General features: G+C 48.5%; 1 protein-coding gene across 2 annotated transcripts; it reads left to right on the forward strand.

Annotated features, from left to right (window-relative positions):
• The first annotated feature begins 24,245 nt into the window (after positions 1-24,245).
• Positions 24,246-105,660, forward strand: B4GALNT4 (beta-1,4-N-acetyl-galactosaminyltransferase 4). 2 transcript variants are annotated; one of them, XM_038764335.1, is made up of 20 exons: positions 24,246-24,467; positions 71,106-71,221; positions 73,082-73,168; positions 73,461-73,556; positions 74,518-74,608; positions 75,070-75,170; positions 75,602-75,669; positions 75,988-76,066; positions 76,226-76,292; positions 79,529-79,672; positions 80,842-80,951; positions 83,921-84,021; positions 85,389-85,489; positions 85,585-86,662; positions 92,039-92,331; positions 97,618-97,771; positions 102,083-102,155; positions 102,250-102,403; positions 103,530-103,656; positions 104,949-105,660. In XM_038764335.1, the coding sequence occupies exons 1-20, from the start codon at positions 24,317-24,319 to the stop codon at positions 105,061-105,063; spliced, it is 3,306 nt and encodes a 1,101-aa protein (XP_038620263.1). In that variant the 5' UTR covers positions 24,246-24,316; the 3' UTR covers positions 105,064-105,660. The 2 variants fall into 2 exon arrangements, with proteins under 2 accessions (XP_038620263.1, XP_038620264.1); XM_038764336.1 differs by having other exon boundaries at positions 71,106-71,218.
• The last annotated feature ends 24,333 nt before the right edge of the window (positions 105,661-129,993 follow it).

Below are 129,993 nucleotides of genomic sequence, written 5' to 3' on the forward strand. Positions count from 1 at the left end.
AGCGCTCAATAAATATGATTGATTGATTGATTGATTTTGGGCTTCAGTTCCCTCATCTATAAAACAAGGATTAAGACAGGGAGCCCATGGGTCCAATCTCTATATGTCTACATGTTTTGTTTTGTTGTCCATCTCCCCACCTTCTAGACTGTGAGCCCACTGTTGGTTAGGGACCGTCTCTATATGTTGCCGACTTGTACTTCCCAAGCGTTTAGTACAGTGCTCTGCACACAGTAAGCGCTCAATAAATGTGATTGATTGATTGATTGATTCTGGGCTTCAGTTCCCTCATCTATAAAACAAGGATTAAGACCGGGAGCCCGTGGGTCCAATCTCTACATGTCTACATGTTTTGTTTTGTTGTCCATCTCCCCACCTTCTAGACTGTGAGCCCACTGTTGGTTAGGGACCGTCTCTATATGTTGCCGACTTGTACTTCCCAAGCGTTTAGTACAGTGCTCTGCACACAGTAAGCGCTCAATAAATGTGATTGATTGATTGATTGATTCTGGGCTTCAGTTCCCTCATCTATAAAACAAGGATTAAGACAGGGAGCCCATGGGTCCAATCTCTACATGTCTACATGTTTTGTTTTGTTGTCCATCTCCCCCACTTCTAGACTGTGAGCCCACTGTTGGGTAGGGACCGTCTCTATATGTTGCCGACTTGTACTTCCCAAGCGCTTAGTACAGTGCTCTGCACACAGTAAGCGCTCAATAAATATGATTGATTGATTGATTGATTCTGGGCTTCAGTTCCCTCATCTATAAAACAAGGATTAAGACCGGGAGCCCGTGGGTCCAATCTCTACATGTCTACATGTTTTGTTTTGTTGTCCATCTCCCCACCTTCTAGACTGTGAGCCCACTGTTGGTTAGGGACCGTCTCTATATGTTGCCGACTTGTACTTCCCAAGCGTTTAGTACAGTGCTCTGCACACAGTAAGCGCTCAATAAATATGATTGATTGATTGATTGATTCTGGGCTTCAGTTCCCTCATCTATAAAACAAGGATTAAGACAGGGAGCCCATGGGTCCAATATCTACATGTCTACATGTTTTGTTTTGTTGTCCATCTCCCCACCTTCTAGACTGCGAGCCCACTGTTGGTTAGGGACCGTCTCTGTATGTTGCCGACTTGTACTTCCCAAGCGTTTAGTACAGTGCTCTGCACACAGTAAGCGCTCAATAAATATGATTGATTGATTGATTGATTCTGGGCTTCAGTTCCCTCATCTATAAAACAAGGATTAAGACAGGGAGCCCATGGGTCCAATCTCTACATGTCTACATGTTTTGTTTTGTTGTCCATCTCCCCCACTTCTAGACTGTGAGCCCACTGTTGGGTAGGGACCGTCTCTATATGTTGCCAACTTGTACTTCCCAAGCGCTTAGTCCAGTGCTCTGCACACAGTAAGCGCTCAATAAATATGATTGATTGATTGATTGATTCTGGGCTTCAGTTCCCTCATCTATAAAACAAGGATTAAGACAGGGAGCCCATGGGTCCAATCTCTATATGTCTACATGTTTTGTTTTGTTGTCCATCTCCCCCCCTTCTAGACTGTGAGCCCACTGTTGGGTAGGGACCGTCTCTACATGTTGCCAACTTGTACTTCCCAAGCGCTTAGTCCAGTGCTCTGCACACAGTAAGCGCTCAATAAATACTATTGATTGATTGACTGTGAGCCCATTGTTGGGTAGGGACCGACTCTAGATGTTGCCGACTTGGACTTCCCAAGCGCTTAGTCCAGTGCTCTGCACACAGTAAGCGCTCAATAAATACGATTGATTGATTGACTGTGAGCCCATTGTTGGGTAGGGACCGACTCTAGATGTTGCGGACTTGGACTTCCCAAGCGCTTAGTCCAGTGCTCTGCACACAGTAAGCGCTCAATAAATACGACTGAATGAATGAATGATTAGCTCGTGTCTATCTCTGCATAGAGTTCAATGCCAGGCACCGAGTAAGCGCTGTTGTCTGCCAGCGGACTTAGCATGACTGACTCCATTTTGCGCGGGCCGAGATCAACTCTTTTTTTTGTATTTTCTGCAAGGCTCAGCAACAGGATGTCTTCAAGGCCAGTAAAAGTAACACCTATCTATGCAAGGTCATAGGGCAGACAGTGAGAACAGAGACTAATGAGAATTTATAACATCCTGTCGGTCCTAATTGGATTCCTGAAATTCCCATTCCTCGCCCCCACTTTGCTGTAACTCAAAAAAAGACACAGTGGGAATGCGATCGGGACTGCTTGTCAGCTGTGTGACTTTGGGCAAGTCACTTAACTTCTCTGGGCCTCAGTTCCCTCATCTGTAAAATGGGGATGAAGACTGTGAGCCCCCGTGGGACAACCTGATCACCTTGTAACCTCCCCAGCGCTTAGAACAGTGCTCTGCACATAGTAAGTGCTTAATAAATGCCACCATTATTATTATTATTATTACAAGGGGGAGACAGACAACAAAACCCTTTTGGAGAAGACAGTGAGAACAGAGACTAAGGAGAATTTATAACATCCTGTCGGTCCTAATTGGATTCCTGAAATTCCCATTCCTCGCCCCCACTTTGCTGTAACTCAAAAAAAGACACAGTGGGAATGCGATCGGGGCTGCTTGTCAGCTGTGTGACTTTGGGCAAGTCACTTAACTTCTCTGGGCCTCAGTTCCCTCATCTGTAAAATGGGGAGTAAGATTGTGAGCCCCCCGTGGGACAAACTGATCACCTTGTAACCTCCCCAGCGCTTAGAACAGTGCTCTGCACATAGTAAGTGCTTAATAAATGCCACCATTATTATTATTATTATTACAAGGGGGAGACAGACAACAAAACCCTTTAGCACAAGACAGTGAGAACAGAGACTAAGGAGAATTTATAACATCCTGTCGGTCCTAATTGGATTCCTGAAATTCCCATTCCTCGCCCCCACTTTGCTGTAACTCAAAAAAAGACACAGTGGGAATGCGATCGGGGCTGCTTGTCAGCTGTGTGACTTTGGGCAAGTCACTTAACTTCTCTGGGCCTCAGTTCCCTCATCTGTAAAATGGGGAGTAAGATTGTGAGCCCCCCGTGGGACAAACTGATCACCTTGTAACCTCCCCAGCGCTTAGAACAGTGCTCTGCACATAGTAAGTGCTTAATAAATGCCACCATTATTATTATTATTATTACAACGGGGAGACAGACAACAAAACCCTTTAGCACAAGACAGTGAGAACAGAGACTAAGGAGAATTTATAACATCCTGTCGGTCCTAATTGGATTCCTGAAATTCCCATTCCTCGCCCCCACTTTGCTGTAACTCAAAAAAAGACACAGTGGGAATGCGATCGGGGCTGCTTGTCCAGCTGTGTGACTTTGGGCAAGTCACTTAACTTCTCTGGGCCTCAGTTCCCTCATCTGTAAAATGGGGAGTAAGATTGTGAGCCCCCCGTGGGACAAACTGATCACCTTGTAACCTCCCCAGCGCTTAGAACAGTGCTCTGCACATAGTAAGTGCTTAATAAATGCCACCATTATTATTATTATTATTACAAGGGGGAGACAGACAACAAAACCCTTTAGCACAAGACAGTGAGAACAGAGACTAAGGAGAATTTATAACATCCTGTCGGTCCTAATTGGATTCCTGAAATTCCCATTCCTCGCCCCCACTTTGCTGTAACTCAAAAAAAGACACAGTGGGAATGCGATCGGGGCTGCTTGTCCAGCTGTGTGACTTTGGGCAAGTCACTTAACTTCTCTGGGCCTCAGTTCCCTCATCTGTAAAATGGGGAGTCAGATTGTGAGCCCCCCGTGGGACAACCTGATCACCTTGTAACCTCCCCAGCGCTTAGAACAGTGCTCTGCACATAGTAAGTGCTTAATAAATGCCACCATTATTATTATTATTACAAGGGGGAGACAGACAACAAAACCCTTTAGCACAAGACAGTGAGAACAGAGACTAAGGAGAATTTATAACATCCTGTCGGTCCTAATTGGATTCCTGAAATTCCCATTCCTCGCCCCCACTTTGCTGTAACTCAAAAAAAGACACAGTGGGAATGCGATCGGGGCTGCTTGTCAGCTGTGTGACTTTGGGCAAGTCACTTAACTTCTCTGGGCCTCAGTTCCCTCATCTGTAAAATGGGGAGTAAGATTGTGAGCCCCCCGTGGGACAAACTGATCACCTTGTAACCTCCCCAGCGCTTAGAACAGTGCTCTGCACATAGTAAGTGCTTAATAAATGCCACCATTATTATTATTATTACAAGGGGGAGACAACAAAACCCTTTTGCACAAGACAGTGGCAACAGAGACTAATGAGAATTTATAACATCCTGTCGGTCCTAATTGGATTCCTGAAATTCCCATTGCTCACCCCCACTTTGCTGTAACTCAATAAAAGACACAGTGGGAATGTGACCGGGGCTGCTTGTCACTCGTACCTCTCTCGGGAGGTAAACGGGCAGGTAGCCCATTGGAGTCAGAGGTCATGGGTTCGAATCCCGGCTCCGCCACATGTCTGCTGTGTGACCTTGGGAAAGTCACTTCACTTCTCTGAGCCTCAGTTCCCTCATCTGTAAAATGGGGATTAAGACTGTGAACCCCCCGTGGGACAACCTGATCACTTTGTATCCCCCCCCAGAGCTTAGAACAGTGCTTTGCACATAGTAAGCGCTTAACAAATGCCAACATTATTATTATTGTTATTATTAGGCACTTTTTTACCCTTCCCGCTCTGTCTAAACTCATGTTTCTGAGTCATTTTTCCTATCTGCGTCACCACCTTGGGTTCTCGAGCCCTGCGGCTGATGTACACCGGTTAACCTAGTCTGCACCCTACTTGTCGATAACAGCGCTTAACAAATACTATTAAAAAATAATCTCCCATTCTCATGCAGTGGAAGAGGAAGTTGTGGGAATACAGGATGGGCGGCTGCCTTCCCCAGGGCTCTGACCTGTGACGGCTAAGCCACAGGTTGCTGTGAGCCCACTGTTGGGTAGGGACTCCCTCTATATGTCGCCAATTTGTACTTCCCAAGCGCTTAGTACAGTGCTCTGCACACAGTAAGCGCTCAATAAATACGATTGATGATGATGTTCCCGGCAGAGCCCTTGCTGGACTCCCCCAGGGCCGGGCCCACCGTCGGCAGGCTGGTCCCGCGGAATGGACCAGAGGGAGCAGAGCATGAGAAGCAGCGACAGCATTCATTCATTCAATCGTATTTATTAGGCGCTTACTATGTGCAGAGCACTGTAATAATCAATCAATCAATCAATCGTATTTATTGAGCGCTTACTTTGTGCAGAGCACTGGACTAAGTGCTTGGGAAGTACAAGTCGGCAACCCATAGAGACAGTCCCTACCCAACAGCGGGCTGGCAGTCTAGAAGGGGGAGACAGAGAACAAAACCAAACATACTAACAAAATAAAATAAATAGAATAGATATGTACAAGTAAGATAAATAAATAAATAATAATAATGTTGGTATTTGTTAAGCGCTTACTATGCGCAAAGCACTGTCCTAAGCACTGGGGGAAATACAGGGTGATCAGGTTGTCCCACGTGGTGCTCACAGTCTTAATCCCCATTTTACAGATGAGGTAACTGAGGCACAGAGAAGTTAAGTGACTGGTCCAAGGTCACCCAGCTGACAAGTGGCAGAGCTGGGATTCGAACCCATGACCTCTGGCTCCCAAGCCCATGCTCTTTCCACTGAGCCATGTTGCTTCTCTAAGCACTTGGGAAAGTACACTACTGTAAGTGCTTAATAAATGCAATTGAGTGACTGACTGAACAATAATAATAATAATATTTAAGCGCTTAATATGTGCCAAGCACCGTTCTAAGCACTGCGGTAAACACAAGGTAATCAGGTTGTCCCACGTGGGGCTCACCATCTTAATCCCCATTTTCCAGATGAGGGAACTGAGGCACGGAGAACTGAAATGACTTGTCCAAGGTCACACAGCAGACAAGCGGCGGAGGCAGGATTAGAACCCATGACCTCTGACTCCCAAGCCAATTAACTTGTATTTACCCCAGTGCTTAGAATAGTGCTTGGGACATAGTAAGAGTTTAACAAATACCATATTTTTTTAACACTACTATAAGCGCTCAATAAATAGGGTGGACTGACTGCCTGAACAATAATCAATGACATTCCCTGCCCTCAGGAGCAGGAGCAGGAGCAGGAGGAAGAACAGGAGCAGAAGCAAGAGCATTCATTCAATCGTGTTTATTAAACACTATGTGAAGAGCACTGTACTAAGCGCTAGGGAAAGTACAAAGCGCTTGAGAAGCAGCGTGGTTTAGTGACAAGAGCCCGGGCTTGGGAGTCGAAGGTCATGGGTTCTAATCCCAGCTCTGCCACCTGTCTGCTGTGTGATCCTGGGCGAGCCACTTCACTTCACTGGGCCTCAGTTACCTCATCTGGAAAATGGGGATAAGGACGGACAACCCGATTACCTTGTATTTACCCCAGTGCTTAGAACAGGGCTTGGCACATAGTAAGCGCTTAACAAATACCATATTTTTTTTACCAACTATAAGCGCTCAATAAATACAGTGGACTGACTGCCTGAACAATAATCAGTGACATTCCCTGCCCTCTGGAGCAGGAGCAGGAGGAAGAACAGGAACAGAAGCAAAAGCATTCATTCAATCATGTTTATTTAGCACTTACTATGTGAAGAACACTGTACTAAGCGCTAGGGAAAGTACAAAGCGCTTGAGAAGCAGCGTGGTTTAGTGACAAGAGCCCGGGCTTGGGAGTCGGAGGTCATGGGTTCTAATCCCGGCTCTGCCACCTGTCTGCTGTGTGATCTTGGGCGAGCCACTTCACTTCACTGGGCCTCAGTTACCTCATCTGGAAAATGGGGATAAGGGCGGCCAACCCGATTACCTTGTATTTACCCCAGTGCTTAGAACAGTCCTTGGGACATAGTAAGCGCTTAACAAATACCATATTTTTTAACACTACTATAAGCTCTCAATAAATACGGTGGACTGACTGCCTGAACAATAATCAGTGACATTCCCTGCCCTCAGGAGCAGAAGCAAGAGTATTCATTCAGTCATGTTTATTAAGCACTTACTATGTGAAGAGCACTGTACTAAGCGCTTGAGAAGCAGCGTGGTTTAGTGACAAGAGCCCGGGCTTGGGAGTCGGAGGTCATGGGTTCTAATCCCGGCTCTGCCACCTGTCTGCTGTGTGATCTTGGGCGAGCCACTTCACTTCACTGGGCCTCAGTTACCTCATCTGGAAAATGGGGATAAGGACGGACAACCCGATTACCTTGTATTTACCCTAGTGCTTGGGACATAGTAAGCGCTTAACAAATACCATATTTTTTAACACTACTATAAGCGCTCAATAAATACGGTGGACTGACTGCCTGAACAATAATCAGTGACATTCCCTGCCCTCTGGAGCAGGAACAGGAGGAAGAACAGGAGCAGAAGCAAGAGCATTCATTCAATCGTGTTTATTAAGCACTTACTATGTGAAGAACACTGTACTAAGCGCTTGGGAAATACAAAGAGCTTGAGAAGCAGCGTGGCTTAGTGACAAGAGCACATCCAGCTCTGCCACCTGTCTGCTGTGTGATCTTGGGCGAGCCACTTCACTTCTCTGGGCCTCAGTTACCTCACCTGGAAAATCAGGATAAAATAATAATAATGATGATGGTAGTTGTTAAGTGCTTACTATGTTCCAAGCACTGTTCTAAGCACTGGGGTAGATACAGGGGAATCAGGTTGTCCCAGGTGGGGCTCACAGTCTTCACCCCCCTTTTCCAGATGAGGGAACTGAGGCACAGAGGAGTTAAGTGACTTGCCCAAAGTCACATAGAAGATAAGTGGCAGAGGTAGGATTAGAACCCATGACCTCTGATTCCCAAGCCCAGGCTTTTTCCACTAAGGCATGCTGTTTCTCCAAAGACTGTGAGCCCCATGGGACAACCTGATTAGCTTGTATTTACCTCAGTGCTTAGAACAGTGCTTGGCACATAGTAAGCACTTAGCAAATCAATCAATCAATCAATCAATCAATCGTATTTATTGAGCACTTACTATGTGCAGAGCACTGTACTAAGCGCTTGGGAAGTACAAATTGGCATCACATATATATGGCAAATACCATATATATGTGTGGTTTAGTGGAAAGATCCCGGGCTTGGGAGTCGGAGGTCGTGGGTTCTAATCCCAGCTCCATCACTTATCAGCTGTGTGACTTTGGGCAAGTCACTTAACTTCTCTGTGCCTCAGTTACCTCATCTGTAAAATGGGGATAATAATAATAAAATAAATAATGATGGCATTTATTAAGTGCTTACTATGTGCACAGCACTGTTCTAAGCGCTGAGATGAATGGATAAAGACTGTGAGCCCCCCCGGGGACAACCTGATCACCTGGTATCTCCCCCAACGCTTAGAACAGTGCCTGGCACATAGTAAGCGCTTAACAAATACCATTATTATTTTTAGTCTCTGTGCTTGTTACCTCATCTGTAAAATGGGGATTGAGACTGTGAGCCCCGCATGGGACAACCTGATTACCTTGTATCAACCCCAGCGCTTATGTTTGGCACATAGTAAGCGCTTAACAAATACCATTATTATTATTATTCTCTGTGCTTGTTACCTCATCTGTAAAATGGGGATTGAGACTATGAGCCCCACATGGGACAACCTGATTACCCTGTATCTACCCCAGCGCTTATGTTTGGCACATAGTAAGCGCTTAACAAATACTATTATCATTATTATTATTATTATTATTATTATTATTATTATTATTATTATTATTATTATTATTCTCTGTGCTTGTTACCTCATCTGTAAAATGGGGATTGAGACTATGAACCCCACATGGGACAACCTGATTACCTTGTAACTACCCCAACGCTTATGTTTGGCACATAGTAAGCGCTTAACAAATACCATTATTATTATTATTCTCTGGGTTTGTTCCCTCATCTGTAAAATGGGGATTGAGACTACGAGCCCCACATGGGACAACCTGATTACCCTGTATCTACCCCAGCGCTTATGTTTGGCACATAGTAAGCGCTTAACAAATACTATTATCATTATTATTATTATTATTATTATTCTCTGTGCTTGTTACCTCATCTGTAAAATGGGGATTGAGACTATGAGCCCCACATGGGACAACCTGATTACCTTGTAACTACCCCAACGCTTATGTTTGGCACATAGTAAGCGCTTAACAAATACCATTATTATTATTATTCTCTGGGTTTGTTCCCTCATCTGTAAAATGGGGATTGAGACTATGAGCCCCACATGGGACAACCTGATTACCTTGTATCAACCCCAGCGCTTATGTTTGGCACATAGTAAGCACTTAACAAATACTATTATCATTATTATTATTATTATTATTATTCTCTGTGCTTGTTACCTCATCTGTAAAATGGGGATTGAGACTATGAGCCCCACATGGGACAACCTGATTACCTTGTATCAACCCCAGCGCTTATGTTTGGCACATAGTAAGCACTTAACAAATACTATTATTATTATTATTATTCTCTGTGTTTGTTACCTCATCTGTATAATGGGGATTGAGACTATGAGCCCCACATGGGACAGCCTGATTACCTTGTATCAACCCCAGCGCTTATGTTTGGCACATAGTAAGCGCTTAACAAATACTATTATTATTAATATTATTCTCTGTGTTTGTTACCTCATCTGTATAATGGGGATTGAGACTATGAGCCCCACATGGGACAACCTGATTACCTGATTACATTTATTAGTGTTGTTATTATTATTATAAAATGGCATTGGTTAATTGATTGGATCCTGGGTGGGATCCGGGTGACTTGCTTTTTTTCTGTCAACTGGCTATTCATCAACCAAGTAGGGGAGAAGCAGTGTGGCTCAGTGGAAAGAGCCCGGGCTGGGGAATCAGAGGTCATGGGTTCCGATCCCGGCTCTGCCACGTCTGCTGTGTGTCCTTGGGCAAGTCACTTCACTTCTCTTAGCCTCAGTGACCTCATCTGGAAATTGGGGATGAAGACTGTGTGCCCCAAGTGGGACAATCTGATCACCTTTCTGATGTCCCATCCTCCTGTCTCTCCCTGCTTCAATCCATACTTCATGCAGCTGCCCGGATCGTCTTTGTGCAGAAACGCTCCGGGAATGTTACTCCCCTCCTCAAAAACCTCCAATGGCTACCAATCAACCTACACATCAGGCAAAAACTCCTCACCCTGGGCTTCAAGGCTGTCGATCCCCTCGCCCCCTCCTACCTCACCTCCCTTCTCTCCTTCTCCAGCCCAGCCCGCACCCTCCGCTCCTCTGCCGCTAATAATAATAATGATGATGGCACTTGTTAAGCGCTTACTATGTGCAAAGCACTGTTCTAAGCCCTGAGGGGGATACAAGGTGATCAGGTTGTCCCACGTGAGGCTCACAGTTGTAATCCCCATTTTACAGATGAGAGGGTCAGAGAAGTTAAGTGACTTGCCCAAGGTCACACAACAGACATGTGGCAGAGGTGGGATTCAAACCCACAACTTCTGACTCCAAAGCCCGGGCTCTTTCCACTGAGCCACACTGCTTCTAATCTCCTCACTGGGCCTCGCTCTCACCTGTCCCACCGTCGACCCCCGGCCCAAGTCCTCCCCCTGGCCTGGAATGGCCTCCCTCCGCCCATCCTCCAAGCTAGCTCTCTTCCTCCCTTCAAAGCCCTACTGAGAGCTCACCTCCTCCAGGAGGCCTTCCCACACTGAGCCGCTTCCTTCCTCTCCCCCTCGTCCCCCTCTCCATCCCCCCATCTTACCCTCTTCCCTTCCCCACAGCACCTGTATAGATGCATATATGTTTGTACGGATTTATTACTCTATTCATTTATTATTTGTCCATATTTATTCTATTTATTTTATTTGGTTAATATGTCTTGCTTTGTTGTCTGTCTCCCCCTTCTAGACTGTGAGCCCGCCGTTGGGTAGGGACCGTCTCCAGATGTTGCCAACTTGGACTTCCCAAGCGCTTAGTCCAGTGCTCTGCACACAGTAAGCGCTCAATAAATGCGATTGAATGAATGAATGAATGAACTTTGTATCTCCCCCAGTGCTTAGAACAGTATGAATGAATGAACCTTGCATCTCCCCCAGTGCTTAGAGCAGTGCTTGGCACCTAGTAAGCGCTTTACAAATACCATCATTATTATATATGTATATATATATTATATATATATATACATATATATTTTTTACACTACTGTAAGCGTTCAATAAATACAATGGACTGACTGACTGAACAGTGAAGAGTGACTAACATTCCCTGGCCACAGGAGCAAGCGCAGGGTCGGAGCGCGGGAGAGCAAAACTGAGCCTCTGCCGCCCCCTCGTGGCCACCCTGGGCATGGCGCCGAGCGAGGTGAGGGAGCCTCTCCGCGGGTGCATTCATCCATCCATCCATTCATTCATTCATTCATCATCATCATCATCATCATCATCATCAATCGTATTTATTGAGCGCTTACTGTGTGCAGAGCACTGTACTAAGCGCTTGGGAAGTACAAGTTGGCAACATAACATTCATTCATTCATCCATCCATCCATAATAATAATAATGATGGTATTTGTTAAGTGCTTACTATGTGCAAAGCACTGTTCTAAGTGCTGGGGGGATTCAAGGTGATCAGGCTGTTCCACGAGGGGCTCACAATCTTAATCCCCATTTTACAGAAGAGGTAACTGAGGCACAGAGAAGTGAAGTGACTTGCCCAAAGTCACACAGCATCCATCCAACCATCCATCCATCCATCCATCCATCCATCCATTCATTCATCCATCCATTCGTATTTACTGAGCGCTTACTGTGTGCAGAGCACTGGACTAAGCGCTTGGAAAGTCCAATTCAGCCATAGAGACCACCCCTGCCCACACCGCTCTTACAGTCTGGAGAATAATAATAATAATAATAATGGCATTTATCAGCCATAGAGACCACCCCTGCCCACATCGCTCTTACAGTCTGGAGAATAATAATGATAATAATAATAGTAATAATAATAATAATAATAATAATAGCATTTACTAAGCGCTTACTATGTGCAAAGCACTGTTCTAAGCGCTGAAGCAGCCCGGCCTGGTGGCAAGAACCCGGGCTAGGGAGCCAGAGGATGTGGGTTCTAATCCTGACTCTCAGTCACAGAGACCACCCCTGCCCACACCGTTCTTACAGTCTGGAGAATAATAATAATAATAATAATGGCATTTATTAAGTGCTATGTGCAAAGCACTGTTCTAAGCGCTGAAGCAGCTCGGCCTAGTGGCAAGAACCCGGGCTTGGGAGCCAGAGGATGTGGGTTCTAATCCTGACTCCGCCACTTGTCTGCTGTGTGACCTGGGGCAAGTCACTTCACTTCTCTGGGACCCAGTTTCCTCATCTGTAAAATGGGGACAAATAATAATAATGATGGTATTTGTTAAGCACTTACTATGTGCCCAACACTGTTCTAAGCACTGGGGTAGATACAAGGGAATCAGGTTGTCCCTCATGGGACTCAGAGTCTTCATCCTCCTTTTACAGATGAGGTCACTAAGGCCCAGAGAAGTTTAGTGATTTATCCAAGGTCAAACAGCAGACAAGTGGGGGAGGTAGGATTACAGAAGCAGCATGGCTCAGTGGAAAGAGCCCGGGCTTTGGAGTCAGAGGTCATGGGTTCAAATTCCGCCTAAAACGGTATTTGTTAAGCGCTTACTATGTGCCAGGCACTATTCTAGACTGTGAGCCCTTCTAGACTGTGAGCCCACTGTTGGGTAGGGACCGTCTCTAGATGTTGCCAACTTGTACTTCCCAAGCGCTTAGTACAGTGCTCTGCACACAGTAAGCGCTCAATAAATACGATTGAATGAATGAATTGTCAGCTGCGTGAGTTTGGGCAAGTCACTCAACTTCTCTGTGCCTCAGTTACCTCATCTGTAAAATGGGGATTAAGACTGTGAGCCCCCCGTGGGACAACCTGATCACCTTGTAACCTCTCCAGCGTTTAGAACAGTGCTTTGCACATAGTAAGCGCTTAATAAATGCCATTATAATAATAATAATTATTATTATTATAACCCATGACCTCTGATTTCCAAGCCCTGGCTCTTGCCACTAACATGTTCCCTGCCCACAGGAGCAAGAACAAGAGCATTCATTCAATCATATTTATTAAGCACTTACTATGTGAAGAGCACTGTACTAAGCGCTTGGGAAAGTACAAAGTGCTTGAGAAGTAGCGCGGCTCAGTGGAAAGAGCCTGGGCTTGGGAGCCAGAGGACGTGGGTTCTAATCCCTGTGTCTGCTGTGTGACCTGGGGTATGTCGCTTCACTTCTCTGGGCCTCAGTGACCTCATCTGTAAAAATGGGGATGAAGACTGGGAGCCCCAGGTGGGACAACCTGATTGCTTTGTATCTACCCCAGTGCTTAGAACAGTGCTTAGCACATAGTAAGCGCTTAACAGGTACCATTATAATAATAATAATAATGTTGGTATTTGTTAAGCGCTTACTATGTGCCAAGCACTGTTCTAAGCGCTGGGGTAGATACAAGGTAATCAAATTGTCCCACATGGGGCTTACAGTCTTCACCCCCATTTTACAGATGAGGGAACTGAGGTCCAGAGAAGTGAAGTGACTTGCCCAAGGTCACACAGCAGACAAGTGGCAGAGTTGGAATTAGAACCCATGACCTTCTTACTCCCAGACCCATGCTCTTGACACTATGCTATGCTGCTTCTCAGGTAGGGACCGTCTCTATATGTTGCCGACTGGTACAGTGCTCTACACACAGTAAGCGCTCAATAAATACACTTGAATGAAGGAATTCAGTGGAAAGAGCCCGGGCTTGGGAGTCAGAGGTCATGGGTTCTAATTCCGGCTCCACCACTTGATGATGATGAAGATGATGGCATTTGTTAAGCGCTTACTATGTGCAAAGTACTGTTCTAAGCGCTGAGGGGGATACAAGGTGATCAGGTTGTCCCACATGGGGCTCACAGTCATCACCCCATTTTACAGATGAGGTAACTGAGGCTCCGAGAAGTTAAGTGACTTGCCCGAGGTCACACAGCAGACATGTGGCGGAGTCAGGATTCGAACCCACGGCCTCTGATTCCAAAGCCCGGGCTCTTTCCACTGAGCCACGCTGCTTCTCTAGTCTGCTGGGTGACTTTGGGTTCAATAAATACGATTGATTGATTGATTGATCATCAGGGCAGGAAACGCCGAGCGGCTCCAGAAGGACTCGGGCCGGGAAGCGGAGTCCGGCCCGGCAACCGGGACTCTATGTGTTGCCAACTTGTACTTCCCAAGCGCTTAGTCCAGTGCTCTGCACACAGTAAGCGCTCAATACATACGATTGAATGAATGAATGAATGAGCCTCTGGCCTGGCCGGCCAGGCCTGGCGGGGAGGAGGACAGAGAGCAGGAGGGAAGGGACAGTGAGGTCTAGGGGGCCGAGGGGGCCAGGGGCATAAGGACCGTATTTGTCGAGCACTTACTGTGTGCAGAGCACTGTACTAAGCGCTTGGGAAGTACAAGTCGGCAACATATAGAGATGGTCCCTACCCAACAGTCCGTTGCAAGGGGCAGTCATGAAGGAGGAGGCTGGTGGGCCTAGCAGGGCTGCCAGGGACAGGGGAAGAGGACACATGGTTGGCCAATCAATCAATCAATCAATCAATCATATTTATTGAGCGCTTACTGTATGCAGAGCACTGTACTAAGCGCTTGGGAAGTACAAGTTGGCAACATATAGAGACGGTCCCTACCCAACAGTGGGCTCACAGTCTAGAAGACTAAATCCCTGCTCGCCCTCCCCATTTCTCTCTCCATCCTTTCTTCTTCTCCCCGAGATGTCACCAGGATCAAGTGATCCTAGAGAGGCAGCGTGACTCAGTGGAAAGAGCCCGGGCTTTGGAGTCAGAGGTCATGGGTTCAAATCCCGGCTCCGCCACTTGTCAGCTGCATGACTTTGGGCAAGTCGCTTCACTTCTCTGGGCCTCAGTTACCGCATCTGTAAAATGGGGATTAAGACTGTGAGCCCCACATGGGACAACCTGATCACTTTGTAGCCTCCCCAGCACTTAGAACAGTGCTTTGCACATAGTAGGTGCTTAACAAATACCAAAATTACTTAACTTCTTTGTGCCTCAGTTCCCTCATCTGGAAAATGGGGATTAGGACTGTGAGCCCCCCGTGGGACAACCTGATCAGGTTGTAACCTCCCCAGCGCTTAGAACAGTGCTTTGCACGTAGTAAGCACTTAATAAATAACATCATTATTATTACTCTGAGACAGGTGGAGTGTATCCAGAGTCCAGAGGTCATTCCGGAGGGGATGGGGTGATAGATAGTGGTGGAGAGGATGAGGTCTTGCAGGTGTCCACGTCGATGTAATAACAACAGCAATAATAATGATAATAATGGCATTTGATAAGCACGTACTATGTGCCAAGCACTGTTCTAAGCACTGGGATAGATAAAAGGTAAGTAGGTTGTCCCATGTGGAGTTCACAGTCTTAATCCCATTTTACAGATATGATAAACAAGGGATAAAAATTGGCTCCTGAATCAATTGTCTTCTTAATTTTGGGTGTTTTTTTTGTTTATTTATTTGTTTTGTTTTTTGGGGGGCGGCGAGGGATGTGGGCCTAGTCTGGGCCCCGGCTTCGACGTTTTGGGCAATCCAATACGCACTTCCCCAAATTCATTCATTCATTCAGTCAATCGTATTTATTGAGCGCTTACTGTGTGCAGAGCACTGGACTAAGCGCTTGGGAAGTACAAGTTGGCAACACATAGAGATGGTCCCTGCCCAACAGTGGGCTCAATGTCTAGAAGGGGGAGACAGAAAACAAAACAAAACATATTAACAAAATAAAATAAATAGAATAAATATATACAAATAAAATAAATAAATAAATAGAGTAATAAATATGTACAAATATATATATATATACAGCTGCTGTGGGGAGGGGAAGGAACCACTAGAGGATGGCGCCAGAACTCAACATCGGAAAAAACACCGATTTGAACCTGCACCCCTTGAATAATAATAATAATAATAATAAAACAGCATTTATTAAGCGCTTACTATGTGCAAAGCACTATTCTAAGCGCTAGGGAGATTACAAGGTGATCAGGTTGTCCCACGGGCAGCTCACAGTCTTCATCCCCATTTTACAGATGAGGGAGCCGAGGCCAGAGAAGTGAAGTGACTTGCTCAAAGTCACACAGCTGACAAGCGGCGGAGCCAGGATTTGAACCCATGACCTCTGACTCCAGAGCCCGGGCTCTTTTCCACTGAGTCACGCTGCTTCTCTAATTACTCTTTACTAATTTCTTTATTACTCTTAATAATAGTGCTAATAATCAATCAATCAATCAATCGTATTTACTGAGCGCTTACTGTGTGCAGAGCACTGGACTAAGCGCTTGGGAAGTATAAGTTGGCAACATATAGAGACGGTCCCTACCCAGCAGTGGGCTCACAGTCTAGAAGGGGGAGACAGAGAACAAAACCAAACATATTAACAAAATAAAATAAGCAGAATAAATATGTACAAATAAAATAAATAAATAGAGTAATAAATCCATACAAACATATATACATATATACAGGTGCTGTGGGGAGGGGAAGGAACCACCAGAAGATGGCGCCAGAACTCAACGTCGGAAAAAACACCGATTTGAACCTGCACCCCTTGAATGATAATAATAATAATAATAATAATAATAACAGCATTTATTAAGCGCTTACTATGTGCAAACCACTATTCTAAGCGCTAGGGAGGTTACAAGGTGATCAGGTTGTCCCACGGGGGGCTCACAGTCTTCATCCCCATTTTACAGATGAGGTAGCTGAGGCCCAGAGAAGTGAAGTGACTTGCCCAAAGTCACACAGCTGACAAGCGGCGGAGCCGGGATTTGAACCCATGACCTCTGACTCCAGAGCCCGGGCTCTTTTCCACTGAGTCACGCCGCTTCTCTAATTACTCTTTACTAATTACTCTATTACTCTTAATAATAGTGATAATAATAGTGGACTTTGTTAATAACTATTAATAATTATCATCATCAATCGTATTTATTGAGCGCTTACTATGTGCAGAGCACTGTAGCACTAAGCGCTATTAATAATTTATGATATTTGATAAATGCTTTCTACGTGCCAGGCACTGTACTAAACGCTGGGGTAGGTAGAATATATGGAGGCAGCGTGGCTCAGTGGAAAGAGCCTGGGATTGGGGAGCCCACAGCTTACAGTCTAGAGGCAAAGACAGACCTTAATGGGAATAAATAAATTACAGATAATAATAATGGCATTTATTAAGCACTTACTTTGTGCAAGGCACTGTTCTAAGCGCTGGTGTAGATAGAATAAATGGAGGCAGCGTGGCTCAGTGGAAAGAGCCTGGGACTGGGAAGCCCACGGCTTACAGTCTAGAGGCAAAGACAGACCTTAATAGGAATAAATAAATTACAGATAATAATAATAATAATGGCATTTATTAAGCACTTACTTTGTGCAAGGCACTGTTCTAGGCGCTGGGGAGGTTACAAGGTGATCAGGTTGTCCCACGGGGGACTCACGGTCTTCATCCCCATTTTACAGATGAGGTAACTGAGGCACATAGTAAGAGCATAGTCAGGCCTTCCCAGACTGAGCCCCTTCCTTCCTCTCCCCCTCGTCCCCCTCTCCATCCCCCCCATCTTACCTCCTTCCCTTCCCTACAGCACCTGTATATATGTATATATGTTTGTACAGATTTATTACTCTTAATTTATTTATTTTACTTGTACATATCTATTCTATTTATTTTATTTTGTTAGTATGTTTGGTTTTGTTCTCTGTCTCCCCCTTCTAGACCGTGAGCCCACTGTTGGGTAGGGACTGTCTCTAGATGTTGCCAATTTGTACTTCCCAAGCGCTTAGTCCAGTGCTCTGCACATAGTAAGCGCTCAATAAATACGATTGATTGATTAACAAATATTATTATTATTAATCAGGGAAGGCTTCCTGGACGGTGTGAGATCGGAATGATTGAGGGATGGAGGGAACATTGAAAGTGTAGAACCAAAGGAACTAGAGAAGTGGGGGGCAAGGTCTGGGTTCCACCCTAACTAGACGAAGCCCCCCTTTTCCTCATCTCCCGCTCCCTTCCGTGTTCCCGCCTCACTCCCTTTTCTCTTCCCCCTCCTCCCCACTCCACACCACTCAAGTCCACATCCATCATTTCATTTATTCATATTGATGCCTGTTTATCTGTCACAGGTTCTAATCCTGGCTTCTCCACTTGCCAGCTGTGTGACTTTGGGCAAGTCACTTCACTTCTCTGGGCCTCAGTGACCTCATTTGGAAAATGGGGATGAAGACTGGGAGTCCCCAGTGGGACAACCTGATCACCTTGTTACCTCCCCAGCGCTTAGAACAATGCTTTGAACATAGTAAGTGCTTAAGAAATGCCATTGTTATTATTATTATTATTATTAATTCCCATTTTACAGATGAGGGAACTGAGGCCTGTGGGACAACGTGATAATAATAATAATAATGGCATTTATTATGCGCTTACTATGTGCAAAGCACTGTTCTAAGCGCTGAGGAGATTACAAAGAGATCAGGTTGTCCCACGGGGGGCTCACAGTCTTAATCCCCATTTTACAGATGAGGGAACTGAGGCACAGAGAAGTGAAGTGACTTGCCCAAAGTCACACAGCTAATTGGCAGAGTCAGGATTCGAACCCCTGACCCCTGACTCCAAAGCCCGGGCTCTTTCCACTGAGCCACAATGCTTCTCTAATCACCTTCTATCCCCGCCCCCTTAGAATAGTGCTTCGCACATAGTAAGCGCTTAAGAAATACCATTATTATAATTATTATTACCCTAGCACTTAAAATGGTGCTTGGCACATAGTAAGTGCTTAACAAATACCATCATTATTATTAATCAATCAATCAATCGTATTGATTGATATAATTGATATGATATATATGATATGATATAATGGTATTTGATATAATATAATATGATTGATATTATATATTATATTATATAATATGATTGATATAATAATTATTATATCCTCTGCTCCACCTCCCCTCCCCATAGCCCCAACTCCTTCCCCTGCTCTACTTCCCTCCCTGCCCCACAACACCTGTGTATATATGTACATATTTATTATTCTATTCATTTTATTAATGATGTATATATATATCTAATTATATTTATTTACACTGATGCCATTGACGCCTGTCTACTTATTTTATTTTGCTATCTGTCTCCCCCTTCTAGACTGTGAGCCCATTGTTGTGTAGCAACCATCTCTATCTATTGCCGAATTGTACTTTCCAAGCGCTTAGTCCAGTGCTCTGCACACCGTAAGCGCTCAGTAAGTGTGATTGAATGAATAAATGAATTATTATAGATGTCTGTCTCCCCCAAGACTGCAGGGATTGTCTCTCTTTGTTAATAATGATGGTATTTGTTAAGCGCTTACTATGTGCCAAGCACTGTTCTACGCGCTGATTGTACTGTACTTTCCCAAGCGCTTAGTGCAGTGCCTGCACGCAGTGTGAGAAGCAACGTGGCTCAGTGGAAAGAGCCCGGGCTTGGGAGTCAGAGATCATGGGTTCTAATCCTGACTCCGCCACATAATAATAATAATAATAATAATAATAATAATAATAATAATAATAATAATAATAATAATAATGTTGGTATTTGTTAAGTGCTGTTCTAAGCGCTGGGGGGAATACAAGGAGATGAGGTTGTCCCATGTAGGGTTCACAGTCTTAATCCCCATTTTACAGATGAGGGAACTGAGGCACAGAGAAGTGAAGCGACTTGCCCAAGGTCACCCAGCAGACATGTGGGGGAGGCGGAATTCGAACCCATGACCTCTGACTCCCAAGCCTGCGCTCTTTCCACTGAGCCACGCTGCTTCAGCTGTGTGACCTTGGGCAAGTCACTTCACTTCTCTGGGCCTCAGTCACCTCATCTGTAAATTGGGGATGGAGAGGTGAGCCCCACGTGGGACAACCTGATGACCTTGTATCCCCCCAGCGCTTACAACAGTGCTTGGCACATAGCTCTTAACAAATACTATTATTATTATTATTATTATTTTAATTATTATTAATCAGGGATGGCTTCCTGATTAATAATAATAAGGGAAGGTTTCCTGGACGATGCGAGACCTGAATGATTCAGTGATGGAGGGAACATTGGAAGTGGATAACCAAAGGAACTAGAGAAGTGGGGGGCAAGGTCCGGGTTCCACCCTAACTGGATTAAACTCCCCTTTTCCTCATCTTCCCCCACTTCCACATCCCCCTGACTTTCTCCCTTTGCTCTTCCCCCCTCTCCCTGCTCCACACCCCTCATGTCCACATCATCATCATCATCATCAATCGTATTTATTGAGCGCTTCCTGTGTGCAGAGCACTGTACTAAGCGCTTGGGAAGTGCAAGTTGGCAACATAGAGAGACAGTCCCTACCCAGCAGTGGGCTCACAGTCTAAAAGGGGGAGACAGAGAACAAAACCAAACATACTAACAAAATAAAATAAATAGAATAGATATGTCGATCATTATATTTATTTATATTGATGCCTGTTTATTTGCCATAGGTTCTAATCCCGGCTCCTCCACTTGTCAGCTGTGTGACATTGGGCAAGTCACTTAACTTCTCTGGGCCTCAGTTCCCTCATCTGTAAAATGGGGATTATTAATAATAATAATAATGATGGTGGCATTTATTAAGCACTTACTATGTTCAAAGCACTGTTCTAAGCGCTGGGGAAGTAACAAGGTGATCAGGTTGTCCCATGGGGGACTCACAGTCTTCATCCCCATTTTACAGATGAGGTAACTGAGGCCCAGAGAAGTGAAGTGACTTGCCCAAAGTCACACAGCTGACAATTGGAGGAGGCGGAATTTGAACCCATGACCTCTGATTCCAAAGCCCTGGCTAGACTGTGAGCCCCACGGGGGACAACCTTGTATCCCCCACAGCGCTTAGAATAGTGCTTGACATATAGTAAGCGCTTAACAAATGCCATTATTACTATTAGTAGTAGTAAGCACTCAGTAAATATGATTGAATTGTTTTGTTGTCTGTCTCTCCCTTCTAGACTGTGAGCCCGTTGTTGGGTAGGGGCCGTCTCTATATGTTGCCGATTTGTACTTCCCAAGCGCTCAGTACAGTGCTCTGCACACAGTAAGCACTCAATAAATACGATGGAATGAATGAATGAATGAACAAATATCATCATTATTATTAGTAAGCGCTCAATAAATACGATTGATGATGATGATGATGATTATTAGTTAAGCCCTCAATAAATACGATTGAATGAATGAACCCTCTCCTTGTTCATTGTTGGGTAGGGACCGTCCCTATCTGTTGCCGATTTGTGCTCTCCCAAGCGCTTAGTCATTCATTCATTCATTCAATCGTATTTATTGAGCGCTTACTGTGTGCAGAGCACTGTACTAAGCGCTTGGGAAGTACAAGTCGGCAACACATAGAGACGGTCCCTACCCAACAGCGGGCTCACGGTCTAGAAGGGGGAGACAGACCACAAAACATAGCGTATTGACAAAAAAAATAAATAGAATAAATATGTACAAATAAAATGAATAGAGTAACAAATGCTTACAAACATATATATATATATATATATATATATATATATATATATATATATATATATATATATATATATACATATATATACAGGTCCTGTGGGTAGGCCTTCCCAGACTGAGCCCTCTCCTTCCTCTCCCCCTCCTCCCCCTCTCCATCCCCCCTGCCTCACCTCCTTCCCTTCCCCACAGCACCTGTATATATGTATATATGTTTGTACGGATTTATTACTCTATTTATTTATTTATTTTACTTGTACATATTCTATTTATTGTATTTTGCTAATATGTTTTGTTCTCTGACTCCCCCTTCTAGACTGTGAGCCCACTGTTGGGTAGGGACTGTCGCTATATGTTGCCAATTTGTACTTCCCAAGCGCTTAGTACAGTGCTCTGCACATAGTAAGCGCTCAATAAATACGATTGATGATGCTGTTGGGTAGGGACCGTCTCTATATGTTGGCAACTTGGACTTCCCAAGCGCTCAGTCCAGTGCTCTGCCCACAGTAAGCGCTCAATAAATACGATTGAATGAATGAATGAAGGGGAAGGAGGTAAGGCGGGGGGGATGGGGAGGGGGAGGAGAGGGAGAGGAAGGAGGGGGCTCAGTCTGGGAAGGCCTGCTGGAGGAGGCGAGCTCTCAGTAGGGCTTTGAAGGGGGGAAGTCCAGTGCTCTGCACACAGTAGGCGCTCAATAAATACGATGGAATGAATGGATGGATGAAGGAATGGATGGATGGATGGATGGATGGATGAATGAATGAATGAATGAATCTTGGACCATCGCGCCACCTCTGCCCGGCTCCTCGAAGCTGCTTCTGGCATCGGCTTCGGACCGCACCATCTCCCCTCAGGGGGGGTCCCCTCACCCAGAGACCCCCGCCCCACGTCATTCCTCCCACCCAAACCGAATAAAATCCCTCCCTCTCTCTTTTTTCACTCTTTAATCCCTTATCACCTGAACCCTGGCTCTTGAGGAGGGGGCATCCCCTTAAAGAACCCGCTCTCCCTGGTCCCTCCCCCCCCCCCCCGCATGATGGTCCCCAGATGGTCCCTCCCGCCAGGTGGATGTTTGCGCGTTGGCGTGGAGATGAGCGCCAGGTGCACCCTAACCTGTTGGGTCCCCCTCCCCTCCGCCCGTCCCGGCGGGCGATTGGGCGGCCGGGGGCAGGCCGGGCGCTGATTGGCTGGATTCCGGGAGGCCGGCTAGCGGTCCCGTTTTCAGGCTGGGTAGGCCGGCGGCGGGGATGCTGCGCCCGGACCGGCGGCGGACAAAGGAGCGCGGGTCCCTCCGGCCCCCGGCCCTCCTCCCTCCTCCTCCTCCTCCTTCCTCCTCCTCCTCCTCCTCCTCCCCCCTCCGCCCTCCTCCCGGAGATGAAGGGCGGGGTGGGCGGGGGTCGGAGCCGCAGGCCGCAGCCCCCCCGCCCCCGCCGGCGGGGCCAACCGGGGCCGCAGGGGCCCTGAGTCGCCCCCTCCATCTTCCCTGAGTCGCCCCCTCCCCATCCCCCCTAAGGGTCCCCTCCCCATCCTCCCCGAGCTCCCCCTCCCATCCCTGATCGCCCCCTCCCCATTCCCCAGGGTCCCCTTCCCCCCCCGAGGGTCCTCTCCCCCCCATCCCCCTGTGGATCTCCTTCCCCATCCAACCCTGAGCGCCCCCTCCCCCTGAGGGTCCCCTCTCTCACTCCTTTCTCCCCCTCCCCCCTGAGGGTCCCCTCTCCCCATCCCCCTGGGCGCCCCCTCCCCATTCCCCAAGGGTCCTCTTCCCCCCGAGGGTCCCCTCTCCCCATCCCCCTGAGCTCCCCCTCCCCATCCCCCAAGGGTCCCCTCCCCTATCCCCCCTGAGGGTCCCCTTCCCATCCCCCCTGAGCGCTCCCTCCCATCCCTGAGCGCCCCCTCCCCATTCCCCAAGGGTCCCCTTCCCCCCTCGGGTCCCCTCCCTCCTCCCCCTGAGGGTCCCCTCTCTCACTCCTCCCTCCCCATCCCCCCTGAGCTCCCCCTCCCCATCCCCAAGGGTCCCTCATCCCTCCTGAGGGTCCCCTCTCTCACTCCCCCTGAGGGTCCCCTCCCCCCCCCACCATTCCCCAAGGGTCTCCTCCCCCCCGAGGGTCCCCTCCCTCATCCCCCTCCCCCCATCTGAGTGTCCCCTCCCCTATCCCCCCTGAGGGTCCCTTCCCCCATCCATCCCCCCAGAGGGTCTCCTCCCCCAACCCCCCTGAGGGTCCCCTCTCTCATCCCCCCTGAGGGTCCCCTATCCATCCATCCATCCCCCCTGAGGGTCCCCTCCCCATCCATCCCCCCCGAAGGTCCCCTCCCCATCCATCCATCCATCCATCCATCCATCCATCCCCCCTGAGGGTCCCCTCCCCATCCATCCATCCATCCATCCATCCCCCCTGAGGGTCCCTTCCCCATCCATCCATCCATCCATCCATCCATCCATCCATCCATCCCCCCTGACTCCATCCATCCATCCATCCATCCATCCATCCATCCCCCCTGACTCCATCCATCCATCCATCCATCCATCCATCCATCCATCCATCCATCGTTGGGTGGGCCCCGTCCCCCGTCCCGTCCCTCCCCGCCGTGGGTGGCCGGGCCCCGGGTCCGGCCGGCGATGCCCGCTGAGGAGGAGGAGGAGGAGGATGCTGCGGTTCCCGGTGAAGAAGGTGCGGAAACAGCTGAAGCTGCTGCTGCTCGTGGCGCTGGTCACCTGCGCCGCCTGGCTCACCTACCTCCACATCGGACTCGGGCGACAGGGACGGGCCCTGCCACGGCGCCTCGGATACGCCACAGGTACCCAGCCACCATCCACCATCCATCATCCAGCAGCAGCAGCATCCTGGCATTTCTTACGCGCTCACTCTGGGCCAAGCTCTGTGCTAAGCGCTGGGGAGGATGGATACAAGGTCATCAGGTGGGCCCACGTGGGGCTCCCAGCAGTGAGCCCACTGTTGGGTAGGGACCGTCTCCATATGTTGCCAACTTGTACTTCCCAAGTGCTTAGTCCAGTGCTCTGCACACAGGAAGCGCTCAATAAATACGATTGATTGATTGATCCCCATTTGACGGATGAGGGAACTGAGGCCCACAGAAGAATAATAATAATGGGGTTTGTTAAGCGCTTACTATGTGCCAAGCACTGTTCTAAGCTCTGGGATAGATACAAGGTTATCAGGTGGGCCCACGTGGGGCTCCCAGTCTTCATCCCCATTTGACGGATGAGGGAACTGAGGCCCAGAGAAGAAGAATAATAATGGGATTTGTTAAGCGCTTACTATGTGCCAAGCACTGTTCTAAGCGCTGGGATAGGTACAAGGTCATCAGGTGGGCCCACGTGGGGCTCACAATCTTCATCCCCATTGACAGATAAGGGAACTAAGGCCCAAAGAATAAGAATAATAATAATGGGATTTGTTAAGCGCTTACTATGTGCCAAGCACTGTTCTAAGCGATGGGATAGATACAAGGTGATCAGGTTGTCCCACGTGGGGCTCCCAGTCTTCATCCCTTCCCCACAGCACCTGTATATATGTATATATGTTTGTACATATTTATTACTCTTTTTATTTATTTATTTTACTTGTACATATCTATTCTATTTATTTTATTTTGTTAGTATGTTTGGTTTTGTTCTCTGTCTCCCCCTTTTTAGACTGTGTGCCCACTGTTGGGCAGGGACTGTCTCTATATGTTGCCAATTTGTACTTCCCAAGCTCTGCTCTGCACACAGTAAGCGCTCAATAAATATGATTGATGATGATGATGTTGATCCCCATTTGACGGATGAGAGAACTGAGGCTCAGAGAAGTGAAGGGACTTGCCCACAGTCACCCAGCTGACAAGCGGTGGAGCCGGGATTTGAACCCATGACTTCTGACTCCCAAGCCCGGGCCCTTTCCACTGAGCCACGCTGTTTCTGTACCTGGGGAGGGGGGCCCTGACCCTGAGGGGGAGGTGGGGACCCCTCCCCACTCCGCCCCCAACCCGAAAACAGACCCTCAGATCCCCCTTCTCAACCCGGTGCCTCAGTTTACCCCCCTGGGGCAGCAGGGGGTGGGGCTGGGAGCTGGAGGAGGGGCACCCTCCCCAGGGACAGGGTGGTCCCTGAATTTTGGCGTGGACTTCTAAGGTTTTCTTTGTCGGTACTTCGGGGCAGGGGATGAAGAGGGGGATCTGAAGAGAAGCGGCGTGGCTCAGTGGAAAGAGCCCGGGCTTGGGAGCCAGAGGTCATGGGTTCTAATCCCGGCTTCGCCACATGTCTGCTGTGTGACGTTGGGCAAGTCACTTCACTTCTCTGAGCCTCAGTTCCCTCATCTGTAAAATGGGGGTGAAGACTGTGAGCCCCATGTGGGACAACCTGACCATCTTGTATCCCCCAAGTGCTTAGAACAGTGCTTTGCACACAGTAAGCGCTTAACAAATGCCATCATCATCATTATTATTATTATTATTATTATTATTATTATTATTATTATTATTATCTGTCTTTCCAGTTAGGCCGTGACTGGGGTCTGAGCCATATCCGCTCCTCCCTGCTGGTGGGACTTGAACCCAGAGTCAAACCACAAGCTTCCTGTCCCCCGGCTCCCCCAGGGATTCCATGGGATGTAGACGGTGGGAATGGCAGGGAAAGGGAGGGATGCAGCTGTGGGAACTCCTGAGGGGAACTTACCAGGGCTTCCATCAATCAATCGGTGGTATTTAATGAGCGCTGTACAGTGTACTGTGCAGTTGGGAGGGTGATAATAATTGCAGTATTTAAGTGCTCACTATATGTCGGACACCGTTCGAAACACTGGAGTGGTACAAGCAAATCTGGTTGGACACAGTCCCCGTCCCACGCGGCTTAGTGGTAAGAGCCCGGGCTTGGGAGTCAGAGGTCATGGGTTCTAATCCCGGCTCCCTCACATGTCAGCTGTGTGACTTTGGGCAAGTCACTTAACTTCTCTGTGCCTCAGTTCCCTCATCTGTAAAATGGGGATGAAGACTGTGAGCCCCACAAGGGACAACGTGATTACCTTGTATCTACCCCAGTGCTTAGAACAGCTCTCGGCACATTGCACTTAACAAACGCCAACATTATTATTATTATTATTATTAATAAGCAGCGTGGCTCACTGGAAAGAGCCCGGGCTTGGACTTTGTAGTCAGAAGGCATGGGTTCAAATGCCGGCTCCGCCAATTGTCAGCTGTGTGACTTTGGGCAAGTCACTTCACTTCTCTGGGCCTCAGTTCCCTCATCTGTAAAATGGGGATTAAGATTGTGAGCCCCACGTGAGACAACCTGATCACCTTGTAACCTCCCCAGCGCTTAGAACAGTGCTTTGCACATAGTAAGCGCTTAATAAATGCTATCATTAATTAATGGGACATCCTGATCACCTTGTAACATCCCCAGTGCTTAGAACGGTGCTTTGCACATAGTAAGCGCTTAATAAATGCCATCATTATTATTATTATTATTAAAGCCCATTTGACAGATGAAGGAACTGAAGCCCCGAGAAGTGAAATGACTTGCCCGAGATCCCACAGCTGGGAGCTGGGATTGGAACCCAGATCCTTCTGACTTCTAGTGCTAGGCCGTATCCCCTGGTTCACGCCGCTTCGCTAATACAGCATCATCATCATCATCATCAATCGTATTTATTGAGCGCTTACTGTGTGCAGAGCACTGTACTAAGCGCTTGGGAAGTACAAGTTGGCAGAGGGGGGAGGCAAAAATCTCTGCCTCTGAGGAGTTTACGGTTTAGAGGACCCGTTGCCATTTCCACCCTCACAGTCTCACAATCTTAATCCCCATTTTACAGATGAGGGAACTGAGGCCCGGAGAAGTTAAGGTTTGGAGGAGCGGGCTGGCGGGGGGAACCAGATGAGGGGGACGCCAGAGCTGTTGTGCCCATCCTCAAGGGTGTCCTTTGCCAGCTTGAACCCCACATCTTCCTTGCCCCCAAATTCCAGGGGCTTGGAGTTCAGGACGGCTTGGCCCCTGGGTGGGAAAGGCCTCTGTGCCCGGGAAGGCCTCAGGGGTGACCAACGTCCAGACCATATCCAGGGTGTCGCCAGCCGTGGAGTGGGACTACCCCCATCCTCGTGCCTGGGATGATGATGAGAATAATAATGGTATTTAATAATAATGATCATTATTATTATGGTATTTGTTAAGCGCTTACTGAGCCGGGCACTGTACTCAACGCTGGGGTAGATACAAGGTAATCGGGTTGGACACAGTCTCTGCCCCCCACGGGGCTCAGAGTCTTCATCCCCATTTTACAGATGAGGTAACTGAGGCCCAGAGAAGTAAAGTGACTTGCCTAAGGTCACGCAGCAGACAAGGGGCGGAGGCTGGATTTGAACCCAGATCCTTCTGACTCCCAGGGCCCCAGCTTACGTCCAGACCATATCCAGGGTGTCGCCAGCCGTGGAGTGGGGCAGGCCGGGTGGGGGTGAGTACAGCCGGGAGGGAGGGGGAGGTCATTCATTCATTCATTCATTCGTTCAATCGTATTTATTGAGCGCTTACTGTGTGCCGAGCACTGTACTAAGCGCTTGGGAAGTACAAGTTGGCAACATATAGAGACGGTCCTTACCCAACAGCAGGCTCACAGTCTAGAAGGGGGAGGTCGACCACTGGTCGTCTGCGAAGGACCAGCTAATGTTCTCCCACGACCCCCAAGGAGCCATCCTTTCCGTTGTCCTGCCTCCTTGGCTGCACCCGGTCAGATCTCCCATAATAATAATGATGGCATTTATTAAGCGCTTACTCCTCCTCCTCCTACTACTAATAATGGCATTTATTATTCCCCCGGGCCTGGAATGCCCTCCCTCTGCCCATCCGCCAAGCTAGCTCTCTTCCTCCCTTCAAGGCCCTGCTGAGAGCTCACCTCCTCCAGGAGGCCTTCCCAGACTGAGCCCCTTCTTTCCTCTCCCCCTCGTCCCCCTCTCCATCCCCCCGTCTTACCTCCTTCCCTTCCCCACAGCACCTGTATATATGTATATATGGTTGTACATATTTATTACTCTATTTATTTATTTTTTTTTATTTATTTTACTTGTACATTTCTATCCTACTTATTTTATTTTGTTGGTATGTTTGGTTCTGTTCTCTGTCTCCCCCTTTTAGACTGTGAGCCCACTGTTGGGTAGGGACTGTCTCTATGTGATGCCAATTTGTACTTCCCAAGCGCTTAGTACAGTGCTCTGCACATAGTAAGCGCTCAATAAATACGATTGATTGATTGATTGATTGATTGATTAAGCGCTTACTCTGTGCAAAGCACTGTTCTAAGCGCTGGGGTAGATACAAGGTAATCAAGTTGTCCCATGTGGGGCTCACAGACTTAATCCCCATTTTCCAGATGAGGTAACTGAGGTGCAGAGAAGTTAAGTGACTTGCCCAGAGTCACCCAGCTAACAAGTGGCAGAGCTGGGATTTGAACCCACGACCTCTGACTCCAAAGCCCGGGCTCTTTCCACTGAGCCACGCTGCTTCTATGTGCCAAGCACTGTTCTGAGTGCTGGGGAGGTTACAAAGTGATCCGGTTGTCCCACGGGGGGCTCACAGTCTTAACCAGATGAGGGAACTGAGGCCCAGAGAAGTTGTTAATAATAATAATAATGGTGGCATTTGTTAAGCGCTTACTATGTGCAAAGCACTGTTCTAAGCACTAGGGAGGATACAGGTTGGTCAGGTTGTCCCATGTGGGGCTCACAATCTTAATCCCCATTTTACAGATGAGGGAACTGAGGCCCAGAGAAGTGAAGTGACTTGCCCAAAGTCACCCAGCTGACAATTGGCAGAGCCGGGATTTGAATCCATGACCTCGGACTCCAAAGCCCGCGTTCTTTCCACTGAGCCACGCTGCTTCCCATCCTTCCTTGCCCCCAGTCACCCAATTTCCCACCTTCCAGTTAGCAAGTCCCTCTGGCAGTCTACCCTTCTTCATTTTCTTTAATGGTATTGGTTAAGCACTTACTCTGTTCCAGGCATTGTAATAATAATAATAATAATAATAATAATAATAATAATAATAATAATGGCATTTGTTAAGTGCTTACTATGTGCAAAGCACTGTTCTAAGTGCTGGGGAGGATACAAGGTGATCAGGTTGTCCCACGGGGGCTCACACTCTTCATCCCCATTTTACAGATGAGGGAAATGAGGCACAGGGAAGTGAAGTGACTTTCCCAAAGTCACACAGCTGTCAAGCGGCGGAGCCGACATTAGAACCCATGACCTCTGACTCCCAAGCCTGGGCTCTTTCCACTGAGCCACGCTGCTTCCCTCGTACTAAGCACTGGTGTAGATATAAGTTGTTGGGACACATAGGACTCCCGGTCTTAGTCCCCATTTTACAGATGAGGAAACTGAGGCCCAGAGGAGGTGAAGCGACATGCCCAAGGCCACCCAGCAGCAGGCAAGGAGCTGGAGCCGGGATTAGAACCCAGGTCTTTCTGAATTCCAGGCCCGCACTGCTTCGCTCTTTTTCCTCCTCTCCCTCTTTGGTTCTGCCTTCCAGTGGAGAAAGACAGGTCCCCTCCCTTCTCTCGGCCTCAGTTTCCCCTCTTGGAAGAAGCGGACGGCCACTGGGCCTCGCAGCGGAAGAGGAAGTCACCATAGCCGCACTCGGGGGTCGGGGAGGTGGAGGGCCCAGTTTACTCTTCATAATAATAATAATAATGATGGCATTTGCTAAGCGCCTACTTAGTGTGAAGCACTGTTCTAAACGCTGGGAGGGATACAAGGTGATCAGGTTGTCCCACGGGGAGCTCCCAGTCTTCACCCCCATTTTCCAGATCATCATCATCAATCGTATTTATTGAGCGCTTACTATGTGCAGAGCACTGTACTAAGCGCTTGGGAAGTACAAATTGGCAACATATAGAGACAGTCCCTACCCAACAGTGGGCTCACAGTCTAAAAGGGGAAAGTCTAAAAGATCTAAAAGATCAGGTCACTGAGGCACAGAGAAGTGAAATAATAATAATAATAATAATAATAATAATGCCAGGAGGCCTTCCCAGACTGAGCCCCTTCCTTCCTCTCCCCCTTCCCCCTCTCCATCCCCCCATCTTACCTCCTTCCCTTCCCCACAGCACCTGTATATATGGATATATGTTTGTACAGATTTATTACTCTATTTATTTTACTTGTACATATCTATTCTATTTATTTTATTTTGTTAGTATGTTTGGTTTTGTTCTCCGTCTCCCCCTTTTAGACTGTGAGCCCACTGTTGGGTCGGGACTGTCTCTATATGTTGCCAATTTGTACTTCCCAAGCGCTTAGTACAGTGCTCTGCACATAGTAAGCGCTCAATAAATACGATTGATGATGATGATGATGATGAAATGACTTGCCCAGAGTCACCCAGCTGACAAGTGGCGGAGCCGGGATTGGAACCCATGACCTCTGGCTCCCAAGCCCGGGCTCTTTCCACTGAGTCACGCTGCTTCTCATTCCGGATTTCGTCTTTTCCCGTGGTCTCCGAGGGCACCGGACTAGGCCATCCTGTCCCCAGACAGGTCAGCCTCGTTCCCATCCCATGTGGAGGGAGGATAACCGGTAGTGTTGCTAACTGTGGTGTGGACGGCCTTCCGGCTGGGGCTACCCCCATCCTCGTGCCTGGGATGATGATGAGAATAATAATGGTATTTAGTAATAATGATTATTATTATTATGGTATTTGTTAAGCGCTTACTGGGCCGGGCACTGTACTCAGCGCTGGGGTAGATACAAGGTAATCGGGTTGGACACAGTCTCTGCCCCCAACGGGGCTCGCAGTCTTCATCCCCATTTTACAGATGAGGTAACTGAGGCCCAGAGAAGTAAAGTGACTTGCCTAAGGTCACACAGCAGACAAGGGGCGGAGTCCGGATTTGAACCCAGATCCTTCTGACTCCCAGGGACACGTTCTGCCCACTAGACACGTGTGTCAAAGTACTGTTTTAAACTCCGTGGTAGATACAAACTAATCAGGTTGGGCGCAGTCCCCGTCCCACGTGGGGCTCCCAATCCGAAGCCCCATTTTGGGGGAAGGTGACTGAGGCCCAGAGAAGTGAAGTGACTTGGCCAAGGTCACACAGCAGAGCCGGGATTAGGACCCAGGTCTTTCTGACTCGCTTCCCTGGTGAAAGGGTCGAGTTTAGCTGGGGGTGTGGGTGGAAGGGGGGGTGTTTCCATGGCAACCTGGGGGCATCTCCCTGGTGGGAATGTTTGGGATTTGGCTCCTGCTCATTGGGCAGACCATGGGTGGGGGAAGGAATGAGGGGAGGCCGGAAGGATTCAGGCCAGGGGCTATGTCTTAACCAGACCCAGTGAGTTGGGTTCATTTTGTGCGGGGCATGGGTTGAAAACGGACAGCAACTCCTGGGATGGGGCCCCTCCCAAGCCTTATAATAATAATAATAATAATAATGGCATTTATTAAGCACTTACTATTTGCAAAGCACTGTTCTAAGCGCTGGGGAGGTTACAAGGTGATCAGGTTATCCCACGGGGGTGCTCACAGTCTTAACCCCCATTTTACAGATGAAGGAACTGAGGCACAGGGAAGTTGAGAGAAGCAGCATGGTTCAGTGGAAAGAGCCCGGGCTTTGGAGTCAGAGGTCGTGGGTTCAAACCCCGGCTCCGCCACTTGTCGGCTGTGTGACTTTGGGCAAGTCACTTCACTTCTCTGGGCCTCAGTTCCGTCATCTGGAGAATGGGGATGAAGACTGTGAGCCCCCCGTGGGACAACCTGATCACCTTGTAACCTCCCCAGCGCGTAGAACAGTGCTTTGCACAGAGTAAGCGCTTAATAAATGCCATCATTAGTATTATTATTATTATTAAGTGACTTGCCCAAGGTCACACAGCAGGCAACTGGCGGAGCCAGGATTTGAACCCGTGACCTCTGACTCCAAAGCCCGGGCTCTTTCCACCGAGCCACGCTGCTTCTCTAAGCCTTGGGACGAGACCGTCATTCAGTCAATCGTATTTATTGAGCGCTTACTGTGTGCAGAGCACACTGTACTAAGCGCTTGGGAAGTACAAGTTGGCAACGTATAGCGACAGTCCCTACCCAAGAACAGGCTCGTCATCCTCCATCACCTGGGAACTTGGGAGGGCCGGCCTGGAGCTGCAGCAGAAGGGATTTAGAGAAGCAGCGTGTCCTAATAATAATAATAATTAGGGTATCTTTTAAGCACTGACTTGGTGCCAGGCACTCTACTAAGCGCTGGGGTGGATGCAAGCAAATCGGGTTGGACGCAGTCCCTGTCACCATCATCATCAATCGTATTTATTGAGCGCTTACTGTGTGCAGAGCACTGTACTAAGCGCTTGGGAAGTACAAGTTGGCAACATATAGAGACAGTCCCTACACACAGTCTCCGTCTCCATTTTACAGATGAGGCCACTGAGGCACAGAGAAGTGCCGTGACATGCCCAAGGTCACACAGCAGACAAGGGGCGGAGCTGGGATTAGAACCCGTGACCTTCTGACTCCCGGGCCCGGAATCTATCCACCACGCCATGCTGCTTCCCGTGCCAGTGGCCGAGCACAGGACCGGAAGTCAGGGGGATCTGGGTTCTAATCCTGGCTCCACCACGCGTCGGCAGACAATGTGTCTGTTTGTGGTTGTATTGTGCTCTCCCAAGCGCTTAGTACAGTGCTCTGCACACAGTAAGCACTCAATAAATACAATCGAATGAACTCCCCCTTCTAGACTGTGTCTTCTATCAATCAATCAATCAATCAACCATATTTATTGAGCACTTACTGTGTGCAGAGCACTGTACTAAGCGCTTGGGAAGTACAAGTTGGCAACATATAGAGACGGTCCCTACCCAACAGTGGGCTCACCGTCTAAAAGTGGGAGACAGAGAACAAAATCAAACATACTAACAAAATAAAATGAATAGATATGTACAAGTAAAATAAATAATAGAGTAATAAATATGTATATATATAAAATATATAAATATATATAATATACATAAAAATATGCATAAAAATATGTAAATATATACATACATATTCTAGACTGTGAGCCCACTGTTGGGTAGGGACCATCTCTATATGTTGCCAACTTGTACTTCCCAAGCGCTTAGTACAGTGCTCTGCACACAGTAAGCGCTCAATAAATACAATCGAAGGAACTAACTCGTATCTACCCCGGTGCTTAGAACAGCGTTTGGCACAGAGCAACTGCGTAACAAATGACATCATTGTTATAATAATAATAATAATGATAGCATTTATTAAGCGCTTACTATGTGCAAAGCACTGCTGTAAGCGCTGGGGAGGTGACAAGGTGATCAGGTTGTCCCACCGGGGGCTCACAGTCTTCATCCCCATTTGACAGATGAGGTAACTGAGGCACAGAGAAGTGAAGTGGTTGTTATGATTATCATTATTAGTTTTATTAGCTTAGATAACAGGAAGAACTTCCCGGTGGGGTCGGAAGATTCTGGACTGCCTGAGAGCAGCTGGGGAGGAAAAGTGTCCCATTTTGAGGGAAGGGATGGAATAGAGCCTGATCCTGGGAGTCCGAAGGTCATGGGTTCTAATCCCGGCCCCACCACTGGTCTGGAGTGTGACCTTGAGCAAGTCACTTCACTTAGCGTGGCTTAGCGGAAGGAGCACGAGCTTGGGAGCCAGAGGTTGTGGGTTCTAATCCCGGCTCCGCCACTTATCGGCTGGGTGACTTTGGGCAAGTCACTTCACTTCTCTGTGCCTCGGTTCCCTCATCTGTACAATGGGGATTCAATCAATCAATGAGTCATATTTATTGAGCGCTTACTGTGTGCAGAGCACTGTACTAAGCGCTTGGGAAGTACAAATTGGCAACATATAGAGACGGTCCCTACCCAACAGTGGGCTCACAGTCTAGAAGAAGTCTAGATTCAGACAGTGAGCCCCACGTGGGACGACCTGATTAACTTGTATTTATCCCAGCGCTTAGAACAGTGCTTGGCACGTAGTAAGTGCTTAACAAATACTATTATTATTATTATTATTATTGTTATTATTCTCTGTGCTTGTTACTGCATCTGTAAAATGGGGATTGAGACTGTGAGCCCTGCATGGGACAACCTGATTACCTTGTAACTACCCCAGCGCTTATGCTTGGCTCATAGTAAGCGCTTAATAATAATAATAATGATGGCATTTATTAAGTGCTTACTAATCAATCAATCAATCAATCGTATTTATTGAGCGCTTACTATGTGCAGAGCACTGTACTAAGCGCTTGGGAAGCACAAATTGGCATCACATAGAGACAGTCCCTACCCAACAGCGGGCTCACAGTCTAAAAGGGGGAGACAGAGAACAGAACCAAACATACCAACAAAATAAAATAAGTAGGATAGAAATGTACAAGTAAAATAAATAAATAAATAGAGTAATAAATATGTACAACCATATATACATATATGCAGGTGCTGTGGGGAAGGGAAGGAGGTAAGACGGGGGGATGGAGAGGGGGACGAGGGGGAGAGGAAAGAAGGGGTTCAGTCTGGGAAGGCCTCCTGGAGGAGGTGCAAAGCACTGTTCTAAGCGCTGGGGAGGTTACAAGGTGATCAGGTTGTCCCACTGGGGGCTCACAGTCTTAATCCCCATTTTACAGATGAGGGAACTGAGGCACAGAGAAGTTAAGTGACTTGCCCAAAGTCACACAGCTGACAGTTGGCGGAGCTGGGATTTGAACCCATGACTTCTGACTCCAAAGCCCGGGCTCTTTCCACTGAGCCACGTTTAACAAATATTATTATTAATTAATATTAACAAATATTATTATTATTATTACTATTATTCTCTGTGCTTTTGTTACCTCATCTGTAAAATGGGGATTGAGACTGTGAGCCCCACATGGGACAACCTGATGACCTTGTATCTACCCCAGTGCTTAGAACAGTGCTTGGCACATAGTAAGCGCTTAACAAATACCATCATCATCATTATTATTATTATTATTTGTGCTTCAGTTCCCTCATCTGTGAAATGGGGATTGAGACTGTGAGCCCCAGGTGGGACAGGGACTGTGTTCAACCCAATTTGCTTGTCTCCACCCGGTGCTTAGTACAGTGCCTGGCACATAGTAAGCGCTTAACAAATTATTATTATTATTATCATTATCTTTTAGACTGTGAGCCCACTGTTGGGTAGGGACCGTCTCTATATGTTGCCAACTTGTACTTCCCAAGCGCTTAGTACAGTGCTCTGCACACAGTAAGTGCTCAATAAATATGATTGCTTGATTGATTGATTGATTATTAATAAGGGGAAGGACCAGGCAACCCAGCCCCTGACTTGTGATTGGTGATTTCGACCAAAGCGGAGCGCTGTGCTAAAGAAAGCAGAGGTCCCGTGAAGATGAGATTCCATCAATCAATAGTATTTATTGAGGGCTTACTACTACTAATAATAATAATGATGGCATTTATTAAGCGTTTACTATGTGCAAAGCAGTGTTCTAGGTGCCTGGGAGGTTACAAGGTGATCAGGTTGTCCCACGGGGGGCTCACAGTCTTAATCCCCATTTTGCAGATGAGAGAACTGAGGCCCAGAGAACTGAAGTGACTTGCCCAAAGTCACACAGCTGACAATTGGCAGAGCCAGGATTTGAACCCATGACCTCTGACTCCAAAGCCCGTGCTATTTCCATTGAGCCGCGCTGCTTCTCTATTACTAGTTATTACTGTGGTGCTTCAGTGTTATACTGTGTGCCAAGCACTGAACTAAGCGCTGGGGTAGAGGCAAGATCATTCATTCCTCCAATCGTATTTATTGAGCGCTTACCGGGTGCAGCACACTGGACTAAGCGCTTGGGAGAGTCTGATACAACAATAGACACATTATTTATTTATTTATTTTACTTGTCCATATCTATTCTATTTATTTTATTTTGTTAGTATGTTTGGTTTTGTTCTCTGTCTCCCCCTTTTAGACTGTGAGCCCACTGCTGGGTAGGGACTGTCTCTGTATGTTACCAACTTGTACTTCCCAAGCGCTTAGTACAGTGCTCTGCACACAGTAAGCGCTCAATAAATACGATTGATGATGATGATTCCCTGCCCACAACGAGCTTATGGTCTAGAGGACCATAAGATAATCAGGTTGGACACAGTCCGTGTCTCCTAGGCGGCTCCAGATGAGGTAACTGAGGCCCAGGGAAGTTGACTTGCCCAAGGTCACACAGCAGGCAAGTGGCAGAGCCAGGATTAGAACCCGCGGCTTCTGACTCCCAAGCCCGGGCTCTTTCCACTAAATGATCAGATAATAATAACAGCCTGGCTCAGTGGGAAGAGCCCGGGCTTTGGAGGCAGAGGTCATGGGTTCAAATCGCGGCTCCGCCACTTGTCAGACGCGTGACTTTGGGCACTTCTCTGGGCCTCAGTTCCCTCATCTGTAAAATGGGGATTAAGGCTGTGAGCCCGCCCGTGGGACAACTGGATCACTTTGTAACCTCCCCAGCGCTTAGAGCAGTGCTTTGCACATAGTAAGCGCTTAATAAATGCCATTATTATTATAATTATTATTATTATTACAGTGCTTAGGCCAGTGCTCTGCACACAGTAAGCGCTCAATAAGATTGAACGATGGAGTGGGGGGAGGTGGGGTCCTCCAGGGGGTTTAGGGGTGTCAGGGGGTCCGGTGAATCCGGTGCTGGGGATGGAGCACCTATCCTATTTATTTTATTTTGTTAGTATGTTTGGTTTTGTTCTCTGTTTCCCCCTTCTAGACTGTGAGCCCACTGTTGGGTAGGGACTGTCTCTATATGTTGCCAGCTTGGACTTCCCAAGCGCTTAGTACAGTGCTCTGCACACAGTAAGCGCTCAATAAATATGATTGATTGAGAGAGACGGGAAGCAATCCATCCGGCCCGGGTGAGCTGGCTCGGGCCCAGCGCGGCGTCATGTTCCCGATAAAACAAACCCTTCTTTATCTGCCTACAAGGAGATAATTACCCTCTCTGCCTAATTCGTTCATTCATTCAATCGTACTTATTGAGCGCTTACCGTGAGCACAGCACTGTACTAAGCGCTTGGGAAGTCCAAGTTGGCAACATCTACAGACGGTCCCTACCCAACAGCGGGCTCACAGTCTAGAAGGGGGAGACGGGCAACAAAACCAAACATATTAACATAAGAAAATCAACATCAATCGTATTTATTGAGCGCTTACTATGTGCAGAGCGCTGTACTAAGCGCTTGGGAGGTACAAATTGGCAACATATAGAGACAGTCCCTACCCAACAGTGGGCTCACAGTCTTAAAGGTGGGCTCACAGTCTAAAAGAAAATAAATAAATAGAAAATAAATAGAATAGTAAATATGTACAAGTAAAATAAATCTGTCCATGCATTCATTCATTTAATCGTATTTATTGAGCGCTTACTGTGTGCAGAGCACTGGACTAAGCTCTTGGGAAGTACAAGTTGGCAACATATAGAGACGGTCCCTACCCAACAGCGGGCTCACAGTCTAAAAGGGGGAGACAGAGAACAAAACCAAACATACTAACAAAATAAAATAAATAGAATAGATATGTACAAGTAAAATAAATAAATAGAGTAATAAATCTGTACAAACATATATACATATATACAGGTGCTGTGGGGAAGGGAAGGAGGTAAGATGGGGGGATGGAGAGGGGGACGAGGGGGATGAGGAAGGAAGGGGCTGAGTGTGGGAAGGCCTCCTGGAGGAGGTGAGCTCTCAGTAGGGCCTTGAAGGGAGACAGACCACAAAACAAAACAGATTAACGAAATAAAATAAATAGAATAGTAAATACGTACAAGTAAAATAGAGGAATGAATCTGTACATTCATTCATTCATTCATTCAATCATATTCATTGAGCGCTTACTGTGTGCACAGCACTGTATTAAGCGCTTGGGAAGTACAAGTTGGCAACTAAACACTCAGATTCCTTGGCTGAAATAATGAGGCCGATGGTGGTGGAGGAAATCGGGGCAGATTCGGAGAGGGGGGACCGAAGGAGGGGACCCAGAGAAGAAGGGCCGTGACCTTATTCTTGGCTCTAGGCTCTGCCTCTGGCCCTAAGTGCTTAGTATAGTGCGTGGCTCAGTGGAGTCAGTGGTCATGGGTTCAAATCCTGGCTCTGCCAACTGTCAGCTGTGTGACCTTGAGCAAGTCACTTCACTTCTCTGTGCCTCAGTTCCCTCATCTGTAAAGTGGGGATTGACTGGGAGCCCCCCTGTGGGACAACCTGATCACCTTGTATCCCCCCCAGCAGTTAGAACAGTGCTTTGCACATAGTAAGTGCTTAACAAATGCCATTATTTTTTTATAGTGCTCAGTAAGCGCTCGATAAAAACGACTGAATGAATGAAAGTGCAATTCCAGCTGCCCTGACAGCCAGACTTATTTGCTCATTCAATCCTATTTATTGAGCGCTTACCGTGTGCAGAGCACTGTACTAAGCGCTTGGGAGAGTCCAACAGAGCAATATACCAACACATTCAATGCCCTCAACGAGCTTGCAGTCTAGAATGGGGAAGACAGACATTAATGTGAGAAGCCTAGTGGAAAGAGGACAGGCTTGGGAGTCAGAGGTCGTGGGTTCTAATCCCGGCTCCGCCACTTTCATTCATTCATTCAATTGTATTGATTGAGCGCTTACTGTGTGCAGAGCACTGTATGAAGCGCTTGGGAGAGGCCAACAGAGCAATATACAAACACATTCAATGCCCTCAACGAGCTTACAGTCTAGAATGGGGGAGACAGACATTAATAAGAGAAGCCTAGTGGAAAGAGGACAAGCTTGGGAGTCAGAGGTCGTGGGTTCTAATCCCGGCTCCACCACTTTCATTCATTCATTCAGTTGTATTGATTGAGCGCTTACTGTGTGCAGAGCACTGTACTAAGCGCTTGGGAAGTACAAGTTGGCAACATATAGAGACGGTCCCTACCCAACAGTGGGCTCACAGTCTAGAAGTTCACAGTCTTGTCAGCTGTATGACTTTGGGTAAGTCACTTAACTTCTCTGGGCCTCAGTTCCCTCATCTGTAAAACGGGGATGAAGACTGTGAGCCCCACGTGGGACTACCTGACTATCTTGTATCTACTCCAATGCTTAGAACAGTGCCTGGCACATAGTAAGTGTTTAACAAATCCCCCCATTATTATTATTATCACTAATATAAATCAATAAATGACAGATATGGGCATAAGTGCTGTGGGGCTGGTTGGAGGGATCATCATCATCATCATCAATCGTATTTATTGAGCGCTTACTATGTGCAGAGCACTGTACTAAGCGCTTGGGAAGTACAAATTGGCAACATATAGAGACAGTCCCTACCCAACAGTGGGCTCACAGTCTAAAAGGGGGAGACAGAGAACAAAACCAAACATACTAACAAAATAAAATAAATAGAATAGATATGTACAAGTAAAATAGAGTAATAAATATGTACAACCATATATACATATATACAGGTGCTGTGGGGAAGGGAAGGAGGTAAGATGGGGGGATGGAGAGGGGGACGAGGGGGAGAGGAAGGAAGGGGCTCAGTCTGGGAAGGCCTCCTGGAGGAGGTGATGAATTAAGGGAGCAATTCAGGGCGACGCAGAAGGGAGGGGGAGAAGAGGAAAGGGGGGCTTTGTCAGGGAAGGCCAGATCTGGGCGGGGGTCATTCCCCTCCCCACTGCAGGCCCTTGGGGAGTTGGGGGTGGACAAAGGGGACCCCCCGGAGCAGCTTAGTCCAGGCACCAAGCGGGGGCTGGGTTTGGACGCCCAGAACGCGATCTTATTAAATGCAGGTCATTTGGGGCCAGGCTCTCCATCCTCGCCGGGGAAGGTGTTTGGCTGAGATGCTTCCTGAGTGATTCATTGCACCCAGACACAAACACACCCACCCACCCCCCCCACACACACACACACACGCACACACACACACACACAGCAGAGGGGGTTGGGATTGGGGAGCAGGAAGGGGTTGTGCAGAGAAGCAGCGTGGCACAGTGGAAAAAGCCCGGGCTTGGGAGTCAGAGGTCATGGGTTCTAATCCCGACTCCGTCGCTTTTCAGATGTGTGACTACGGGCAAGTCACTTCACTTCTCTGGGCCTCGGTTCCCTCATCTGTAAAGTAGTGATTGACTGTGAGCCCCACGTGGGGCAACCTGATCACCTTGTATCCCCTCCAGTGCTTAGAACAGTGCTTTGCACTTAGTAAGCGCTTAACAAATGTCATCATTATCATTATTGATGATAATAATCATCAATCAATTGTATTTATTGAGCGCTTACTGTGTGCAGAGCACTGTACTCAGCGCTTGGGAATCAATCAATCAATCAATCGTATTTATTGAGCACTTACTGTGTGCAGAACACTGTACTAAGCGCTTGGGAAGTACAAGTTGGCAACATATAGAGACAGTCCCTACCCAACAGTGGGCTCACAGTCTAAAAGGGGGAGACAGAGAACAAAACCAAACATACTAACAAAATAAAATAAATAGAATAGATATATACAAGTAATATAAATAAATACATATTGTAATAAATATGTACAAACATATATACATATATATAGGTGCTGTGGGGAAGGGAAGGAGGTAAGATGGGAAGTCCAAGTTGGCAACATATAGAGACAGTCCCTACCCAACAGTGGGCTCACAGTCTAGAAGGGGGAGACAGAGAACAAAACCAAACATATTAACAAAATGAAATAAGTAGAATAGATATGTACAAGTAAAATAAATAAATAGAGTAATAAATATGTACAAACATATATACATATATACAGGTGCTGTGGGGAAGGGAAGGAGGTAAGATGGGAGGTACAAGTTGGCAACATATAGAGACAGTCCCTACCCAACAGTGGGCTCACAGTCTAGAAGGGGGAGACAGAGAACAAAACCAAACATATTAACAAAATGAAATAAGTAGAATAGATATGTACAAGTAAAATAAATAAATAGAGTAATAAATATGTACAAACATATATACATATATACAGGTGCTGTGGGGAAGTGAGGAGGTAAGACGGGGGGGTGGAGAGGGGTTGATATTATGATATTGATATTATTATATGATATTATGATAATATATATTATTATGTTCATGGGATTGGGTCCAAGAGGCTGGAGAGATAAATGTCTTTCTTTATCTGCCTGTCTCTGCATATCTCAAGGATGTGTGTATCTGTGCGCATCCCAAGAGGGAGAGGGGTGTGTTTGTGTGTGTGTGTGTGTGTGTCTTTGCTCATCCCTAGAGGGGTTGGGGGGTGTCTGCGGGTGTGTATTTGCACGCGTGCACATCTGCACCTGGGTGTGTGTCTGAGCGCGTGTGTCTGAATGTGTGTGTACGTCTCCGGGGTGTACCTGTGTCCATGTCTTTGCACATCTAGGGATGTGGGTACAGGTCTGTGTACCATCCCAGGGGTGTGTGTTTGTGTATATGTGTGCGCACGCATGCAGTGTCATGCCTCTACTGAATTGTTTGCTGAGTTTCTGAAGAACAGAAAAGGACAGCATTTCTCTTTTCATAATGGTTGGCGCAGTCCCGGGGCTCTCAGGCCTCCTAGCCCATTTAGAAGTGCTCCCTGTTAAGAAATGGGCAAGATTCTCCATAACTGCAGCAGGGCCAGGGTAGAGTGAGCCTCTCCCACGCTTGGTTCCTCGTTTTCACCCGTCCCGCCGTCGACCCCCAGCCCACATCATCCCCCTGGCCTGGAATGGCCTCCCTCTGCCCATCCGCCAAGCACGCTCTCTTCCTCCCTTCAAGGCCCTACTGAGAGCTCACCTCCTCCAGGAGGCCTTCCCACACTGAGCCCCCTCCTTCCTCTCCCCCTCCTCCCCCTCTCCACCCCCCCACCTTACTTCCTTCCTGTATATATGTATATATGTTTGTACATATTTATTACTCTATTTATTTTACTTGTACCTATCTATTCTATTTATTTTATTTTGTTAGTATGTTTGGTTTTGTTCTCTGTCTCCCCCTTCTAGACTGTGAGCCCGCTGTTGGGTAGGGACTGTCTCTGTATGTTGCCAGCTTGTACTTCCCAAGCGCTTAGTACAGTGCTGTGCACACAGTAAGTGCTCAATAAATACGATTAATTGATTGATTCCCTTCCCCACAGCACCTGTATATATGTATATATGTTTGTACATATTTATTACTCTATTTTACTTGTACATATCTATTCCATTTATTTTATTTTGTTAAAATGCTTTGTTTTGTTCTCTGTCTCCCCCTTCTAGACTGTGAGCCCACTGTTGGGTAGGGACCATCTCTATATGTTGCCAACTCCTACTTCCCAAGCGCTTAGTACAGTGCTTTGCACACAGTAAGCTCTCAATAAATACAATTGATTGATTGGGTGGGTTCTCATTCCAGTTCCGCCACTTGCCTACTTAATAAATGCCATTATTATTATTATTACTGTGTGACCTTGGATGAGTCACCTACCTTCTCCATGCCTCAATTTCTTCATCTGTAAAAGAATAATAATAATAATAATGCATTTATTAAGCACTTACTATGTGCAAAGCACTGTTCAAAACACTGGGGTGGTTACAAGGTGATCAGGTTGTCCCACGGGGGGCTCACAGTCTTCATCCCCATTTTCCAGATGAGGGAACTGAGGCCCAGAGAAGTTAAGTGACTTGCCCAAAGTCACACAGCTGACAATTGGCAGAGGCAGTATTTGAACCCATGACCACTGACTCCAAAGCCCGGGCTCTTTCCACTGAGCCAAGCTGCTTCTCTAGATGTGAAGTGACTTGCCCAGGGTCACACAGCAGACAAGTGGAGGAGCTGGGGTGGGTGCTAGTCTACTTCTGTGATGCTGATGATAATAATAATAATAATGGTGGCATTTATTAAGCGCTTACTATGTGCAAAGCACTGTTGTAAGCGCTGGGGGGGTTACAAGGTGATCAGGTTGTCCCACGGTGGGCTGATGGGCCCAGCAGGATAAAGTGGAGCAGTGGGGAGGAGCGTGGAGACCAGAGGCCAGATTTCCCCATTCCTCACCAACGTTTCCTGATTCCCAACCCCAGCGAGCCCCGGGGCCCCCTGCCCAGGCCCGCCCCGGCCTCCCTGGAAAGTTGGGGAGATGCCACCGCCCCACATCACCCCAAAAATGGCCCCACAAGTGGCCCCGGCCCAAAGCCAAGAAATAATGCAGCAGCAGTGAGGGGCTCTGCATTTGTAGCTGCATTTCATCACCCTCCTCCCTGGGTCAGGGGTAATAATAATAATAATAATGGCATTTATTAAGCGCTGTGCTATGTGAAAAGCCCTGTTCTAAGCGCTGGGGAGGTTACAAGGTGATCAGATTGTCCCTCGGGGGGCTCAATCAATCAATCAATCGTATTTATTGAGCGCTTACTGTGTGCAGAGCACTGGACTAAGCGCTTGGGAAGTCCAAGTTGGCAACATATAGAGACAGTCCCTACCCAACAGTGGGCTCACAGTCTAAAAGGGGAGACAGAGAACAAAACCAAACATGCAACAAAATAAAATAAATAGAATAGATATGTACAGGTAAATAAATAGAGTAATAAATATGTATAAACATATATACAGGCTCACAGTCTTCATTCCCGTTTTACAGTTGAGGTAACTGAGGCCCAGAGAAGTGAAGTGACTTGCCCAAAGTCACCCAGCTGACAATTGGCAGAGCCGGGATTTGAACCCCTGACCTGCAACCCCAAAGCCCGGGCTCTTTCCACTGAGCCACGCTGCTTCCATTCCACTGGGTAGCATCCATCCATTCATTCATTCAATCGTATTTATTGAGCGCTTACTGTGTGCAGAGCACCGTACTAAGCGTTTGGGACATACAAATCATCAACATATAGAGACGGTCCCTACCCAACAACGGGCTCATTCATTCATTCATTCATTCAATCGTATTTATTGAGCGCTTACTGTGTGCAGAGCACTGTACTAAGTGTTTGGGCAGTACAAATCATCAACATATAGAGACAGTCCCTACCCAACAACGGGCTCATTCATTCATTCATTCATTCAATCGTATTTATTGAGCGCTTACTGTGTGCAGAGCACTGTACTAAGCGTTTGGGCAGTACAAATCATCAACATATAGAGACAGTCCCTACCCAACAACGGGCTCATTCATTCATTCATTCATTCAATCGTATTTATTGAGCGCTTACTGTGTGCAGAGCACTGTACTAAGCATTTGGGCAGTACAAATCGTCAACATATAGAGACGGTCCCTACCCAACAACGGGCTCATTCATTCATTCATTCATTCAATCGCATTTATTGAGCACGTACTGTGTGCAGAGCACTGTACTGTTTGCACAGAACAAGTCATCAACATAGAGACGGTCCCTACCCAACAACGGGCTCACAGTCTAGAAGGGGGAGACAACACCAGAACAAAACAGCGAGCCCACTGTTGGGTAGGGACCATCTCAATATGTTGCCCACTTATACTTCCCAAGCGCTTAGTAGAGTGCTCTGCACACAGTAAGCGCTCAATAAATACGATTGAATGAATGAATGAATGGAAGTAGAAAGGCACAGACCACCGGAACACATACACACCCCTGGCTAAGGCATCAGACCCTCAGAAACCAGGCCCTAACCCCCCTCTCCTCATCAGCTACAGGTCAGGGGGTCTTCTGTGACGCCCCCGTTACCCCGCTCTCTGGAACAAGGACCAAAACCAGAGACAGGGACTCTTCACCCCCCATCCCCGGCCTCCTCCTGCCCACCTTGCCCCCCTCCCCAACCTGGTCTGAGCCCCTGTCCCCCCTTCCCCCGATTCGGTCTGTGCCCCTTTGACTCCCCCTCTCCCCTTCGTCCCCCTCTCCATCCCCCCCATCTTACCTCCTTCCCTTCCCCACAGCACCTGTATATATGTATATATGTTTGTACATATTTATTACTCTATTTATTTATTTATTTATTTTACTTGTACATATCTATTCTATTTATTTTATTTTGTTAGTATGGTTGGTTTTGTCCTCTGTCTCCCCCTTTTAGACTGTGAGCCCAATGTTGGGTAGGGACTGTCTCTATATGTTGCCAATTTGTACTTCCCAAGCGCTTAGTACAGTGCTCTGCACATAGTAAGCGCTCAATAAATATGATTGATTGATTGATCCCCCCATCTTACCTCCTTCCCTTCCCCACAGCACCTGTATATATGTTTGTACATATTTATTACTTTACTTGTACCTATCTATTCTATTTATTTCATTTTGTTAGTATGTTTGGTTTGTTCTCTGTCTCCCCCTTTTAGACCGTGAGCCCACTGTTGGGTAGGGACTGTCTCTATATGTTGCCAACTTGGACTTCCCAAGCGCTTGGTACAGTGCTCTGCACACAGTAAGCGCTCAATAAATACGATTGATTGATTGATTGACTCCACACCCCCCTCACCTCCAGAGCAAGGCCCCAAACTGGGGACAGGACCACCTCACCCCCCAAGTCTGAGGTGAACCCCTGCTCCCCGTCCCCCACTCACTCAGTCGTATTTATTGAGCGCTTACTGTGTGCAGAGCACTGTACTAAGCGCTTGGGAAGTACAAGTTGGCAACATCTAGAGACGGTCCCTACCCAACAGTGGGCTCACAGTCTAGAGGGGGGAGGCAGATGACAAAACAAAACATATTAACAAAATAAATAGAATAAACATGTACAAATAAAATAGAGTAATAAATCCGTACAAACACATATACATATATCCAGGTGCTGTGGGGAGGGGAAGGAGGTAAGGTGGGGGGAGGGGAAGGGGCAAGGGGGGGTCATTCATTCAATTGTATTTATTGAGCGCTTACTATGTGCAGAGCACTGTACCAAACCTAGTCTGAGCCCCTGTTCCCCCCCAGCCCACCCCACCTCTGGCCTTGCTGGGAAGCCCCCTTCCCCCTGGCCCCCAAGCCCCACTGGGCACTCTTCATAGGGAAGCAGCGTGGCTCAGTGGAAAGAGCCCGGGCTTTGGAGTCAGAGGTCATGGGTTCAAATCCCGGCTCCGCCACTTGTCAGCTGGGTGACTTTGGGCCAGTCACTTCACTTCTCTGGGCCTCAGTTCCCTCATCTGTAAAGTGGGGATTAAGACAGTGAGCCCCACGTGGGACAACCTGATCACCTTGTAAACTCCCCAGTGCTTAGAACAGTGCACATAGTAAGCACTTAATAAATGCCTTCATTATTATTATTATTCCCAAATAGTAAGTGCTTAATAAATGCCATCATCATTATTATTATTATTATTATTATTGTTATTATTATTCCCAATGCCCCCAGTGGGAATACTTGTACTTCCCAAGCACTTAGTACAGTACATGTGTCCCCTCCCCCTGGGCCAACCCCCAGAGCCGCCTTCCATGAATCGCCCCTTTGTGCCAGTCTGGAGCTGCCAGGGAGCGAGACTGCCAGGAAGGATGGAGGGCGGAGGGCCAAGGGGGGAATCCGGGGCCTCTCCCCTCCTCCTGCCTTGGTCGCCTCCCTGGCGTCTTCCCAAGCAGCGTGGCTCAGTGGAAAGAGCCCGGGCTTTGGAGTCCGAGGTCATGGGTTCAAATCCCGGCTCTGCCGGTTGTCAGTTGTGTGACTTTGGGCAAGTCATCTGACTTCTCTGTGCCTCAGTTAACTCATCTGTAAAAGGGGGATGAAGATTGTGAGCCCCCCCCCCCCCCCCCGTGGGACAGCCTGATCACCTTGTAACCTCCCCAGTGCTTACAACAGTACTTTGCACATAGTAAGCGCTTAACAAATGCCATTATTATTATTATTATTATTATTATTATTATTATTATTATTATTCCCAACGCCCCCAGTGGGAGAGGTGGGGTTGAGGGTGGTGGCAGTGGTAGGGGAATAATAATAATAATAATAACGGTAATTGTGGTATTTAAGAACCTGCTATTCACCAGGCACTGTTCTGAGCGCTGGGGTGGATACCAGCAAACTGGGTTGGACCCAATCCCTGCCCCATGTGGGGCTCACAGTCTCAATCCCTACTGTACTGATGAGGGAACTGAGGCACAGAGAAGTGAAGTGACTTGCCCAAGGCCACACAGCAGACAAGTGGTGGAATTAGAACCCATGACCACCTGATGCCCAGGCTCCAGCTGCTTTGTGGCCCTTCTCCCCGCCCTGCCCCCAACCACAACCCACTCCGACTCCCTCTGAGCCCCTGGGCCCCCTCCCCCAAAGGGAAAGGGGAGGATCAGAGAGAGACTGAGCCCCCCTTTTCCCAGATTGAGCCCCCTTTTTCCTCTCCCCCTCCCCACCCCCTCCCGCCCTACCTCCTTCCCCTCCCCACAGCACCTGTACATTCATTCATTCATTCAATCGTATTTATTGAGCACTTACTGTGTGCAGAGCACTGTACTAAGTGCTTGGGAAGTCCAAGTTGGCAACATATAGAGACGGTCCCTACCCAACAGTGGGCTCACAGTCTAGAAGGGGGAGGCAGAGAACAAAACAAAACATATTAACAGCATAAAATAAATAGAATAAATATGTACAATCAATCAATCGTATTTATTGAGCACTTACTGTGTGCAGAGCACTGTACTAAGCGCTTGGGAAGTCCAAGTTGGCAACATATAGAGACGGTCCCTACCCAACAGTGGGCTCACAGTCTAGAAGGGGGAGGCAGAGAACAAAACAAAATATATTAACAGAATAAAATAAATAGAATAAATATGTTCAATCAATCAATCGTATTTATTGAGCGCTTACTGTGTGCAGAGCAGTGTACTAAGCGCTTGGGAAGTCCAAGTTGGCAACATATGGAGACGGTCCCTACCCAACAGTGGGCTCACAGTCTAGAAGGGGGAGATAAAGAACAAAACAAGACATATTAACAGAATAAAATAAATAGAATAAATATGTACAAGTAAAATAAATAGAGTAATAAATACGTACAAACATATATACATATATGCAGGTATATATGTTTGTAAAGATTGATTACTCTATTTTCCTTGTACATATTTACTATTCTATTTATTTTGTTAATGATGTGCTTCTAGCTTTACTTCTATTTATTCTGATGACTTGACACCTGTCCACATGTTTTGTTTTGTTTCCTGTCTCCCCCTTCTAGACTGAGCCTGTTGTTGGGTAGGGTCTGTCTCTCTCTGTTGCCAACTTGTACTTCCCAAGCGCTTAATACAGTGCTCTGCACACAGTAAGCGCTCAATAAATACGATTGAATGAATGAATGGCCCTCTGGCCAGCTGGCCTTGCTGGGAAGCCCCCTTCCCCCGGCCCCCAAGCCCCACTGGGCACTCGTCATAGGGAAGCATTGTGGCTCAGTGGAAAGAGACCAGGCTTTGGAGTCAGAGGTCATGGGTTCAAATCCTGGCTCCGCCACTTGTCAGCTGGGTGACTTTGGGCAAGTCCCTTCACTTCTTTGGGCCTCAGTTACCTCATCTGGAAAATGGGGATTAAGATAGTGAGCCCCACGTGGGACAAGGCCTTCACAGACTGAGCCCCTTCCTTCCTCTCCCCCTCGTCCCCCTCTCCATCCCCCCATCTTACCTCCTTCCCTTCCCCACAGCACCTGTATATATGTATATATGTTTGTACATATTTATTACTCTATTTATTTATTTATTTTACTTGTACATATCTATTCTATTTATTTTATTTTGTTAGTATGATTAGTTTTGTTCTCTGTCTCCCCCTTTTAGACTGTGAGCCCACTATTGGGTAGGGCCTGTCTCTGTATGTTGCCAACTTGTACTTCCCAAGCGCTTAGTCCAGTGCTCTGCACACAGTAAGCGCTCAATAAATACGATTGATGATGATGATTGATGATCACCTTGTAAAGTCCCCAGTGCTTAGAACAGTGCTTTGCACATAGTAAGTGCTTAATAAATGCCATCATTATTATTATTATTATATTCTATTTTCATGTCTGCCTCCCCCTGTAGACCGTAAGCTCCTTGTGGGTGGGGATTCATTCATTCATTCAATTGATGATGATGATTGATGATCACCTTGTAAAGTCCCCAGTGCTTAGAACAGTGCTTTGCACATAGTAAGCGCTTAATAAATGCCATTATTATTATCATTATTATATTCTATTTTCATGTCTGCCTCCCCCTGTAGACCGTAAGCTCCTTGTGGGTGGGGATTCATTCAGTCATTGTCATATTTATTGAGCGCTTACTGTGTGCAGAGCACTGGACTAAGCACTTGGGAAGTACAAGTTGGCAACATAGAGAGACGGTCCCTACCCAACGGTGGGCTCACAGTATCACGTCTCCCAGCCCTGGTGTTCCCAAGCGTTTAGTACAGTGCTCTGTACACCATAAGCACTCAGTCAATACCCATGATTAGGGGGTGAGGGGTGTGCAAGAGAGTGGGAGGTGATGGTTTATGCGGAGAAACAGCGTGGCTCTTTCCCTCTCCTGAGTTTTTATGCACACACACTCCCATCTTCTGAGTTTTTGTGCACATGCAAACACAGACCCGAGTCTCCTTTCTCCCAAATTTTTATCCATGCACACACACGCTCACACTTCTCTTTCCCAAATTTTTATCCACACACATCTCTTTCCGGAGTTTCTATGCACACACACACACACACATCTTTCCTCTCCCAAGTTTTTATACATACATGCAGTTCTGGGGGGAGGACAGGACAAGATTTTTCTGTTCTTGGGCTTCCCCATCTCCATCCCCCACCCTCCACAGCTGCCACTATTCAGCACTGACCCCTGCCCAAGACAGAAATCCCAGAAACTCCCATTCGGTCCATCAGTGGTATTTATTGAGCGCCGTCTCTGGGCAGAGCACTGTACTAAGCGCCAGGGTGGTCAAATACAGGAGTTGGTAGACACATTCACACCCACAAGGAGCTGACAGTCCAGAGGGGGAGAAGGAGGGGAAGTAGGAGGAGACAGCGCTCAGCGGGCTTTGGAATCAGAGGTCGTGGGTTCAAATCCCGGCTCAGCCACGTCTGCTGTGTTGACCTTGGGCAAGTCACTTCATTTCTCTGAGCCTCAGTTACCTCATCTGTCAAATGGGGATGAAGACTTTGAGCCCCACGTGGGACAACCTGATCACCTTGTATCCTCCCCAGCGCTTAAAACAGTGTTTGGCACATAGTAAATGCTTAACAAATGGCATCATTATTATTATTCTTATTATGGGGGAGGCGGAGGAGGACTTGAGCCACACACATCCACCCAGCCCCCTCCCTCCTGAGTTTATACTCCCCCAGCCCTCTCCCAAGTTTAGAAACACACACACTATCTTCTTTATCCTGAGTTTACACACCCCGGCCACACAGCCCTCTTTCTCCCAGGTTTATACACACATACCCACACAGCCTCCTTTATTCATTCATTCGATCGAATTGAGCGCTTACTGGGTGCAGAGCACTGGACTAAGCACTTGGGAAAGTATCCTGAGTTTATACACACACGGTCCTTTGCCCTGAATTTATACACACATGGTCCTTTGTCCTGAGTTTTTACACACACACACACACACACACACACACACAAACACACATACACAGAGCTTCCATCTCCTTAGTTTATATGCAAGAACACACACACACTTCCCTCATGCCTGAGTTTATATACACACAGTCCCCTCTCTCCTGAATTTATACACACACACACACACACACATGCACTCCCCTCATTCCTGAGTTTATATACACACAGGCCTCTCCCAGGTTTATACACGTGCACAGTGTCTCCTTTATCCCGAGTTTGTACACACACACGCACACACACACTGTCTCCTTTATCCTGAGTTTATACACACACACACACACACACACACACACACAGTCTCCTTTATCCTGAGCTTACACATATAGACACACAGACATCCCCTTCCCTCTTTCTCTCAGGTTTATACACACATATGCACACCCCTCGCTCTTTCTCTCAGGTTTAGGCGCACACAAAAATGCACACAAAGCCTCCTTTATTCTGAATTTATACATAGACAGTCCTCTCTCCTGAGTTCACACACACACACACACACACTCTCTCTCTCGCTCTCAGGTTTATGCATACACACAGGCCCCTTTATCTTGAGTTTATATACACACAGAGTCCTCTCTCTCCAAGGTTTGTGAACACACAGAACCTCCCTCTCCTTAGTTTATATGCACGAACACACACACACTTCCCTCGTGCCTGAGTTTATATACACACAGCCCCCTCTCTCCTGAATTTATATACACACAGAGTCCTCTCTCTCCAAGGTTTGTGAACACACAGAACTTCCCTCTCCTTAGTTTATATGCACGGACACACACACACTTCCCTCGTGCCTGAGTTTATATACACGCAGCCCCCTCTCTCCTGAATTTATGCACACACACACATGCACTCCCCTCACTCCTGAGTTTATATACACACAGGCCTCTCCCAGGTTTACAGACATACACAGTGTCTCCTTTATCCCGAGTTTGTACACACACACGCACACACACAGTCTCCTTTATCCTGAGTTTATGTACACACACACACACACACACACACACACACAGAGTCTCCTTTATCCTGATCTTACAGACATAGACACACAGACATCGCCTTCCCTTTTTCTCTCAGGTTTATACACACATATGCACACCCATCCCTCTTTCTCTCAGGTTTAGGCGCACACAAAAATGCACACACAGCCTCCTTTATTCTGAATTTATACATAGACAGGCCTCTCTCCTGAGTTCACACACACACACACACACACACACACACACACACTCTCTCGCTCTCAGGTTTATACATACACACAGGCCCCTTTATCTTGAGTTTATATACACACAGAGTCCTCTCTCTCCATGGTTTGTGAACACACAGAACCTCCCTCTCCTTAGTTTATATGCACGAACACACACACACTTCCTTTGTGCCTGCGTTTATATACACACAGCCCCCTCTCTCCTGAATTTATATACATACAGAGTTCTCTCTCTCTCCAAGGTTTGTGAACACACAGAACCTCCCTCTCCTTAGTTTATATGCATGGACACACACACACACACACTTCCCTTGTGCCTGAGTTTATATACACACAGCCCCCTCTCTTCTGAATTTATACACACACACACACACACATACATGCACTCCCCTCACTCCTGAGTTTATATACACACAGGCCTCTCCCAGGTTTATACACGTACACAGTGTCTCCTTTATCCCGAGTTTGTACACACACACGGTCTCCTTTATCCTGAGTTTATGCACACACACACACACAGTCTCCTTTATCCTGATCTTACAGACATAGACACACAGACATCGCCTTCCCTCTTTCTCTCAGGTTTATACACACATATGCACACCCCTCCCTGTTTCTCTCAGGTTTAGGCGCACACAAAAATACACACAAAGCCTCCTTTATTCTGAATTTATACATAGACAGTCCTCTCTCCTGAGTTGATACACACGCGCGCACACACACACACAATCCCTCTCAGGTTTATACATGCACACAGGCCCCTTTATCTTGAGTTTATATACACACAGAGTCCTCTCTGTCCAAGGTTTGTGCACACAAAGAACCTCCCTCTCCTTAGTTTATATGCGCGAACACACACACACTTCCCTCATGCTTGAGTTTATATACACAGTCCCCTCTCCTGAATTTACACACACACACACACACACACACACACACACACACACATACACACATGCACTCCCCTCATTCCTGAGTTTATATACACACAGGCCACTCCCAGGTTTATACACGTACACAGTGTCTCCTTTATCCCGAGTTTGTACACACACATGCACGCACACACTGTCTCCTTTATCCTGAGTTTATGAGTTTATGCACACACACAAACACTGTCTACTTTATCCTGAGCTTACACACATAGACACACAGACATCCCCTTCCCTATTTCTCTCAGGTTTATACACACATATGCACACCCCTCCCTCTTTCTCTGGGGTTTATGGGCACACAAAAATGCACACACAGCCTCCTTTATTCTGAATTTATACATAGACAGTCCTCTCTCCAGAGTTGACACACACACACTCTCTCTTTCTCTCTCTCTCTCTCTCTCTCTCTCTCTCTCTCTCAGGTTTATACATACACACAGGCCCCTTTATCTTGAGTTTATATACACACAGAGTCCTCTCTCTCCAAGGTTTGTGAACACACAGAACCTCCCTCTCCTTAGTTTATATGCACGAACACACACACACTTCCCTCGTGCCTGAGTTTATATACACACAGCCCCCTCTCTCCTGAATTTATATACACACAGAGTCCTCTCTCTCCAAGGTTTGTGAACACACAGAACCTCCCTCTCCTTAGTTTGTATGCACGGACACACACACACTTCCCTCATGCCTGAGTTTATATACACACAGCCCCCTCTCTTCTGAATTTATACACACACGCATACATGCACTCCCCTCACTCCTGAGTTTATATACACACAGGCCTCTCCCAGGTTTACACACATACACAGTGTCTCCTTTATCCCGAGTTTGTACACACACATGCACACACACTGTCTTCTTTATCCTGAGTTTATGCGCACACACACACACACACACAGAGTCTCCTTTATCCTGATCTTACAGACATAGACACACAGACATCGCCATCCCTCTTTCTCTCAGGTTTAGGCGCACACACAAATGCACACAAAGCCTCCTTTATTCTGAATTTATACATAGACAGTCCTCTTTCCTGAGTTGATACACACACACACACACACACACACACACACACACACACACAATCCCTCTCAGGTTTATACATACACACAGGCCCCTTTATCTTGAGTTTATATACACACAGAGTCCTCTCTCTCCAAGGTTTGTGCACACACAGAACCTCCCTCTCCTTAGTTTATATGTGCGAACACACACACACTTCCTTCATGCCTGAGTTTATATACACACAGCCCCCTCTCTCCTGAATTTATACACACACACACACACGCACTCACCTCACTCCTGAGTTTATATACACACAGCCTTCTCCTAGGTTTATACATGTACACAGTGTCTCCTTTATCCCGAGTTTGTACACACACACGCACGCACACACTGTCTCCTTTATCCTGAGTTTATGCACACACACACACACACACACTGTCTCCTTTATCCTGAGCTTACACACATAGACACACAGACATCCCCTTCCCTATTTCTCTCAGGTTTATACACACATATGCACACCCATCCCTCTTTCTCTGGGGTTTATGGGCACACAAAAATGCACACACAGCCTCCTTTATTCTGAATTTATACATAGACAGTCCTCTCTCCTGAGTTCACACACACACACACACACACACACACACACACACACACACTGTCTCCTTTATCCTGATCTTACACACATAGACACACAGACATCCCCTTCCCTCTTTCTCTCAGGTTTATACACACATATGCACACCCCTCCCTCTTTCTCTCGGGTTTATGGGCACACAAAAATGCACACACAGCCTCCTTTATTCTGAATTTATACATAGACAGTCCTCTCTCCTGAGTTCACACACACACACACACACACACACACACACACACACTCACTCTCTCTCTCTCTCTCAGGTTTATACATGCACACAGGCCCCTTTATCTTGAGTTTATATACACACAGAGTCCTCTCTCTCCAAGGTTTGTAAACACACAGAACCTCCCTCTCCTTAGTTTATATGCACGGACACACACACACTTCCCTCGTGCCTGAGTTTATATACACATAGCCCCCTCTCTCCTGAATTTATACACACACACACATACATGCACTCCCCTCACTCCTGAGTTTATATACACACAGGCCTCTCCCAGGTTTGTACACGTACACAGTGTCTCCTTTGTCCCGAGTTTGTACACACACACACGCACGCACACACTGTCTCCTTTATCCTGAGTTTATGCGCGTGCGCGCACACACACACACACACACACACACACACAGAGTCTCCTTTATCCTGATCTTACAGACATAGACACACAGACATCGCCTTCCCTCTTTCTCTCAGGTTTATACACACTATGCACACCCCTCCCTCTTTCTCTCAGGTTTAGGCGCACACAGAAATACACACAAAGCCTCCTTTATTCTGAATTTATACATGGACAGTCCTCTCTCCTGAGTTGACACACACACACACACACACACACACACTCTCTCTCGCTCTCAGGTTTATACATACACACAGGCCCCTTTATCTTGAGTTTATATACACACAGAGTCCTCTCTCTCTCCAAGGTTTGTGCACACACAGCACCTCCCTCTCCTTAGTTTATATGCACGAACACACACACACTTCCCTCATGCCTGCGTTTATATACACACAGCCCCCTCTCTCCTGAATTTATACACACACACACACACACACACACACACATACATGCACTCCCCTGACTCCTGAGTTTATATACACACAGCCCTCTCCCAGGTTTATACACGTACACAGTGTCTCCTTTATCCCGAGTTTGTAGACACACACACACCCACTGTCTCCTTTATCCTGAGCTTACACACATAGACGCACAGACATCCCCTTCCCTCTTTCTCTAAGGTTTATACACACATATGCACACCCCTCCCTCTTTTTCTCAGGTTTAGGCGCACACAAAAATGCACACACAGCCTCCTTTATTCTGAATGTAAACATAGACAGTCCTCTCTCTTGAGTTGATACACACACATACACACACACTCTCTCTCTCTTTCCCTCCCAGGTTTATACACAGGCCCCTTTATCTTGAGTTTATATACACACAGAGTCCTCTCTCTCCCCTGGGGTTTATACACACACAAACGAACGTCTTCACTCTCCCAAATATACAAACACACACATACACATAGTCCTCTCTCTCCAAGATTTGCGCACAAACAGGCCTCTCTCTCTCTCCTGAGTCTATGCACACACACTCACAAACACACACATACACACAGTCCTCTCCAAGATTTGTGCACAAACAGGCCTCTCTCTCTCTCTCCTGAGTCTTTATGCACACACACTCACACACACACACATACACACAGTCCTCTCCAAGATTTGTGCACAAACAGGCCTCTCCCTCTCTCTCTCCCGAGTTTTTATGACTTTTGGACTGTGAGCCCACTGTTGGGTAGGGACTGTCTCTATATGTTGCCAACTTGTACTTCCCAAGCGCTTAGTCCAGTGCTTTGCACACAGTAAGCGCTCAATAAATACAATTGATTGATTGATTGATTGATGCACACACACTCACGTCTTCTGAGTTTTTATGCACATGCAAACACAGACCCAAGTCTCCTCTCTCCCAAATTTTGATCCATGCAGTCACACACTCACACTCCAATCTCCCAAGGTTTTATCCGCACACATCTCTCTCCTGAGTTTCTATGCGCACACACACACACACACACACACACACACACACACATATCTTTCCTCTCACAAGTTTTTATACGTAAACTCAGTTCTGGGGGGAGGACAGGACCAGATTTTTCTGTTCTTGGGCTTCCCCGTCTCCATCCCCCACCCTCCACACCTGCCACTATTCAGCACTGACCCCTGCCCAAGATGGAAGTCCCAGAAACTCCCACTCGGTCCATCAGTGGTATTTATTGAGCGCTGTCTCTGGGCAGAGCACTGTACTAACCGCAACGGTGGTCAGATACAGGAGCTAGTAGACACATTCGCACCCACAAGGAGCTGACAGTCTAGAGGGGGAGAAGGAGGGGAAGTAGGAGGAGGAGACAGACCTAGAGAAGCACCGTGGCTCAGTGGAAAAAGCCCGGGCTTTGGAGTCAGAGGACATGGGTTCAAATCCCAGCTCCGCCAATTGTCAGCTGTGTGATTTTGGGCAAGTCACTTCACTTCTCTGGGCCTCAGTTACCTCATCTGTCAAATGGGGATTAAGACTGTGAGCCCCCCATGGGACAACCTGATCACCTTGTAACCTCCTCAGCGCTTAGAACAGTGCTTTGCACATAGTAAGCGCTTAATAAATGCCATTATTATTATTATTATGGGTTCAAATCCCGGCTCCGCCAACTCTCAGCTGTGTGACTTTGGGCAAGTCACTTAACTTCTCTGGGCCTCAGTTACCTCATCTGTAAAATGGGGATGAAGACTGTGAGCCCCACGTGGGACAACCTGATCACCTTGTATCCCCCCGAGCACTTAGAACAGTGCTTTGCACATAGTGAGCACTTAATAAATGCCATCATTCTTCTAGACTGTGAGCTTGCTGTTGGGTAGGGACTGTCTCTATATGTTGCCAACTTGTACTTCCCAAGCGCTTAGTACAGTGCTCTGCACATAGTAAGCGCTCAATAAATACGATTGATTGATTGATTGATTAGTAAGCACTTAACAAATACCATTATTATTCTAATATTAATATAAATAAAGTGCATAGGCAATGCAGAAGAGAGGATGAGTGGGGGTGGGAGGGAAGGTCATTTGAGACAGTTGAGTGGGGATGAGGGTGGGGGGCTCCCTCTAATAATAATAATGGCATTAAGTGCTTACTATGTGCAAAGCACTGTTCTCAGCACTGGGGAGGTTACAAGGTGACCAGGTTGTCCCACAGGGGGCTCACAGTCGTAATCCCCATTTCACAGATGAGGTAACTGAAGCCGAGAGAAGTGAAGTGACTTGCCCAAAGTCACCCAGCTGACAATTGGTGGAGCCGGGATTTGAACCCATGACCCCTGATTCCAAAGCCCGTGCTCTTTTCCACTGAGCCACACTGCTTGTGTGTAATAATAAGCGCTGAGGAGGTTACAAGGTGATCAGGTTGTCCCACGGGGGGGGCTCACAGTCTTCATCCCCATTTTGCAGATGAGGTAATTGAGGCCCAGAGAAGGGAAGTGATTTGCCCAAAGTCACACAGCTGACAAGTGGCGGAGCTGGGATTTGAACCCATGACCTCTGACTCCAAAGCCCGGGCTCTTTCCACTGAGCCACGCTGCTTCTCTTGTACTTCCCAAGCGCTTAGTACAGTGCTCTGCACACAGTAAGCACTCGATAAATACAATTGATTGATTGATTGATTGCTTCTTAGGCTGGAAGCTCATTGTGGACAGGGAATGTGTCTGTTTATTGTTTTCTTGTCTTTTCCTGAGCGCTTACTACAGTGCTGTGCACACAGTAGGCACTTAATAAATATGATTGCCTGACTTCTCTCCCCTACACCTTCAGACCCCTACCCCTTGTTATAATAATAATTATAATTATAGTTTAAGCGCTTACTATATGCCAGGCACTGTACTAAGCGCTGGGGTGGATACAAGCAAATCCGGTTGGACACAGTCCCCGTCCCACCTGGGGCTCACAGTCTCGATCCTCATTTTACAAATGAGGAAACTGAGGCCCAGAGAAGTGAAGTGACTTGCCCAAGGTCACACAGCAGACTAGTTACTCAGCGTGGCTCAGTGGAAGGAGCCCGGGCTTGGGAGTCAGAGGTCATGGGTTCAAATCCCGGCTCCTCCAATTTTCAGCTGTGTGACTTTGGGCAAGTCGCTGAACTTCTCTGGGCCTCAGTTACCTCATCTATAAAATGGGGATGAAGACTGTGAACCCCCCAAGGGACAACCTGATCACCCTGTAACCTCCCCAGCGCTTAGAACAGTGCTTTGCCTATAGTAAGTGCTTAATAAATGCCATCATTATTATTATTATTAAGTGGCAGAGCCGGGATTAGAACCCGTGACCTCCTGAGTCCCAGGCCCGTGCTTGTTTGCACTGGTGGGGGGGAGGGTGTGCAGGCTAGGTACCTTGGCCACTGTGCCAGTGTATCCTGAAACCCAAGATCAATCAATTAATCAATCAATCAATTGTATTTATTAGAGCTAGCTCTCTTCCTCCCTTCAAGGCCCTACTGAGAGCTCACCTCCTCCAGGAGGCCTTCCCACACTCAGCCCCTTCCTTCCTCTCCCCCTTGTCCCCCTCTCCATCCCCCGCATCTTACCTCCTTCTCTTCCCCACAGCACCTGTATAGATGTATAGATGTTTGTACATATTTATTACTCCATTTATTTATTTTACTTGTACATATCTATTCTATTTATTTTATTTTGTTAGTATGTTTGGTTTTGTTCTCTGTCTCCCCCTTTTAGACTGTGAGCCCACTGTTGGGTAGGGACTGTCTCTGTATGTTGCCAATTTGTACTTCCCAAGCACTTAGTACAGTGCTCTGCACAAAGTAAGCGCTCAATAAATACGATTGATGATGATGATGATGATTGAGCACTTACTGTGTGCAGAGCACTGTACTAAGCACTTGGGAAGTACAAATTGGCAACATACAGAGACAGTCCCTACCCAACAGTGGGCTCGCAGTCTAAAAGGGTGAATTTTAGATGATGAATGTGTGTGGTATTTGTTTATTGCTTGCTATGTGCCAAGCACTGTAATAATAATGATAGTATTCATTCAGTGCTTACTCTGTTCCAAGCCCTGTTCTCAGCATTCATTCATTCAATCATATTTATTGAGCGCTTACTGTGTGTAGAGCACTGTACTAAGCGCTTGGGAAGTACAAGTTGGCAACATATAGAGACAGTCCCTACCCAACAGTGGGCTCACAGTCTAAAAGGGTGAATTTTAGATGATGAATGTGTGTGGTATTTGTTTAATGCTTGCTATGTACCAAGCACTGTAATAATAATGATAGTATTCATTCAGTGCTTACTCTGTTCCAAGCCCCGTTCTCAGCATTCATTCATTCATTCAATCATATCTATTGAGCGCTTACTGTGTGTAGAGCACTGTACTAAGCGCTTGGGAAGTACAAGTTGGCGACATATAGAGACGGTCCCTACCCAACAACGGGCTCACAGTCTAGAAGGGGGAAGACAGACAACAAAACTAAAAAATGTGGACAGGTGTCAAGTCATCAGAATAAATAGAATTAAAGCTAAATGCACATCATTGACAAAATAATTAGAATAGTAAATATGCACAAGTAAAATAAATAGAGTAATAAAACTGTACAAACATACAGGTGCTGTGGGGAGGGGAAGGAGGGAGGTAGATAGGAACTCATCTTTATTTTATTTTGTTAGTATGTTTGGTTTTGTTCTCTGTCTCCCCCTTCTAGACTGTGAGCCCACTGTTGGGTAGGGACTGTCTCTAGATGTTGCCAGCTTGTAATAATAATAATAATAATAATAATAATGGCATTTGTTAAGCGCTTACTATGTGCAGAGCACTGTTCTAAGTGCTGGATACAAGGTGATCAAGTTGTCCCACATGGGGCTCACAGTCTTAATCCCCATTTTACAGATGAGGTAACGGAGGCTCAGAGAAGTTAAGTGACTTGCCCAAGGTCACACAGCAGACATGTGGCAGAGCCGGGATTCGAACCCATGACCTCTGACTCCAAAGCCCGGGCTCTTCTCCACTGAGCCACGCTGCTCCTCTGTACTCCCCAAGCGCTTATTACAGAGCTCTGCACACAGTAAGTGCTCAATAAATACAATTGATTGATTGATAGACACAGTCCCTGTCCCACCTGGGAGTCACAGTCTCAATCCCCGTTTGACAGGTGAAGAAACTGAGTCCCGGAGAAGTCAAGTGACTTGCCCGAGGTCACACAGCAGACAAGTGCCGGAGCTGTGATTAGAACCCAGGTCTTACAGGGCAATCAGGTCAGACAGTCTCTACTCCACGTGGGGTTCATTGTCTAAAGCAGGGGGAGGAGAGATATCAAATTCCCATTTTACAGATGAGGAAACAGATTCAGAGAAGTTGTGATTGTTATAACTGTGTTAAGCGCTTACTGTGTGCCAGGCACTGGGATAGATACAAGATAATAAAATCCCAGGCTTGGGAGTCAGAGGATGTGGATTCTAATCCTGGCTCCTCCACTTGTCTGCTGTGTGACCTTGGGCAAGCCACTTAACTTCTCTGGGCCTCAGTGACCTCCTCTGTAAAATGGAGATTAAGACTGTGATACTTTGTATCTACCTCAATGTTTAGAACAGTGCTTGGAACATATTAAGCACTTAAAATGCTGGGAGAAGCAGCATGGCTCAATGGAAAGAGCACAGGCTTTGGAGTCAGAGGTCATGGGTTCAAATCCCAGCTCCGCCACTTGTCAGCTGTGTGACTTTGGGCAAGCCACTTAACTTCTCTGGGCCTCAGTTACCTCATCTGCAAAATGGGGATGAAGACTGGGAGCCCCCAGTGGGACAACCTGATCACCTTGTAACCTCCCCCGCGCTTAGAACAGTGCTTTGCACATAGTAAGCGCTTAATAAATGCCATTATTATTATTATTATTGTTGAGCACGGATTTGAGCATGGGTTTAAATCCCGGCTCCTCCAATTTTCAGCTGTGTGACTTTGGGCAAGTCGTTTAACTTCTCTGCGCCTCAGTTACTCATCTGTAAAATGGGGATTATGACTGTGACAACCTGTGAGACAACCTGATCACCTTGTAACCTCCCCAGCGCTTAGAACAGTGCTTTGCACATAGTAAGCACTTAATAAATGTCATTATTATCATTATTCTTAACAAATGCCATAATTATTATTAATCCTTTGGCTAACAGTCAAAGTAGGAGGGAGGATGGGTACTGAATCTTCATTTTAAGGATGAGGAAACTGAGACAGAGAAGTTATTATTATAGTTGAGGTATGTGTTAAGCGCTTTTTATGTGCCAAGCACTGTGCTAGGCGCTGGGGTAGATACATAATAAGGTTAGACAGAGTCCCTGGTCCATGGAGGGCTTGCAGTCAAGTAGGAGGAACAGAGAAGGTGTCTACCAACCCCGTTACATTAAATTCCCCCAAACGCTTAGTTCAGTGCTCCGCACTCAGTAAGCGCTCAATAAATACAACTGATAATAATTATCATATTTATTAAGCTCTTACTATGTGCCAGACACTCTTCTAAGCGCAGGGGTGGATACTAGATAACCAGGGTGGACACAGGAGGATTAGTATAGAACAGTGCTTGGCACATAGTAAGGGTTTATCGAACACCATTCATTCATTCATTCATTCAATCGTATTTATTGAGCGCTTACTGTGTGCAGAGCACTGGACTAAGCGCTTGGGAAGTCCAAGTTGGCAATGTATAGAGACGGTCCCTACCCAACAACGGGCTCACAGTCTAGAAGGGGGAGACGGACAGCAGGACAAAATATATTAACAAAATAGAGGTCATGGGTTCAAATTCCGGCTCCACCACTTGTCAGCTGTGTGACCTTGGGCAAGTCACTTAACTTCTCTGGGCCTCAGTTCCCTCATCTGGAAAATGGGGACGAAGACTGTGAGCCCCACGTGGGACAACCTGATTATCTTGTATCTACCCCAGTGCTTAGAACAGTGCTTGGCACATAGTAAGCGCTTAACAAATACCAACATTATTATTATTATTATTATTATTAAATATGTACAAGTAAAATAGAGTAATAAATCTGTACCAACATGTATACAGGTGCTGTGGGGAGGGGAAGGAGGTAGGGTGGGGGGTATGGGGAGGGGGAGAGGAAGGAGGGGGCTCAGTGTGGGAAGGCCTCCTGGAGGAGGTGAGCTCTCAGTAGGCTTTGAAGGGAGGAAGAGAGCTAGCTTGGCGGATGTGCGGAGGGAGGGTATCATCATCATCATCATCATCATCATCAAACACCATCATCATTAGTATTTTGAATCCCCATTTTACAGATGAGAAAACAGCCCCAGAGAAGTGAAATGACGTGTCCAAAGCCACAGAGAGAGAGAGAGAGAGAGAGAGAGAGAGAGAGAGAGAGATATGGATGGGGGTGTTGTGTGTGTGTGTGTGAATGTAGACCATACTCTAGACTGTAATCAATCAATCAATCGTATTTATTGAGCGCTTACTGTGTGCAGAGCACTGTACTAAGCACTTGGGAAGTACAAGTTGGCAACATATAGAGACAGTCCCTACCCAACAGTGGGCTCACAGTCTAAAAGGACTGTGGCAAGCAAGTGGCTTGCCCAAGGTCACACAGCAGACATGTGGCGGAGCCGGTATTCGAACCCATGACCTCTGACTCCCAAGCCCGGGCTTTTTCCACTGAGCCACGCTGCTTCTACAGTGCTCTGCACACAGTAAGCGCTCAATAAGTACGATTGAACGAATGAATGGCATTTATTGAGTGCTTACTGAGTGCAGAGCAGGCCTAGTGGATGGACCCAAGGCCTGAGAGTCAGAAAGACCTGGGTTCTAATCCCGGCACTGCCACTTGGCTGCTGTGTGACCTTGGTCAAGTCACTTAACTTCTCTGGGCCCAAGTTACCCCATCTGTAAAATGGGGATTTAGATTGTGAGTCCCATGTGGGGCAGGGACTGTGTCCGACCTGATCAGCTTGTATCTACCCTAGTGCTTAGAACAGTGTCTGACATATAGTAAGCGCCTAACAAATATCATCAGTGTACTGTCTGGGAGACTACTCTATAGCAGAATTGGTGGACATGTTCTCTGCCCTCAGAGAGCTCAGGGTGTCCTGCACATGTTAGGCATTTAATAAATAGTACTGACTGGTCTAAATAAAGTCCCATGCGGGACAGGAACTGTGTCCAACCCAATTTGCTCAGATTCATCCCAGTGCTTAGTACAGTACCTGGTACATAGTAAGCGCTTAACAGATACCATAGTTGTTATTAGCAGTAATAATAATAAAGGGACAGCATGGGCCATTATATACCATTATATACCAATTAAGCTAATGCTAATTCATAGGGGTTGCACTGGGGCCCCTTTCTGTTATAGGCTGGCTAATCAATCAATCAATCAATGATACCTAGTGAGTATTTACCGTGCACAGAGCATTGGACTAAGCGCTTGGGAGAGGACAATACAACAGATAATATGGTAATTATCATGGTTTTTGTTAAACACTAATAATAATTATAGTATTTAAGTGCTTCCCATGTGCCAAGCACCGTTTTAAGCGCTGGGGTAGATACAAGGTAATCAGGTTGTCCCATGTGGGACTCAACAGTCTAAACTCCCCATTTTACGGTTGAGGTAACTGAGTCACAGAGAAGTGAAGTGGCTTACCCAAGGTCACACAGCAGACCAGGGGCAGAGTTAGGATTAAAACCCACGTCCTCGGACTCCCAAGCCCGGGCTCTTTCCACTGAGTCACGCTGCTTCTCTTATGAGATTCATACATTCATTCATTCGGTCGTATTTATTGAGTGTTTACTGTGTGCAGAGCGCTGTACTAAGCGCTTGGAAAGTACAAGTTGACAACATAAGGAGACGGTCCCTACCCATCAACGGGCTCACAGTCTAGAAGAGGGAGACAGAAAACAAAACAAAACGCATGGGCCGGTGAGATGCTAAGTGCTGTGCAAAGCAATGGGGTAGGAAGGAGATAGATCAGATACATATATATATATATATATATATATATATATATATATATATATATATATATATATATTTGTATATATATATATTGATGATGATATATATATTTGACGATTGATGATGATGATGATGATATATATATATATATATATATATATATTTGTACATATTTATTACTGTATTTATTTTATTTGAACATATTTATTCTATGTATTTTATTTTGTTAATATCAATCAATCAATCGTATTTATTGAGCGCTTACTGTGTACAGAGCACTGTACTAAGCGCTTGGGAAGTCCAAGTTGGCAACATATAGAGACGGTCCCTACCCAACAGTGGGCTCACAGTCTAGAAGGGGGAGACAGAGAACAAAACCAAACATATTAACAAAATAAAATAAATAGAATAGATATGTACAAGTAAAATGAATAGAGTAATAAATACGTACAAACATATATACATATATACAGGTGCTGTGAGGAGGGGAAGGAGGTAAGGTGGGGGGGATGGGGAGGGGGAAATACCACTGACAACGTACTACAAAAACGAAACGAAACATATTAACAAAATAAAATTAATAGAATAGATATGTACAAGTAAAATAGAGTAATAAATATGTACAAACATATATACATATATACAGGTTAGCTCTCTTCCTCCCTTCAAGGCCCTACTGAGAGCTCACCTCCTCCAGGAGGCCTTCCCAGACTGAGCCCCTTCCTTCCTCTCCCCCTCGTCCCCCTCTCCATCCCCCGCATCTTACCTCCTTCCCTTCCCCACAGCACCTGTATAGATGTATAGATGTTTGTACATATTTATTACTCTATTTATTTTACTTGTAGCTATCTATTCTATTTATTTTATTTTGTTAGTATGTTTGGTTTTGTTCTCCGTCTCCCCCTTCTAGACTGTGAGCCCACTGTTGGGTAGGGACTGTCTCTAGATGTTGCCAGCTTGTACTTCCCAAGCGCTTAGTACAGTGCTCTGCACACAGTAAGCGCTCAATAAATACGATCGATTGATTGATTGATTGATTGAATGAATGAATACAGCCTTTGGGGGAGGGAGGAAGGACCAGTTTGGGTGACTCTGCTCTTTTTGGGGCGTGGGGGAGGGAAGATGGCCGTTTCCCAGAAATGGGGCGCGTGGGGGTGGGTGGGAGGGGGAAGTGGGGGAAGACCTCAGCCGGCGACTGTGGGATCCCGCAGAAATATGACTCAGCCGGAAGCCTCAACTGGAGAGAGCAACCGCTGAAGGATGTTTCACCTGCATTTTGTCTGCCCCCCAAGTACTTCCCACCAACCGGTGCCCAGACTTTGCAGCTTCAGCTGAGTAGAGGCCCTCAGAGGTCAGGGGAGCCTGGGGATATCACCCTAGGGGAGAGGGAGGGGGTCCCGGAGCTGCAGCAGGAAAGGATTAAGGTTAGATGTCAGGGAATGCTGGAGGATGAGGCTTGGAAATGCTTCCCATCCTCAGAGCATGGAGGCAGGGTGGTGGCCGGATTGACCTCAGGGAGCCATCCCCGGGAACTCCCGGCCGCCCCCGCCGACTTCTTGCGCAGGGATTGCTGCAGGATGGCTCCTGAACGTTTGGAGCCTTTTAGCCGGGGCGTGGGGGCGAGGGAACAGAGCTCCAGCCCAGTACCCGGTAGAGAAGCAGCATGGCTCAGTGGAAAACCCCCAGGCTTTGGAATCAGAGGTCATGGGTTCAAATCCCGGCTCCGCCAATTGTCAGCTGTGTGACTCTCCCCACTTCAGTCCATACTTCATGCTGCTGCCCGGATTGTCTTTGTCCAGAAACGCTCTGGGCATGTTACTCCCCTCCTCAAAAATCTCCAGTGGCTACCAGTCAATCTGCGCATCAGGCAGAAAGGCCTCACCCTGGGCTTCAAGGCTGTCCATCCCCTCGCCCCCTCCTCCCTCACCTCCCTTCTGTCCTTCTCCAGCCCAGCCCGCACCCTCCGCTCCTCCGCCGCTGATCTCCTCACCGCGCCTCGTTCTCGCCTGTCCCGCCATCGACCCCCAGCCAACGTCATCCCCCTGGCCTGGAATGCCCTCCCTCTGCCCATCCGCCACGCTAGCTCTCTTCCTCCCTTCAAGGCCCTACTGAGAGCTCACCTCCTCCAGGAGGCCTTCCCACACTGAGCCCCTTCCTTCCTCTCCCCCTCGTCCCCCTCTCCATGCCCCCCGTCTTACCTCCTTCCCTTCCCCACAGCACCTGTATATATGTATGTGTGTTTGTACATATTTATTACTCTCTGTATTTATTTATTTATCTTGTACATATCTATTCTATTTATTTTATTTTGTTAGTATGTTTGGTTTTGTTCTCTGTCTTCCCCTTCTAGACTGTGAGCCCGCTGTTGGGTAGGGACTGTCTCTATATGTTGCCAACTTGTACTTCCCAAGTGCTTAGTACAGTGCTCTGCACACAGTAAGCACTCAATAAATACGATTGATTGATTGATTGACTTTGGGCAAGTCACTTCACTTCTCTGGGCCTCAGTTCCCTCATCTGTAAAATGGGAATAAAGACTGTGAGCCCCCCGTGGGACAACTTGATCACCTTGTTACCTCCCCAGCGCTTAGAACAGTGCTTTGCACATAGTAAGCGCTTAATAAATGCCATCATTATTATTATTACCGGGACCAAATTGAAAGCCACTTGGGCCCCTGAACCAAGGCCACTGCCCGCCGATCCCCAAAGTCGAGGATGAGGCTGGAGGTGGAGGATTAGGTTGGGCCTGGGGCTTGGGCTAAGGATTAGGCTGGGGCAGAAGCCAAGGCCAAGGATGAGGCAGAGGGTAAAACTGGGGCCGGGCTGGGGTCTCGGCCAAGGACTAGGCTGGACTGGGACAGAGCCAGGGTCGAGGGATTCATTCATTCCTTCATTCGATCGTATTTATTGAGCGCTTACTGTATGCAGAGCACTGGACTAAGCGCTTGCGAAGTACAAGTCGGCAACATCTAGAGACGGTCCCTACCCAACAACGGGCTCACAGTCTAGAAGGGGGAGACAGACAACAAAACAAAACATGTGGACAGGTGTCAAGTCGTCAGAACAAATAGAATTAAAGCTAAATGCACATCATTAACAAAATAAATAGAATAGTAAATATGCCCTCACATCTGCTTGCCCCACCCCGGAGAGAGACTTCTTCTGGGCTGCGGGAGGGACAGGCCTGCTCCGAAGCAGGGGGATGGACAAGATGACCCCTGAAGCGTGCACTCCATGTTCTGTCCTTTTTTCACCCCTCCCTCAGCCCCACAGGAGTTATGTCCATATCTGCCATTTATTTTAGCGTCTGTCTTCCCCTCTGGACCGTGCGGCTCCTTGTGGGCAGGGAATTTGTCTACCAATTCTGGTGTGTCTGCCTCACCCAAGCGCTTAGTACAGTGCTCTGCACACGGTAAGCGCTCATTAAATACGGTTGATTGATTGAGTGGTCTTCTCCCACCTAAGATGGTTTGGGGGTGTCCTCCTGGGACCCACTGCGGGTAGGGATGGGGTTCATTCATTCAGTCGTATTTATTGAGCGCTTACTGTGTGCAGAGTACTTGGAAAGTACAGTTCGGCAACGGAGACAATCTCTACGCAACAACGGACTCGCAGTCTAGAAGCAGGGAGATAGACAACAAAACAAAACAAGTAGACAGGCATCAATAGCATCAGTATAAATAAATAGAATTGTAGATTCATTCATTCATTCAATCATATTTATTGAGTGCTTACTGTGTGCAGAGCACTGTGCTAAGTGCTTGAGAAGTACAAGTTGGCAACATATGGAGACGGTCCCTACCCAACAGCGGGCTCACAGTCTAGAAGGGGGGAGACAGACAACAAAACAAAACAAGTAGACAGGCATCAATAGCGTCAATATAAATAAATAGAATTATAGATATATATACATCATTAATAAAATAAATAGAATAATAAATACGTGCATATATACACAAGTGCTATGGGGCAGGGAGAGTGGTATTAATTCATTCAATCGTATATATTGAGCACTTACTGTGTGCAAAGCACTGTACAAAGCGCTTGGGAAGTACAAGTCGGCAACATCTAGAGACGGTTCCTACCCAACAGTGGGCTCACAGTCTAGAAGGGGGAGACAGACAACAAAGCAGAACGTGTGGACAGGTGTCAAAATCATCAGAACAAATAGAATTGAAGCTAGATGCACATCATTAACAAAATAAATAGAATAGTAAATATGTACAAATAAAATAGAGTAATAAATTTGTACAAATATATATACAAGTGCTGTGGGGAAGGGAAGGAGGTAGGGTAGGGGGGATGGGGAGGAGGAGAGGAAAAAGGGGGCTCAGTGTGGGAAGGCCTCCTGGAGGAGGTGAACTCTCGGTAGGGCTTTGAAGGGGGGAAGAGAACTAGTTTGGCGGATGTGAAGAGGGAGGGCATTTCAGGCCAGAGGTAGGACGTGGGCGAGAGGCCGGGGGTGAGATAGATGAGATGGAGGCACAGTGAGAAGGTTTCCATTAGAGGAGTGATGTGTGTGGGCTGGATTGTAGCAGGAGAGCAATGATGTGAGGTTGGAGGGGGCAGGGGGATGGAGGGCTTTGAAGCCGAAAGTGAGGAGTTTTTGTTTGAGGTAGAGCTGTGGGCTCGGCTCCCTTGACAGAGTGGGCCCAGGGAGATCTGAGACCTCAGGGATTGCAGAATGTGGGCCCTACTAACCCTGGCCAGAGCTGAGACTTCTCAGCCCCCCACGCCCACCACCCCTGCAAGCTTCTCGAGGGGTCACCAGGAAGGGCAGCCCTGCCCCCCAGCTGGCCCCCCTCTGCACCCCCACCCTCAAATACTCACTTTATGATGACTCCAGATTGGTGCCATTCTCCCTCCGCCTCCCTCCCCCGCACCGCTCCCTCCTCCATTCCATGGGCCTGAGACCTCCCCCATCCCATTCCCTCAGTCCTGCCCAGGCTCCGGTCTCCCCCTGGCCCTCCCAGCTAGGAATGCTGGGATTGATAAACCTGAGCCCGGGGAGAGAGGAAGGGAGTTGGTTAAGTCAGTAGCATCCCAGGGGGGGTGGTTCCTTCCTTTCCTCCCCTTCCCCTTCCCCCTTCCCCTTTCCCCTTCCCCCTTCCCCTTTCCCCTTTCCCTTCCCCCTTCCCCTTTCCCCTTCCCCTTCCCCCTTCCCCTTTCCCCTTTCCCTTCCCCCTTCCCCTTCCCCCTTGCCTTCCCTTCCCTTCCCTCTTTCCTTCCTTCCTTCTTTCTTTCCTTCCTTTCCTTCCTTCCTTTCCTTCCTTCCTTTCCTTCCTTTCCTTCCTTCTTTCCTTCCTTCTTTCTTTCCTTCCTTTCCTTCCTTCCTTTCCTTCCTTCCTTTCCTTCCCTTTCCTTCCTTCCTTCCTTTCCTTCCTTCCTTCCCTTCCTTCCTTCCTTCCTTCCTTCCTTCCTTCCTTCCTTCCTTCCTTCCTTTCCCTTCCCTTCCCTTCCCTTCCCTCTTTCCTTCCTTCTTTCTTTCCTTCCTTTCCTTCCTTTCCTACCTTTCCTTCCTTTCCTTCCTTTCCTTCCTTCCTTTCCTTCCTTTCCTTCCTTTCCTTCCTTTCCTTCCTTTCCTTCCTTCCCTTCCTTCCTTCCTTCCTTTCTTCCTTTCCCTTCCCTTCCCTTCCCCCTTCCCTTTTTCCCTTCCCTTCCCTTCCCTTCCCTTCCCTTTCCCCTTCCCTTTTTCCCTTCCCTTCCCGTCCCTTCCCTTCCCTTCCCCTCCCTTCCCTTTCCCCCTTCCCTTCCCTTTCCCCCTTCCCTTCCCTTCCCTTCCCTTCCCTTCCCTTCCCTTCCCTTCCCTTCCCTTCCCTTCCCTTCCCTTCCCTTCCCTTCCCTTCCCTTCTTCCCTTCCCTTTCCCCCTTCCCTTCCCTTTCCCCCTTCCCTTCCCTTCCCTTCCCTTCCCTTCCCTTCCCTTCCCTTCCCTTCCCTTCCCTTTCCTTTCCTTTCCTTCCTCTGTACTAAGCACTTGGGAGAATACAGTACAACAACAAACAGGACCTGGTGGTGACCTCCAGTCCACAGGGCCAGCCTGCCCCTTTCCCCCTCCCTGGCATGGGGCAACTTCACCCCCAGAGGTGGGGCACCATCACCCCAGGTTTGGGACAGCCACCGAGGCTTCCGCTCCAGTGCCCTGAGGCGGGGCTGACCCCTTCCGTGCTCTCTTCCCGTTGCCCCACAGATGGAGAGAAGCCGGGCACCGTGACAGATGCCGGGCGGCGGGGGGCCGGGGTCCCCGCCGTGACGTCTTCGCGGCAAGCCGAGGACTCGAGCGAGAGCCGGGAGGATGACCAGGCGGTAATGTCCTACCTGTCCCATCCTCAGGCCCCTGGATCCCCAACTCAGAGGCCCAGTGGGGGGCTGGGGAGGAGCCCAGAGCATTTGGGAGAGAGGAGGCTCCCAGTGCCAAGGGAGGGTGAGTGAGTATGAGGGGCATGGAAGTGCTCGCGTGACCAGGCCCACGGGCTCCTTGAGAAAAGACCCAAGGCTGCGGGCAGAATCCCTCTTTCTAGAAAACATCTTTCCGGCCAGCACCCTGATTTCTTTCCTGCCCACAGCCTGATTTCTTCCAGATAGGGCGCCTCATTCATCATTCCCCTGGGTTTCTGTTGAAGCAGAAGGAGAAGCAGCGTGGCTCATTCAAAAGAGCCCGGGCTTGGGAGCCAGAGGTCATGGGTTCTAATCCCTGCTCCGCCACCTGTCAGCTGTGTGACCTTGGGCAAGTCACTTCACTTCTCTGGGCCTCAGTTATCTCATTTGTAAAAATGGGGATTAAAACTGTGAGCCCCACGTGGGACAACTTGATCACATTGACACCCCCCCCCCAGTGCTTAGAACAGTGCTTTGCACATAGTAAGCGCTTAACAAATGCTATCATTATTATTATTATTATTATTATTATTATTATTATTATTATTATTATTATTCTCTGGGCCTCAGTTACCTCATCTGTAAAATGGGGATTAAGACTGAGCCCCACATGGGACAACCTGATCACTTTGTATCCCTCCAATGCTTTGAACGGTGCTTGGCACATAGTAAGTGCTTAACAAATGCCATCATTATTATTATTATTATTATTATTATTATTATTATTATCTCCCTGTGCTGGATGACAGCATGTCCCTCCCCAACCCTACCTTATTATTATTATTATTAATAATAATAATAATAATAATAATAATATTTGTTAAGCATCCATTCATTCAGTCATATTTATTGAGCGCTTACTGTGCGAAGCACTGCACTAAGCACTTAGGAGAGTACAATACAACAACAGACAGACACTTTTCCTGCCCACAGTGAGTTCACACTAGGTATCAAGCACTGTTCTAAGCCCTGGGATAGATCCAAGCTAATCCGGTCAAACGCAGTCCCTGTCCCCCATGGGGCTCTCAATCTAAGAAGGAAGGAGAACAAAGGATGAATCCTGGTTGAATCCTAAGAAGCAGTGTGGCTCAGTGGAAAGAGCCTGGGCTTTGGAGTCAGAGGTCAAGGGTTCAAATCCCGGCTCCGCCAACTGTCAGCTGTGTGACTTTGGGCAAGTCACTTAACTTCTCTGTGCCTCAGTGACCTCATCTGTAAAATGGGGATTAAGACTGTGAGCCCCCCCATGGGGGTGACCTGATCACCTTGTAACCTCCCCAGCGCTTAGAACAGTGCTTTGCACATAGTAAGCGCTTAATACATGCCATCATTATTATTATCCCCATTTGACACCTGAGGAACCTGAGGCCCAGAGAAGTGAAGTGACTGGCCCAAGATCACACAGCAGGCAAATGGCAGAGCTAGGATTAGAATCCAGGTCCTCCGACCCTGGTGTTTTAAGATCCTCTCTGGCCCCCTTGTCTTCCCCTGCCCTCCCCCCATCTCATGGGTCCTTTTCCATTTCCAGCGTGGCTCAGTGGAAAGAGCACAGGCTTGGGAGGCAGAGATCATGGGTTCGAATCCCGGCTCCGCCACTTATCGGCTGTGTGACTTTGGGCAAGTCACTTCTCTGTGCCTCAGTTACCTCATCTGTAAAACGGGGATTAAGATTGTGAGCCCCCCGTGGGACAACCTGATCACCTTGTATCCCCCCCAGCACTTAGAACAGTGCTTTGCACATAGTAAGCGCTTAATAAATGCCATTATTATTATTATTTCTGTCTCCTGGAGATGGAGGGGCCGGGGCTGAGTGTCCGGTTGCCCAGGAAGCCCCCGCCGCTGAACCTCACCCGACACGCTGCTCCCTGGCACGAGGAGGTAAGTGTGGCGGATCCCAAGAGGGGCTGGGCTATCCCAGCAGCAGGACGGACTGAGGTTAGACTCAAGGAGGGACTGCCTGACTTCCCTCAGAAGGAGATGTTGGGGCTGCAGCTGGGTGGGTGGAGGGGGAGGCGTTGACATGGCCACCCATTGGGGTGAGTGGGATTGAGTCAAAGGCAAAGCCGGGGGGCTTCAGTCCTTGCCTCCCCCCTCCCCAACCCCCAGTCATCCTGGTCATCCTGGGGGGGGGCGGGGGCAGCAGCCCCCTGAGCCCCCGGTGCCCCCCCAGTACAGAGGGAAGGCCAACCTGCACGTGTTCGAGGACTGGTGTGGGGGTGCCGTGAGCCACCTCCGCCGAAATCTGCACTTCCCCCTCTTCCCCCACGTAAGTATTCATTCATTCGAATTTATTAAGCGCTTACCGTGTGCAGAGCACTGGGCTAAGCGCTTGGGAAAGAACAATACAGCAATAAACAGTGAGGATCCCTGCCCGCAACGAGCTCACAGTCTTGAGGGCTGGGGAGACAGATATCAACACAAATAAATAAAATTATATATATATATATATATATACATAAGTGGTGTGGGGCAGGAGGCTGGGGCGGGGAGGGGAAAGAGCAAAGGGAGCAAGTCAGGGCGATGCAGAAGGGAATGGGAGATGAGAAGCAGTGTGGCTCAGTGGAAAGAGCCCGGACTTTGGAGTCAGAGATCATGGGTTCAAATCCCAGCTCCGCCACTTGTCAGCTGTGTGACTTGGGGCAAGTCACTTAACTTCTCTAGGCCTCAGTGACCTCATCTGGCAAATGGGGTAGCCCCGCGGGGCTACCTGATCGCCTTGTAACCTCCCCAGTGCTTAGAACAGTGCTTTGCACAAAGCAAGCACTTAATAAATGCCATTATTGTTATTATGAGGAAAAGTGGGGCTTAGTCAGGGAAGGCCTCTTAGTCTGGGAAGGCCGGCCGCTGGGTGTGGCAGGGATGGAGGGGATGATGATGATGATAATGATGATGGTATTTGTTAAGCGCTTACTATGTGCCTGGCACTGTACTAAGCGCTGGGGTGAATGCAAGCAAATATGGTTGGACACAGTCCCTGTGCACATGGGGGATGGGAGGGGGGATTTGTGGGGATGGCCTGGGCAAAACCAAGCTGGAGGGAGGGTATTTGTACAAGTATCTCTGTGTGTTTTTGTGTGTGTATGTGTGTGTGTGTGTGTGTCTGTCTGTCTGTGCACATATTTGTGGCACCTCCCCCGACCTCATCAGGGTGTGGGGGCTGGGGCTGGTCAGGGGGAGGGGGCTGGCAGGTGGGCGACGGGCCTCCGGCCTGGTCTCTCGGCCCCCAGACGCGCACCACGGTGAAGAAGCTGGCCGTCTCCCCCAAATGGAAGAATTATGGGCTGAGGGTCTTTGGTTACATCCATCCATTCAGAGATGGTAAGTGGGGATGTGGTGGTGGGGCCTTTGCAGACGGTCTTTCATACATTCATTCATTCAATCGTATTTATTGAGCACTTACTGTGTGCAGAGCACTGTACTAAGTGCTTGGGAAGTACAAGTTGGATTTAGAGACGGTCCCTACCCAACAGCGGGCTCACAGTCTAGAAGGGGGAGACAGACAACAAAACAAAACATATTGACAAAATAAAATAAATAGAATAAATATGAACAAGTAAAATAAATATATACAAACATATATACAGGTGCTGTGGGGAGTGGAAGGAGGTAAGGTGGGGGGCTGGGGAGAGGGAGGAGCTGTCCCCCAGCTCCATCTTCCCTCCCCGTTCCCCCCTCAGTTTCCCAGTTTTCTGAGGCCCTTTACCTTCTCACGCTTTTGCTCCCTCTTGGCGCTCCCGGCGCCCTGAACTGAGACACCCCCCCCACCGCCCTTCAACCAGGTGATTTCCAGTTTTCCGTTGCCTCTGATGACAACTCCGAGTTGTGGCTGAGTTCTGACGAGAGCCCCGCGGGGGCCCGACTGGTGGCATTTGTGGGCAAGGTAGGCCGGAGCCCGCCCTCTGCCACAGCCTCCTCTTCCTCCTCCGGGAACCCTGGGCCATGCAAGGCCCCCCGTCCTCTCCCAGACTGGACCCCTCTTTGACCAACCAAGCAATCAATCGGGAATATTTACCGAGTGCCTACTCTGTGCGGAATACTGTCCCCAGAGAGCCGTACAGTTGGCAGACAAAACCCCTGCCCTCCGGTACTTACTGTGCTTAGGACAGTGCTTGGCGCATAGTAAGTGCTTAACAAATACCACAATTATTATTATTAATCTGGGTGGGGATGAGGGGGATTCAGACACGTTACAGAGGAGGGAGGGCACCCACTGGCCCCGCCCTGGCACCTTCCAGGGCAAAGACCCTATTGCCACCCACCCCTCAGCCCCGGCCCCCTGTCGCTCACCTCGCATCCCCCCCTCCTTGCCAGGCGGGCTCGGAGTGGACGGCCCCCGGAGAGTTCACCAAGTTTAGCTCCCAGGTCTCCAAGCCGATGCGGTGAGTGGAGGGGGGGACGGATGGACAGGCGGGTGGGGAGAGGGCAAGTGGGCCAAAGCACCGGGGGGATGGACCGGGACCTCTGAGCCCCCCTTCCCCTCCCTCCCCTCCCAGCCCAGCGGGAGGCAGGGACCCCAGCCTTGAGGCCAGAGGGCTCATCTCATTGTCCAGTCCTTGCCCCCTTGCAGGAGGGAGGCAGGGGAGGAGGATGGGAGGCAAGGGGGAGAGGGGAGAGAGGGGAGAGGGGAGAAGATGCTAAAGACATGGGGGCCTCGGGCCCACCAGAACCTTCAACTGGCCCTTCCCCGTCCCCCGCAGCCTCATGTCTTCCCGGCGCTATTACTTTGAGCTGCTCCACAAACAGGACGACCACGGATCGGACCACGTGGAAGTTGGTGTGAGTCTCCTCCCCCGCCACCACCCATCCCCCCATCCTTCCTCCCTTTTATTCCCCCCCACGACACCCCTCTCTCCCACCCTCCTCACCCCTAAACTCGGTCTGTCCACTCTGCTAGCCACACCTAGCAGAGATCCAATGCCCCTCTCTCTTCCTCAGTGGCGGGCTTTCCTCCCCAGCCTGAAGTTCGAAGTCATCGACTCTCCATACCTCTCGCTCTATACAGGTAAAATCAGTGTATGGCATTTATTGAGCGCTTAGTAGGTGCAGAGCGCTTGGGAGAGGACCGTACGACCGAATTAGCAGACCCGCTTCCTACCCGTGAAGAGCTTACGCTCTCCCCTCTCTTCCCTTCTCCTCCTCTCCCTTAGATTTCCTTCCCCTCCTCACCCCTAACTGACTGTCTCTCTGTCCCTGACTCTTTTCTTTTGAGCACTTCCTATCCGTGTCTGTGGCTCTCTGATTCTGAAAAAGGAATAATAATAACGAGAAGCAGTGTGGCGTCCCCCTTCTAGACTGTGAGCCCACTGTTGGGTAGGGACTGTCTCTATATGTTGCCAACTTGTACTTCCCAAGCGCTTAGTACAGTGCTCTGCACACAGTAAGCGCTCAATAAATACGATTGATTGATTGATTGATTAATGGATTGAGCCCGGTCTTGAGAGTCAGAGGTTGTGGGTTCTAATTCCAGGTCTGCCATTCATTGATTCGATCGTATTTACTGAGCACTTACTGTGTGCAGAGCACTGTACTAAGCACTTGGGAAGTACAAGTTCACAACATATAGAGACGGTCCCTACCCAACAACGGGCTCACAGTCTAGAAGGACTTGTCAGCTGTGTGACTTTGGGTAAGTCACTTAACTTCTCTGGGCCTCAGTGACCTCATTTGTAAAATGGAGATTAAGACTGTGAGCCCCACCTGGGACAACCTGATGACCTTGTATCTTCCCCAGCGCTTAGAACAGTGTTTGGCACCTAGTAAGCACTTAGCAAATACCACCATCATCATTATTATTATTAATAAAACAGTAATGACAGTCATTGTGGTATCTGTTTAGCGCTTACCTTGTGCCAAGCACTCTACAGAGCGCTGGGGCAGATACGAGATAATCAGATTAGACACAATCCCTGTCCCTCATCGGCTTCACAATTTACATAGGAGGGAGAACAGATATTTCATTCATTCATTCAGTCGTATTTATTGAGCGCTTACTGTGTGCAGAGCACTGTACTAAGTGCTTGGGAAATACAAGTTGGTAACATATAGGGACGGTCCCTACCCAACAACGGGCTCACAGTCTAGAAGGGGGAGACAGACAACGAAACAAAACGTGGAGACAGGTGTCAAAATCAAATCAAAGTCAAAACTTGAGGAGGAAGCAAGTTAGAGACACGGAGATGTAGAGAAACACCCAGAGCTGAGTAGAGTGAGCAAGAGAGAATAAAGGCAGAGAGAGACAGAGTGGTAAGGCTGAGAGAATGAGAAAGAGGAAGAGTCAGACTGCTATACGCTAGAGGAGGGAAAAGGCCTAGAGAACTGACGTACCCAAGATCAATCAGTCAATCAATCAATCAATCGTATTTATTGAGCGCTTACTGTGTGCAGAGCACTGTACTAAGCACTTGGGAAGTCCAAGTTGGCAACATCTAGAGACGGTCCCTACCCAACAGTGGGCTCCCAGTCTAGAAGGGGGAGACAGAGAACAAAACCAAACATATCAACAAAATAAAATAAATAGAATAGATATGTACAAGTAAAATAAATAAATAAATAGGGTAATAAATATGTACAAACATATATACATATTTACAGGTGCTGTGGGGAAGGGAAGGAGGTAAGGTGGGGGGGATGGAGAGGGGGAGGAGGGGGAGATCACAGAGCAGGAAGATGGTTGAGGCTGGATTAGAACCTGGATCCCTTGCCTCCCAGGCCGTGCAAACTCCTCCATAGGCCTCCGTGCTTCCAGCCTCTCTTCCCTCCAATCATCATCATCATCATCATCATCAATCGTATTTTTTGAGCGCTTACTGTGTGCAGAGCACTGTACTAAGCGCTTGGGAAGTACAAATTGGCAACATATAGAGACAGTCCCTACCCAACAGTGGGCTCACAGTCTAAAAGGGGGAGACAGAGAACAAAACCAAACATACTAGCAAAATAAAATAAATAGAACAGATATGTACAAGTAAAATAAATAAATAAATAAATAGAGTAATAAATATGTACAAACATATATACATATATACAGGTGCTGTGGGGAAGGGAAGGAGGTAAGATGTGGGGGATGGAGGGGGGACGAGGGGGAGAGGAAGGAAGGGGCTGAGTGTGGGAAGGCCTCCTGGAGGAGGTGAGCTCTCAGCAGGGCCTTGAAGGGAGGAAGAGAGCGAGCTTGGCGGATGGGCAGAGGGAGGCCATTCCAGGCCCGGGGGAGGACGTGGGCCAGGGGTCGATGTCGGGACAGGCGAGAACGAGGGACGGTGAGGAGATAAGTGGCGGAGGAGCGGAGGGTGCGGGCTGGGCTGGAGAAGGAGAGAAGGGAGGTGAGGTAGGAGGGGGCGAGGTGATGGATGGACATCCTTGAAGCCCAGGGTGAGGAGTTTCCACACTCATCGCTGCTGCTGCACAGATCTTCTTCAAGCATTCTGCACTCACACCTCCGCTCCTCAAAACCCTTCACTGGCTTCCCAGTTCCTGCTGCTCTGCTCACAACAAGCGCTCAGACAAATCCCTTCTCTGCGCCTCGGTTTCCTCAACTGTCATTTGGGGGATTCAGTATCTGTTCTCCTTCCTACTTGACTATGAGCCCCAAATTAACTTATGTCTACCCCAGCGCTTGACACAGAGTAAGCAATCTCTCCCCCGCCCTGGGTCTGGGTGGGCGCTTGGGGTGGAGGTGGGGGTGGGTGGGAAGCGGGGAATTTGAAGACCTGTATATATGTTTGTACATATTTATTACTCTATTTATTTATTTTACTTGTACGTATCTATTTTATTTTGTTAATATGTTTGGTTTTGTTCTCTGTCTCCCCCTTCTAGACTGTGAGCCCACTGTTGGGTAGGGACTGTCTCTATATGTTTCCAACTTGTACTTCCCAAGCGCCTAGTACAGTGCTCTGCACACAGTAAGCGCTCAATAAATACAATTGATTGATTGATTGATCCTCTCCTCCCCCTCTCCATCCCCCCCACCTTACCTCCTTCCCTTCCCCACAGCACCTGTATATATGTTTGTACAGATTTATTACTCTATTTTACTTGTACATATCTATTCTATGTATTTTATTTTGTTAATATGTTTGGTTATCTTGTCTGTCTCCCCCTTCTAGACTGTGAGCCCACTGTTGGGTAGGGACCGTCTCTATATGTTGCCAACTTGGACTTCCCAAGCGCTCAGTCCAGTGCTCTGCACACAGTAAGCACTCAATAAATACGATTGATTGATTGATCTCCTTCCCCCAGACGAGACGACTCTGAAGATGAACGACGTGTCCCACGTGCCACAGTCCCTGGCCAGCCATGCGGGGGGCCACAGGTGGGGGCCGCCGCGGGAGGAGCATGGCGCCGACATGCTGAAGCCGGACCCTAGGGACACGTTCTTCCTCAGTGAGTGCGGAGAGAAAGCGGGCTGCGGGCCTCGGGGAAATCAGGCCGTGGGCCTGCAGTAGCAGTCGTAGAGGTGGGTGGTGGTAGTAATGGTATTTATTGAGCCTCCAGGGTCCGATACACTGTACTGAGCGCTTGGGAAAGAACGACAGAATGAAGACATGTTCTCCAACTACAAGTAGAGAAGGTTTCACTTGATTAATCACTTAGCGGTATTTTTTTTTTAATGGCATTTATTAAGCGCTCACTATGTGCAAAGCACTGTTCTAAGCGCGGGGGGGATACAAGGTCATGAGGTTGTCCCACATGGGGCTCACAGTCTTCATCCCCATTTTACAGATGGGGGAACTGAGGCCCAGTGAAGTGACTTGCCCAAAGCCACACAGCTGACAAGTGGCGGAGCCGGGATTTGAACCCGTGACCTCTGACTCCAAAGCCCGGGCTCTTTCCCACCGAGCCACGCTGTATTTGTTTAGCGTTTACTCTGTGTCAAGCGTTGGGGTAGATATAAGTTAATTTGGGGCTCCCAGTCCGGTGGGAGGGAGAACAGATACTGAACCCCCCAACTGACAGATGAGGAAACCGAGGCGCAGAGAAGGGATTTGTCTGCGGGCTTATTGTGAGCAGAGCAGCGGGAACCGGGAAGCCAGTGAGGGGTTTTGAGGAGCGGAGGTGTGAGTGCAGAATGGTTTAAGAAGGTCTGTGCAGCCGCCACGATGAGTGTGGTTTGGAGGGGAGGCAGGGAGGCCTGTGGAGGAGGCTGTTACAGAGTCCTGGGGAATCAATCATCAATCAATCAATCAATCGTATTTATTGAGCACTTACTATGTGCAGAGCACTGGACTAAGCGCTTGGGAAGTACAAATTGGCATCACATAGAGACAGTCCCTACCCAACAGTGGGCTCACAGTCTAAAAGGGGGAGACAGAGAACAGAACCAAACATACCAACAAAATAAAATAAAATTTTATTTATTTATTCCCTGGGCCTGGAGAGGGGACTACGAGGGTGGGGAGGGGGCTGGGGGGCAGGGGGACTATAGGAGGTCCAGGTGACTCGGGCCTGGCGTCTGTCTGTGTCTGTGTGTGTGTCTTGGGCCCCCTGCCTGCCCTTTTGGGGTGGGGGGAGAGCCCCGAGCCCACAGAGGGACTGGAGCCTGTGCCCCCCAGCCCCACGCGTCGAGCCCTCCCACGTGGAGAACGTCCTGGTTCCCTGTGCCTACGCTCCAACATACGTGGTCAAGGACTTCCCCATCGCCCGCTACCAGGGGCTGCAGTTTGTGAGTAACCCCTCCCCGGCACCCCCACACCCACGGGACCCTCCGGGAACCCCTTGCCCCCGGGGCCAGCCCCTCTGGACCCCCCTGCCCCTCTCTGGGAGCCCCCTTGCCCCCTGGGAGCCCCCCTGCTCCCCACTGCGTGGCTCAGTGGAAAGAGCCCGGGCTTTGGAGTCAGAGGTCATGGGTTCGAATCCCGACTCCGCCCCGTGTCTGCTGGGTGACCTCGGGCAAGTCACTTCACTTCTCTGAGCCTCAGTTACCTCATCTGGAAAATGGGGATGAAGACTGTGAGCCTCACGTGGGACAACTTGATCACTTTGTATCCCCTCCCAGCACTTAGAACAGTGCTCTGCACATAGTTAGCACTTAACAAATGCCATCATTATTATTATTCTGATAGTGTGCCCGTCCCTCATAATAATAATAATAATAATAATAATGGCATTTATTAAGCGCTTACTATGTGCAAAGCACTGTTCTAAGCGCCTCATTCCAGACCCTCCAGTAATCCCCCTGCCCCCCACACCACACCCTCCGGGAGCATCCCTGCCCCCCCAATACCAGACCTTTTCGTAGTGCCTCTGCTTGGACTCTCTGCATTTATTATTATTATTATTAATTAATAATAATAATGATGGTATTTGTTAAGCAGTTACTATGTGCCAAGCACTTTTCTAGGCACTGGGAGAGATACAAGGTTATCAGGTTGGACACAGTCCCTATCCCAAATGGGGCTCACAGTCTCAATCCCCATTTTACGGATGAGGTCACTGAGGCCCAGAGAAGTGAAGTGACTTGCCCAAGGTCACACCACAGACAAGTGGCAGAGCTGGGATTAGAACCCACGATCTCTGAATCCCAAACCCGGGCTCTTGCACTAGGCCATACTGCTTCTAAAAGAGATTAGAACATGAGGAGTTGGGTGGGGAGGCTTTGGCCAAAATTAATAATAATAATAATAATGGCATTTGTTAAGCTCTTACTGTACACGAAGCACTGTTCTAAGTGCTGGGGGGAGGATACAAGGTGATCAGGTTGTCCCATCATCATCTATTGTATTTATTGAGCGCTTACTGTGTGCAGAGCACTGTACTAAGCGCTGGGGAGGTTACGGGGTGATCAGGTTGTCTCATGCGGGGGCTCACAGTCTTAATCCCCATTTTCCAGATAATAATAATAATAACGATGGCATTTATTAAGCGCTTACTATGTGCAAAGCACTGTTCTAAGCGCCGGGGAGGTTACGGGGTGATCAGGTTGTCCCACGCGGGGCTCACAGTCTTCATCCCCATTTTACAGATGAGGGAACTGAGGCCCAGAGAAGGGAAGGGACTTGCCCAAAGTCACACAGGTGACGATTGGCGGAGCAGGGATTTGAACCCGTGACCTGTGATTCCAAAGCCCGGGTTCTTTCCACTGAGCCACGCTGCTTCTCTGTATGGGTGGCAGGCTCCAACCCGTGACCCCTTTCTTCAGGAGAGTGGGCCCACACCCTCTCCTCCCAAGGAGCGGGGCTGAGGGCAACTCTTCCTCCGGGAAGACCCCCGCCCCACCTGAAGTCCTCCTCTCCCTCAGAGGGGAGCCTGGTCTGGGCCCCCCCACCCAGTAACTGAGTCACAGAGAACCGAAGTGACTTGTCAGCTGACAAGCGGCGGAGCTGGGATCGGAACCCATGACTTTTGTCTCCCAAGCCCAGGCTCTTTCCACTGAGCCATGCTGCTTCCCTTAATTAAGCGACCCACCAATCGGTCAATCGATCAATCGTATTTATTGAGCGCTTACTGTGTGCAGAGCACTGTACTAAGCGCTCGGCAACATGTAGAGACGGTCCCTCCCCAACAGTGGGCTCACAGTCTAGAAGGGGGAGACATCATCATCAATCATCAGTCGTATTTATTGAGCGCTTACTGTGTGCAGAGCACTGTACTGAGCGCTTGGGAAGTACAATTTGGCAACATATAGAGACAGTCCCTACCCAACAGTGGGCTCACAGTCTAAAACAGAGAACAAAACCAAACATATTAACCAAATAAAATAAATAGAATAGATATGTACAAGTAAAATAAATAAATAGAGTAATAAATCCGTACAAACATATATACATATATACAGGTGCTGTGGGGAAGGGAAGGAGGTAAGGCGGGGGGGATGGAGGGGGAGAGGAAGGAGGGGGCTCAGTCTGGGAAGGCCACCAAGCAATCAATCAATCAATCGTATTTATTGAGCACTTACTGTGTGCAGAGCACCGTACTAAGCACTTGAGAAGTACAAGTTGGCAACATCTAGAGACAGTCCCTACCCAACAGTGGGCTCACAGTCTAAAAGGGGGAGACAGAGAACAAAACCAAACATACTAACAAAATGAAATAAATAGAATAGATATGTACAAGTAAAATAGAGTAATAAATATGTACAAACATATATACATATATACAGGTGCTGTGGGGAAGGAAAGGAGGTAAGATGTGGGAGTGGGGAGGGGGACGAGGGGGAGAGGCTCAGTGTGGGAAGGCCTCCTGGAGGAGGTGAGCTCTCAGTAGGGCCTTGAAGGGAGGAAGAGAGCTAACTTGGCGGATGGGCAGAGGGAGGGCATTCCAGGCCATGGGGATGATGTGGGCCGGGGGTCGACGGCGGGACGGGCGAGAACGAGGCACCGTGAGGAGATTAGCAGCTGAGGAGCGGAGGGTGCGGGCTGGGCTGGAGAAGGAGAGCTGAGTTGTGCTCAAGAACATTTCCTCCCCAGTCTCTGCCGCTGGCCCACCCCCAATCTGACCCCCTGGGGGTCATGTCCCCCCAACCCCCAATTCTCTCAAGTCTCCAGAAGCCCTTCCTCCCTCCCTTCCACCCCGTCCCCAACAGCAGGCCGGAGGAGCCGGCCCTACTATGCCCGGGCTCGGGTGGAGGCGGGAGGTGGGGGCCCAGACCTACCTGCACCTCCTCCACGGCCCCACCACCCTCCCGGCCCCCAGGTCTACCTTTCGTTCGTGTACCCCAACGATTTCACCCGCCTCACCCACATGGAGACCGAAAACAAGTGCTTCTACCGCGAGTCGCCTCTCTACCTGGAGAAGTAGGTCGGGGCAGCGGGGGGCTGGACCGTGAGCGGGGAAGGGGCTGGGATCCCAACTTGCTGGCTGCATGTGGGTCTTTGGGGGGATTTGAGTCGCTGCCTCTCGCCCCAACGAGCGGCCACCTTCATTCATTCCATCGTATTTATTGAGCGCTTCCTGTGTGCAGAGCACCTTTGGACTGGACTGAAGAATAGAATATTTATTCTATTTATTTTATTTTGTTCATATGTTTTGTTTTGTTGTCTGTCTCCCCCTTCTATCGATCAATTGTAGTTATTGAGTGCTTACTGTGTGCAGAGCACTGTACTAAGCACTTGGGAAGTACAAGTTGGCAACATATAGAGACAGTCCGTACCCAGCAGTGGGCTCACAGTCTATACATGTTGCCAACTTGTACTTCCCAAGCACTTAGTACAGTGCTCTGCACACAGTAAGCACTCAATAAATACGATGGAATGAATGAATGTTTTCTGTCTCCCCCTTCTAGACTGCGAGCCTGCTGTTGGGTAGGGACAGTCTCTATATGTTGCCAACTTGTACTTCCCAAGCGCTCAGTACAGTGCTCTGCACACAGTAAGCGCTCAATAAATGCGATTGAATGAATGAATGAACTAAGCGCTTGGGAATACAAGACGGCAACATCTAGAGTCGGTCCCTACCCAACAACGGGCTCTCAGTCTAGAAGGGGGAGACAGACAACAAAACAAAACATGTGGATGGGTGTCAAGTCATCAGAACAAATAGAATTAAAGCTAAATGCACATCATTAGCAAAATATATAGAATAGTAAATATGTACAAGTAAAATAGAGTAATAAATCTGTACAAACATATGTACAGGTGCTGTGGGGAGGGGAAGGAGGTAGGGCATGGGGGATGGGGAGGAGGAGAGGAAAAAGAGGGCTCAGTGTGGGAGGGCCTCCCGGAGGAAGTGAGCTCTCAGTAGGGCTTTGAAGGGAGGAAGAGAGATAGTTCGGTGGATGTGTGGAGGGAGGGAATTCCGGGACAGGGGGAGGACGTGGGCCGGGGGTCGACGGCGGGATGGGCGAGAATGGGGTATAGTGAGGAGGTTAGCGGTGGCAGAGGAGCGGAGGGTGCTGGCTGGGCTGGAGAAGGACAGAAGGGAGGTGAGGTAGGAGGAGGTGAGGTGATGGACAGCCTTGAAGCCAAGAGTGCAGTGAGTCGTATTTATTGAGTGCTTAATGTGGGCAGAGCACTGTAGTAATCGCTTGGGAGAGGACAATAGAACAATAAACAGACACATAGATGGGTCTCTGGCCAAGAAGGATCCCTTGGAGATGATGTGTGGGAAGGTGGGTGGGGGGTCTCTGCACATCTCTATGCCCCCACTCCGTCATCCCCACCAGGTTTGGCTTTTACAAGTACATGAAGATGGATGAGGAGGAGGAGGAAGAGGAAGAGGAGGGAGAGACTCAGCGCAGAGCCTTCCTCTTCCTGAACCCGGACAGTAAGTGGCTCGGTAACGTAAGCCCTCGGAGGGGGTCTCCGGGAGGGGCCGGGGGACGGGAGGTCAAAGGGCAGGCCTGCCGGTTCTCGCCTCAGACTTCCTGGAGGAAGAAGAGGAGGAAGGGGCGGAGGACAGTCCGGAGCCCACAGAGGGCCCAGCGTCCAGCAAGGAGCAGACCCCCGCCGCCACTCCCGGGACGGGTCTCGGGGGCCTCGAGGAAGGTGCCCCCTCGCCTTCCAGGCCGGGGAGCTCGGAGGAAAGAGCCCTCCGGGGTCACCTCTCCAAGGGGGCCGCCCCCACGGGGGTGTCCCCGGGTGGGGCCCCCGCGCCTCCTCCTCCCCCCCGCTCCCTGAGCTGGAGCCGCCGGGACGCCAGGGACCCCCTGAGCCGGCTCCCGCTGCTGTCCGTGCCCCTCTTCCCGGGCCGGGCCAAGCTCCCCCGTGCGGCCCTACCCCTGCCCCCGCGGGACAGGCCGCGGGACCAGGCGGAGCCCCGGGAGAAGATGCCCAAAGCCACGGAGAAGGTGTACGTGACCCGCCTGCAGCCCGGGCACCGTCGGGGACCCCCGGCCCCCGCCTTCCCCGGGCCCTTCCTCTACCCCAAGCCGCTGGCCCTGCGTCCTCGTCCGCCCCGCGCCCCCCGCCCGGCCAGCCACCTCTCCCGGGGGCCGGACCGCAGGCCTCCCGCCTCCGGGAGCCCAGGCCCGGGCAGGGGTCAGCCAGAGCAGGCCGGGTTTCCTGGCCCCCAGACTCAAGCCGCAGACCCCCGGCCTGCGGGCCACCGGGCCCGGGCCACCGTGCCCGCGTCCGAGGCCGCCCTGACGGAGGAGGCGCGGACCGCGTCCTTCCTCGCCGTGTCCGAGGGGACGAATTCCCGTCCGGGGGGCGAGGGGAAGCCACCCGGGGAGGAGGAGGAAGAGGAAGAGGAGGACGAAGGGGAGGAGGAGCTGTCGGACTACAGCTACGAGGCGGCCGGCGAGCTGCGACCGGGCTGGCCGGAGGATGCCATCAACTGGCAGCGCACGTTCAGCGTGGGCGCCGTGGACTTCGAGCTGCTGCGCTCCGACTGGAATGACCTGCGCTGCAACGTGTCCGGCAACCTGCAGCTGGGCGAGCCTGAGGTCGTCGACCTGGTCGCCCAGTACTTAGAGAAGCTCAACGACAAGAATGGAGGGTGGGTCACGCGGGCCGGGGGTGGGCCCTGCCAGGGCGGGAAAGGGCAGGTGCCCGACCCCATGGGCTGGTACTGCCCAGTACCATTTGAGCGGCCAAGGACATCCCATCTCCGCCGCTGGTCTGCGGCGTGACCTTGGGCGAGTCGCTTCACTTCTCCGGGCCTCGCTTCCCACATCCGTAAAATGGGGATTGAGACCGCGAGCCCCGTGGGGGACAGGAACTGGGTCCAACTCATTCGTTCATTCAGTCGTATTTATTGAGCGCTTACTGTGTGCAGAGCACTGTACTAAGCGCTTGGGAAGTACAAGTTGGCAGCATCTTGAGACGGTCCCTACCCAACAACAGGCTCACGGTCTTGTGTCCACCCCGGCGCTTAGCACAGTGCCTGGCACAAAGTAAGCGCTTAACAAATGCCATCATTATTGATTATTACTATTATGATTATTTAGGAAAGCAGATGGGCTCAATGGAGAGAGCACGGGCTTGGGAGTGAGAGGTCATGGGTTCAAATCCCTGCTCCGCCAACTGTCAGCTGTGTGACTTTGGGCAAGTCACTTAGCTTCTCTGGGCCTCAGTTTCCTCATCTGTAAAAGGGGGATTAAGACTGGGAGCCCCACCTGAGACAACCTGATCACCTGATCACCCAGCGCTTAGAACAGTGCTTTGCGCATAGCAAGTGCTTAACAAATGCTATTATTATTATTATTATTATTATTATTAAGGAGATCCTGGCTCCTTACCGCTCAACTTCTGTCCCCAGCCCATTCCCAGTCAGGTTCCCCAGCCCCTGCACCCTCTGTTCCTTTTCTTTTTTTTAAATATGGAATTTGTTCATCAATCAATCATATTTATGGAGCGCTCAGCCCGGGACTGGAAGTCGGAAAGTCATGGGTTCGTTCGTTCATTCATTCATTCATTCATTCATTCAATCATATTTATTGAGCCCTTACTGTGTGTAGAGCACCGGACTAAGCGCTTGGAAAGTACAATTTGGCAACAGAAACAATGCCTACCCAACAACGGGCTCACTGCTGTGTGACCTTGGGCAAGTCACTTCACTTCTCTGGGCCTCGGTTCCCTCAATCTGTAAAATGGGGATGGAGACCGTGAGCCCCACGTGGGACAGGGACGGTGGCCAACCCAATTTGCTTGTAGCCACTCCCAGTGCCCGGGAACACAGTAAGCACTTAAATACCACAGTTTTTATTATTACTGTGTGCAGAACACTGTACTAAGCGATTGGGAGAGTAAAATAGATCAGACACATCCGCATAAGGAGGTTACTGGCTGGGGGGGCGAGGCAGACAGCTTTTACCACCCACCCCCAGAGAAAAAGCCCGAGCCGATACCAGCTCCAATGCCCCCTACCACCTGAGTTCCAGCCCTTGCCCACTCCCCCTAAATTCCCCAGCCCCTGCCTCTTCTTTTTTTAAAAAAAATATGGTATTATTATTATTAATAATAATAATGGCATTTATTAAGCGCTTACTATGTGCAAAGCACTGTTCTAAGAGCTGGGGAGGTTACAAGGTGATCAGGTTGTCCCATGGTGGGGCTCACAGTCTTAATCCCCATTTTACAGTTGAGGTAGCTGAGGCACAGAGAAGCGAAGTGACTTGCCCAAAGTCACACAGCTGACAATTGGCGGAGCCGGGGTTTGAACCCATGACCTCTGACTCCAAAGCCCGGGCTCTTTCCACTGAGCCATGCTGCTTCTCTTAAGCGCTTTTATTAAGCGCTTAAGTGCTTCTATTAAGTGCTTACTATGTGTCAATGATGATGATGGGTAGGGACTGTCTATATGTTGCCAACTTGTACTTCCCAAGCGCTTAGTACAGGGCTCTGCACACAGTAAGTGCTCAATAAATACGATTGAATGAATGAATGATGGTAATGATTATGGTATTTGTTAAGCGCTTACTACGTGCCAGGCACTGGACTAGGTACAACCTGATTACCTTGTATCCCCCTGTGCTTAGAACAGTGCCTGGCACGTAGTAAGCGCTTAACAAATACTATCATTATTATTGTTATTATTATTACAAGATCGTCAGGTTGGACTCAGTCCCTGTCCCACATGGGGCTCGCAGTCTCCATCCCCATTTTTCAGATGAGGTCACTGAGGCACAGAGAAATGAGGTGACTTGCCCAAGGTTACACAGCAGACTAGGGGCGGAGCTGGGATTAGAACCCATGACCTGGTGACTCCCAGGCTCGGGCTCTAGCCATTAGGCCACACTGCTTCTGTCCTAATTGCGGGGGTAGATACTAAGTAAGTGCTTAGTACAGTGCTCTGCACACAGTAAGCGCTCAATAAATACGATTGAATGAATACAAGTTGTTAAGGTTGGATACAGTCCCTGTACCACACGGGGGAAGGAGAACAGGTATTGAATCCCCATTTTACAGTTGAGGAAAATGAGGCCCAGAGAATGATGATGCTGATGATGATGGTATTTGTTAAGCGCTTACTATGTGCAAAGCACTGTTCTAAGCACTGGGGAGGTTACAAGGTGATCAGGTTGTCCCATGGGGGGCTCACAGTCTAAATCCCCATTTTGCAGATGAGGTAGCTGAGGCCCAGAGAAGCGAAGTGACTTGCCCAAAGTCACACAGGTGACAGTTGGCGGAGCCGGGATTTGAACCCATGACCTCGGACCCCAAAGCCCGGGCTCTTTCCACTGAGCCACGCTGAGAAGTGAAGTGACTCTCCCAAGGTCACGCAGAGGGCAGGCGGCAGAGCCAGGTTTAGAACCCGGGTCTTCTGGCTGCCGGGCCTGTGCTTCCCTTTCCCGCCCCCAACCCCTCCCGTCTCTGACTCAGTTTCCCCCAGTGCTCCGCTACCTCAATCGATCAGTTGTATTTATTAGGCACTTACAGTGCGCAGAGAACCTTAGTAAGCTCTTGGGAGAGTACAATAAAATAGGAGCAGTATGGTGTAGTGGATAGAGCATGGATCTGGGAGTAAGAAGGCCACGAGTTCTAATTCCGGCTCTGCCCCTTGTCTGCTGTGTGTGTGACCTTGGACAAGTCACTTCACTTCTCTGGGCCTTCGTGACCTCATTTGTAAACGGGGATTGAGGCCATGAGCCCCACATGGGACAGGGACAGTGTCCAGCTTGATTTTTTTCTATAATAATAATAATAATAATGATGGCATTTATTAATCAATCAATCAATCGTATTTATTGAGCACTTACTGTGTGCAGAGCACTGTACTAAGCGCTTGGGAAGTACAAATTGGCAACACATAGAGACAGTCCCTACCCAACAGTGGGCTCACAGTCTAAAAGAGCATTTACTATGTGCAAAGCACTGTTCTATGTGCTGGGGATCAGGTTGTCCCACGTGGGTGGGGGGGGGCTCACAGCCTTCATCCCTATTTTCCAGATGAGGTAACTGAGGCACAGAGAAGTGAAATGATTTGCCCAAAGTCACACAGCTGACAATCAGCGGAGCCGGGATTTGAACCCCTGACCCCTGAGTCCGTGCTCTTTCCACGGCTTTGGAGTCAGAGGTCATGGGTTCAAATCCCAGCTCCGCCACTTGTCTGCTGGGTGAACTTGGGCAAGTCCCACCACTTCTCTGTGCCTCTGTGACCTCCGCGGTCAGATGGGGAAGCAGCGTGGCTCAGTGGGAAAAGCATTGGCTTTGGAGTCAGAGGTCATGGGTTCAAATCCCAGCTCCATCAGTTGTGTGACTTTGGGCAAGTCACTTCACGTCTCTGGGCCTCAGTTGCCTCATCTGTAAAATGGGGATTAAGACTGTGAGCCCCCCGTGGGACAACCTGATCACCGTGTAACCTCCCCAGAGCTTAGAACAGGGCTTGCACATAGTAAGCGCTTAATAAATGTTGGGTAGGGACCGTCTCTATATGTTGCCAACCTGTACTTCCCAAGCGCTTAGTACAGTGCTCTGCACACAGTAAGCGCTCAATAAATACGATTGAATGAATGAATGAATGATAAATGCCATTATTATTATCATTATTATTATGGGGAAGAAGACTGTGAGCTCCTCGTGGGACAGGGACTGTGTCCAGCCTGATTAACTCATATCTACCCCAGCGCTTACAACCGTGCTTGGCACCTAGGAAGCGCTTAATAAGTACCACCAGGCTCTGTAAAGAGCGTGGCCTTGGGAGTCAGAGGTCATGGGTTCGAATCCCCGCTCAGCCACTTAGCTGCGTGACCTTGAGCAAGCCACTTCTCTGAGCCTCAGTTCCCTCATCTGTAAAATGGGGATTAAGACCGTGAGCCCCCCGTGGGACAACCTGATCACCTTGTATCCTCCCCAGCACTTAGAACAGTACTTTGCACATAGTAAGCGCTTAATAAATGCTATTATTATTATTGTTATGGGGATGAAGACTGTGAGCCCCTCGTGGGACAGGGACTGTGTCCGGCCTGATTAACCCAGCACTTACGACTGCGCTTGGAAGCGCTTAATAAGTACCACCATTCTTGATATTAACAAGTCCAAGTATTCTTAAATACCATCACCATTATTATTATTACATGAGAAGCAGCGTGGCTCAGTGGAAAGAGCGCGGGCTTTGGAGTCAGAGGTCATGGGTTCAAATCCCGGCTCCGCCAACCGTCAGCCGTGCGGCTTTGGGCGAGTCACTTCACTTCTCCGTGCCTCAGCTACCTCATCTGGAAAATGGGGATTAAAAATCGATCAGTCCATCAATCAATCGTATTTATTGAGCGCTCACTGTGTGCAGAGCACTGGACTAAGTGCTTGGGAAGTACAAGTTGGCAACATATAGAGACAACCTGATCACCTTGTACAGTGCACATAGTAAGTACTTCGCAAATCATCATCAATCGTATTTATTGAGTGCTTACTATCAATCAATCAATCAATCAATCGTATTTATTGAGCGCTTACTGTGTGCAGAGCACTGGACAAAGTGCTTGGGAAGTACAAGTTGGCAACATAGAAAGACAACCTGATCACCTTGTACAGTGCACATAGTAAGTGCTTCACAAATCATCATCAATCGTATTTATTGAGCGCTTACTATCAATCAATCAATCAATCAATCGTATTTATTGAGCACTTACTATGTGCAGAGCACTGTACTAAGCGCTTGGGAAGTACAAATTGGCAACACATAGAGACTTACTATGTGCAGAGCACTGTACTAAGTGCTTGGGAAGTACAAATTGGCAACATAGAGACAGTCCCTACCCAACAGTGGGCTCACAGTCTAAAAATGGTATTCACAAATACCATTATTATTATTATTATTATTATTACACGTGCCTCCCGGGCTCCGTGCCGGAACTGGGGGTGCCATGCCCAACTTCCAGTGCTGTGGATCGGTCCCAGCCTCGGTGCCCGCTTCTCTCTCCTCCCCTCATGCCAGGATCTACACCCTGCTGAGGATCGTCAACGTGGAGAAGCGGAGGGACACGGCCAGGGGCAACCGCTACCTGATGGAGCTGGAACTGCTGGAGCGCGGACGGCGGAAAGTGCGGCTCTCGGAATACGTCTACCTGCTCCTGCCCCACAGCCGGGGGTCCGACAGCGCCGAGGATTCGCCCACCGGCCCCGCGCCCACCCTCTCGCCCAGGCCCAGCCCCGACGGCAAGGCCGTCCTGTGCCGGCCCCTGAGGCTCGGCTGGCGTCAGGACGTCATGGTGCATTTCGTGGTGCCGGGTGAGTGCCAGTCGGTCGTAATAATAATAATAATGGCATTTATTAAAGCGCTTACTATGTGCAAAGCGCCGTTCTGAGAGCTGGGGAGGTTACAAGGTCATCAGGCTGTCCCAAGTGGGCTCACAGTCTCCATCCCCATCTTCCAGACGCGGTCACGGAGGCCCAGAGAAGTGAAGTGACTTTTTTTTTTTTAATGGCATTTATTAAGCGCTTACTATGTGCAGAGCACTGGGGAAGTTACAAGGTGATCAGGTTGTCCCACAGGGGGCTCCCAAGCTTAATCCCCATTTTACAGATGAGGTAACTGAGGCCCAGAGAAGTGAAGTGACTGGCCCAAAGTCACACAGCTGACAAGTGGCGGAGCCGGGATTTGAACCCGTGACCTCTGACTCCAAAGCCCGGGCTCTTTCCACTGAGCCACGCTGCTTCTCCTTGCCCGAAGTCACACAGCCGACAAGCGGCGGAGCCGGGATTTGAACCCGTGACCTCTGACTCCACAGCCCGGGCCCTTTCCATTGAGCCACGCTGCTTCTCTCAAACTCTTAGTCCAGTGCTCTGCACACAGCAAGCGCTCAATGAATACAATTGAGTGAATTTATTGAGTGCTTACTGTGCTTTTAGGAGAGGACAGTGGAATAAGAAGCAGTGTGGCTCAGTGGCAAGAGCCAGCGTTTGTAGTCAGAAGTCATGGGTTCAAATTCCGCTCTACCACTTGTCAGCTGCGTGACTTTGGGCAAGTCACTTAACCTTTCCGTGCCTCAGTCACCTCATCTGTAAAATGGGGATTAAGACTGTGAGCCCCACGTGGGACAACCCGATGACCTTGTAACCTCCCCAGCGCTTAGAATGGTGCTTTGCACATGGTAAGCACTTAATAAATGCCATCATTATTGAGCAGCAGCGTGGCTCAATGGAAAGAGCCCGGGCTTGGGAGTCAAAGGTCAGGGGTTCAAATCCCAGCTCCGCCACTTGTCAGCTGTGTGACTTTGGGCAAGTCACTCTACTTTTCTGTGCCTCAGTTCCCTAATCTGTAAAATGGGATTAAGACTGTGAATCCCACATGGGACAACCTTATCTCATCACCTTGTATCCTTCCCAGCACTTACAACAGTGCTTTGCACATAGTAAGCGCTTTAACAAATGCCATCATAATCAATAAGAAGAAGAAGAAGAATCATGGTACTGGCAAAACGCTCACTGGGTGCCAAGCAATGTTCGGGTACGGGTTGGTACAAGTAATTCAGGTTGGACACAGTCCCTGTCCCAGAGGAGTTAAGTGACTTGCCCCCTGTAGACAGTAAACTCGTTGTGGGCAGGGACTGTGTCTGCTTATTGTTATATTGGGCTCTCCCAAGCGCCCTGCACACAGTAAGAGATTTTGACACCTGTCTCCATGTTTTGTTTTGTTGTCTTGTCTCCCCTTTCTAGACTGTGAGCCCGTTGGTGGGTAGGGACCTTCTCTAGATATTGCCGACTTGTCCTTCCCAAGCGCTTAGTCCAGTGCTCTGCACCGAGGAAGCGCTCAAGAAATACAAATGAATGAATGAATGAATGAATGAATTCCCAGACTGAGCCCCTTCCTTCCTCTCCCCCTCGTCCCCCTCTCCATCCCCTCCATATTACCTCCTTCCCTTCCCCACAGCACCTGTATATATGTATATATGTTTGTACAGATTTATTACTCTATTTATTTTACTTGTACCTATCTATTCTATTTATTTTATTTTGTTAGTATGTTTGGTTTTGTTCTCTGTCTCCCCCTTTTAGACTGTGAGTCCACTGTTGGGTAGGGACTGTCTCTATATGTTGCCAACTTGTACTTCCCAAGCGCTTAGTACAGTGCTCTGCACACAGTAAGCGCTCAGTAAATACGATTGATGATGATGATGAAGAAATACAAGTGAATGAATGAATGAATGAATGAATGAATTCCCAGACGGAGCCCCTTCCTTCCTCTCCCCCTCGTCTCCCTCTCCTCGTCTCCCTCTCCATCCCTCCCATCTTACCTCCTTCCATTCCCCACAGCACCTGTATATATGGATATACGTTTGTACGGATTTATTACTCTATTTATTTATTTATTTATTTATTTTACTTGTACACATCTATTCTATTTATTTTATTTGGTTAGTATGTTTGGTTTTGTTCTGTCTCCCCCTTCTAGACTGTGAGCCCACTGTTGGGTAGGGACTGTCTCTAGATGTTGCCAACTTGGACTTCCCAAGCGCTTAGTCCAGTGCTCTGCACACAGTAAGCGCTCAATAAATACGATTGATTGATTGATTGATTGATTGAATGAATGAATGAATGAATGAATGAATGAATGACTCCTTCCACCGCAAAGCCTGTCCCCTACCTGGCCACTAGGTGTCACCCCCTCCCTAGGGCGTGGAAAGAAGGAAAATGAGAGATTCTAGACTGTCAGCTCCTTGTGGGCAGGGATTGTCTCTCTTTATTGCTTTATTGAACTTTCCCAAGCGCTTAGCACAGTGCTCTGCACACAGTAAACGCTCAATAAATACAACTGACGGCATTGAATAATCATAATAATGATAATGGTATTTGTTAAGCGCTCACTACGTGCCAAGCTCTGTTCTAAGCGCTGGGGGAGATGCAGAGTAATCAGGTTGTCCCACGTGGGGCTCACAGTCTTCATCCCCATTTGACAGATGAGGGAGCTGAGGCACAGAGAATAATAATAATGATGGTATTTGTTAAGCGCTTACTATGTGCCAAGCTCTGTTCTAAGCACTGGGGGAGATACAAGGTAATCAGGTTGTCCCACGTGCGGCTCATAGTCTTCATCCCCATTTGACAGATGAGGTAGCTGAGGCACAGAGAAGAAGAATAATGATGGTATTTGTTAAGCGCTTACTGTGTGCAAAGCACTGTTCTTAGGGCTAGGGTAGATACAAGGCAATCAGGTTGTCCCACGTGCGGCTCACAGTCTTCATCCCCATTTGACAGATGAGAGAGCTGAGGCACAGAGAAGAATAATAATGATGGTATTTGTTAAGCGCTTACTATGTACCGAGCACTGTTCTAAGCACTGGGGGAGATACAAGGTAATCAGGTTGTCCCATGTGGGGCTCACAGTCTTCATCCCCATTTGACAGATGAGGGAACTGAGGCACAGAAAATAATAATAATTATAATTATGGTATTTGTTAAGCGCCTACTATGTGCCGAGCACTGTTCTAAGCGCTGGGGGAGACACAAGGTAATCAGGTTGTCCCACGTGCAGCTCATAGTCTTCATCCCCATTTGACAGATGAGGGAACTGAGGCACAGGGAATAATAATAATTATTATGGTATTTGTTAAGCATCTACTATGTGGCGAGCACTGTTCTAAGCGCTGGGGGAGATACAAGGTAATCAGGTTGTCCCACGTGGGGCTCACAGTCTTCATCCCCATTTGACAGATGAGGGAACTGAGGCACAGAGAATAATAATAATTATTATTATGGTATTTGTTAAGTGCATACTATGTGCCGAGCACCGTTCTAAGCACTGGGGGAGACAAAAGGTAATCAGGTGGTCCCACATGTGGCTCACAGTCTTCATCCCCGTTTGACATATGAGGTAACTGGGGCACAGAGAATAATAATTATTATTATTATGGTATTTGTTAAGCGCCTACTATGTGCCAAGCACTGTTCTAAGCACTGGGGGAGATACAAGGTAATCAGGTTGTCCCATGTGTGGCTCACAATCTTCATCCCCATTTGACAGATGAGGAAACGGAGGCCCAGAGAAGTTAAGTGGCTTGCCCAAAGTCACACAGCAAACAAGTGGCAGAGCCGGGATTAGAACCCACATCCTCTGACTCCCAAGCCCGGGCTCTGTGGATGAGTGAATGAAAGGGGTGGTATTGGGGGGGGCTCCAGAACTCAGGCAGCCGGCCAAAAGAAATCGGCCAGAGAGTACCGACACAGTTTGGTCTGCCTCAGGAGGCTGCTGGGAACCCTGAGAATCCATAATAATAATAATAATAATAATAATAATGGTATTTGTTATGCTCTTACTATGTGCCAAACACTGTTCTAAGCACTGGGAAAGATATATGATCATCATATTGGACACAGTCCATGTCCCATGTGGGGCTCCCAGTTCTAATCCCCATTTTCCAGATGAGGGAACTGAGGCCCAGAGAAGTGAAGTGACTTGCCCAGAGTCACACAGCAGGCAAGTGGCAGAGCCGGGATTAGAACCCACGACCTCTGGCTCCCAAGCCTGTGCTCTTGCTGCTTGACCATGCTGCTTCCCATTCATTCATTCGTTCATTCAGTCGTATTTATTGAGCACTTACTGTGTGCGAAGCACTGTACGAAGCGCTTGGGAGAGCACAACAGAACAATGAACGGACACATTCCCTGCCCACAGCTAGTTTACAGTCTAGAGGGGGAGACGGACATTGATATAAATAAATAAAATGACAGATAGGGACATAAGTGCTTTGGGCCTGGGAGGGTGGAATGAATTAAGGGAGCAGGTCAGGGGGACACAGAAGAAAGTGGGAGATGATGATGATGATGGTATTAATCGATCAATCGTATTTATTGAGCGCTTACTGTGTGCAGGGCACTGTACTAAGCGCATGGGAAGTACAAGTTGACAACATATAGGGACAGTCCCTACCCAACAGTGGGCTCACAGTCTAAAAGGGGTAGACAGAGAACAAAACCAAACATACTAACCAAATAAAGTAAATAGAATAGATATGTACAAGTAAAATAAATAAATAGAGTAATAAATATGTACAAACATATATACATGTATACAGGTGCTGTGGGGAAGGGAAGGAGGTAAGGCGGGGGGATGGAGAGGGGGAGGAGGGGGAGAGGAAGGAAGGGGCTCAGTCTGAAGCGCTTACTGTGCAGCGTGGCTCAGTGAAAAGAGCCCGGGCTTTGGAGTCCGAGGTCATGGGTTCGAATCCCGACCCCACCACATGACGGCTGTGTGACCTTGGGCAAGTCACTTAACTTCTCTGAGCCTCGGTTACCTCATCTGTCAAATGGGGATTGATTGTGAGCCCCACGTGGGGCAACTTGATCACCTTGTATCCCCCCCCCAGCGCTTAGAACAGTGCTCTTGCACATAGTAAGCGCTTAACAAATGCCATTATTATTATTACTATGTGCCAAGCACTGTTCTAAGCGCTGGGGAAACGGGGGGGGGCTTAGTCAGGGAGGGCCTCTGGGAGGAAATGGGCCTTCATTCATTCATTCAGTCTTATTAATTGAGCGCTTGCTGTGTCTTACGGTCCTCCTCACCCACCCCCACAGTGAAGAACCAGGCCCGCTGGGTGCAGCAGTTCATCTCCGACATGGCCGAGCTGTTCGCCCACACGGGAGACCCCCACTTCAGCGTGGTCCTGGTGGACTTCGACAGCGACGACATGGACGTGGAGCAGGCCCTGAGGGACGCCCGCCTGCCCCGGTACCCACCCGCTCCCTCTTCTCCCTTCCCCAACTCCGGGTGAGGGCAGGGGGGAACCACAGAATAATAATAATAATAATGGTGGTGGTATTTGGTAAGCGCTTACTATGTGTCAGACACCGTCCTGAACGCTGGGGAAGATACCAGGTAGGTTGGACACAGTCCCTGTCCCACATGGGGCTCACGCTCTTAATCCCCATTTTACAGATGAGGGAACTGAGACCCAGAGAAGTGAAATAATAATGATAATAGTAATAATGGCATTTATTAAATGCTTACTATAATAATAATAATAATAATGACATTTATTAACCGCTTACTATGTGCAAAGCACTGTTCTAATAATAATAATAATGATGATGATGGTATTTGTTAAGCGCTTACTATGTGCAAAGCACTGTTCTAAGCGCTGGGGAGGTTACAAGGTGATCAGGTTGTCCCACAGGGGGCTCACAGTTTTAATCCCCATTTTACAGATGAGGTAACTGAGGCCCGGAGAAGTTAAGTGACTTGCCCAAAGTCACACAGCTGACAGTTGGTGGAGCCGGGATTTGAACCCATGACCTCTGACTCCAAAGCCCGGGCTCTTTCCACTGAGCCACGCTGCTTCTCTAAGGGAACTGGGGGAACTAAGACCCAGAGAAGTGAAGTGACTTTCCCAAAGTCACACAGCTGACAAGTGTGAGCCCACTGTTGGGTAGGGACCGTCTCTATATGTTGCCAACTTGTACTTCCCAAGCGCTTAGTACAGTGCTCTGCACACAGTAAGCGCTCAATAAATATGACTGAATGAATGAATGAAAGTGGCGGAGTCGGGATTTGAGCCCATGACCTCCGACTCCAAAGCCCGGGCGCTTTCCACTGAGCCACGCTGCTTCTCAAATGACTTGCCCAGGGTCACACAGCTGACTGACACGGGGTGGAGGCAGGATTAGAACCCGGGTCCTTCTGACTCCGGGGCCCGGGCTCTATCCACTAGACCAAGCTGCTTCCATTCATGCCCCTGCCTCTGGCCAGCAGCGTGGCTTGATGGAAAGAGCGCGGGGCTGGGAATCGGGGGACCTGGGTTCTAATCTCAGCTCCGCCACTTGTCTGCTGGGTGACTTTGGACAACTCATCTAACTTCTCTGTGCCTCAGTTTCCTCCTCTGTAAAACAGGCACTTAATACCTGTTCTCCTTCCCCACTACCCTTAGACTGCAAGCCCCATGCGGGACAGAGACTGTCTCTGATCTACTAGTTGGGCTGTGTCCAACTTAATTTGCTTGCGCCCACCCCAGTGCTTTAAACAGTGCTTGGCACATATTAAGCGCTTAACAAATACCACAATAATTATTAGTGTTATTTAGTATTTACCCCAGCTCTTTACCCATGGTGAAGTGCTTAACAAATACTACAATAATTATTAGTAATAATAATAATGATGGTATTTGTTGCCAACTTGTACTTCCCAAGTGCTTAGTACAGTGCTCTGCACACAGTAAGCGCTCAATAAATACGATTGATTGATTGATTGATTTGTTAAGCACTTACTATGGTGCCAGTATTTACCCCAGCTCTTTACCCATGGTAAAGTGCTTAACAAATACCACAATAATTATTAGTAATAATAATAATGATGGTATTTGTTAGGTGTTTACTACGGTGCCAGTATTTACCCCAGCTCTTTACCCATGGTAAAGTGCTTAACAAATACCACAATAATTATTAGTAATAATAATAATGATGGTATTTGTTAGGTGTTTACTATGGTGCCAGTATTTACCCCAGCTCTTTACCCATGGTAAAGTGCTTAACAAATACCACAATAATTATTAGTAATAATAATAATGATGGTATTTGTTAAGCGCTTACTATGGTGCCAGTATTTACCCCAGCTCTTTACCCCTGGTAAAATGCTTAACAAATACCACAATAATTATTAGTAATAATAATAATGATGGTATTTGTTAAGCGCTTACTAGGGTGCCAGTATTTACCCCAGCTCTTTACCCATGGTAAAGTGCTTAACAAATACCACAATAATTATTAGTAATAATAATAATGATGGTATTTGTTAGGTGTTTACTACGGTGCCAGTATTTACCCCAGCTCTTTACCCATGGTAAAGTGCTTAACAAATACCACAATAATTATTAGTAATAATAATAATGATGGTATCTGTTAAGCGCTTACTGTGGTGCCAGTATTTACCCCAGCTCTTTACCCACGGTAAAGTGCTTAACAAATACCACAATAATTATTAGTAATAATAATAATGATGGTATTTGTTAAGCGCTTACTATGGTGCCAGTATTTACCCCAGCTCTTTACCCATGGTAAAGTGCTTAACAAATACCACAATAATTATTAGTAATAATAATAATGATGGTATTTGTTAAGCGCTTACTATGGTGCCAGTATTTACCCCAGCTCTTTACCCATGGTAAAGTGCTTAACAAATACCACAATAATTATTAGTAATAATAATAATGATGGTATTTAAGCGCTTACTATGGTGCCAAGCACTGTTCTAAGCTCTGGGATAGATGCAAGATAATCAGGTTGTCCCACGTGGGGCTCACAGTCTTAGTCCCCATTTTACAGATGAGGGAACTGAGGCCCAGAGAAGTGAAGGGACCTGCCCAAAGTCACACGGCTGACAAGTGGCAGAGCCGGGATTAGAACCCACAACCTCGCCCGGGTTCTTTCCACTAAGCCATGCCGCTTCTCTATTATTTAGTATTTACCCCAGCTGCTTAGTAAGCCTAACAAATTATTATTATCAAGTGCCGTCGAGTCGTTTCCGATTCCTAGCAACGCTCCGGATCTATTTTCTCCGGAATATTCCGTCTTCTGCCCTGATCCGTGAGCTTGCTAATGATTTTTCCGTTACCATTGTTACGGTCTCTGTCCATGTAACCTCCGGCCTGCCCCTTCCACATTTTCCCTGGACTTTTCCTAGCATTCGTGCCTTCTCCAGAGGATTCGTCTTCCTGATGATGGGTCCAAACTATGCTCATCTTACTCGAATCATTTGGCCTTCCGAAGACCCCTTTGGCTTACTTTGCTCCAAAACCCATTTATTTGTTTTTCGGGCCATCCACGTTCTTGGAGAAGCAGCGTGGCTCAGTGGGAAAAGCATGGGCGTGGGAGTCGGCGGTCGTGGGTTCAAATTCCGGCTCCACCAATTGTCAGCTGTGTGACTTTGGGCAAGTCACTTCTCTGGGCCTCAATTACCTCATCTGCAAAATGGGGATTAAGACCGTGAGCCCCCAGTGGGACAACCTGATCACCTTGTAACCTCCCCAGTGCTTAGAACAGTACTTTGCATGTAGTAAGCACTTGATAAAAATGCCATTATTATTCTCTGGGCCTCAGTTCCCTCATCTGTAAAATGGGGATTAAGATTGTGAGCCCCGTGTGCGACAATGTGATCACCATGTATCCCCCCAGCGCTTAGAACAGTGCTTTGCACATAGTAAGCACTTAATAAAAATGCCACTATTATTCTCTGGGCCTCAGTTCCCTCATCTGTAAAATGGGGATTAAGATTGTGAGTCCCATGTGGGACAATGTGATCACCTTTTAACCCCCCCCAGCGCTTAGAACAGTGCTTTGCACATAGTAAGCACTTAATAAAAATGCCATTATTATTCTCTGGGCCTCAGTTCCCTCGTCTGTAAAATGGGGATTAAGATTGTGAGCCCCATGTGGGACAATGTGATCACCATGTATCCCCCCAGCGCTTAGAACAGTGCTTTGCACATAGTAAGCATTTAATAAAAATGCCATTATTATTCTCTGGGCCTCAGTTCCCTCATCTGTAAAATGGGGATTAAGATTGTGAGCCCCGTGTGGGACAATGTGATCACCATGTATCCCCCCCAGCGCTTAGAACAGTGCTTTGCACATAGTAAGCGCTTAACAAATGCCATCATCGTAATAAATCAATCGTATTTACTGAGCACTTACTGTGTGCAAAGCACTGTACTAAGCGCTTGGGAAGTACAAGTTGGCAACATTTAGAGGCGGTCCCTACCCAACAGTGGGCTCACAGTCTAAAAGATGATTATTATCATTATTCTCCAAAGCCTTCTCCAACACCGCATTTCAAAAGAATCGATGCTCTTTCAATCCTGTTCCTTCACCGTCCAGCTTTCGGATCCAAATACCCCAATCTTTTATTATTGAGCACTGCCCCTCAACCCGGCCCTCCAGCCTCATGGGTTCCCCGGGGGGCGGCCCACCCTGGGTTGGGGGGCACTGCCCGGCCGGGACCCCTCGTCCGGGCGTGTCTCCCACTGGCTCTCACCCCTCCGCCACCCCTCAGGTATCAATATCTGAAGCGGACGGGGAACTTTGAGCGTTCGGCCGGGCTGCAGGCGGGGGTGGACTCCATTGAGGTGAGGAGGGGCTGGGGGCTGGACGCCGGGGAGGGGGCGGCAAAAGGGCGGGGGGTCCCAGCTGCCCCCTCTGACCGTGGCGACCCCGGGACAGGACCAGGGCAGCATCGTGTTCCTCTGCGACCTGCACATCCATTTTCCCGCCAACATCCTGGACAGCGTCCGCAAGCACTGCGTGGAGGGCAGGCTGGCCTACGCTCCCATCGTCATGCGCCTCAGCTGTGGGAGCTCGCCCCAGGAGCCCAACGGTAACCCCCCCCTCGCCCTTCCCGGGACCCCCACCCCGCCTCCGTGACCCCACTGATAACCCCTGAGACCCCAGTGGCAACCCATTGTGAAGCCGCGTGGCGTACTGGATCGAGCCCGGGCCTGGGATTCGGAAGGTCATGGGTTCTAATCTAATCTAATCTTCTAGACTGTGAGCCCACTGTTGGGTAGGGACCGTCTCTATATGTTGCCAACTTGGACTTCCCAAGCGCTTAGTACAGTAAGCGCTCAATAAATACGATCGATTGATTGATTCTAATCCCGGCTCTGCCCCTTATCTGTTCTGTGACCTGGGGCAGGTCACTTCACTTCCCTGGGCCTCAGTGATCCCATCTGTCAAATGGGGGTGGAGACTGTGAGCTCCACGTGGGACAGGGACTGTGTCCAAACCGATTTGCTTGTATCCACCCCAGCGCTTAGTACAGTGCCCGGCACATAGTAAGCGCTCAACAGATACCATAATCGTTATTCCTATTATTAATAACCCCCTTCCCCAGGACCCCAATCGTAATCCTGCCTCTGTGATCCCAATGATGACCCCCCCCGGGGCCCCAACAGTAACCCCTGAGACCCCAGAGGTAAATCCCCTGCCAGGATCCCAACAGTAATAATGTCTCTCTCTCTCTCTCACACACACACTCCACCCCCCACCCCAGGTCCTCTCTGATAAGACCCCCTCCGCCTGCCTTCAACGGCAAGCTGCGCCCCCCGATCCCACCCTCAAACTCAAATGCCCCCACTGGCTCAGCTCCCAGCATCCACCCTTGACCATCTCTGCCTCCCCGAGCCCTCTGCAGCCCTCCATGCCACCTGGGGCCGAGGCTGGTCTGAGATGACCCCTCTGTGCCCTCCGGGTCCCAGGCTGGCCCGGACTGACCCCTCTGTGCCCCCCCAAGTCCTAGGCTGGCCCAGGCTGACCCCTCTGTGCCCCCTGGGTCCCGGGCTGGCCTGGACTGACCCCTCTGTGCCCCCTCCCAAGGCCTAGGCTTGCCCAGGCTGACCCCTCTGTGCCCTCTGTGCCCCCGGGGGCCTGGGCTGATCCTTCTGTGCCCTCCAGGTTGCAGGATACCCCAGGCTAACCCCTCTGTGCCCCTTCTCTGCCCACAGGCTACTGGGAGGTGAACGGCTTTGGCCTGTTTGGCATCTACAAGTCCGACTTCGACCGGGTCGGGGGGATGAACACAGAGGAGTTCCGGGACCGCTGGGGTGGGGAGGACTGGGAGCTGCTGGACAGGTACCGTCCGGGAGGGGCTGGGGGGCCGGACCCTGGGGGACCAGGCCCATGGGAGACCCCCGGGTGGGGTTGGCTGTAGGGCCAGGGGAAAACTCTGCCCTGCATGGCTGAGGAAGGGGTCAGTGAGAGACCTTCTTTCCAGGAGGGGCAGTGGGTGAGCCATCCCAGGTGGGGCTGGAGGCGTGGTCAGTGGGAACCCCCTTCACCCCCCACAGGAGTTCATTCATTATCTGATCATATTTATTGAGCGTTTACTGTGTGCAAATCACTGTACTGAGCACTTGGGAGAGTTCAGTACAATCAATCAATCAATCGTATTTATTGAGCGCTTACTGTGTGCAGAGCACTGGACTAAGCGCTTGGGAAGTCCAAGTTGGCAACATCTAGAGACAGTCCCTACCCAACAGTGGGCTCACAGTCTAAAAGGGGGAGACAGAGAACAAAACCAAACATACTAACAAAATAAAATAAATAGAATAGATATGTACAAGTAAAATAAATAAATAAATAAATAGAGTAATAAATATGTACAAACATATGTACATATATACAGGTACAACAATAAACAGACATATTCCCCGCCCACAACGAGCTTACGGCCTTTCAGGATGCACTGTGTCCAATCTGTTTTTACTTATTTATACCGACGCCTGTGTACTTGTACTGATTCCTGCCTCCCTCCACATAGCCCAAACTGTGAGCTCGTTGTGGGCAGGGATTGTCTCCCTTTATGGCTGTAGTGTACTTTGCCAAGCGTTTAGTACAGTGCTCTGCACCCAGTCAGGACTCAGTAAATGCGATTGAATGAGTGAATGGAACTGATTTGTATCCACCCCCGTGCTTAGAACAGTCGTTGGCACATGGTAAGTGCTTAATACATACCATCATTATTATTACTATTATTTCTAATAATATTTCTAATAATTATTTCTAAGCCACTTAGAGAAGGCTCTATTTATTTTATTTTGTTAGTATGTTTGGTTTTGTTCTCTGTCTCCCCCTTTTAGACTGTGAGCCCACCGTTGGGTAGGGACTGTCTCTAGATGTTGCCAACTTGTACTTCCCAAGCGCTTAGTACAGTGCTCCGCACACAGTAAGCGCTCAATAAATACGATTGATGATGATGATGATTCCTAGGCCCTCTTGCCCCATAGCTCTGCCTGCTCCCCGCGGGAGGGACCTGGGGCTTCTGGTGGTCAGGGCAGCCCGGACCCTAAGTCCTCTCCTTTCTGTCCCCCCTGTGTCCCCCTCCCTGTCCCCCCACCCCAATCTTTGGCCCCCTGCCCCGGCAGGGTCTTGCAGAGCGGGCTGGAAGTGGAGCGTCTGCGGCTCAGGAACTTTTACCATTACTACCACTCCAAGCGTGGCATGTGGAACGCCCACAGCAAGAAAACCCCCCGGGACTGATGCCAGGAGACCCCCGGGACCCTCCCCCAGGCCAAGCCCCGCACAGAGGACCCCCTCCCCTACCAGGCTGTCCAGGCTGCGAAGAACTGAAGGGGGTCTCCAGACCTTCCAGCCGGAGGCCACAGTATTTTGTGATTTTTCTTTCTTCTTCAAGGGTCTAGTTTCTTAGAGACGTGGGTCCCCGGGGACGGTGGGGAGGGGGCTGCTAAGGATGGGAGAAGGGTCCCCTTTCCCCCTTCAGACCCAGATTTGCCCACTCCCGCCTTGTTTCCTTGCCCCCCGGCATCACTGCCAAGGAAGGGAGCTCCTAGCTTGGAGACAAACCCACTCCCCAAGGCTCCCCTTGGAAATGGTGCCTCGGGGAAGGGGGTGGAGAATGAAGAGTTGGGGGTCGCCCCCTCACCATGGTGGGGGGGTGTCAGGCACCCCTTCATCTCGGTCCCCCCTTCCCCGGGGGGGAAAGGAGGGAGAAGGAGCGGGAGGAAGGCCCCACACGGTTTCTGAGATAATTTCTGTGAAATTACGCTGTAGAAAGATGTTTTCAGAAGGTTACGTCTGTTTTGTTTTTTATTAAACAATAAAACGAAATGGTTTTTCCTTTGGTTCCGACTCTTGCCGGGTGGCGGTTTGTTCCCGAGAGGAGCTGCGGAGGAGAGGGAGAGCTGGGAACCAAGTTAGGAATAATAACAATCACCGTGGTATTTCGCTTAGTCCAGTGCTCCGCACACAGTAAGCGCTCAATAAATACGATTGATTGATTGTTAAGCGCTTAGGATGGGTCAAGCACTGTGGAAGTTACAAGATCATCTGGTCAGCCCCAGTCCCTGCGCCAGATTGTATGGACTGGTATTGGTTAAGCGCTTACTAGGTGCCAAGCACTGTTCTGAGCCCTGGGGTAGATGCATGGTAATCAGGTTGTCCCACACGGGGCTCACAGTCTTAATCCCCATTTGGCAGATGAGGTAAGTGAGGCACAGAGAATAATAATAATAATAATGGTGGTATTTGTTAAGCGCTTATTATGTGCAAAGCACTGTTCTAAGCACTGGGGAGGTTACAAGGTGATCAGGTTGTCCCACGGGGGGCTCCCAGTTTTAATCCCCATTTTACAGATAATAATAATAATAATAACGTTGGCATTTGTTAAGCGCTTACTATGTGCAGGGCACTGTTCTAAGCGCTGGATGAGGTGGCTGAGGCACAGAGAAGTTAAGTGATTTGCCCAAAGTCACACAGCTGACAGTTGGCGGGGTCGAGATTTGAACCCATGACCTCTGACTCCAAAGCCCGGGCTCTTTCCACTGAGCCACACTGCTTCTAAGACTGTGAGCCCCCCGTGGGACAACCTGACCACCTTGCAACCTCCTCAGCGCTTAGAACAGTGCTTTGCACATAGTAAGCGCTTAAGTGACTTGCCCCAAATCACACAGTTGATAAGTGGCGGAGCCAGGATTAGAACCCACGTCCTCTGACTCCTAAGCCCGTGTTCTTTCCACTAAGCCACACTGCTTCTCTAATAATAATGATGGTATTGGTTAACGTTTACTATGTGCCAAGCACTGTTCTAAGCACTGGGGTAGACACAGGGTTATCAGTTGTCCCACCAGGGGCTCACAGCCTTAATCCCCATTTTCCAGATGAGGTAACTGAGGCACAGAGAAGCTAAGTGACTTGCCCAAAGTCACCCAGCTGACAAGTGGCAGAGCCGGGACTAGAACTCACGTCCTCTGACTCCCAAGCCCGGGTTCTCGCCACTAAGCCACATGTGAGTGGATGCAGTAAAGTGATTAAAGTCTCACAGCAGTCAGAGCTCGGATATATTTTTCATGTTATTCATTAAGCATTTACTATGTGCCCAGCACTGTTCTAAGCACCAGGGTAATAATAATAATGATGGCATTTATTAAGCGCTCACTGTGTGCAAAACACTGTTCTAAGCACTGGGGAGGTTACAAGGTGATCAGGGGGGCTCACAGTCTTAATCCCCGTTTTACAGATGAGAGTAGATTCAAACTAATCAGAATGGGCACAGTTCCTGTCCCATATGGGGCTTACAGTCAAGTAAGGAGGGAGAACAGGTATTGAATCCCCATTTTACAAATGAGGAAACTGAGTCACAGAGAAGTAAAGTGACTTGCCCAAGGTTACGCAGCAAGCAATTGGCAGATCTGGAATTAGAAGTCGGGTCTCCGGACTCCCAGCCTGGGCTGTTTCCACTAGGCCAAGTGGTTTGGTAGATAAATCGGGCATCTAGATGTACCAGAGTTGGATTCATTCATTCAGTCAGTCAGTCGTATTTATTGAGCGCTTACTGTGTGCAGAGCACTGTACTAAGCGCTTGGGAAGTACAAGTTGGCAACATATAGAGATGGTCCCTACCCAACAGCAGGCTCACAGTCTAGAAGATGGATGTCAGTAATCGATCAGTCAGTGGTATTTCATTCATTCAGTCAGTCAGTCGTATTTATTGAGCGCTTACTGTGTGCAGAGCACTGTACTAAGCGCTTGGGAAGTACAAGTCGGCAACATATAGAGACAGTCCCTACCCAACAGCAGGCTACTTACTGCATGCAAAGCACTGTACTTATTGGCAGGGAACATGTCTATCACTCAGAGTGCACTCTCCCAGGCACTTGGTACAGTGCTCTGCACACAGTATTCTGGACCTGGATTCTAATCCCGGCCCCACCACTTCTGTGCTGTGTGACCGTGGGCAAGTCATTTAACTTCTCTGGGCCTTGGTTCCCTCATCTGTAAAATGGGGATTAAGACCGTGAGGCCGATGAGGGGCATGGACTGCATCCAACCTGATTAGCCTGCTTGTATAGAAGCAGTGTGGCTCAGTAGAAAGAGCCTGGGCTTTGGAGTCAGAGGTCATGGGTTCAAATCCCAGCTCCGCCACTTGTCAGCTGTGTGACTGTGGGCAAGTCACTTCACTTCTCTGGGCCTCAGTTACCTCATCGGTAAAATGGGGATTAAGACTGTGAGCCCCCCGTGGGACAACTGGATCACCTCCCCAGCGCTTAGAACAGTGCTTTGCACATAGTAAGCACTTAATAAATGCTATTATTATTATTATCTACCTCCGCGCTTAGAACAGTGCCTGGCACATAGTAAGCACTTAATGAATACCATAAAAAATATAATATGATTCATTGATTGATCAGGGGAAAATACAGAGCGTCCTATCTGGGAAGCAACGTATTTCTGTAGTAATAATAATAATGATGATGATGGTGTTTGTTAAACACTTACTATGTGCCAGGCACTGTACTAAGCGCTGGGGTCAATACCAGCAAATGGGGTTGGACACAGTCCCTGGCCCACGTGGGGCTCACAGTCTCAAGCCTCATTTTACAGATGAGGTAACTGAGGCCCAGAGAAGTAAAGTGACTTAACCAAGGTCACCCAGCGGGCAAGTGGCACTGGTGGGATTAGAACCCATGACCTCCTGACTCCTAGGCCTGGGCTCTATCCACTCTGCTTCTCTGTAGCCAGTGGTGAGTCTGACCTAGGGGTTGGAGCCGGGCTGGAGGAAGCCAAGGGAAAGGGAGAGGCGGGCATGAGAAGCAGCGTGGCTCAGTGGAAAGAGCCCGGGTTTTGGAGTCAGAGGTCATGGGTTCAAATCCCAGCTCTTCTAATTGTCAGCTGTGTGACTTTGGGCAAGTCACTTCACTTCTCTGTGCCTCAGTTACCTCCTCTGCAAAATGGGGATGAAGACTGTGAGCCCCCCGTGGGACAACCTGATCTCCTTGTATCCCCCCCAGCGCTTAGAACAATGCTTTGCACATAGTAAGCGCTTAACAAATACCATTTATTATTATTACTAGGGGGGATCCGATGCGTGATGTGAGTGGACTGTGAGTGGACGTCATTTGAGTAGACTGGAAGTTGGGAACGTGGTTGGGTGAGGAGGAGGAGGGAGGGCATTCCGGGCGGGGGAATGTGGGAGAGATGAGGGCTGAGCACGGTGAGCGGGTCAGTCCTGGGATAGAGAGAAGAGGGTGAGGTGGCAGGGGTGGTGATAGAAGCAGCAGTGTAATAATAGCAATAATTGTGGTATTTAAGTGCTTAATGATGTGCCAGGCACTGTACTAAGCGCTGGGATGGATACAAGAAGCAGCGTGGCTCAGTGGAAAAGAGCCCGGGCTTTGGAGTCAGAGGTCATGGATTCAAATCCCGGCTGTGCCAATTGTCAGCCGTGTGACTTAGGGCAATTCGCTTCACTTCTCTGGGCCTCAGTTCCCTCATCTGTAAAATGGGGATGAAGACTGTGAGCCCCCCGTGGGACAACCTGATCACCTTGTAACCTCCCCAGTGCTTAGAACAGTGCTTTGCACATAGTAAGGGCTTAATAAATGCCATTATCAATGTTATTATTACAAACAGATCGGGCTAGACACGGTCCCAGTCCCAGGTGGGGCTCACGGTCTCAATCCCCATTTTACAGATGAGGGAACTGAGGCTCAGAGAAGTAAAGCGACTTGCCCAAGAGCAGACAGCAGAGAAGTGGTGGAGCCGGGATTGGAACCCATGATCTTCTGACTCCCAGTCTTGAGGTCGATCCATTCTGCCATGCTGCTTCTCTAAGCCTGTGTAGCCTAGTGGCTAGAGCCCGGGCCTGGGATGCAAAAGGACCTTTCATTCATTCAATCATATTTATTGAGCGCTTACTGTGTGCAGAGCACTGTACTAAGCGCTTGGGAAGTACAAGTTGGCAACATATAGAGCCTGGGTTCTAATCGCAGCTCTGTGACTTGTCCGCTGTGTGACCTTGGGTAAGTCGCTTCCCTTCTCTGAGCCTCAGTTTCCTCATCTGGAAAATGAGGATTAAGCCTGTGAGCCCCATGTGGGACAGGGACTGTATCCAACCTGATTTGTTCTGATGATTTTGACACCTGTCTACATGTTTTGTTGTCTGTCTCCCCCTTCTAGACTCTGAGCCCGTTGTTGAGTAGGGGCCGGCTCTATATGTCACCGTCTTGTTCTTCCCAAGTGCTTAGTACAGTGCTCTGCACACAATATATTTATTTATTTATTTATTTTATTTGTATATATTTATTCTATTTATTTTTTGTTAATATGTTTTGTTTTGTTCTCTGTCTCCCCCTTCTAGACTGTGAGCCCACCGTTGGGTTGGGACCGTCTCTATATGTTGCCAACTTGTACTTCCCAAGTGCTTAGTCCAGTGCTCTGCACACAGTAAGCACTCAATAAATATGATTGAATGAATGAATACGATTGAATGAATGAATAGTAAGCGCTTAACAAATATCACTATTATTTTATTATTATTGTTATTATCATGGTTCAAAGCTCCAGCCTCTCCTGGGTGGCTTAAGGCTTAAGAAGCATGGTGGCTCAGTGGAAAGAGCCCGGGCTTGGGAGTCAGAGGTCTTGGGTTCTAATCCCAGCTCCGCCACTTGTCAGCTGTGTTACCTTGGGCAAGTTACTTAACTTCTCTGTGCCTCAGTTACCTCATCTGGAAAATGGGGATGAAGACTGTGAGCCCCACGTGGGACAACCTGATTACCTTGTATCTACCCTAGCGCTTACAACAGTGCTTGGCACATAGTAAGTGCTTAACTAGTACCATCATTCTTCTTCTTATTATTATTATTATTATTATTAAGGGGAAGGGGAGACCATATATCTGCTTAGTCACGTGGAAAGAGGCTGGGCCTGAGAGTCGGGCAACCTGGATTCTAATTCTAATATATGTATATACCTGTATATGTGTTTGTACATATTTATTACTCTATTTATTTTACTTGTACATATTCTATTTATTTTATTTTGTTAATATGTTTTGTTTTGTTGTCTGTCTCCCCCTTCTAGACTGTGAGCCCCACGTGGGACAAGCTGACGACCTTGTATCACTTTTAGACTGTGAGCCCACTGTTGGGTAGGGACTGTCTCTAGATGTTGCCAACTTGTACTTCCCAAGCGCTTAGTACAGTGCTCTGCACACAGTAAGCACTCAATAAATACGATTGATTGATTGTATCTACCCCAGCGCTTAGAACAGTGCTCGGAGTGGAAAGAGCCCAGGCTTTGGAGTCAGAGGTCATGGGTTCTAGTCCCGCTCTGCCACTTATTAGCTCTGTGACTTTGGACAAGCCACTTAGCTTCTCTGTGTCTCAGTTACCTCATCTGCAAAATGGGGATGAAGACTGTGAGCCCCACATGGGACAACCTTGTATCTACCCCAGCGTTTAGAAGAGTGCTTGGAGTGGAAAGAGCCTGGGCTTTGGAGTCAGAGGTCAGGGGTTCAAATCCCAGCTCCACCAATTGTCAGCTGTGTGACTTTGGGCGAGAAGCAGCGTGGCTCAGTGGAAAGAGCACGGGCTTTGGAGTCAGAGGTCATGGGTTCGAATCTTGGCTCCTCCACATGTCTGCTGTGTGACCTTGGGCAAGTCACTTAACTTCTCAGAGCCTCAGTGACCTCATCTGTAAAATGGGGATTAAGACTGTGAGCCCCCCGTGGGACAACATGATCAACTTGTAACCTCCCCAGCACTTAAAACAGTGCTTTGCACATAGTAAGCGCTTAATAAATGCCATTACCATTATTAGTAAGCGCTTAACAAATGCCATCATTATTATTATTATTATTCTCTATGCCTCAGTTACCTCATCTGAAAACTGGGGATGAAGACTGTGAGCCCCCCGTGGGACAACCTGATCAACTTGTAACCTCCCCAGCGCTTAGAACAGTGCTTTGCACATAGTAAGCGCTAAATAAATGCCATTACTATTATTAGTAAATGCTTAACAAATGCCATCATCATCATTATTATTATTATTATTCTCTATTCCTCAGTTACCTCATCTGAAAAAATGGGGATGAAGACTGTGAGCCCCCCGTTGGACAACCTGATCCCCTTGTAACCTCCCCAGCGCTTAGAACAGTGCTTTGCACACAGTAAGCGCTTAATAAATGCCATCATCATTATTATTATTATTTTCTATGCCCCAGTTACCTCATCTGAAAAAATGGGGATAATGACTGTGAGCCCCCCGTGGGACAACCTGATCACCTTGTAACCTCCCCAGCGCTCAGAACAGTGCTTTGCACATAGTAAGCGCTTAATAAATGCCATTATTATTAGTAAGCGCTTAACAAATGCCATCATCATTATTATTATTATTCTCTATTCCTCAGTTACCTCATCTGAAAAAATGGGGATGAAGACTGTGATCACCTTGTAACCTCCCCAGCGCTTAGAACAGTGCCTTGCACATAGTAAGCGCTTAATAAATGCCATTACTATTATTAGTAAGCACTTAACAAATGCCATCATCATCATTATTATTATTATTATTCTCTATGCCTCAGTTACCTCAACTGAAGAAATGGGGATGAAGACTGTGAGCCCCTCGTGGGACAACCTGATCCCCTTGTAACCTCCCCAGCGCTTAGAACAGTGCTTTGCACACAGTAAGCACTTAATAAATGCCATCATCATTATTATTATTATTTTCTATGCCCCAGTTACCTCATCTGAAAACTGGGGATGAAGACTGTGAGCCCCCCGTGGGACAACCTGATCACCTTGTAACCTCCCCAGCGCTTAGAACAGTGCTTTGCACATAGTAAGTGCTTAATAAATGCCATTATTATTATTAGTAAGCGCTTAACAAATGCCATCATCATTATCATTATTATTATTATTATTCTCTATGCCTCAGTTACCTCATCTGAAAAAATGGGGATGAAGACCGTGAGCCCCCCGTGGGACAACCTGATCCCCTTGTAACCTCCCCAGCGCTCAGAACAGTGCTTTGCACATAGTCAGTGCTTAATAAATGCCATTATTATAATTATTAAGCACTTAACAAATACCATCACTATTATTAGTAGTACTTCCACCTAGTAAGCACTTAAATCTGACAATTATTATTATTATTTTTACGTGTGTGGAGGGGGCAGAGCCTTTATATCTGGCGGGCTGAGTGGCCCTTTGGGGGGGGGACGAGGCAGGATGATTCCCAGCAGGGGAGGGACCCAGTTCGACTATGACATAGCCCCCGGAGGTGCCTGTAAATCACCAGGGCGGGCCAGGCCGGGCTGGGGCGGTCCCCTAAGTCAGCATTAATCAGGGAGAACCCCCTGGAGGGAGTGGGGCTCCCCTGCGTGGGAAAAGAGCAGGGCCCCTGGGTGGGGAAGGGGACACCAGTCCAGGACTGCAGTTTTATTTTGTTGGTATGTTTGGTTCTGTTCTCTGTCTCCCCCTTGTAGACTGTGAGCCCACTGTTGGGTAGGGACTGTCTCTATGTGATGCCAATTTGTACTTCCCAAGCGCTTAGTACAGTGCTCTGCACATAGTAAGCGCTCAATAAATACGATTGATTGATTGATTGATTGATTGAGTGGGTCTGGGGGCGGCAGGGGAAAAGGCCCAACCAACGCCTTAGGCGGTGACATTCATTCATTCATTCAATCATATTTATTGAGCGCTTACTGCGTGCAGAGCACTGGACTAAGTGCTTGGGAAGTACAAGTTGGCAACATAAATAATAAATAATAATGGCATTTGTGAAGCGCTTGCTATGTGCGTCTAAGCACTGGTGGGGATACACCTGTATATAGGTGTGAGCCCACTGTTGGGTAGGGACTGTCTCTATATGTTACCAATTTGCACTTCCCAAGCACTTAGTACAGTGCTCTGCACATAGTAAGCGCTCAATAAATACGATTGATGATGCTATATGTATATATGTTTGTACATATTTATTACTCTATTTATTTTGCTTGTACATATCTATTCTATTTATTTTATTTTGTTAGTATGTTTGGTTTTGTTCTCCGTCTCCCCCTTTTCGACTGTGAGCCCACTGTTGGGTAGGGACTGTCTCTATATGTTGCCAATTTGCATTTCCCAAGCGCTTAGTACAGTGCTCTGCACATAGTAAGCGCTCAATAAATACGATTGATGATGCTATATGTATATATGTTTGTACATATTTATTACTCTATTTTGCTTGTACATATCTATTCTATTTATTTTATTTTGTTAGTATGTTTGGTTTTGTTCTCTGTCTCCCCCTTTTAGACTGTGAGCCCACTGTTGGGTAGGGACTGTCTCTATATGTTGCCAATTTGTACTTCCCAAGCGCTTAGTACAGTGCTCTGCACATAGTAAGCGCTCAATAAATGCAATTGATGATGATGTATGTATATATGTTTGTACATATTTATTACTGTATTTATTTATTTTGCTTGTACATATCTATTCTATTTATTTTATTTTGTTAGGGTGTTTGGTTTTGTTCTCTGTCTCCCCCTTTTCGACTGTGAGCCCACTGTTGGGTAGGGACTGTCTCTATATGTTGCCAATTTGTACTTCCCAAGCGCTTAGTACAGTGCTCTGCACACAGTAAGCGCTCAATAAATACGATCGATGATGATGATGATGATGATACAGGGTGATCAAGTTGTCCCACGTGGGGCTCACAGTCTTAATCCCCGTTTTACAGATGAGGTAACGGAGGCTCAGAGAAGTTAAGTGACTTGCCCAAGGTCACACAGCACCTTTATATATGTATATATGGTTGTACATATTTATTACTCTATTTATTTATTTATTTATCTTACTTGTACATTTCTATCCTATTTATTTTATTTTGTTGGTATGTTTGGTTCTGTTCTCTGTCTCCCCCTTTTAGACTGTGAGCCCACTGTTGGGTAGGGACTGTCTCTATGTGTTGCCAATTTGTACTTCCCAAGCGCTCAGTACAGTGCTCTGCACATAGTAAGCGCTCAATAAATACGATTGATTGATTGATGTGGCGGAGTTGGGATTCGAACCCATGACCTCTGACTCCAAAGCCCGGGCTCTTTCGACCGAGCCACGCTGCTTCCCATATAGAGACGGTCCCTACCCAACAGCGGGCTCACAGTCTAGAAGGGGGAGACAGACAACAAAACGTATTAACAAAATAAAATAAATAGAATAAATATGTACAAATAATGCAGTAATCCAATGGCCATTCTGAAGAAATACTCCTCACTAGCTGCAGACTGAGCTCTTGGGGCAGAAACCGTATCTCCTAATGGATAGAGCCCGGACCTGGGTTCTAATCCCGGCTCCGCCGCTTGCTTGCTGTGTGATCTTGGGCAAGTCACTTCACTTCCCTGGGCCTCAGCCACCTCATCTGTAAAATGGGGATGAAGACCGTGAGCCCCATGTGGGACAGGGTCCCCATGTGGGACAGATTTCCCCCAACCTGGGGGTCTCCCTCCTCCCTCGAGATCAGGTCCAGTTCTTGACTCGAAATGGAAGGGGCAGAGGCCTTCTGACAGAAGGGGCAGAAGAAGGTGAGGCGAACCCTAGGGAATGTACTTTCCAAGCGCTTAGCACAGTGCAATCAATCAATCAATCAATCAATCGGATTTATTGAGCGCTTACTGTGTGCAGAGCACTGGACTGAGCGCTTGGGAAGGACAAGTCGGCAACACATAGAGACAGTCCCTACCCAACAGCGGGCTCACAGTCTAGAAGGGCGAGACAGAGAACAAAACCAAACATACTAACAAAATAAAATAAATAGAATAGATATGTACAAGTAAGATAAATAAATAAATAGAGTAATAAATATGTACAAACATATATTCAGGTGCTGTGGGGAAGGGAAGGAGGTAAGATGGGGGGAGATGGAGAGGGGGACGAGGGGGAGTGTGCAGTGCACTGCACACAGTAAGTGCTCAGTAAATACGATTGATAATAGAGAAGCAGTGGGGCTCAGTGGAAATAGCCCGGGCTTTGGAGTCAGACGTCATGGGTTCAAATCCCGGCTCTGCCACTTAGCTGTGTGACTTTGGGCAAGTCACTTCACTTCTCTGTGCCTCAGTTACCTCATCTGGAAAATGGGGATTAAGACTGTGAGGCCCACGTGGGACAACCTGATCATCTTGTAACCTCCCCAGCGCTTAGAACAGTGCTTTGCACATAGTAAGCGCTTAATAAATGCCATTATTATTATTACTGATTGAATGAATGAATAGGGGTCTCGGTGGGGGAAGATTAAACATTCATTCATTCATTCAATCGTATTTATTGAGTTTACTGTGGGCAGAATGCTGTACTAAGCGCTTGGGAGAGGACAATAGAACAATAAACTGACACATTTCCTGCCCACTGTAAGCATCCAGTCTAGTGGGGGATCATTGTTTGGTTTTTTTTGGTGGGGGGGGTTGCTGGAACATTAAGAAGAGTCCATCTGAGGCTCCCTTGACTCTCAATAAAGCAAAAATATTGACCTTCAGCCCTCTAGCCCCCACCCTTTTTATGGTATTTGTCAAGTGCTTACTATGTGCCAGGCACTGTACTAAGCACTGGGGTAAATACAAAGTAATCAGGTTGGACACAGTCCCTGTCCCCCATGGGGCTCACTGTCTTAGAGAAGCAGCGTGGCTCAGTGGGAAGAGCACGGGCTTGGGAGTTAGAGGTCATGGGTTCTAATCCTGTCTCCCCCATTTATCAGCTGTGTGACTTTGGGCAAGTCACTTCACTTCTCTGGGCCTCAGTAACATCATCTGGAAAATGGGGATTAAGATTGTGAGCCCCATGTGGGACAACCCGATGACCTTGTATCCCCCCAGCCAGTGCTTAGAACAGTGCTTGGCACATAATAAGCACTTAACAAATACCAAATTATTTTTTTAATCCTCATTTGACAGATGAGGGAACTGAGGCCCAAAGAAGGGAATTGACTTGCCCAAGGTCACACAGCAGACTGAGGCACAAACCTGAAAGAGAGGCAAGCTTTAGACCTCACAAGGCATAGTGGATAGAGCCCGGGCCTGGAAGTTGCAAGGTTGTGGGTTCTAATCCCGGCTCCGCCACTCATCTGCTGTGTGGCCTTGGGCACGTCACTTCACTTCTCTGGGCCTCAGTTCCCTCATCTGTAAAATGGGGATTGAGATTGCGAGCCCCAAGTGGGGCCGGGACTTTGTCCAACCCGATTTGCTTGTATCCACCCCGGCGCTTAGTACAGTACCTGATGTGAGTGCTTAACAAATACCACAATTATGAATCATTATTATTCTTACTCAAGTTAGGGCCTGGGGGATAAGCTGAGTCTGGAGATCTTTTAAGAACAAAAGATCAAAATGTCTCTACTGCTTTCCCCGACCCCTCCCTCCTCCCTCCGGGCTGGGGAAGTGTCAGTCAATCGATGGAATTTATTGAGGGCTCACAGTGCAGAGCACTGTACTAAGCACTGGGGAGAGTACACTTCAACAGTGAGTAGAAACGGTCCCTGCCCACAACGAGCCCACAGTCTAAATGAGTAATTTATTATTCTCACCTGTCCCACCGCAGTCAACCCTGGCCTGGAATGCCCTCCTTCCGCACATCCTCCCTTCAAAGCCCTACTGAGAGGTCACCTCCCCAAGGAAGCCTTCCCAGATTGAGCCCCCTTTTTCCTCTTCCCCCTCTCCATCCCCCCACCCTACCTCCTTCCCCTCCCCACAGCACCTGTATATATGTTTGTACCGATTTATCACTCTATTTATTTTACTTGTACATATTTACTATTCTATTTATTTTGTTCATGACGTGCATCTAGCTTTGCTTCTATTTATTCTGATGACACCTGTCCACACGTTTTGTTTTGTTGTCTGTCTCCCCCTTCTAGACCGTGAGCCCGTTGTTGGGTAGGGACCGTCTCTAGACGTTGCCAACTTGTACTCCCCAAGCGCTTAGTCCAGTGCTCGGCACACAGTAAGCGCTCAATACATCATCATCATCATCATCAATCGTATTTATTGAGCGCTTACTATGTGCAGAGCACTGGACTAAGCGCTTGGGAAGTAGAAATTGGCAACATATAGAGACAGTCCCTACCCGACAGTGGGCTCACAGTCTATACAATACAGTACAATACAATACACAATACATACGATTGAATGAATGAATTTATCATCTAGAATGTAAAGATAAGTCAGTCGACCCGTCCGGAGGCAGGAGAATGGACTGGTTGACCTTTGGAGAGAGCCCCCGCCAGTTTACCAACCATGCCCCGGCTGAGCCCCGGCCGGGGGGTGGGGGGAAGGCCTGCTCTGCCAGCTGTGCCAGCTGTGCCAGCTGTGCCAGCGGCTTTGCTTTCCAGGCCCCCGGCATGGACTTGTCTCTGAGAGTCTCCTTCCATCCAAGGTGGAAAAACGACAAAGGAAAGTAACCGGTTGGGGCACCTGGGCGGGCGTCACCCGCTGGCTCCCAAGCCTTTCCCCTCCCTCTCCCCATCCCGTCGTCCCCTCCCCATCCCACCGGGCCCGGCTGGGACGCGGGTGGGAGCTGCTGGTCTCAGTCTCAGGCCTGGAGCGGGCACAGGGCGGCCTCCCCTTCATCCCCCGCCGACCAAGATGGACCAGGAGCCAGGCAGCTTCCGGATGAAAGACGCAGTAGGTCACTCTCCCACTCAGGCTCCTGTCCATCTCCTCCCCTATACTCCAGCTAGAGGGTCCTGGGGGCCCTGGAGGGGTGGGGGTAGGGGGAACATCAGGCCAAGATTGGGTCAGAAGGGCCACGGGGTGCAGAGCGGCGAAATGGGGGGTCACCTTGGGTATTGACTGGGTTCCTCGGGGATTTGGAGGAGTTGAGGGGACAGGGGCGAGTGGGGCCGAAGCTGGAGGAGGGGGTGCCTGGATTGGAGCTCAGCCCCCAGGAGGAACCTGGGATGGGAGGGGGCATAATTGCGAAGCCCTGATCAATCAGTGGTATTTATTGAGCGCTTACTGTGTGCAGAGCACTGTACTAAGAGCTTGGGAGAGGACCACATCATCATAATAATAATGGCATTTATTAAGCGCTTCCTATGTGCAAAGCACTGTTCGAAGTGATCAGGTTGTCCCACGGGGGGCTCCCAGTCTTCATCCCCATTCTACAGATGAGGTCACGGAGGCCCAGGGAAGTGAAGTGACCTGCCCAAAGTCACACAGCTGACAAGTGGCGGAGTCGGGATTAGGACCCATGACCTCTGACTCCAAAGCCCGGGCTCTTTCCACTGAGCCACGCTGCTTCTCTTGGCAAGTACCTTGGGCGAGTCACTTTGCTTCTCAGGGCCTCATTTACCTCATCTGTAAAATGGGGATGAAGACTGGGAGTCCCACGCTGGGGAGGGAATGTGTCTACCCGGTGCTTAATTCAGTGTCTGGCACATAGTAAGCACTTAAATTCCATTAAAAAAGGGACAGGCAGGGGGCTTGCCCTGGGGGTCTGCAAGAGGGCCCCAGATAGACATTCAGGGTCAGAATAGGTTTAGCCCCTGGGTTCATTCATTCATTCATTCATATGAGAAACAGCTTGGCTCAGTGGAAAGAGCCCGGGCTTTGGAGTCAGAGGTCATGGGTTCAAATCCCGACTCCGCCACTTATCAGCTGTGTATGGGCAAGTCACTTCACTTCTCTGGGCCTCAGTTACCTCATCTGTAAAATGGGGTTGAAGACTGTGAGCCCCCTGTGGGACAACCTGATCACCTTGTAATGTCCTCAGCCCTTAGAACAGTGCTTTGCACATAGTAAGCACTTAATAAATGACATTATTATTATTATTATTATTATTATTTAATTGTATTTATTGAGCGCTTACTGCGCGCAGAGCACTGTACTAAGCCCTTGGAAAGTACAATACAGCAATAGAGACAATCCCTGCCCACAATGGGCTAGAGGGGGAGTGACAGACATCAAAACAAGTAAACAGGCATCAATATAAATAAGTAGAATTATATGCATCTATAAATAAATGCTGTGGGGCGGGGAGAGGTGGGGAAAAAGTAAAGGGAGAGAGTCGAGGTGACGCGGAAGGGATGGGGAGCTGAGGAAAAGGGGGCTTAGTGGATGGGAGAGGGGTCAGAGGGCCAGCCTGGGGAGAGGCAGGGTAGAGGGGTAGGGGAGTTTGGGCTGAGATCCCCCCGTTGCCAAATTGTACTTCCCAAGCGCTTAGTACAGTGCTCTGCACACAGTAAGCGCTCAACAAATACAATTGAAGAAGAAGAAGAGGGGCAAGTTTGGGGGTGGTCCTAGAACAGGGGCTGACCAGTGAAGGGGCTCTCGGGTGGGAGGAGATGGGACAGGGGCTGGGATGTTGGGGGAGGAGGCCAGGAAGAGAATGAGCTAGGATCGCAAAGGATCAGCTTCAAATCAATCACTCGATCCAATCTATCATTCCTTCAATTCATTCGATCGTATTTATCGAGCGCTTACTGTGTGCAGAGCGCTGTACGAAGCTCTTGGAATGTACAATTTGGCAACAGACAGAGATGGTCCCTACCCAACAATGGGCTCCCAGTCTAGAAGGGGGAGACGGACAACAAAACAAGCTGACAGGCATCAATAGTATCAAAATCGAGCGCTACGGAGCTCTTCCTGCGAGCACTGCTCTAAGCTCTTGGGAGGGTACAATGCAACAGACTTGGTAGACGCTTTCCCTTCCCATGATGCGCTTACGGTCTAGAGAGCTAAACCATCCTGACTTTGCTGTCCTGAGAACAGACGGTCCGGCCCAGTCCTCTAGATTGGAAGCTCGTTGTGGGCAGGGAATGTGTCCGTTTATTGTCCTGTTGTGCTCTCCCAAGCGCTTAGTCCAGTGCTCTGCACACAGTCAACGCTCAGTAAATACCCTTGATTGACTGATTGACTGGTCCAGAGCTACCAGGGCTACATCCCCGTTTCCCAGTTCCTCCAGGCCACCCTCGGGGGTGGGAGTAGGGGTGGGGGGTGTCATTTGGGGGTCCCCAAAGGCCTGGGGGGTGCTCTGATGCCTGGGCTTGATTCTTCCCACCCCCGGCTCCGCCGGGCGGGCGCAGTCTTGTTCCTGCAAGGTTGTGCTCTGAGTCACGGGCAAGGCCCCCGGGGGGAGGCCGGGACCCTCATTCGGGCCAAGTTCTCCAGGGAGGGAGGTGGCAGGGGTTGGGAGGGGGCAACCTCATCCCTGGCTCCAACTTTCTTCCCTCCCAGCTGGGAGCCAGGTCTTCCTGGTTCTCCCGGGCTCCAGGGAGCACCTACCCCTGCGGTCGGACAGGCCAGGGTCCCGCTCCCGGGGGGAGCCCCGGGTGCCAGGCTCTGGTGGGCAGAAGATGCTGAGAGCCGGGAAGGTGGGCTACCACCCGCGGGATGGTCGGGGTTGGGGGGGGGTCCCTTGGAGCGAAGTTAGCCCAGTAATAATCATAATAATGATGGCATTTGTTAAGCGCTTACTATGTGCAAAGCACTGTCCTAAGCGCTGGAGGGATACAAGGTGATCAGCATGTGGGGCTCACAGTCTCAATCCTCATTTTCCAGATGAGGGAACTGAGGCCCAGGGAAGTTAAGTGACTCGCCCAAGGTCGCACAGCTCACCATTGGTGGAGCCGGAATTAGAACCCATGACCTCTGACTCCCAAGCTCGGGCTCTTTCCACTGAGCCACGCTGCTTCTCTAGCTGACAGACCACCACTCTTCCCACCTTCAAAGCCTGATTCACAGCACTTATTCATTCATTCATTCATTCAATCGTATTTATTGAGCGCTTACTGCGTGCAGAGCACTGTACTAAGTGCTTGGGAAGTACAAGTCAATGTCCAGATCTGTCTTTTATGTATTCATTCATTTATTTCTACTAATATCCATCTGCCCCTCTAGACTGTCAGCTTGTGGGCAGGAAATGTCACTGTTTATTGTTCTATTGGACTCTCCCAAGCGTTTAGTACAGTGCTTTGCACACAGTAAGAGCTCAATAAATACAAATGAATGAATGAAGGCACATCTCCTCCAGGAGGCCTTCCCTGATTTAGCTTTCCTTTCCCCTTCTCCCACTCCCTTCTTCGTCACCCTGTCTTGCTCTCTTTATTCATCCCCCCTCCCAGCCCCACGGCACTTATGTCATTCATTCATTCACTCATTCAATCGTATTTATTGAGTGCTTACTGAGTGCAGAGCACTGTACTAAGCACTTGGGAAAGAACAAAACAACAATAAACAGGGACATTCCCTCCCCACTATCATTTATTTATTTCAATTCACGTCTATCTCCCCCTGTAGACTGTAAGCTCTTTGTGGGCAGGGAATGTGTCTGTTTATTGTTATATTGTACTCTCCCAAGTGCAGCGTGGCTCAGTTGAAAGAGCCCGGGCTTTGGAGTCAGAGGTCGTGGGTTCAAATCCCCGCTCGGCCAGCTGTCAGCTGTGTGACTTTGGGCAAGTCACTTAACTTCTCTGTGCCTCAGTTTCCTCATCTGTAAAATGGGCATGAAGACTGTGAGCCCCCTGTGGGACAACCTGATTGTCTTGTATCTCCCCCAGCGCTTAGAACAGTGCTTTGCACATAGTAAGCACTTAATAAATGCCATCATTATTATTATTATTAGTCCAGTGCTTTGCACACAGTAAGTACTCAATGGCATGGTGGATAGAGCACTGGCCTGGGAATCAGAAGGTCATGGGTTCTAATCCCAGCTCCACCACTTGTCTGCTGTATGGCCTCGGGCAAGTCACTTCACTTCTCTGGGCCTCGGTTACCTCATCTGAAAAATGGGGATTGAGACTGTAAACCCCACCTGGGACAGGGACTGTGTCCAACCCGATCTGCTTGTATCCATCCCAGCGCTTAGTACAGCGCCTGGCACATCGTTAAGCACTTAACAAATACCATAATTATTATTACTACTATTTAACACCCCTCTAAACTGTCAGGTCGTTGTGGGCAGGGAATGTGTCTGTTTATTGTAATGTCCTCTCCCAGACGCTTAGTACAGTGCTCTGCACGCAGTAAGCGCTCAATAAATTGAGAAGCAGTGTGGCTTAGTGGCAAGTGCACTGGCTTGGGACGTGGATTCTAATCCTGGCTCTGCCGCCTGTCAGCTGTGAGGCCTTGGGCAAGTCACGTAACTTCTCTATGACTCAGTTAACTCATCTGTAAAATGTGGATTAAAACTGTGAGCCTCATGTAGGCCAGCCTGATTACTCTGTATCTACCCCAGTGCTTAGTACAGTGGTTGGCACATAATAAGCGCTTAACAAATACCATCATTATTATTATTATTATTAATGAAAATAATATATACGATTGAATGACTGAATGAAATACGATTGAATGAATGAAGTCCCGACCCCAACTCCCAGAAGCAGGGAGGAGAGAGAAGGGCAACCTCCCTGAAGGGAGGTCCCCCTATCACCTTGGAGAAGGAGAAGCCCACCCTATTTCCTGGTGGAAAAGCACCCCACCTCTACATCAGAGAGGCTCCTCCGTCTGCAATTCGGGGGGTTTGTCCCAGGTCTCAAGTTGGGTGGGTCATGGGCGAATCATCAATAGTACTGATTGATCAGTTATCTTGTGCAGAACACTGTACTAAACTCTTGGAAGAGCACAGTAGGATAGACCGGATAGACCCTTTCTCTGTCCGCAACGAGCTGATAGTCTAGAGGGGAAAACAGACCTGAAAATAAATTCATTCATTCATTCATTCATTCAATCGTATTTGTTGAGCGCTTACTGTGTGCAGAGCACTGGACTAAGCGCTTGAGAAGTACAAGTAGAGACGGTCCCTACCCAACAACGGGCTCACAGTCTAGAAGGGGGAGACAGACAACAAAACAGGGGCTGAGGGTGGGGGGAATAGCAACCGTAAGCTCTTTGTGGGCACGGAATGTGTCCGTTGTTGCATTATCCTCTCCCAAGCACTTAGTACAGTGCTCTGCACACAGTAAGCACTCAGTAAAGACGATTGAACGAATGCATGAGTGAAGTGCTTCAAGGGGACAGATCCAAGTGCAAGGGCGATGCAGAAAGGAGAGGGAGGGGAGGCAATTGATGGCTTAGTGGAGGATAGGCCTCCCGAAGGAGAAATTATTTTAATAAGGCTTTGCAGGAAGGGAGAGTGGTGATCTGCAAAAATGCTCCTGTGCCCCATGAGAAGGAAAATTTCTGGTAGCCGCTCTAGCTTTTAAGCCCAAGGAAGGCTGGCTTGGATCTCATTTTGCATTACTACATGCATTATTATTGTAGTTCAGAGCATAATAAAAGTAGCCCAACCTGGATTCCCGGTAGGTTTCCTGGAGTGCTCATAACTGGAATTCACACAAGACTTTGAAGGCAGTTTCCAGGGGAATGGACAAAATCAGTGCCAACTTCCCAACCGGTGCCCCATAAAGCATCCCCGATTCTTGGGGAGCCACTTGAACATATTTACTATTCTATTTATTTTGTTAATGATGTGCATCTAGCTTTGCTTCTATTTATTCTGGTGGCTTGACACCTGTCCACATGTTTTGTTTTGTTGTCTGTCTCCCCCTTCTAGACTGTGAGCCCACTGTTGGGTAGGGACCGTCTCTAGAGGTTGCCAACTTGTACTTCCCAAGCGCTTAGTACAGTGCTCTGCACACAGTAAGTGCTCAATAAATTCATTCATTCATTCGATCGTATTTGTTGAGCACTTACTTTGTGCAGAGCACTGTACTAAGCGCTTGGGAAGTACAAGTTGGCAACAGGGAGAGACGGTCCCTACCCAACAGTGGGCTCACAGTCTAGAAGGGGAGACAGAGAACAAAGAATAAATACGATTTAATGAATGAATCTGTGGTATATGAAGGGGTAGGGAGTTCCGGGCCAGAGGCGGGACGTGGGTGAGGGGTCGGAGTAGAGATAGATGAGATCAAGTCAGTAGCGTGGCTCAGTGGAAAGAGCCCGGGCTTTGGAGTCAGAGGTCATGGGTTCGAATCCCAGCTCCTCCACGTGTCTGCTGTGTGACCTTGGGCAAGTCACTTAACTTCTCTGTGCCTCAGTTACCTCATCTGTAAAATGGGGATTAAGACTATGAGCCCCACGTAGGACAACCTGATCACCTTGCCTCCCCACCCCCAGCGCTTAGAACAGTGCTTTGCACATAGTAAGCGCTTAACAAATGCCATTATTATTATTATTAAGTCAGAGGTCATGGGTTCTAATCCCGGCTCCGCCACTTGTCAGCCGTGTGACTTTGGGCAAGTCATTTCACTTCTCTGGGCCTCAGTGACCTCATCTGTAAAATGGGGATTAAGACCGTGAGCCCCACGTGGGACAACCTGATCACCTTGCCTCCCCCCCAGCGCTTAGAACAGTGCTTTGCACATAGTAAGCGCTTAACAAATGCCATTATTATTATTAAGTCAGAGGTCATGGGTTCTAATCCTGGCTCCGCCACTTATCAGCTGTGTGACTTTGGGCAAGTCATTTCACTTCTCCGGGCCTCAGTTACCTCATCTGAGGTAATGGGGATTAAGACTGTGAGCCCCAAGTGGGATAACCTGATTACCTTGTATCTACCCCAGTGCTTAGAACGGTGTTTGGCACGTAGTAAGTGCTTAACAAATACCATCATTATTATTGGGGGACAGAGAGATACAGTCCTTCGTGGGCTGCAGATTCCGGATGGGGCCGCCCGATTCTGTTCTGATTCCATCGGGGCGGCGGCGGAAGCCAAGAGGCCGAGCCGGGGCCCGCTGACTCACGGGTTTGGAGCTTGGTGCTGCCAGGAGAGAGACTCCCGGCAGGACGGACCACGGGCCGGCGTGCTTGGGCCTGTTCCCGCTTCCAGCCTCCCGCCTCCCCTGGAGCTGAGGCGCTGGGGGATCTCCGAAGCGTCGGATCGCGCTGTGGGGGCAAGTGGGGGCATCTCCCTCAGCCTCAGGCCCGAGAGGGGCCCGGGAAGGGCGGACGAGGCCTTCCTGAGCTTCGTCCTGTCCCTGCCGTGGATCCTCACACACCCCTGAATCGACGGCCCGGCAGCCTCGGGTCCGAACATGGCTGCCTCTTTTAGGCAGCCGTCTTGGGAGGGCTGAGATCCCATTTCAATCAATCAATCAATCAATCAATCGTATTGAGCGCTTACTGTGTGCAGAGCACTGTACTAAGCGCTTGGGCTGTACAAGGTGGCAACATATAGAGACGGTCCCTACCCAACCGTGGGCTCCCCCCACCACCACTTCTTCTTCTTCTGGAATTTGTTAAGCGCTTACTATGTGCCAGGCAGAGTACTAAGCGCTGGGGTAAATATAAAGTAATCAGGTTGGACACAGTCCAGGTCCCACATGGGGCTCACAGTCTTCAATCCCCATTTGACAGGTGAGGGAAATGAGGCCCGGGACTGTCTCTATATGTTGCCAGCTTGTACTTCCCAAGCGCTTAGTACAGTGCTCTGCACACAGTAAGTGCTCAATAAGGTCCCACATGGGGCTCACAGTCTTCAATCCCCATTTGACAGGTGAGGGAAATGAGGCCCGGGACTGTCCCTATATGTTGCCAACTTGTACTTCCCAAGCGCTTAGTACAGTGCTGTGCACACAGTAAGCGCTCAATAAGGTCCCACATGGGGCTCACAGTCTTCAATCCCCATTTGACAGGTGAGGGAAATGAGGCCCGGGACTGTCTCTATATGTTGCCAACTTGTACTTCCCAAGTGCTTAGTACAGTGCTCTGCACACAGTAAGCACTCAACAAATATGATTGATGATGATGATGAAGTGAAGGGACTCACCCAAGGTCACACAGCAGGCAAGTGGCCTAGAGGATAGAGCATGGGCCTGGGAATCAGAAGGAACTTTCATTTTCATTCGTTCAATCATATTTGTTGAGCACTTACTGTGTGCGAAGCACTGTAATAATAATAATAATGATGTTGGTAAAAGTGCTTACTATGTGCCAAGTGCTGTTCTCAGCGCTGGGGTGGATACAGGGACTGTCTGTACGTCACCAACTTGTATTTCCCAAGCGCTTAGTACAGTGCTCTGCACACAGTAAGCGCTCAATAAATACGACTGAATGAATGAATTTGTTCTGACGACTTGACACCTGTCTCCATGTTTTGTTTTGTTGTCTGTCTGCCCCTTCTAGACTGTGAGCCCGTTGTTGGGTAGGGCCCGTCTCTACATGTCACCAACTTGTACTTCCCAAGCGCTTAGTGCAGTGCTCTGCACGCAGTAAGCACTCAATAAATACGATTGAATGAATGAATGAATGCAAGGTAATCAGGTTGTCCCACGTAGGGCTCACAGTCTTCATCCCCATTTGACAGATGAGGTAACCGAGGCACAGAGAAGTGAAGTGACTTGCCCAAGGTCACACAGCTGACAAGCGGCAGAGCCGGGATTAGAACCCATGACCTCTGACTCCCAAGTCCGGGCTCTTTCCACTGAGCCACGCTGCTTTGCTTAGGAGAGTACAATATAACAGTAAACAGACAGCCCACAGCGATCTTACAGTCTAAAATTGGGTTCTATTCCTGGCTCTGCCACCTGTCTACCATGTGACCTTGGGCAATCACTCCACTTCTCCAGGGCCTCAGTTTCCTCATCTGTCAAATGGGGATTAAGACTGTGAGCCCTATGTGGGACAGGGACTGTGTCCAACCTGATTAGCTTATGCCTATCCCAGGGCTTAGTCCAGTGCCTGGCACATAGTAAATGCTTAACCTGGATTAGAACCCAGGTCCTTTGACACACAGGCTCCTGCTCAATCCACCTCGCCATGCTGTACTAAGAACTTGGGAGAGGACAATAAATACGATTGATTGATTGATTGATTGATTGATAACAGAGTTGGTAGGCACTTTCCCTGCCACGACAACCTCACAGTGTAGAGTGGTAAGTGGGGAAATGGGCCCGAGGAATAATAATAATAATAATGTCATTAAGACTGTGAGCCCCACGTGGGACAACCTGATCACCTTGTATCCCCCTCAGCACTTAGAACAGTGCTTGGCACATAGTAAGTGCTTAACAAATTCCATCATCATCATTATTATTATTATTACAAAAACGTTCAAGACATGTCACCCCGCTCCTCAAAAAACTCCATCCATTCATTCATTCAATCGTATTTATCGAGCGCTTACTGTGGGCAGAGCACTGGACTAAGCGCTTGGGAAGTACAAGTTGGCAACATCTAGAGACGGTCCCTACCCAACAGCGGGCTCACGGTCTAGAAGGGGGAGACAGACAACAAAACAAAACATATTAACAAAATAAAACAAATAGAATAAATATGTACAAGTAAAATATTCTTTCATTCATCCACCCCCGCATCAAACAAAAACTCCGCACCACTGGCTTTAAAAACCCTCAATTCCCTTGCCCCCTCCTACCTCACTTCACCGCTCTCCTTCTACAACCGAGCCCGCACACTTCGTTCCTCTAGCCGTAACCTTTCTCGCTGTGCCTCAATTTCCCCTATCTCGCTGCCGACCCCCTGCCCACCTCCTGCCTCTAGCCTGGAACGCCCTTCCCTCCTCAAATCTGACCGACAGTTACTCTCCCCCCGCCTTCAAAGCCTTATTGAAGACACCTCTCCTCCAGATGTCTTACGCTTACTATGTGCAAAACACTCTTCTAAGTGCTGGGGAGGTTACAAGGTGATCACATTGTCCCACGGGGGGCTCTCAGTCTTAGTCCCCATTTTACAGATGAGGTCAATGAGGCCTAGAGAAGTTAAGTGACTTGCCCAAAGTCACCCAGCTGAAAATTGGCGGAGCCGGGATTTGAACCCACGACCTCTGACTCCAAAGCCCGGACTCTTTCCACTGAGCCATGCTGCTTCTCTAAGAGAGGAAGAGAGATGGAGGAGTTGAGGGAGCTGGAAAACTCACCAGCAGAATGGACAGCACCTGGACAATCAGGGAAAGCCGGAGTGGAAATGTGAACTCTAGTTTCAGCCCTCAGATGAAAAGCAGTGTGGCCCAGTGGATAGAGCTTGGGCCTGGGATTTAGAAGAACCTGGATTCTAATCCCGGCTCCGCCACTTGTCTGCTGGAGTGACCTTGGGAAAGTCACTTCACTTCTCTGGGCCTCAGTTCCCTTATCTGTAAAGTGGGGATTGAGATTGGGAGCCCCACATGTGACAGGGCCTGATGACCTTGGATCTACCCCAGTTCTTAGAACAGTGCTTGGCACATGGTAAGCGCTTAACAAATACCATCATTATTATTTTAAAATGCTTAGTACAGTGCTCTGCACACAGTAAGTGCTCGATAAATGCGATTGATAAATACGATTGATGATGATGATGATGATGATGATGATTGAATGAAAGAGTTGCTAGATATGATTCCTGGCCTCAGAGAGCTTCCAGTCTAGGGGGCAAATTCAAGCAGCTTGTGGGAGAGAGGCTGGGAGGGCACCCAGGATGTCCAGAGGAAAGTGTCCAGGTGGAAAGGAGAGAGTCAGATGCTGGGAGGAGGAGAGGAGAGAGATGCTGGGTCACTGGGGGACAATCAAAGATGGAGAAGAGAGAGTCAGGGGTGTGGAGTGGTCATTTATTCATTCATTCATTCATTCAATCATATTTATTGAGCACTTACTGTGTGCAGAGCACTGTACTAAGCACTTGGGAGAGTACCATTCAACAGTAATAATAATAATAATGATGGCATTTATTAAGCACTTACTATGTGCAAAGCACTGTTCTAAGCGCTGGGGCGGTTACAGGTGATCAGGTTGTCCCACGGGGGGCTCACAGTCTTCATCCCCATTTTCCAGATGAGGTCACTGAGGCCCAGAGAAGTGAAGCGACTTGCCCAAAGTCACACAGCTGACAAGTGGTGGAGCCGGGATTTGGACCCATGACCTCTGAGTCCAAAGCCCATGCTCTTTCCACTGAGCCATGCTGCCTCATTCCCTGCCCACAACCAGCTTGCCATCTAGAGTGGGGAAAACAGACGTTAATATAAATAAATGAGAGATGTGGAGATAAGTGCTGTGGGGCTGGGTGGGAGGAAGAACAGAGGGAACATGTCAGGGCAACGCAGAAGGGAATGGGAGAAAAGGGTAGGGAGGGGGCTCAGTCAGGGAAGGCCTTCTGGAGGAGAGGTGTCTTCAATAAGGATTTGAAAGCTGGGGGAGAGTAACTGTCGGTCAGATTTGAGGAGGGAAGGGCATTCCAGGCTAGAGGAAGGAGGTGGGTGGGGGGTCAGCAGCGAGATG

Source organism: Tachyglossus aculeatus, chromosome 22 (genome assembly GCF_015852505.1).
Source record: "Tachyglossus aculeatus isolate mTacAcu1 chromosome 22, mTacAcu1.pri, whole genome shotgun sequence".
NCBI lineage: Eukaryota > Metazoa > Chordata > Mammalia > Monotremata > Tachyglossidae > Tachyglossus > Tachyglossus aculeatus.

Bases quoted from the DNA above. Each gene is read 5' to 3' on its own strand.
- B4GALNT4 (XM_038764335.1), top strand. From the start codon at position 24,317: ATGCTGCGGTTCCCGGTGAAGAAGGTGCGGAAACAGCTGAAGCTGCTG. The intron at 84,022-85,388 runs GTAGGTCGGGGC...CATCCCCACCAG, and splicing joins TCGCCTCTCTACCTGGAGAA to GTTTGGCTTTTACAAGTACA. The intron at 92,332-97,617 runs GTGAGTGCCAGT...CCACCCCCACAG, and splicing joins GGTGCATTTCGTGGTGCCGG to TGAAGAACCAGGCCCGCTGG.